This window comes from Chelonia mydas, chromosome 8 (assembly GCF_015237465.2).
Source record: "Chelonia mydas isolate rCheMyd1 chromosome 8, rCheMyd1.pri.v2, whole genome shotgun sequence".
Taxonomy (NCBI): Eukaryota; Metazoa; Chordata; order Testudines; family Cheloniidae; genus Chelonia; species Chelonia mydas.
This window is the reverse complement of record NC_057854.1, coordinates 6,598,561-6,711,574: the sequence shown is the minus strand read 5'-3', so window position 1 is coordinate 6,711,574 and position 113,014 is coordinate 6,598,561. Positions and strand designations below refer to the sequence as shown.

Below are 113,014 nucleotides of genomic sequence, written 5' to 3'. Positions count from 1 at the left end.
CTTCCCCGTGGAGGTCAGAGCACCAGGTGTTTAGAGGGACAGGGGTGCATTTTGGGAAGAACAGGGCAGGGCCCTGAGCCTCAAGCTCGGTAATATCGAAGCAGGGGTGTGCACAGGATCTGCCTGAGTGCTCTCCCCTCCCACTGGCCGGCCATGGACTCAAACAGCCACTAAAGCACTGTTTGGATTAAGGGGTGAGGGTGGGGGTGCTTGTCAGCTTTTGGGTCCTGCTGTTCCTTTGTGGAATGCTTTGCAAAGAGATCCAATAACACAGAGACAAAAACATTCCCCAGAACCTCTCCTGTGGGGTTTCCTGTTTGTTGCGCAACACACCTGGTGCCTGTAATTGACTCCGAGAGTTTTGTCAACAAAACACCATGGAAGCAAACTGGCTGGGTCCTTAATCTTCCCCCTGCCGTCTCCGCATTCACACCTGTGCAGGGCTGTGTGCAAGGATGCAGCTGTCTGCGCAGCCATCGCAAGCACCCAGACGTGCCCAGGCTCGTGTCCAACCCTGCACGCTTGCTTGCTCACTAATGTACCTGAAGGGCCTCACCCCAGCATGCATGACTGCAGGCGGGCCTGAGCACGTGTCAATACAGATACCCACGCGTGAATGCACAGGCTCAGGTGCAATGAGCAGGAGTATGCCCCAATGCATGTACGCAGGTACAAGGGCAAGCGTGAAACACAAGCCGTACACACAGAGGAGCAGATACATACATACATACATACATACATACATACATACATACATACATAAGCATGTACACATGCAAGCCTATCCCTCTGCACCCAGCCACAGCTATGCACAACATGCCTATTTAACCTTCCGTGCAAGCATGGATGGACCCGTTGCCCATGCCACGCATGCAGGTTCAAATCCCCCATCTGATCCTGCTTGCATACATATGCCTACGCTGTATGACTTTTTTCTCCTGCGACATCTTGCAGCTCCAGCAAGATCCCCTCTGGGGCAGGGGAGGGAAATCTGCAGTAAGAACTAATGTTTCCTAACCTCAGGATTAAGTTTCCCTGGAGGAGACGCGTTGGTCTGGTGGGCTGCAGCCTGCAGTTGTTTGGCTGGCGGGGGGCACAGTGGGACTCACACTTTCTCTTCTTTCCAGCAAGGCTTTACAGGGGTTAAGAAGCTCCAATGACTGGAAGCCCCCAGAGGGTTTCTGAGGCGAGGGGTCCGTCTGCCTCAGCTCTCGTGTATCAGCCAGGGCTGTGACTGGCCTTTGCCTCCCTGGGGCCGCCTGACAGCCTAGTAAACACGTTTCAAATGAACGCCGCCAGACGCGGGACTTGCATTGCAATCGATCGCCCCCTAAGTGCTTTTCGCCGTGTCCGCTCCGAGGCACCAGGTCCTGCCAGCCACAGCCCGGGGCAGCGATGGACTTCCTGCTGCAGCATCCCCGCCTGCTGTCCTGGGCCAAGGCGGGCCGGAGGTGGAAGGGAACACAGCTCCCATTGCCGAGGCGTCTGCGGCAAGTACAGTAGTTCCCCCCCACTTCTCCATGGCTGACTAGCACCCTGGGGAGATTTGCCGGGGGTGACTTTTAGCTGAGACAAGATGCCCCTGGCTTTGCCCATGTCGAAGCTCCTTGTTGGCCCTCTGGAAGTGGGGGGCCTGGCCTGGAGCTGTGGCTGCAGTAGTGCATGGGCTGGGCCCGTCCAGCCTGCTTGTAACGCTGCAGTTACACCAGGGGGGTGGATTTGGCCCTCTCGTGCCCCTCGGCCCCCAGCAGGCAGACACAACAGCTTTCAGGAACACAGCAACTTCCTGATCCCCAGGTGGGCGTGCAAGCCTGGCATTCCCAGCAGCACCCCTTTCCCCCCCACCCAGCTCTTCTCCCCTCTCCTAGGGCCACCCTCGCCAGGGGGCACAGAGTGCATAGCGCCCCTTGCTCTCCGCTGCCCAAGGACCGCGAGCAGAGGAGCGACCGGGGGAATCCAGAAATGCCTCCAGTTAGAGAGGGAGCCGTCGTTTTCGGACCTGGAACGAAGGTCTGATGAGAACCGGGCACTGCCAAGGGATTTTTCATAATTGTAGAACTTGCTTCCTTTTCCCCGCGTTGTTGATAAATCCCTGGGCAGCCCGAAAGAACGAACAACTGTTTTCTTACCAACCTCCCACCCGCCGCTGGATGGGACGGACGGATATTTGGGGGGCGGGGGCGTGGGGGATGGGTAGCGGTGCTAGCGTTTGTCCCTGGGGCGCTCTCCTCCAGAGCTGCTGAGTTTTCTAGCGGGTGGCAGAAGGCGACGGGGGTTTCCCCCGGGCCCTGGCCAGCCATCGGTGCGTGAGCTCAGCCCACCCGGAGGAGTGTTCAGATGCTGCCTTCTAACTCGGGGTCTCCTCCAGCCGAAAAACCAGAAACTGACCTAAGGAGCCAGCCGGGCCTGCCCGCTCCTGCCTCCCCGTCTCAGCCTTGTGGAAAATGTGTGCGCAAACGAAGACTAAGCCTAATGAATACCAGGCAGGGCATCAGCCAGGTTTCTTTTAACCTGTCGGAGTGAAAAGTGGAGTGCTGCCCAGTGGGGGCCGCAGGCTCCGCGCTTGCGGGAAGGGGGCGGTGCTGGGGGCGGGGGAAGAGCGGGGAGAGGGCGCCGGGCAGCAGCAGGGCCTGGAGCGGCCATGCATTCTGCTGCACGAAGGGAGAAAAACTAGGTACATCTGCAGCAAGCTGGGCTCCTGGCCCTGGCAGTGCTGAGTGGTGGAGCGGCTCTGCTGCTCCGCGGCTCGAGGAGGAAGGGGTGGGCAAGAAGCTAGGCTGCAGGCCGAGGCCCTGCCCCTTTGCCCGGCCACCAACTAGCTTCCCTCCCCGAGGAATATCCCACTCCTGCCACCATTGCTTGCTGAGCTCCTCGTCTTGCTGGTAAACAGTCAGGGGGTGGTTTTGTTTTTTTGCTTGCCTGAACATATTTTAAATTATAACCCACCAGGCAAAAAGACAGAGCAGTGACCAGGCATGCTGATGTGCATCCCAACAGGCCAGGCCAGTTTCTGCCTCCCCAAAGCCCCGGCCCCGAGCGGCAGAGTTTGGATTCCGAACTGAGCCTTCCCCACACCCAAAGAGTGCTCCGTTCTGTGGCTGGGGGACTGGGTTTGGCCCTACCCCCGCTCAGCTCTGGGACATAGACCGACCGCTGTCCTGTGGAGGCACTGTTTACACAGCAAGTCCCTCCTGCCGGAGCTGGGGCCCAGCCTTGGCAGCTAGGTCCTGCTGTGCGATAGAGAGATGCCAGTCAGGCTGTGAGAAAGTTGGGATCCTTTGGGCTGAAAGCTGCAGCCACAGCTTGTTAAAGTTGTGGGTGAGTGTGTGGGTAGGGGACGTGGGCATGGCTGGGGGGTGCATGGGGGCGGTAGGGGGATGCAAGAGTGGGTGGGGAGGGCTGGATTGCCTGCCCACTCCCTTTTCTCCAATCACTGGGGTGGAGTGGGAGGACCTGCACCCTAGAACCAGCCCCAGCTCAGAGACCCCTGGAGGGCCGGCTTCACTGGGGGTCCCCTGTCCCACTCCTGGGCCCTATGAGAGGCATACAGTTGTCAACCCTCCTGGTTTTGCCGGGAGTCTCCCCGAGTTGGACTTGATCTCCCGGAGGCTTCGGAAGCCAAACCGGGAGATTGACCGCTAAAAGTCCAGCGGCACAGCAGGACTAAGGCAGGCTCCCTGCCTGCCCTGGCCCCGTGCTGCTCCCAGAAGCGGCCGGCACGTCTCTGCAGCCCCGGGGGGAGGGGGCACGGGGTCTCCGTGCACTGCCCCCGCCCTGAATTCCGACTCCACAGCTCCCACTGGCTGGGGCTACTCATGGAGACCCCCTGCCCCCCGCACCCTGCCGCCTAGGAGCCGCAGGTATGGGCTGGCCGCTAACCAAGCGGCGCGGGGCCAGGGCAGACAGGGAGCCTGCCTTAGCCCCGCTGCGCCACTGATCGGGACTCGGAACCGACCAAGATAAATGCTGCCTAGTTGGAGCCTGCACCCTCTGCCCCAGCCCTGAGCCCCTTCCCAGAGCCTGCACCCCTTCCCGTACCCCAGCCCTGAGCCCCCTGACACCCAAACTCCCTCCCAGAGCCCACCCCCCCTGCACCCCAATCCCCTGCCAGCCCTGAACCCCCTGCCACACCCAAACTCCCTCCCAGAGCCCGCACCCCCTCCTGCACCTCAACCCTCTGCCCCAGGCTCAGCCCAGAGTTCCCTCCCACACCCTAAGCCCCTGCCCCATCCCAGTGCAGGTGAGTGAGGGTGGAGGAGAGCAAGCGACGGAGGGAGGGGGGATGGAGTGAGTGGGGGCAGAGCCTTGGGGCAGGGGATGGGGCAAGGGTGTTTGGGTTTGTGTGATTTGACAGTTGGCAACCCTAGAGAGGCAGCGCCGGGCTGCTGCTGCAGGTGAAGCCCTCGAGGTCATGCCGGAGCTGCCGCTTCTCGGCAGGCCTGGCCGGTGCCGCCTGGGGGTGGTGGAAGTGCGAGGATGGAGATGGCCGGGGCGGGGGGGCGAAAGCAGGCTGGATTGAGGGCAGCCGGGCTCTGGGTGCCCCGTCTGGAGGGAGCTGAAGGCTGTGTGTGGCTGAGAGTGGCAGGGCCCGTGGCATCTCTGCAGCCCGCTGTGCTCATTGGCTCTGGCCCCTTGGTTCTGGAACAGCACCCAGGGTTGCTCCTGGCGTCGATCGGCCTCTCCGGCCCTCGCAAAGCAGGTATGAAGGGCGGCTTTGAGTCTGCAGGGCCCGAGCCGTCCCCAGCGCCTGGCTGGCAGCCAGCGGCATTTTCTAGCTTCTGCCTCTGGGAAATCTGCAAACGAGGCAAAACCAAGCCGGGGCTGGGTAAGGGCCAGGGGCTCAAACAACTGCGGCTGCCAGGGCTCTCCGACAGGAAGGGAGAGCCCCAGCCAACATTCCAGCGCTTGGCCCTTTAACTCCCGTGCTCCTGCACCATGCTGCGTTGTACTCAGCTGCGGGGAATCGCTGCCCTTTGACCACCCCTGCCTGTGGTAGCCTACCCCAGCACCAGGAGCCCTAGTCCAGTTATTGGCACCCTAACGAGGCCCTGCCAATTGGCGTTACAACCAGCTGATCTGGGTTCGAATGTCCATGTAGTTAGTTCTGGCTGAAGCTGCCGGGGCAGGTCCTTTCCTAACCAAGCAGGTGCCCAGATGCTATGGGGAGAAAACCGGTGTAAGAGCCTAAGTAGGCAGCAATGGGGCACAGGCTGGTGGACTCCTGCATGCTGGCACGCTCTGGGGGGCTGGCAATATGACCAGGCCTGCCCCTGCCCCAAACCAGGCTGTGCAGCAATCAACAGACATGCCTTTCATCAGGGCCTTTGCTCGGCCGCAATCTGGCTGCCCCAGCAGGGGAGCAGCCCAGCGACCGCACGGCCCCAAGGTGTCCCCTGCCCAGCGTGGCCAGGAGGTGGGTTGTGCAGGTGGAGGGGCACGGTGCAGAAGAGAAGGGGAACCTGGGGGAGGCGCTGTGCAGGGAGCCGCGTCCTGCTCAGGGCTGGGGTCTCTGGGGCTCAGTGTGTTGCATGTCAACCAGGCGCTCCTGGAAAACGGAGTCTTGGCATGGGGCTCATGGAGACCCACCCAGAGCTTGGAGCGTGCCAAGGGAGCCATGGCCCAGCCCTGAACTTGGCTCCAATAGAGCGCCTGGCACCCTCCAGGTATCAGCCCAGCCCTCCGGCAGAGGGGGTGGCCCAGGTGCCAAGTGCCGCCACGAGTCTCTGTTGCCAGGAGGTTCTGCTCCCAGCGAGCACTCCCTGCCGGGGCCACGTGCTGCAGTACGCGGGGGAGGCTGGCTCCTTGGCATCTGGCCACTGCTCCTGCCCGTGTGCTGGGCCTTGGCCAAGCCCCCTGGCATAGAGGCAGGATTCAGCATTCGTCCCTCCCAGCCCCAGCCCTACCAGGGCTTGAGCCCGGATGTGCAGGGAGGGAAGGAGCAGCGATGTAGCCCCTTGCTTTTGTCCCGGCTCCAGGGCCCGTTGTGTAGTCAGCCCTTCTCTCCCCCAGAAGGGGGGCTTGGGCAGGGGCAGGTGTGAGGCTCTACCTGGAGCCGGGTGGGCTCAGCCGTGACCTGGCTGTGGCTCCGAGGGAAAGGAACAGGCAGGCCAGCTGCGCGGGAGGGAGGTTACACAAACATTCCTGGCTCCTGGAAAGGAAGTGGAGATTAACCAGCCCCCCTTGGGGCCTGACTGGAGGTGCCGGATGGCCGGTGCTCTGCCTTTCACCCGGCCGTTCCCAAACCTGCCAGAGCCCGGCGCTCACACAAGGGCCCCTGTCCTGCACAGGCAGAAGGCAAGGGGGGCAGGGGTGGAGAGCGCAAGGCGGGCGCCTGAGCCCTGCAGAGCCTGGCTGGAGGGAACACAGCAGGGCTCTGGTGGGAGAGGAGCTTGTCGGGGCAGGAAGGAGCTGGGCTGAGGAGCCCTCTGTCCGTGGGAAGGCAGGTACCAGCCCGGCTGCTGCAGGCCAGTGGGGTGATGGGAGCAGGGGCCCCAGAACGACAGGGGTTCTGGGGAGTAGCCAGCCTTGGATTCCTGCCCCGTCCCACCCAGGGTGCCCCCAACAGCAGCTCTTCTCCAAAGCTCTTAGGTCCCCAGAGGCGTTATCCTCCCCTCGGAGTGACTCCCAGGTCCCGCTGCCTGGGGCTGGGCCGGCTAACCCCACCCTCCCCACTGCAAAAGCCAAGGCAGGAAAGAACAAGCTGGGACCAGAGGGAGAGCCGAAGCCAACGTGAATAGTGGGCTGGGCGATGATGGAGGGAGACCCAGCCCTGCTGGCTGGAGGGGTGGAGTGAGCCAGCGCGAAGACTGGCAGAGGGGAGAGAGGCGAATGCCCCGGAGCAGGAGTTTCCTGCCCCCCTGGCTCAGGTTGGCTGACTTGGCTCGGCAAAGGAGCTGACGTCGTAGGGTGAGGCCCCGGCGTTTGTGTGCGTAGCCTCATGCAGATGGGAACCTAGCCTCACCTCCTGCGGCCCGCTCCCTAGGCCCCAAGCTCCCTCGGAAGGAGGGGAGCGCGATGGAGAGGAAAGACCTGGCTGGGGACTCCTGACTCAGACATATCCCGGCTTTGCTTGCAGCTCTGCTCTTCCTCCTCAGTCCCGCTCCTTCCCAGCCCGATTTTCCTGCTGGCCCGTTCTGTCCCTGCGGCCTGGGGCATGCAGGGTCCCTGGGCTGGGGGCTGGGAGCTGGGCCAGGATGAATGATTCACATCTGAGGAGTTCCAGTAAGTGCTCAGGAAATGGGGTACAGGGAGGAGCCAGCTAGGGTCACGTCTTAGCCCAGCTGTCCTAAACCAAAGGGAACGGGAGTGGGGAGCCCACACAGCCCCATGCCCTGGCAGCCCTGGTCTATGCTAGGGCTGTAACTCACCAACAGGGCGGCTCCACCCTAGGTCAGACCCCACAGTGGTATGAACAATTGAGCCCGGTCTGCATTGCAGTCTACAGCAAAGCTAGCCCCGTGGTGAATTGTGGGACTCCTCGGCCTCTGGGCGGTCAGAGAGCCTAGCAGGAGGAGACCCAGGAAGCAGAGGCAGGAGCTGGGATTTGCAGGGAGCTGCCCTGTAACTGTATGCAGCCTTTGTGTGAGGGGATGGCGTGGCGGGACGGAGTGTATAGCCTGGAGCGAGACGGGGGCCGTGTTCGCTTCACCCTGGCAGCTCTGCTACCGCAGCTTCGCTGCTGTTCCAGCCCCGTGCTCCTGCCTCTGCCAAGGGGGCTCACTCCCTACCCGTCGCGCTCCGTGCGCTGCCCCCGGGGCCTCCACAGCCCTGCCAGCAATAACAACTGGCTCTGCGCTGCCAGGAACAACACTCGTTTGCAATTCTCCCGGCACCTGCCAGCCCAGCTCCTCCAAGGCCCCTGTGCGGGTGAATATCATTCGTGCTGTACCTCTGGCACTGAGGCTAAGGGCTCACTACATTCGTGGGAGTCTTCACGTGGGTTTTGGATCAGGCCACGTTACCATCTTTCCCCAGCATGCACCTCACTCCTGACCGGCAGCTCCATTGTAACCCAGGCTGGGCTTTCCAAAGTGGCCTACAAGAGGAAAGCGCCCAAACCCTATTGCCACTTTAAAAACAAAAAACCAGCCCTTGACTCTAACTTGCAGCATCCCCATCTGTTGCAGTACTGGACCCCTCCCTACCCTGTCCATGCACTTCAACCCTGATCTGCAGTCCCCCGCCCTCCAGAGCAGTGCTGTATCTGAACCCTCTTTCTAATCCCCTTGGGCCTTCCTCAACCACCCCAGCTGGCTGTGGGAGGGGCTGCCCTGCTCTCTGGGGACTGTGCCTTCCCACCTCTCTCGTTCGAGCTCTGTGTTGAGCCTCTCTCTGCAGCTTCAGGCCTGCACACGGGCAAAGTAGCCAGCGTGCAAGATTAGGAGCTGGAGTCCTGGGGCAGATAGTGAATTATATCATGAGGACCATGGGTCCAGATAAGTGGCTCAGCCCAGCATCTCTTGCTAGCAGGCACCATCTCTCTCAGAGCCCTGTATTTACCCCAGAGGGACACTTCTCACCTCCCCCGCCCCCTCCCCGCCTCTATATGCCTCCTGCTTGGCAAGCCCTGACATTTGCTCACGGTGATCCTATGCTACCTGGGATGCTGTGGCAGAAGGCAGGTTTTGCCAGGTAAGAGAGAGTATTACAGACTCTGTCTTCGTGGGCAGCGGGGAAAGGTGGGGTTGTTCGATGGAGCTGGCTAACTTGATGTGAAACCCTAGAAGCAAGGTGCTATAGTTTTTACCTAGATGCAGCTAACCAAGATCAACCCTCTACAACCCCCAGGCTATACCTTGATGTAAACCACACCTTCTTTTTTGCAGTGAAGACATAGCCTTAGCGATACAATCGACTGTGACGTGGGTAAGCCAATTCCTGGCGATGAGCAGGACGTGCCAGGCTGCAGGGAGAGCAAGAGCCCCTCTTCTCTTTGAGGGGAAAAGGCAGGGCCATGCATATCTGGTGTTTCACACCACGGGGCGCAATCACATGTGCACAAGAGGGGAATACTCTGCTTTAGCCAAAGGAAGCTCCTGCGCTCGGCTTCTGCTTTTCGTTAGAGGTGTATAATCTGTATTCCAGCAGGCAGCGTGCTTCACTGAGTAGGGCTACTGGCTGGGAAGCCTGAGCTCCGTTTCTGGCACTATGTTGCAGCATGACCTTGGGTAAAACACATAAACCGCCCCCTGCCTCAGTTTCCCCACTTGCAAAATGAGAGCGATGCTGCTTGCCTGGCTATGGAACCATGAGGTCTATGCATTGGCAGTACTGGCAGAGCATTAGAAACCGCTGCCTCCTTTCCTTGCGCTGCAGGCTTTGACTGTCCAGCGGCGAGGGGCTGGAAAGGCGCGTCATACACTGAGAGCCGAGCTTCTGTTTCGGCACTTGCCTTATCGAGTTTGCCAGAGCAAAGACTTTGGCAGGAGGCTGTTGGACGAGAGGAGGGACAGACTCGACACATGCTCCAAGCGCTCCCGTCGGAAGGTTCTCGAGAGGGAAAAGGGAAGCAGTAGGAAGAAAGAAGTGAGAACAAAACTGTGAGATTCCAGGGTTCCTGCAGGGATCATTGCTGGGGAATTACCGGCCTGGAAAGGAAGATGATTTATGGCCACTCAGTTCCCCTGAAAGGTCCATCTGCTACTAGAAAGTGCTGTTCAGCCACACAATGAGCAGGCTCGGGGGCAGAGGGGGGAAGCGTACGAACATAATGCTCATAAAACAGGAGACTGGAGCGAAGTTCACACTTTAAAACACTCGCTTTATTTAAAAAAAAACCCATAAGCATTTCTCCCTGAGGCTGCGGAACTGCTGTCAGCATCTGCAGTGCATGGAATGAAGGGTGTTAATGGGATCAGAGATGGGCAGAGAGCAGAAAAGCAGCTGCTGGTGTCACCTAGGTGTGCCAGGATTCTGTACCCACCTATCTCCGCCAGCCGCCAGTCAAGGTGCTAACTCTGGGACTGTATAGGCCACGTAGGGGTCTTAGCTCCGTGTTCAGACATGTAGCATGTGCCTGAGAGACTCTCTCTTCGGACTGCCCTGTCTGGCTCTTGTATCAGCGGGTGAGCAGAGCTGCTTGGAGGGAAACAGAAATATCACGAACGTTTGGAAAACTCTCTCAGTGAGTTGTGTTTCCCAATGAGCGGATCTATTTGTGTGCTGACATTTTCAGGGCAATTTTCCCCCCGTCCAAACATTTTCTCTTTTTGAAAATCGTACCTCTCAAATGAAAGGTTTTGATCTTCTGAAATCTAATAAAATAAATGTTTGTCTTTGAAAATGTTTGATTTTTGTAAAAATTACCAGTGGGAACAAAATGCCAAGGGAAGTGGTGGATTCTCCATCTCTGATGTCTTCAGATCAGGATTGGATGCCTTCTGGAAGATATGTATTAGTCAAACACAAGTAACGGGGCTCAGTACAGGAGTAACTGGAAGAAATTCAGTGTCCTGTGATAGACAGAGGTCAGATTAGATGATCTAATGGTCCCTTCTGGCCTGGGGCCCTGTCTACGTTAGCACTACCACTGATGGAATTGCAGTGGTGAGCCATTTTTCATAACAAAGACTAATGCAGACACAGCCTTAATCTGGCCCAAATCATAGCACTGAGCCAGCAATCTCTCAAACCCCAGATGCTAAGCATCTACAATGCCATCTGCTTTCCCCACTCTGTGCTTCTCTGGTTTTAGCTGTTTTGGGAGAGGGCAGCTTTCTGCTATCTCCATCATCGGGGTGGCAGCTGTACATTATATGGGAAATACTTCTCTTGTCTGCCCTAACTGACCCCCCAGTAGCACTTCGTTTAGGGTGGATTAGTTTCTCTAACAGATATTTTTGTTGTGGGAAGCCAGAATCTTGGGAATTTGAGGGCGGCAATGTCTAGACAATGTGGTGAGACAATAAAAAGTCAACAAGGAGAAGAATGTTGACGTTGCTGAGATTCTTAAGCAGAACCATGGAGAGAAATTTTTTGGAATTTATGATTGCAATTGTCTGGGAAGACCCCACTTGAAGGTTTGAATTATGTGTGTATGGTATATGTGGGGATATAACGGTATGAATCCATAAAAATCTCCTTTTGTCCTCTTATTTGATTGGAGGAAACAGCATCATGTGATCTTTATAATTGTGCAAGATTGTGTGATATATTGTCTGAGTTTCCTGGACAGATCTACGCACCATTTTTCTCCACATGTTCAGGAACGCCATGCTTTCAAGAAACAAGATGGCCAACACAACAGAATTGCTGAGCATTTCTAAGTACAGTTTGTACCATTCTTATTTATTTTGAAAATGTACTTTAAAAAATAGTGACTGTTTCCTTGAGTAAAAGCCATGCAAAATATTTCTTTAATTTCTGTACCCTGATGGAACAATACTCAATTGCAGTACTCTTTCTAACCCTAGGGTAATATTATGCCCTTGCTGTGTGTTTATATAGGCATGTAGTGTGTAATATATATAACCCTGATGCAATCATATGCAATTTATATATTTTCCTTTAACCATGTTTATCATATAAATATCTTATTTTGAAGATGTTATAAATTATATATTACCATAAGTTGATGTATGACTAATATATTTTCCAAAATATGACTGTAAATATGCGTCATACATTTGCATGATATCCCTTTGAATTTAAATATAAAAAATGATCTAAGAAGTAAAATAGATTTTAAATGTCAAAATATAGATCTCAAAATTTGTTTCTGCCATATGGGGATTATTGCCTTCAAACTGGATTTACGTCAATGGTGACTTTAGAATGGCTGGAATTAACAGAGTTTTCTACATTTTGTTTTTAAACAAGAAAAATGAAGAAGAAGAAGAAAAGAATGAAACAATTGACTCCTGATCTTGCAAAGACTTACACGTATGTGTAACTTTACTCATGTGAGTATCTGAGTTTTGGGTAATGGAGCCTCACATTAATACAATTTGGGTTTGTCAACTAATTTTCGTAACGCGCAGTTCCACACCAATAGATGACTCTGCCGAAGTTGTCACGTAGGGTCCCATGTTTGTTATCTCCTCATGACTTCCAAATCATTTCGGGAAAACATCATTTCACTTATATCTCCCAGCCCTTCCCAGGAATAAAAGGATTAAAAAAGCAGTGACATATTTATACTCGGCATATCTGCCGAAGGTTGCTGATTGGGTGATTTAAGAAGGTTTCGTGTTTGCACAGTCATTTTTCAGATCTGTAGGAGTGCCCTTTTACACCACAGTGTTCCTGTACCCAGTGCTGGCTGGCTCTTACATGAGCAGACTTTCTAATGAGTCCCTTTCCTCCTTTTTTACAAGGCTTTCATGACTTCCTGAAAGCCTGATCCTGCAAAAACTTGCACATTTGACTAACTTTATTCACGAGAGTTGTTCTACCGGATTCATTGATTAGCCAGATCTGGAAAGTGGGCTGAATTTTGTGGGTGCTGCTAAACGAGGAGCTATTGCAAATAACTAAGAGCATTGGGGAGCAGTGAAGAAAGGGAGAGTTTGGGTAGGAAATCAAGGAAAACGTCATGCTAAGGAGATGCACTGAGCTGTGGAATAGTCTCTAAGGGAAATGATGGAAGGCTAATTGCTCTGGTCATTGAAACCTAGGTATGGTCTACACTTATCATTTAGCCCAACATAGCTACCGCACGCTGGGGTGAGAAAACTCTATCCCCTGAGCACCCTAGCTTGGAGCCTTGTGACACGAACCTGATGGGCACCCAGCCACAGGTGCCGGGTCTGTGTCAGGTGGGAAAACAACCAACCCTCTTGGGCTCAGGTCAGGTTGGAGTCAGGTCTCCAGTGGGGTAGGAGAAACGGCAGCTGCATGACCCGCTCCAGCTGGCCACTGCCACCTTGCTGCGCCATGTGTGCTATGGAGTGAGTGTGCAAGAAGTCACAGTGTCTCTCTCTCCATGGCATGCGCCCAGGGCAGCAGGCAGCACAGCCACCGCCCCGACCCCGTGGCCAGGAGGAGGGTAGCCAGCCTCACGGTGCTGCAAAGGTGGTGCTGCAAACTCAGGTTTTGAAGGAAGGGTCGGTCAGAAAACAACTAGACCCATTTGGGATCAGACAGGTGGGCTTGGGTCCGGGTCAGGCCTAAAAATGAGGCCTGAGCAAATTCTACCATAGCCGTGCCGACCTAAGCCCTGGTGTGGATGCAGCTGGCCCGCGTCTGTCGACTAGCCACCGTTTGTTGGGGAGGTGGTTTTCCTACAGTGATGTCGCAGTGGGCTGTGTCTACACTACAGGGTTACACCGATGTAACTATGGCGCCGTTGCTAGGCTGCTCTAGTCCCCATAGCATAGGCAGGTCCCCAGACTGGACAAAGTACTAGAACACATGCAGTAGAAAGCCACCTTGTGCTGGGAGTGGATGGCCCTAAAGGGCTTTCCCATCAACGAAGGAAAATAGGACTGGAAGGGACCTCCTGGGTCATTGAGTCCAGTCCATTGCTATCACAGGCAAACCTGTCCTCTCATCCTATTCAGAAACCTCTCAAGTTCCATCTTAACTCCACCTCTTAACTCCTGTGACACTCTGATCCCCAGGGAGTGTGGGCTCAGGCCGGGGACGTCTCTCTCACCCTCAGGAAGGAGACGTTTCTAGTGAGGGGTCATCTCCATTGTGAGGTGGTCCCAAGTGACAGAAATCCTTCCAAGCCCCTCCGAAGTCCAGAAAGGTCTGGCTTAGACATAATGATCCCGGCATGTCCATCCCTGGGCATCTATCTGACTCCCAGTGGGAGTGAGGGTGACGGCAATTGAGTGATGAGTTGGGGGAACTGTATGAAGGGCCTTGGTTTGTTTGCTCGCTGCCCTATGTTTCCTACAGGCCCGTAAATGAAAGGATTCTGTCAGAGAGAGATGGGCCAATAGGGCTTTTCGATCCCTTTTCCTCATCAGTGCAGAGCTACTCCCAGCAGTGTTCTGGGGCTCCCGGTAGAGTCTCGTAAAGGGCGATGGCAGAAGGTGCAGAGATGCTGCCCCCGGCTGGGTGTGGAGGTGGTGCCCTGGCCCTGCCATACTGACACCCTGGCAGTCCCCCTGCTGACTGGAAAGAGCAGGGCTGGCCCCCATGAGCAAGGTACATAGTACAACGCCCTCGCGTTAGCCTGAGGGAGCATCAGCAGTAATTAAAAGTGCAAGCGCTGCCATAGCACCGTGTAATTTATGGACTGAAATCTCCTTCCCGCCCCCACCACTGCCCCCCGTCTAACTCCCGCCCTCACCACCTGCCATTCCCTGCTGCTGAGGTGAAACATATGCTTCTCTCACAAGAAGCCATTGTCCCTCCCAACGCCGCTTATTAAAGCCACGTGTTGGAATGGACTCCGGACCTGGAGTCGTGCCTGGTCATTAACTCGCCAAAAGCCTGGAAAGAACTGGGGCGCAATTTCCTCCTTTCTGTCCTGCCTGGCTCTCGTAAACTGCTGCCTGCAGAGGAGTCCCAGGTGGACAGCAGAGACCCCTTCCTCAGACAGGGGCCCATGGCTCCGTTTGGAGCTGGCCTGCTTCTGAGCCCTGGAAATGCCGCAGTAACAAAACATCTGACTCGTCACCTGAAGGCCTCTTCCCTCTTGTATCTTCTCCTGACCCTATTTCGGGTGGTGAGTCTCACTTCGTGGCCCACGTTCCCCCTTTCCCCAGATGTAACCCTGGGTTTGGGGCTCCTACTTTCAAAGGCTTGGCCCAGGAGGGTAGCTCACAGGTGCAAGGTGCCTGCAACTCTTGTTCTGCTGGAGGGTCCACAACTCAGGAGCTGGGTGGAGTTGGCCTCGGAAAGCACAGGCCCACGGTGCTCAAGAAATGTGCTGGTACAGAATATCTCCCAGACCGTCTCTGCTGGCTGGGTTCCTAGAGGAACCCCACCTGCCTGCTCTTGATGGACCCTAATAAGGAGGCAGTGGTACTGGTGTGCACACTGCCAGCCTTCCCCCTACGAATGACTTGCCCTTGGGGGCCAATGGCAGCTCTTGTGACACACAGAGCCGGAGTGAGTCAAACCCTTTGTCTCCTCCCCTTTGTTTCTCCCCATACCTCATGTTACCATCCCCTCTTTTGCTGCCTAGTTCTCTCTTCCTTCCCTTCCCAGTGTGTCCTTAACCCTTCTGCATAACAAGGCAGCTGGGCCAGGTGCATTTCACAAAGATGGGATCTGCAGCTGACAGCAAAGCCTGATACTGCTTTCCACAGAGAAGGCCTGAGCCAGAAGCCTGGGTCCAAACACGCCCAAACATGAAGTTCAGAGCTGAATCCAAACGTCCCAGCGCTCTCTGTGAGAGGAGGCGGGCTGACCCGTGTTTCGTACCACCCTACAACATGCCGCACTGAGCATGCGTGAGCAAACTTGCTTCCTACCACCCAGCACCCAATGGCTTTGCCATGAGAATGCTCTGGAGGCAAGAAACGTGGAAGGATGAAGGGAGAGAGATTTCCTCTCCCTCACTGCACAAGCCCGTCCTGGGCACCGGATCAAATAGGAGCAATTCTAAAGCACACCCAGGCCATTCAGTGAAGTGAAGAGGAGTACTGGGTCCGAACACGGAGCTGCACTCTGTTGGCTCAGCACCGTTCCCTCACAAACAGGGCGTTATCCTGGGATTGTGAGCGGTCACAGAACTGGGCTCCTGGCTGCACGTGTCCGGAAGGGTTGGAGCGATCGACTCCAGTTACAGAACTCTTCCGCCGGGAACTGGGTCCTTCGGGTGCCCACGAAGAGGGCTCACTGGAGGTAGCCTTTGAATGGAAAGAACCACCCTTGGGAGAGGCCCCCAGAGAGTCAGAACTGGAGCAGGCAGCCAGCCTGGAGCTGACTGGTGGAGAGGGAGAGAACCTGGCAGTTGCTCCTAGCAGGTCCTGCTGCAGGATTGAAAAGGGCTTTGAAAGGCTCAGGCCCCTGGATTCCCTTGGCGCGCTAGCACCGATAACTCTCTTCCAAGGGGGAAGCCAGCTTCTGAGGAGGGAAGAAGTGCACAGCAGGGCCAGACGCCACATTCCCACCCCATCTGTAATAACACGAAGCGTCTAGACGCCGGAGTGTGAAACATTGACTGGCATTGTTCATCCAAAACAGCCCAGTTGCCAAGCTGGCAAGAGCTTGTACCAATCCCCTGACTGGGGGGTGCTGGGACAAGAAGGCGGCCCAGTGTGAATGCTGGAAGAGGGGGCTCCCTGGACGGGGTGGGGAGGAGCAGAGTCAGTTTCTTGACTTCTTTGAAGCCTGCTCCATCTGCAGAGCAATCCCTTTAAAGAAAAGCCGTTCCAATTCTGCAAGGGCAAATTTCGAGGTGGTTTTTTTTGGTGGTGTGATCAAGGGCGTCCTGTGACGTGAGATGGGCCCCCGACAGGGAGAGCTCCTTCTCCAGCTTACTCGCAGCTGGAGCAGAGAGACAGGCCTTTTGCAAGGCTCTGCTAAGTACACACATATGCTTTCTACAAGCTGCAGCAAGCCAGCGCGATTCTTTTGAGCTCACCATTAACCCTTTCATCAAAGCGGCTCGCCCTTCGGCTGCTGCTCTTTGAAGCCTCACTCCTGCGAGGTGGGGAACTCCTTCATCTCCTGGTGAAGTTAGGACCCGAAAGCCTCCCTCTTTTACCATTACCTTCCGTGCTTAACGCATACCTGAGAGCCAGAGTGACTCTTCTGAATGCACATGGAACTTATTGACCATAACATAAAAGGCAAATGGGGGAATGGTGGACCCGCTCAGTGGCTGCTTTCTCCCATTCAGATCCTTCTGTGATGTTGTAGCCCAGCGTTTGTACCCACATGGGAGGGATGGTGGTCACCCCAGTGCGGAATTGTGACACCAATGACGGGTACAGATTGAAGCCAGGGCATCGAACAGAATTCTTGGGGAGCCGAGTGGAAAGGGGTTTCGGAGGGAATCCCAGCACTAGTTAGAAAAGAATAAGTGTGTGTGACAGATACCAGGGGGAAGCAGCAGGGAAGGGAAAGGAAACCCAGGCAAGGAGTAGCGAACAGATCAGTCGGGTTTTGGCAAGTTTCGGTTTTTTTAAAATGACTCTTTGTGTGGCTAGAGTAGGTTAATTTTGGAATATTTGTTACAGAGCCTAGTTAAACTGAAACACTCAATGGGAAAAGAGTAGCGAGCCAAACGCCGAGCTGCTTCCCCACAAAACAGACAATCTTCAGTGGTTCAAATAAACCGGAGCCCCAGATCTACCCCACTGTTGGGTTTCCAAAACAACTCCTGACTGCCATGATTTGGGATGTGCAAAATCTCTTCTGCTTTTGCCTGGCTCTATGTGATTCAGAGAGGAGCCACGCCCAGTATCAATTTGAAACCCACCCACTTTCCTCAGTGCTTTGGGGTTTGAATCATACAGATGCTGGAACTGAACCACCCTTGGTTTGGGCTTTACACAACAGAAAACAGAGCAAGGCGTTGCAAAATCTGAACCACTGTGAGTGTTGCCTGTCTCCGTAGCTCCTGTGATCTTCACAAAGCTCCCACGTCACAGCAAGGCACTCGCATTTCTTTGGGGAGCTAAATCTACAAGGCTCTTGGAGGTCTCAGGAAGAGCTGAGCGAGGCAACAGCCGGCAATGTTACTCCCTTTGAATAATGCAGTGAAATACAAGGGGAACCCAAACAGAGCTCACTATATGAAGGGCAATTTCAGGATCACAAAGACATGATGCAAAACTTCTAACCACCTCATTGAACCACCCAAAATGCGCTTGAATAAAACGAAATGCAGCTGTGAAACAAGCAAGGTTCAAAGTGCAAAGAAATCAGCTTTCTAAGGCCTAGTTTACCCTAGAAAAGCTTTGACGGTGTAGCTATATCAGCAGACTCCTTTGTAAAATAGATGGGATCTTACTGGGAACCTGCATTTGACCACCCCTGCACCTGGAAGGGGGCTGTTGAATTCCAGCCCCCAAACCCAGATCCGACTATGCTAGCTTGTTGCTTCGGTTTAGTTTCATTTCAGTAGTGCCCAGGCCCCCCAGTCAGAGCAAGGCTCCCTTTGTGCTGGTACAAATGCACAATAAGACGCAATCCCTGCAACATGGAGTTTGCAGCCAAAGGCCCCAACCTTTTAATTGATTCACCGATTCTAAAGCCAGAAGGGACCATTGTGATCATCTAGGACGGGGTTCTCAAACTTCATCGCACCGCGACCCCCTTCTGACAACAAAAATTACTACATGACCCCAGGAGGCGGGGGCTGAAGGATGAGCCTGCCCGAGCCCCACCGTCCCGGGCGAGGGGACCAAAGCTGAAGGGCTTCAGCCCCAGGCAGGGGGCCTGTAATCTGAGCCCCGCTGCCCAGGGCTGAAGTCCTCGGCCTTCAGCCCCATGCGGTGGGGTTCGGGCTTCGGCCCCGGGCCGCAGCATGTCTTAGCCAGCCCTGGTGACCCCATTAAAAAGGGGTTGTGACTTTGGGGTCCCAACCCACAGTTTGAGAACCCCGATCTAGTCTGACCCCCTGTAGAACACAGGCCATAGAACTTCCCCAAAATAATTCCTAGAGCAGAGCTTTTAGAAAAAACATCCAGTCTTGATTTAATAATTGTCAGTGATGGAGAATCCACCCTGACTCTTGGTAAGTTGTTCCAGTGATTAATTACTCTCACTGTGAAAAATGTAACCTTACTTCCAGTCTGAATTTGTCTAACTTAAACTTCCAGCTGTTGGATCATGTTAGACCTTTCTCTGCTAGACTGAAAAGCCCAGTATTAAAGATTTGTTCCCCTGCTAGGTACTTACAGACTGTGATCAAGTCACTCCTTAACCGTCTCTTTGTTAAGCTAAATAGATTGGGCTCATTGAGGCTACCACCATCAGGCAGGTTTTCTAATCCTTTAATCGTTCTCGTGGCTCTTCTCTGAACCCTCCCCAATTTATCAACATCCTTCTTGAAACTGGGCCAGTGCAAAGATTCTCTAAAGTCCGTGGGGCTTTTTGAAGGATCAGGACCTTGGTTAAGACAAGACACAGCACGTGGGTGTTAAGACAAATGGAGGGGGTGGGAGAGGAAGGAGACAGGACCATGACAGAGCTGGGTTGTAGCTTGTCCAGCGCCGTGCACAATTCCCAAGTTTCAAGCCTTTTTTGTTTTCTTTTTGGCTGGTGCCTTTGCTAATTTCCAACAAGGCTTACCTGAAAATCAAGCTCTTTGTTTCTAAGAGGTCCTCTGTACTTGCTGCTTATGCTTATTCCCCACCAGACGGCTCTTTGGGGCATCAGGCAGTGTTGCCTAGTGGGTCGAACACTAGACTGGGAGTCAGAAGACCTGCATTCCATTCCCAGCTCTGCGACTAGCCTCCTGGCTGCCCTTAGGCAAGTTATGTCCCTGTGGCATGCCTCAGTTTCCCCATCTGTAAAGATGGGATGATGATGATATTGACCTGCTTTGTAAGGCACTAAGAGATCTACTTATGAAAAGTGCCATAGGTGACCTAGGTATTATCATTATCCCACAGCAGCTAACCATGTGGTGCTAACCAAGATTAGATCTGTCACCCCTCTGTACATGAAGGAAAAATTTTCAAGGGGCCACTGTAGCTAACCTGAGTTCAGCTCCACTGGTGTTAGCAACGCTAGCATAGACAGGTCATCAGCTGCTGGCACCATTTTCAGCACCCTGTTGGTTAGCCGGGGCTGTGCCATTGTCATGAGGTTACCTTTGTGCAGAAAATTCAACTTGTAAAAAAATATGACCATCGTGTGGGTGTTCAGTGCAGTGCTGGACTTTGAATGCACATCGTTGTCAGGACAGAATAGGCGTGGCTTTCCCAGCATTCAGCTTTGCAGATCTTCGGGTGACAGGTTACTTCGCCTTCCCTCCCCACTGCTTCTCCTCACCAACTTGGAATCACTGTGTCAGGCGCTTCCCCAGCAGCTGCAGGCTGGTCAGCCTCCAAAAGTCAGAGCCTCCTCCTCCTCTCTCTTGCCCGCGCAACCTGGCATCTGTGCAAATCACACAGCCATGCAGCCCTCTTAAAAACCAAACCAACCCATTTTTACCAGACCACCTGCGACACCCCAGCCCCTAGCGGGCCCAGCAGCACGTCCATAACATGCAAGCTGAGCTGGCTAACAGGGTTTCATATTCTGCCTGGATGCGTGTGGATTCTCTGGCCTCTTTCCATAAATACCACATGACGAGTGTGGAGGGAGACTTTGCCTCCCCCATAGGCCGGCAACAAATTACTGGTGTGTAGTCTCATCCTTTCCATGTAATGTTATGCCCCTCTTCCGTTGCTTGAGGCCAAGTCATAGCGGGCCATTGACAAGACAGGGATGTTTGCAGTAATGCCCAATGATTTTGGAGTAATTGTCTAATACTCCAACTAACTTGCCAGAAGGGCTTTCGAGCAAAGAGGAGAACCTCAGTGCATGCAGAGCCGAATGAGCAGTCCTTCAGAAGAACGAAGTCTACAAGACTGAGTACTGGCCTCTCAAAGGCAACGTGGGATAAACCACAAGCCTTTCATCTGGGGAGACCTACGAGTGGCAGGAGTTTGGTGTGTCTTTCTAATCCCTGGTGGAGTTTATTCTTATGACAAAGCCACTTCATGGGCGATGGTCCAGACGGACCCATGCAGGACTGTCAAACGCCCACGGGCAGCACGGAGAGCAAGAACTAGGCCTGGTGTCGAGTGCTGTTGAACATGGCACCCTTCGTGCTGCCTTACGTCATAATAATAATCAATAAGCTACCAAATAAAAGGCTGCTGGATTTTCTTGCGCTTAGGAATTATTTTTTCACTTTCCCCAGTCGGGGGGGATTGGCTTATATTGTCTGACTGGTGTGTCGACTCTCTGTGCCAATGCCAGTGAAAGTCAACCAGTTGCCGGGCAAACAGTGCCAGTGGTGTGTGGCGCAATCGGTCGGGCTGCACCGCAGCGGGAGCCTGCCAGCCCGGGTTGACGGTCTTGCGCTAGCTCGGCTGGAGCTGGGAAGCTAAAAGTAGCAGTGTGGACGTTGCAGCTCTTGCGGTGGCCCAAGCCAGCCACCTGAGTTCGGACCCAAGCGGTCGGGTAGGCTGGAAATCCCAAGCTGCTGTCTGAGCCACACTAGCCACGCTGTTATTTTTAGCGTGCTAGCTTGAACCCCGCTAGTATGAGTCTGGCCACTTTCTGGGAGGTGCCCTCCCGGGCTTCATGCTGGGGAATGGCGGGAGGCATTAGTTTGCCTCCTGGTGGGTGGGATAAGGCATTGCAAGTAGATGGCAGCCATGCACTTCCCTTGCAAAATCCCATCTTCCCTCTCCTTCTACCTGTGGAGCATGGGGAGGGGCTGGAAAGCCCAGCCTGCAGGACCCGCCAACAGGCTGCATGTCCTTTGTGCTTAAGACACTAGTGCACACTTGGAAGTGATCCTCATTCCCAACTTTCCTTTGCACCCTGGGAAATCGCTGGGGCCTGTTCTTAGTCTCTCTCATAACGGAGAACATTGAAGGCAAAACACACATTTCTTTGAACTGTCTCCATGCCCGCATGGTCTCTCTTCCATCCATTGCTTTGGCCCATTTAATGTCACGCCCAAACACGCCTGCTTGTTTCCAGATCTGCCCTGTGGAAATTCAGAGACACTTGTGAGTAGCCAATGGCCCCCACAAGGGAGAAAGGACAGAGGCGCCGACCGAAGCTGGAGGTGGGACAACAGATGGGGAATGCAGACTTGTAATTATTTAAAGAGGAAGGGAAGGGCAATTTATTTTCAGATTCTTCTAAAGCAGGAATGTGCTGAGCTGATATCTTCCCAGAGGGAGAGACTGATGGGGTGGGGGGAAGATAATTAATATTTCTCCTTTGCTGTTGAAAAGAAAATGAAAAACTACCCTCCATGTCCCGCTTCGCCTGATCCTTTCCAGAGCCAGGGGACGTCTGGCGAGGCCTGGGTTTGAAGTGCCCCCTCCCCATTCCTTGTACCAGCGCTGGCTACAGCATGACAAGAAATGGACCGGAAAGGATGCTCCGTTACTCTGGAATGCCCACAGTTCTCCATGCGCCATGCACGCTCACACCAGCCGGGCTCAGACGGGTGATTTATGGCATCGCTGTTGGAGCGGAGGGAAAGGAGGATCCCACCGCTAGCCATAACAGCTAGGCCTGGATTCTTTCCAGCAGCCAGATGTTCTGAAACAGCAGCCTTCAGTGTCTCAAGGTGGGGAGAACAGGCCAGGCCAGCCAGTTCCCAGCTGCCCAGGTTTGCAGAAAGCTGGTAAAGTCAGGGAGTGGGAGTGGCTGAGATCCTGGAAAAAGACCCCCTTTGTCTCCTGGCTCGCATCCTTACAGGTAAGACATTGTGCTTCCCCTGCTGTTCCACGGTAGTTTGCCAGCACTTGTTCCATGCTGAGGAATAATGCATGAAAAGGCACCCTAGCCCCGGTGAACAACAGCAGGAATCACCCCTCCGCCCACTCCACCCTTCATTTGGGAGTACTGGGTGCCACATTCCTCAGCAATGTGAACTCACAGTTGCCCTTGCCCTCATTTTCGTCTGGTGCATCTAGGAATGGGAAGCCCTTGGCACACGGCCTCTCCACAGTCAAGCGTTCTTCCGGACCCTCATTCAATTAGCTACAGGGATCCCACCTTTGTGCCATCGGGCACCAGGTGACTGGTGTCAGGCTGGGGTGTGTCTTATCGACACCCAGTTTTACCTCCTCTCCTCCCGCTTTTAAAAGCCTCTCCTTTCCCCTTCCATCTCTGCAATTAACCCCCTTCGTGCTGCGCTTCACACTAGTGAGCACCTGCTTTGTTTGGTTTTATAAATCTCATTCTTTTGAGTGCAGTTTCTACTATTAAAATGAATCCCTGCAGCAACTGGTGCCCTGTGCTGGGGTGAGGGGGGGCATGTTGTAATTGACAAAGCAGAAATTAGTGTCGCCACGGCACCTGATTCCACAAGCGGGTGCTCAAATCAGCACTCAGGTTATGCCCCGGTGCTCGTTTTATGTAGCGTTAGCATCCCAAGATGGAACTGGATACGCTCAAAGTGAAAACGGCTCCCTGCCATGTGCCACACACAGCCATGTGTCTATTTATAGATGACACAGCACACACGCACACTCACCCTTGCCCCATGAGGGGCATACGGGCACGCTTCTCTTACAGCTGTGCACGCACACGCACAGAGACATAACTTGTGTTCGCTGTCCCAGATGCACACAGTCCCATCTCTCCAGCACTCACTATTGTACACACACGGGCCTAGTCAACACCCCCCAACCCTACACACGCCCTCGGTGAGTACATACAGACCTCCATGCATCAAACCCCTCTGAATGAGCCAGAATAAATAGTTTATGGTAAATGACCAGAGCTAATAATTATAAAAATCTGCACTTATGACCCCAAGACAAGAAATGGTTTCCAAGCAGCTGGTGAACACGTGACCTAGTGTATCGCTGCAGGCTCTGTTCAGTCTGCTGGAGTCGTTATGTCCCAGGGTGTGGAACAATCTCGGTACATAAGGCTATGAGGGGAGAGTTCGGGAGCAGTCCCAGAGCTCTGATTCATTACGCTGGACGAGGCCAGAGGTCTGATTTTTCTCCCACTGGCTTCGGCGAATGGGAGTTGCTGGTACCTTGCAGGGAAGCAAACTGGGTTGCAGATGTGCAGCCGAGGCCAGATCTGGGGTGGTCTCCGAAGCCCTGCTTAGGGGGCTGTCGGAAGTTGCATACGGGGGAGATGTTTCAGGATCCCACTGGCTGGGCCAGGCTAATGGTTACTGAGGCAGACATGAAAAATCGGTTTCGTTTCCTGGCGAAAGAGCCGGATTTTCAAGGAGTTGGGACAATGTTGTCACTGAAAGCGTCCAAGGAAAGAAAATTAGAGCAGGACCCTAAACAAAGAGGTGAAGGAGAGCAGGGCAAGCTATAGGCTAACCAGCCAGGAGCAGGGGCGGCCCACAGCCACTGAAGAAGGCAGCACTGGAACCATTGTGGCCAGAATCCTATTTAAACAGGGTTTGTGACTAGCAAGGACACGCTGATGCCATTTCCCTGGCCTGTGCCGGCAGGGACAAGCCATTAGGAAACCCTGGCTAGGGACACTCCATTATTATCAGAGTAGATTAGTACTGGCCTTGCCTCCAGGGCCAAAGATTGTGGCAAATGGTGCATGGATGGGAAGGGAGGTGCAGGCCACAAGGACAAGGCAGAGTTGGGGTGCATGTAAGGCGTGTGTATAATTTACTTCAAATCACTTTCACAGCGAGGCAATTCCCGTGTAAGCTGAGCCTCAACGCTGCCGGGGCTCACTCATTTGTGCATTTAATGTTACCCATTGCAACTGGGTTTATTTGCAAACCGCTTTCCACCAGGCCTGTATGGCTGGAGATGCTACTATTGACCTCTGCTGGGGACCTCCTTTAGCTCAGCCAGTGGAGCTGCTCCATCGGACCCCGGCTTGCTGTACTGACCTTTCCTTCTAGAGGCTGGAGGACTGTGCAGGAGCGGGGAGAAGCACAAGCTGTGATGGCTGATGGAGATTCTTTGGCGGCTGCTCCTAAGCGCTCCCTTCTGGGTTAAGACTCTTTGGGTGCAAGACAAGTGGCACCAAGGGATGCTGGGTGAAGGCCAAGCGCTGTGGGATCATATCGATCTACCGGGACAGCTGAGTTTAATTTCTACTGTCTCAATATTGTCGTTATTGATAAGTTCCAGCCACGTGCTCGATGCTGTGCCAGGCACAGAAATGAAGATGGCTCCTGCCCCAAATGGCTCGCAACCTGAGACAGGCCAGCATAGGCCCAGGCTCACTGGGGCCCCAGAGGAGATGGAGATCAGAGAGCCTGGACAGTTATTTATGTTTTCATTTTCCCCGTCTTCCCCCTGCGACTAACAGAGTGGAGAAGGCAAACTATAGGTCAGCGGTGTTGAGCCCTGGGGAAGAAGTGACTCTCAAAGGAGGATCTGTATGGGGCGAGAGTGGAGGCCAGGTAACACGTAATGGATCCAGAGCAGCAGAGAGGACAGCATGGAGACAGGAGCTGGGGAGAGAGCTTAGCTGTTGGGGAGGGTTTTTCTCCCTCCGGCACATAGCCACTGCCAGCGAAGTGCCTCATGTTGATGAGAAAAAGAGATGTCTTGTTGATCCCTTTATGTTGACTTGGAGAAAAATAAGCTGGTTTTCAGGTCAGCACTGAGTTTTCCCTCTCTGGCTCCTTGGGTTCGTGACAGATGATGACTCAGGCAGTAAACAGCAGCTGTATCCAAAGCTGAGCTCTCTGGTTGGCTGAACTCCACACTTCGAAGAACTTCACAACAATGGAGCCTGGCCTTGAGTGGAACATAGGCCGAGTGTTACCGGCTCCACTAAATGCAAGACAGCCGAGAAGTGGTTTTTACTGAGGCAGAATGCTGTGTAGAAAGAGAGAGAGAGGACAAGGGAGGGAGGCGTCCCGGGAAAGCCCAGTACGGAGAGGTGGCATGTTCCGTATCTAAAGCGGAGTTGCTCCAAGCCATTTTCAAACACCCAGAATGGCGCTAAAGGAATTCCTCTCCCCAGCCCTGCTGAGAGTTTGGTAAATATGATTTCCACCGTTTTACAGAAGATAAAATCACGCCACACAATCTGGTCCAAGGTCACCCGTGTGGCAATAGAACCCAGGGCCTCCTGAGTCCCAGCCCCCACGCTGGGATCACCGGATGCACATACACGCAGTATTGACCTTGTTTCCCAAGCTGTTGATCACCCACGGCTTCTGTTAATGTGTGGCTGTGGAGCACGTCCAGAAACTGGACCCCAACTGGGCTCATATATAAAGTAAAATCATTAGACGCTAGAGTGTGCCTGATGTGGGAATGGTCCACCTAGGAGTGTCATCATCCCAAGCCCTATCCCTAGGTACGCTACTGGCAGCCCAGACCAGTGGGGTTGCTCTGTTGTAACATAATTCCAAAAGGAACCATTCTGAAAGGCCTCAGAGTAGCAGCTGTGTTAGTCTGTATTTGCAAAAAGAAAAGGAGGACTTGTGGCACCTTAGAGACTAACAAATTTATTTGAGCATAAGCTTTCGTGAGCTACAGCTCACTTCATCGGATGCAGACTTCATCTGAAAGGCGAGTCCTGCCACAAATGACATAGTCTCAGCCGTAGCCAATCACTAGCCGCTGATTCGATGATGTCACTTCTGAAGTACTGTCTTCCAGAGGTGGGACTTCCTGGAATGGCAACTATGATCAGCTCAGTTACAAAGGCAAACACATAACTTGCTTGCAGGCTTCTAACTGCCTCTGGACCCGATCGTGTTGACTTCAATGCAGCCCCCTTCTGTCTTTTGAATAGAAGACATTAATTCACTTGAGTTTCAGACTTCCTGGCCTTCTGACTCAGTTTAAATGTTGTCTTTCTGCAGTCAACAGGAAGTGGAAGATGGATTTCTTGGTGAGCTAGGTTTTCTGTAAACAGTCTGAAGGCCTGACCCAATCTAAGCTGGGGCAGGGAAGAGCAATCGCCTGGGAAGTTTACAGTTGTTTCTGACATTCTTCTGCCCTCATTTCCTCGGACTGCACCGCTGCTTGGAGTTCTTCCCCAGACTTTTAGTCTTCATGGAAGTTGATATGCAGCTGATTGCAAGTAGTTTACAGAACCTGGTGCCTGTGATCTGTGATGGAATAGGGTTGTGCCAACCCCCAGGACAGGGTGAACTCACATATACACAACGCTACACAGACTTGCACACACAGAGATTCATTACGTGCAAACCATCTCACACACATATCCATGTGCATATCCAGTGTGCCTCTCCAGCTCTCTCACACACACACACGTGCATACTGTATTTATTATAAATACTGTAGACCACATACGTGCTATGATGAAATCATAGGATGAAACTCAATAAGGACAAATGCAAAGTACTCCACTTAGGAAGGAACAATCAGTTGCACACATACAAAATGGGAAATGACTGCTTAGGAAGGAGTACTGTGGAAAGGGATCTGGGGGTCATAGTGGATCACAAGCTAAATATGAGTCAACAGTGTAACGCTGTTGCAAAAAAAGCAGACATCATTCTGGGATGTATTAGCAGGAGTATTGTAAGCAAGACATGAGAAGTAATTCTTCCGCTCTACTCCGTGCTGATTAGGCCTCAACTGGAGTATTGTGTCCAGTTCTGGGCACCACATTTCAGGAAAGATGTGGACAAATTGGAGCAACAAAGAAGAGCAACAAAAATGATTCAAGGTCTAGAAAACATGACCTACGAGGGAAGATTGAAAAAATGGGGTTTGTTTAGTCTGGAGAAGAGAAGACGGAGAGAGGACATGATAACAGTTTTCAAGTACATAAAAGGAGGAGGGAGAAAAACTGTTCTTCTTAACCTCTAAGGATAGGACAAGAAGCAATGGACTTAAATTGCAGCAAGAGTGGTTTAGGTTGGACATTAGGAAAAACTTCATAACTGTCAGAGTGTTTAAGCACTGGAATAAATTGCCTAGGGAGGCTGTGGAATCTCCATCATTGGGGATTTTTAAGAGCAGGTTGGACAAACACCTGTCAGGGATGGTCCTAGATAATATCTAGTCCTGCCATGAGTGCAGGGGACTGGACTAGATGACCTCTCGAGGTCCCTGCCAGTTCTATGATTCTACGATATCCATGAGATATAAAGCAGAGCCGTATAACTAACTGCATTTATCACACACCTTCTCCACCTGGCTTACACGCTGCCCCCTACTGCACCCCCGACCAGGGTTTCTACCATTCTAAAGCTCTGAGCAACTTTCAGAAGAAAAAGCCACATTTGAACAAAATGAACTTGCTTCTCCCCCACAACCTGCCATGAAAATGTTTCTTTCTTTCTCCCTCAAAATTACAATGGTCTGACACCCAAAATAAGCCCAGTTCAGCCCTGCCACCATGGTAGTGCGGAGCTAGAAACGGGAGCTTTATACAATTGAAAGAAAACAATCGTGGGTTCCCAGTGTGGACACAGCATTTCTACTTCTAGCTCTGGCAGGTCCTAAGAGAGCAGATCTTAAACCGGTGGCATTAGTGGGTGTAGAAAAGTGATGGTAGGTATTTGTTTTAGGTGTTTTCAGTGCATTAGTTCAAATTTTCCTTGTCCTCTGAGTCCTGGCTGATTGGGCTCCTGACAATAAAGGGACCTGGTGTTTCGGGTAGAGGGATGCGAAACAGTAGTCTCAATAAAACACTTAGAATTCCCTCAAATGATTTCAGTGTAAAGCATGGTGGGCGGATGGGAAGGTTTTACTGGCCCACACTTGGGGCTTGCTGCAAAGCTCACTCCAGTGGCACTGAAACAATTTTTAGAGTGGGGGAGCTCTGCCCCCTCCATCCCTGTCCGTGCCCCCCGTGCGCCTTAGAGCTGGGGCTAGGAGCAGGGCCGTGGCTCCGGGAGAGGGGGGCAGGGGTAAGAGAGCCGAGGCCGGGGTCACAGCAGGGGGCAGGTGTGGCGCCCTGGGTGTGGGGCTGGCAGCCGGTACCCCGCATGCGGGGCTGGGAGTGGAGCTCCCAACGTGGGGCCGGGAGTCGGAACTGGGGCCGGCAGCTTGGTGCAGGGCTGGCAGCTGAGACCCCCGGGCGCTGGGATGACCAGGTGTCCGGTTTTCGATGAGAACACCTGGTCAAAAAGGGATCCTGGCACCTCCGGTGACCGGGTCCTTGACTGTCTAGTTGGCAGCGCCCCTGTAGCGGGGCTGGCAGGCTCCCTGCTAGCCTCCGCACCGTGCGGCTCTCAGGAAGCAGCTAGCATGTCCCCCGTCCAGTTCCTACACTCCCCAGGGGGCTCCGCACACTGCCCCCGCCCCAAGCGCTGCCTGGCCACGCCGCTGCATAGGAGCCGGAGGGGGGACATTCTGCTGCTTCTGGGAGCTGCCTGAAATAAGCACTGGCTGAGGTAAGTGCCTACACCCCTTATCCCCTCCCACGCCCCAACTCCCTCAGTCCCAGCCCAGGGCACCCTCTGATATCCCAAACCCCTCATCCTTGGCCCCACCCCCAGAGCCCGCACCAAGAGCCAGAGACCTCACTCCCCCACCCCTGCACCCCAACCTCCTGCCACAGTCCTGATCCCTCTCCCGCCCTCCATAACCCTTGGTCCCAGCCTGAGCACCCTCCTGCACCCCAAATCCCTCATCCCCTGCCCCACCCTAGAGCGTCCTAGTTAATGTGACTGTCATTGCTGATGAGCTGGGGTGTCCATGGCTCCTGCTACATTCGGAGGCTGGAGTATGAACCCTGACACAGCCGCACTAGCACGCACATGTGTGTCTTATCACAGCATGTGAATCCTGCGCTGTAGTATTGTGTGATGAGGTATACAAACCCCACACTGGGATGGAAGGGGTTAAAGGGCAGTACTGGGCCCAGATAGCCCTGCCCCTCCAACCTGCAGAGCATGCTCCAGCTGGAGACAGGGTTGAAAAGGGAGCAACCCAGCTCAAAAGTCAGGAGGCTGGAGAAGAGGATAGATCTACCCTGAAGGCTCCTGCCGAAAGGGGCTGGAGACGCCGCCCCGAAGTACCAGGACTGCATGCTGAGCGCGGCTGGGACTGATGGTTTGGTTTCCTTTTCCTTCTCTGGGACCAGAAGCAGTGGTAGGAAGTAATCAAGGGAGGGTAACTCAGACTCAGAGGGTCTGCCCCACCCTGGAGGTCAAATGCTGCCGACCCTCCTAGGGCCCTGGGTTGGAGCCCGGTGAAGTGGGCGGGCCCTGGCTCCCCCACCACTGCCCCATGACTGAGTGGATGCTAACCACTATTACACCGGGTCAGATGTGTGGAGCACTCCACGACCTGCGGTGTGGATCTCAGGACGAGCAGCAGACGGCACTGAAATAGTCAAAACCAGCCTTCAGTTGAGGAACAAAGCTCTGTTGAACCCCCCACCCCCAAACACTGAAGCCCTGACCCTTGTGTGTGTGCCCAGGACAGCCATGATGAGTGAAATCCCAGTCAGTTACTGTTGCCCAGCAAGCCCTCCGGCACTGCCATGAGTGGGCTCACCCCACAGGACACTTCTCTCCTGCTCATCCCTCTCCCAGCCCTAGGGTTCCACAGAAGCACTCCGTTGCCCAGAACATCTGTTTGCCCCCTCCTCGCAGTGCCGCAAACGGCTGCGTAATGATGGGCATTCCAGAGACAAAATCCCTTTGGCAGATGCCACCATCCCCGAATGCTTTTACAGGTGCTGCTGGCCTGTGTGTTTGTGGCACAGTGGCTGTAGACAGGCTGCTCTGCTGGGCTGACCGAGGTCTCCCTTGGTTGACATGGGCACTGTTGGGGTTTCCCTATGATGACAGCAGGGTGCACCATTGGTAGTGTCTTCACTGAGAAACCCTTGAAGTCAGAGACTTTTTGGTTGCTCGTGCATCTGACCCTGAAGTTCTGGGAGCTTCCCTATGGGGCAGCCCTGCTGGAAGATATCTGATATTGGAGCAAAAGGAAGAAGGAAGTGCCTTGCTAAGCAAAGCTATTGGGCAGTTAGCATTTGTGACAAGAGCTGCCCAGAACTGCGTCTGGATCCCAAAATGCTTCTCTCCAAGGCCTTGCAGAGCATTTGCCTTCTGTCTTGTTATTCTGAAGAACTGTCCACATGGAGCATGAGTGGGTGAACGCGCTGGCTGCGTGTCTGCAGCTGGGCCCACGGCTTGTCAGATGTGTCATATGAAGAACTGTCAACGGTCAACTGGTCCAGAGCTCTTCCTTCTGCATGCCTGATCTGGACACCAGAGAAACACAGCTGGAAGAAAGATGACTTCCAGGAGCCTAACGGACTTGATGTATAAAGGCCCATCATGGACTTTCCTACGGCCATTTTTCAGCTCACACACCTATTGGCTCCTCCTTGCAGGGAGGTATAGGTGATGGAATTGTGGCCAGGAGAAATGTGTGACATGGGGAATGGAAATACCAGCCCTTTTGCCTGAGATCAGGTGCTTGATTAATGGAGAGAGAGGTTTCTGGGTGTGTTGGGATCCAGAGTTTGGCTGGCCCTGGTATAGAAGTCTGAGCAAAGTTTGAATCTGGATCCTCTTCAGAACTTAGTGTTAGAGATGGGCTTGAAACAAAACCTGGATCCTAGTTCCTGTTGGTCAAAACCATCCTGTAACTGCAGGGTAAACAGGCTGAGGAAATTGGAGCAGACACTTTAACTTCGTCCTCTCTTAGTCAAGGAGGAAAGGTAACAGGCGGCAGCCGACTAGAGGCACAGATGAAAGTGAGGGGAATCATGCTGAACAGAGAGGAACTTGGGGGATAGAAGGGGGAAGAGTTTTTTGCCAAGACTGACTAGACTTTAAACCCAAGAGAAAAATTCATGATGCCAAAGATACCTCCTTGATCACAGACACTTTATAAGAGGGGGGGAAATGTCTCATCAGTTCAAGTTAACCGTGTCCCAGCCCTTCCAATCAGATAAGGAGCCATCCTTGTGGGGAGATCCGCTGGGATGCTGTGCTCGGACAGCTTGTTAGCCTTCGGGCTTTCGCTCAGAAACATATTGTCAAAGGAGAAGGCGTCAAGAGATGGTTTCCAAGTGCCGCCCTGAGAAACAGCTCTGGAACTCTGTCCTGAGGAGGCAGAGGAATTTTAATGGCTAAACAGGAGAAGTGAGATGGAGGATTTAGTTCACTGCTCCCTCCCTCTTTCCCCTCAGATTTCAGACACAAATAGTCATTTGAACATTTCCTGTGGAGAGGTCGCCTCCTGCAGGGAACCTGCCCCAGCTAGGACTTGAACTGAGGGGTTTTGCATCCGAAAGCAGCCCCTCTACCACTAGCTTTTGTGAGTAGCAGCCCTGATATCCCCTTACCAGGCTTCTAGCTACTAGCTATTCTGTGCTGAGTAGCTCTTGGCATACAAAGCCCCTGGGAGATATGGAGGAACCAACCCAGAAGAGCAAGAGGGGATTGGGTTGTTATGGCTCTGGAGGCAGGCTGGGGTTCTGTGAGCTGGTTGCTATTTGCTGCAGAAGTGGCCTAGGGAAAGTGGTGCTATTGTGAAAGAGGCTGTGTGTGTTTGTTTGACCTTGATGTTGCAAACATAATGATGTTGCACTTGAGAGCAAATCACGCACACACGTATTTCTTTTTCCTTGCACTAATCCCATCAAAGGGGGTCTGCTCTATGAATTCTCTCCCTCTAAAGTGCACTGTTCAATGCCATATTCTCTACCATGGCACATGCTGACATGTCTTCCTTTATGACAGCCCACCATTTCCTCTTGGGTTAGCTGCTCTGTCTTTTTCCTTCATTCTTGATCTGTCAGACTCTCTTACACATACAGTTGTCATGACTGCGCTTTACATGACCAAACCATCTGAGCCTGCACTCCCTCATTTCTTCATTTCTACGTGTTACTTTGAGCGTGTCTCTGAACATGTCATGTGGTCTTTCTTGCTTACACCACTCATCCAGCTCACCATTTGCATATCTGTAGATCAGATCACTTGCTCATGGTTCTTCTCTGTTGCCCAACATTCAATGCCATATGTTAAAACTGAACTAGCCACTGATTATAGACTTTCCCTTTTAATCTTCCTGGTATCTTCCAGACACATACTATACCACTCCTCTCTCTCCATCTGAGCCCAGCATTTATTATTCTTAGCTCAAATTTCCTCCTCCATTTCCCCAGATTCTACAACCCAGATTCTTGAAACTTTGCATGTTCGGTATTGTCTTCCCCTCTAGTTTCAAGAATAATTCTTTGGTGTTCACATTATTGAAATTACATACCATATACTGTTTTCCCTCTCCTTATTTTTAAGCCCATGTCTCTCCAACACATCCCTCCAGTTATCAAGATCCTCTTCTAGACAATCTTTCTCACTGCATAGAATGATATAAACAGCATGTACCAAGATGCCGACTTTTGTATGTCCCTTGTGATGGTATCCTGGACGAGGATAAACAAGAAAGGGTTTGGTGCTGATCCCTGATCCACTCCCTCCTTTACCAATAGCTCATCTGTTTCACTACTAGAAATTCTGACTGTTGATTGTTCACATCCACCAACTCCTTTAGCACTCTTGGATGCAGCGCATCCGGCCCTATGGACTTGTGCTCGTCCAGCTTTTCTAAATAGTCCCAAACCACTTCTTTCTCCACAGAGGGCTGGTCACCTCCTCCCCATGCTGTGCTGCCCAGTGCAGCAGTCTGGGAGCTGGCCTTGTTTGTGAAGACAGAGGCAAAAAAGCATTGAGTACATTAGCTTTTTCCACATCCTCTGTCACTAGGTTGCCTCCCTCATTCAGGAAGGGGCCCACACTTTCCTTGACTTTCTTCTTGTTGCTAACATACCTGAAGAAACCCTTCTTGTTACTCTTAACATCTCTTGCTAGCTGCAACTCCAGGTATGATTTGGCCTTCCTGATTTCACTCCTGCATGCCTGAGCAATATTTTTATACTCCTCCCTGGTCATTTGTCCAATCTTCCACTTCTTGTAAGCTTCTTTTTTTTGTTTAAGATCAGCAAGGATTTCACTGTTTAGCCAAGCTGGTCGCCTGCCATATTTACTATTCTTTGTACACATCAGGATGGTTTGTCCCTGTAACTTCAATAAGGATTCTTTAAAATACAGCCAGTTTTCCTGGACTCCTTCCCCCTCATGTTATTCTCCCAGGGGGTCCTGCCCATCAGTTCCCTGAGGGAGTCAAAGTCTGCTTTTCTGAAGTCCAGGGTCCATATTCTGCTGCTCTCCTTTCTTCCCTGTGTCAGGATCCTGAACGCGACCATCTCATGGTCGCTGCCTCCCAGATTCCCATCCACTTTTGCTTCCCCTACTAATTCTTCCCGGTTTGTCAGCAGCAGGTCAAGAAGAGCTCTGCCCCAGTTGGTTCCTCCAGCACTTGCACCAGGAAATTGTCCCCTACACTTTCCAAAAACTTCCTGGATTGTCTGTGCACCACTGTATTGCTCTCCCAGCAGATACCAGGGTGATTGAAGTCTCCCATGACAACCAGGGCCTGCGATCTAGTAACTTCTGTTAGTTGCCGGAAGAAAGCCTCATCCACCTCATCCCCCTGGTCCGGTGGTCTATAGCAGACTCCCACCATGACATCACCCTTGTTGCTCGCACTTCTAAACTTAATCCAGAGACTCTCAGGTTTTTCTGCAGTTTCATACCGGAGCTCTGAGCAGTCATACTGCTCTCTTACATATGTAAGCGGGGGAATAGTCCTGCTATTGTGGGGAACTTTCCTGGCTTCTGCACTACCCTGGTGAAGTGGGCTAGCGAAAGGATCTGAATCCTCGCTCCCACTTCCTTTACCCAGTGGCCTCCCTGCCCTTGAGGACTCCCCTTCCACTCTCCTGTCTGGCAGAGTCCTCGTAACCCCAACAAGGCTGGGCCCAGGATTCCTGGGGGGCTCGACCCCCAACCTTGCTGTGGTCACCTAAGACAGGGTGTAGGGTGTCCCCACTCCGGGGTACTCTCTCTGCACTGGGCACTTCTCTGATCCACTGACCATTACATACAAGTTAAAGCAAATGCAAGTTATTTAATCAACAATTAATTTTAAAAAGAATAAGGGAAAATGGGAAGGGTTAAAGGAAACACATCAACCCGCTCTGTGGCAGGGAACATCACAAACAGTGTCTCTGGAATGTCAGGGCAGTTCACGGTCTGTTCCTGGTAAGTCCCAGGCCTCCTTCTCAGGCCCTGTCCGTGCTGCAGGGATGCTGTGGGTTGGACACTTGCTCTAGTGGTGGCCACACGCTCTCAGGCTCTAAGTGGCAGGACCCTTCTTCCCAGTGTCGCCCCTGCCCTGTCGGGGATACGATCCAAGCCTGGCCTGCAGAGCCTCTTGGCTGAGGCGTCTCCCTGTGCTGGGCCCGCTGCCCAGGGTCCCCCTCGCTCTTCCCAGCTGCTCACCGCACCCAGCTCCGGACTGCTCCAGCCCCAGCTCCACCACTCGGTCTCTGCACGGCTGCTGCTGCTCTGCCTCCAGCTCCCTGGGCTGCTTCTTTGGCCCCTCTGGCTCTGGTTGCTGCAGCTCTGCTCCCAGGACAGGTCTGCTCTGCAGGCTGCTTCTGTGACTCTGCTCCCAGCACTGACCTGCTTCCTGGGCTGCTTTTCTGGCCCCTCTGGCTCTGGTTGCTGCAGCTCTGCTCCCAGGGCAAGTCTGCTCTCTCTGGGCTGTGCCTCTGGCTTTGGGGCTGCAGCTCTGCTCCCAGGACAGGGTCTGCTCTCTCTGGGCTGCTTTTCTGGTCCCTCTGGATCTGGCCGAGCTCTGCTCCCCAGCTCAGCTCGGGCCCCTGCTTTCTCCTTAGCTCGGCCCCACTCTGTCTGTCTAACCCAGGCAAATCCAGTTTACACGGAGGACGGAGGGGACCTCCCTGGCCTCCTGACTCCTTGATTAGCCTGCCTGCCCTGTCATTCAGGCTAACCTGGAGCATTGGCCTCTCCTCATTGTTCCTAGGGACTGGCAGTCTCAGGGTCCTGATTCCCCATCGACCCTTCCCCCTTTTTAGTAATGGGAGCTAGCAACTAAAACACCCCCACTGAATGTTAGTAAGGGGGCAACAGTCCCCTTACACATACAATGCAACTCCCCCACCTTTTCTGCCCCGCCTGTCCTTCCTGAACAGTTTATATCCATCCATGACAGTACGCCAGTCATGCGAGTTATCCCACCAAGTCTCTGTTATTCCAATCACATCATAATTCCTTGACTGTGCCAGGACTTCCAGTTCTCCCTGCTTGTTTCCCAGGCTTCTTTCATTTGCGTATAGGCACTTGAGATAACTTGCTGATCGTCCCTCTTCCTCAGTATGAGGCAGGAGCCCTCCCCTCTCACGCTTTCCTGCTCGTGCTTCCTCCCGGTATCCCATGTCCCCACTTACCTCAGGGCTTTGGTCTCCTTCCCCTGGTGAACCTAGTTTAAAGCCCTCCTCACTAGGTTAGCCAGCCTGCTTGCGAAGATGCTCTTCCCTCTCTTCGTTAGGTGGAGCCCGTCTCTGCCTAGCACTCCTCCTTCTTGGAACACTATCCCAGGGTCAAAGAATCCAAAGCCTTCTCTCCAACACCACCTTTTCCGGACAACTGGAAAAAGGCTAATGTAGTGCCCATCTTTAAAAAAGGGAAGAAGGAGGATCTGGGGAACTACAGCCCAGTCAGCCTCACCTCAGTCCCTGGAAAAACCATTGAGCAGGTCCTCAAGGAATCAATTCTGAAGCACTTAGAGGAGAGGAAAGTGATCAGGAACAATCAGCATGGATTCACCAAGGGAAAGTCATGCCTGACTAATCTAATTGCCTTCTATGACAAGATAACTGGCTTTGTGGATGAGGGGAAAGCAGTGGATGTTTTATTCCTTGATTTCAGCAAAGTTTTTGACACGGTCTCCCACAGTATTCTTGCCAGCAAGTTAAAGAAGTATGAGCTGGAGGAATGGACTATAAGGTGGATAGAAAGCTGGCTAGATTGTTGGGCTCAGCAGGTAGTGATCAATGACTCCATGTCCAGTTGGCAGCCGGTATCAAGTGGAGTGCCCCAAGGGTTGGTCTTGTTCAATATCTTCATTAATGATCTGGAGGATGGCGTGGACTGCACCCTCAGCAAGTTTGCAGATGACCCTAAACTGGGAGGAGAGGTAGATACGCTGGAGGGTAGGGATAGGACACAGAGGGACCTAGACAAAAAAGAAGATTGGGCCAAAAGAAATCTGATGAGTTTCAACAAGGACAAGTGCAGAATCCTGCACTTAGGACGGAAGAATCCCATGCTCTGCTACAGACTAGGGTCCGAATGGCTAGGCAGCAGTTCTGCAGAAAAGAACCTAGGGGTTACAGTGGATGAGAAGCTGGACATGAGTCAACAGTGTGCCCTTGTTACCAAGAAGGCCAATGGCATTTTGGGCTGTATAAGTAGGGGCATTGCCAGCAGATTGAGGGACATGATTGTTCCACTCTATTCAACATTGGTGAGGCCTCATCTGGAGTACTGTGTCCAGTTTTGGGCCCCACAGTACAAGAAGGATGTGAAAAAATTGGAAAGCGTCCAGCGGAGGGCAACAAAAATGATTAGGGGACTGGAACACATGACTTATGAGGAGAGGCTGAGGGAACTGGGATTGTTTAGTCTGCAGAGGAGAAGAATGAGGGAAGATTTGATAGCTGCTTTCAACTACCTGAAAGGGGGTTCCAAAGAGGATGGATCTCAACTGTTCTCAGTGGTAGCAGATGACAGAACGAGGAGTAATGGTCTCAAGTTGCAGTGGGGGAGGTTTAGGTTGGCTATTAGGAAAAACTTTTTCACTAGGAGGGTGAATGTGTTACTGGAATGCATTACCTAGGGAGGTGGTGGAATCTCCTTCCTTAGAGGTTTTTAAGGTCAGGCTTGACAAAGCCCTGGCTGGGCTGATTTAGTTGGGGATTGGAGCAGGGGGTTGGACTAGATGACCTCCTGAGGTCCCTTCCAACCCTGATATTCTCTGATTCTATGATTGTTACATCTACATACATAAGAATGGCCATACCAAAGTCCATCTAGCACAGTATCCTGTCTTCTGACAGTGGCCAATGCCAGGTGCCCCAGAGGGAATGAACAGAACAGGTAATCATCAAGTGATCCCCTTACCAGGCTTCTAGCTACTAGCTATTCTGTGCTGAGTGGCTCTTGGCATACAAAGCGCCCCGGGAGATATGGAGGAACCAACCCAGAAGAGCAAGAGGGGATTGGGTTGGAGGGTGTTATGGCTCTGGAGGCAGGCTGGGGTTCTGTGAGCTGGTTGCTATTTGCTGCAGAAGTGGCCTAGGGAAAGTGGTGCTATTGTGAAAGAGGCTGTGTGTGTTTGTTTGACCTTGATGTTGCAAATATAATATGAGTTGCACTTGAGAGCAACATCACGCACACATGTATTTCTTCTTCCTTGCATTAATCCCATCAAATGGGGTCCGCTCTACGAGTTCTCTCCCTCTAAAGTGCTCTGTTCAATGCCATGTCCTCTACCATGGCACATGCTGACATGTCTTCCTTGATGACAGCACACCGTTTCCCTGTTGCTCATTCTGGCAAACAGAGGCTAGGGGCACCATCTCTGCCCATCCTGGCTGCATGGCTTAAACAAGCCGCATATAAAGTTCTGGTACCATTTTCTCCCTCACACCCCACCAGATGACATTCCTTGGAACTGAGTCAAAGGCCTTTCCCAGATCAGTGAATACCATGTGAACACTTTTTTCCTTTTCTCTCTCAATTTTTCCACTGGCTGCCTCCATGCAAAACCAGCATCTCAGGTCTATTTTCCTGGCCCAAAGCCATATTGATTTGCAATAATATCTACGTCGCTGCTTAGTCTCTTATCGATGACTCTCTCCCACAGTTCCGTCGAATGACGCATCAGCTTTATACCTCTATTATTTGTCACGCACATGCAAATACATGCCATACGAAGAAGCAGAGGGGAGCCTTTCTAATATGCTTTGAGATCTACTGAGGAAAAGCACTAAATAAGCCCTATGTATTATTACTTATTAATCGTTGTCAGTGATTTCATCACTCTTTTGTTGGTGCCCCAGCTGCTTCTGCTTTCGAAGCTGGTAACGAGAGTCCGTGTAGAAAATGTGACCAGAAGGTGACCAGTAGTCTTTGTTCAGTGTTTGTACAGCGCCTGGCACAACGGGGCCTGGTCCAGGCAATATAAAGAAGAATGTTGCATCAACCACTACTGCCACACGAAACAGCCCAGAGAAAAGGAGAAGAAGGGAAATCACTACACACAAACCTGTTGGATCAAGCCTGCTGGCTCAGTTCACTTTACTGACTAGGTCAGGTCCTCTGCTACATAGATAATGGGAGGCATGTTCCCATACCCCAGCATTCACATGGGTGGGGGGGATCCATGTCCTCCAGTGTAACTTCCATGTGATTTCCATTGTTCATATGGCGTTTTTTTGTTCATAAGAACAAAGCCCCATATGAAATACATGGGAGCCAAATAATTCACCTGAGCCACATAAAATGCATGTGTGATAGGCAGGATCCACAAGGAAAACACATGCCCCTAATCTACATGTGTTTGATTAGTAAGGGAAAGATGGGGAGTCCCTGAGGTTTTGCTGCACAGATGTTCAGCCATTCTACAGAGAGAGGTGGGGGGGTTTAACCCGCCCTGTTAGGAGTCCTTTGGCTGGAGTTTGTAATTCAGTTCCTCATGTTTCAGTGCTCTCTGCCTCGGGCCTGCCATTAACAAATCAGACCCTCATTGGCACACAAGCCTCCAATTTCTCGGCAATCAAGACTTATGAAAATACAAACTGACCCCAAGGGTGAGCCAAGAGGAGGTGTGGGCGGGGTGAGGGGGAGGGAAGGAACGCAGGGGGCAGAATATCCTCAGCTGGTTCTCATTAATGGCTGCTCATTCATGGAGGGCCGAATTCCCCCCCTCTGTCTCCCGCCCAGGCTCGTTCTTCTGCCTTCTTTCTTTGATCAAAATGTTTGGCTGCTCCCAACCAGCCGTAAGGTGAAGGTCTCTTCAGCGCTGTTCCAGTGTCTGCATCCCCACCTCAGCCGTTCCCAACTGATGAGGCAGGCAGGCTGACTCTCACGCCAACACACACGTGGGCACTCACGTTCTTTCTCACACACGCGCGCGCCCCCGTGCTCCGCCTTGCCTGCCCCCTGAAATGGTGTGGGCTGCAGGATAGACAGTGCTATATTGTTGGACGGAGGAGGCCGATCACTTAGACAAACACAAGGTTAATGCTGGGGCAGTTGGCTAGACACTGGGGATCGAGCGCCTTGCGCGGGAGGCGGTAATTAGGAAACGGGGGTAGGCCGTGGCGTGGCCCTGTTTGCAGAGCTGAACAAAGGGGCTTTCTTGCCGTTAGTACCCCAGGAGAACTTGTCTGGTTTCTCAAAGGAGAAAAGAAAGCCGTCTGTGTCAGAGACGACTGCAAGAGGAATTTTTCTGAAGCGCAAGGAAACTCAAGACTCTGCAGCCCTCCCACAGAACTTGCTTTATCTCTGGTTAGGTTGAAAGGGCAGTTACGCTAGAAAGCTGGGTAACAGACCCTGCTGTAAAAATCTCCCGGCCTTTTACAGGACAGCTAGGAAGCCCAGCTGGCGGTTTGGACATCGCGTATCATTCAGTTTGGCCTTGTGGCTGAAACCTCCATGTTCCCTCACTTGCTTCAATGAGCTCATGGCCAGGACCCACAGCAGAGTTTGCACATGCTCGGAATGGCTCTTCCAATGGCCCTGGCTTTCCCTGCTGTGGGGGTTAGTGGACTCCGTAGTGCAGGGTGAAGGGAAGGGTGTGTTTGTGGGCATCATGCCAATTTGCAGGGGTGTGCTGTGCACTGGTTATAAAGGCAGAAAAAAAATCTCACTGGGAATCGGATGTGGCATCTGAGCTTCATTAGGACATTCTGCAAAACCTTCCTCCTCCACAAGCCTCTGCACCATAGCCAGAATGGCACAACCCACACTGACACGCCCAGCTAACGTAATACCCCACGCCCACCCCAAAATAAACCCCTGTAACAGCCACCAAAGCAACCCGCCAAACGAAAAGTGCCACAAGCAGAGGGTTTTTTCCCCCTGCAAAGGGAGAAGTGTCAGAGACGCCAAGACTAAGGACTGCATTATTGATTTTTCTTTTTCCATGGAAGGGGCTCAGATACTGTGGTGATTGGAGGCCGCGTAAAACCCTATGCTAGATCTAAGCAAAGCTTTCCTGACATCAATGAATTACACAGCCCAGCAAATCTCATCAGCCTGTGTAAACATGAATGGACGTATTTGGCATTGGTGTATGCATGAAAGTGCATGTTTCGGCATTGATCTGTACATCATTTGGCCACGTTACAGATATGGAGCATATGTGTTTCCACGTAGGTGGGGCACCTATTCATTGGCATGGGCCTGCGCTGGTCGGAGAAATTTCAGTGTAATATGCAGTGCCGTTCTCGCTCTGTTTTGTGGGGTGAATGCATATTTATGACTTTGCATCTTTGTCACCTAAGTGCAGATAGTGTGTGTGTGTGTGTGTGTGTGTGTGTGTGTGTGTGTGTGTGGAGGGGCGGGATGGTGGGCCGGTTGTTTTGCCCAACTGTTATCTCTGCATGACAAAATAGTACCGTATCATCAAAGGATGTAACTGGCCTTCACTGTATGATGACAATGTAGTGATCTGTGTGCCTGCGTGCTAGTCATTTCCTGTACAGCTAGGGCCAAATCCAGCAGTGATGTAAATGCTCTTGTAAGGACCACGTTGGGGGTGAGTTGGTCAAAAACCAGGTATATGTGGGTGCAAGTGGCCCAGCTGAGTAGCTTGTACCAATTTAGAATATTGAAGGGAACAAATTCAGCCTTGCCAATGCCCTGCCTCCTCCCTTGACGCTCATCATGCCCAGCAATTTAGATCCTAGTTTCCGGTAGACCCAGTAGCGACTTCCTTGCGCAGCATCAGAGCTCTTAGTCATACGTTTGCTGACATGGGTCTTCAGAACTGCGGAAGATAACTGCACGCATGATCCATACGAGCAAGTCACCGGCCTGTGTAGGAGAAACCCCATACGGTTGGGTCTTTTAAAATAATGCTTCCAGCTCGTTTGCCTTCAAGTATATTCCATAAGATCACAGCAGTATCTATAATTATACAGTGTATTGTAGATTTTTTTCACGCACCATTTGAATTTGCACCACATTGTCCCTCTTAAGGACATGCGCGTACCTCGACACATTTAGTGTTGTGAGGCTGTGACGGTTTATCTGGGGGTTCGCTCCGCAATTCCCAGATTGGATAGAATGTTATTATTATGCCATGGGAAGATCATGCAGGTTTTTCTGTTGCAGCTGTAAATCAGAAGAACTACAGTACTTGCAAGAGGGACCAGTTCTCCAAGGGAATAATAATATTTCAGAGCCCGTGTTGTGCTTAATAAGACTCTTGTCTGAAAGGCTGTTTGTGAGGTGACCTCTTTCCCAGTGTAGAAGCAGTAGATGATTCCTGTGTCTTTGATGCTTTGAGCTACTTGCTGGGATCTTAAATGGTTTGTGTCTTACCTGTCTGTCTGAGCCTTCCAGTTGTTTCTTGGCAAGATCCAAAAAAGGGGTTAGTGTAGGGTGACCAGATGTCCCGATTTTATAGGGACAGTCCCAATTTTTGGGTCTTTTTCTTATATTGGCACCTATTACCCTCCACCTCCGTCCCGATTTTTCACATTTGCTGTCTGGTCACCCTAGGTTAGTGTCTATATCCCTATGCACTCTGATACACACAACAATTTAGTTTTCTGAGAACTGAAATGCTTTAGTCCAGAGATTTTCAAACTGGGACATGCCCCCCTGGGGGAAGGATGTGTGAAATGTATTTGGGGGGGAGAAGCTTTAAGAAAAACAATGTACTGCACACATTTTACCCACAGCAATGAATAACTAGCCAAGCGGATTCCTCCAGGCATATCAGGACCTCAGATGGTGCTGTGTGTTTCACTCTAGAAGGCACTGTGCATTTGACGGATTTTCTGGCATAGCATTTTACAAAATCGTTGCCCTCCGTACGTTAATCCAGTTGCTACGCTGCGGTGTGCACGTTTCACTGTAAGCATCGAACACAGTCTCAGGGTTTTGCTTTTGTTCTGATCACAGTGGTTCGGTGGCTCTGCTTGAATCAATGCCCTGCTGGTTTTAATATTTAGTGATGTATGTTGGCTTTTTAAAAAATCGGTATATGCACTTGTGTGGCTGGGGGTGGGTGGGACGTGAACTACTGCCGATACAACGTGGGGGGGGCTATCAAATACCTTTGAGAACCACTGCTTTGGTCTAACCCAAGTTATTGGTTCAGTGTAGAAGTTACTGGGGAAATTTAATGGCTTGTGCTATACAGGAGGTCAGAATGGATGATCTAGTGGTCACTTCTGGCCTTAAACTCTATGAAACATAGGCTAATGCACCCCATGTCATCTTGCTTATATATCTTGGTATGGTTTTCCTACGCACCCGGACCCCCTAAAGGCATCTTAAGCACTGATATGGGTGAATCAGGTTATTCCAACTGCACGGCATTAAGTTTAGACACTTGGGTCCTGTTTCTGCTCTCTGTTTCACCTTTGCAGCTCAACCTCATTGAAGTAAATTGCTGGGTAAGGCTCTGACTGAAGACAGAACAGAGCCTTTTACATTTGCTCGGATTTCCTAAGACCTGTGGGTCTTACGTAGCCCGTGTCATTCTTCTCCTGTCAGCAGGTGCCTTTTCCTCCAGCTCACGCATTTTGGCCCACTGCGTGTGAGGCTCAAAGCGCTAGTTCCGTTCATTGTCTTTGAACTCCCATAGACTGGAAGGAAGGGGTGGTTGTATCAACCTTAGGCCAGTCTAGAACGTGGGTTCTTGGCCTGGGGGTCCTGCCCACTCTCCCTTTCTTTGTGGCTAGATGGAAGAGGGGGGGTGTTCCTGAAACTTTGTTGATGTTGTAAGATGAGGTTGTGCTATGGAAAAGGCTGAGGGCCATGGGGCTTGACTATTGAAAGACAGAAAGGGGGGCAGACCCGAGCCTCAGAGTTCGGCTCCGAGTTTGGATCTGATGATCTTGGTTCAAGACATCTTGGTTCATAAGCCTGCAGTTGTGTTGGTTTTTTTTGCAGACTAGGAACCACTGACTTGAAGATTGCCAGGGCCTGGGTAAATATACTCTGAAGTCATTAATTCCTCCCCCTGGGAGGAGAGGGAGGAAAGAGAGAGGCCACCCTCCATCTTCAAGCCAGACCTGTCTGGGCGGCACACTCCCAGCATAAGAAGCTGCTCTTTTACATTTCCTTGTCCGCCAGAAGTGGCTCCCCCCAGAACTATGCAAGCCCCAGTGTGCTGAAGAGGCCCAGCCGATTAGAGCCGTTTAACATTCTTTACAATGCCAAAGGGATATTATATCAAGATTCCTTTTTTTCTGCAGACTGTTTTCTTTTCATGGAAACATCAAATGGTCTGAGAGATAAGGAGTAAATTTATACAAGTTCACACCGAAGCAGCCAAAACACTGGGAAGGAAAAATTCCTTCCCCTCTGCACCCCCCTCCCTCATCAAACTTCCCCCCACCCCACCCATTTCCTCTCATTCTCTCCAAATTCTCATGACTCCCACAACAAACTTGGCCGTCCAGACTCTTCCTGCCACGAATCAAGACTTCCAGTAAAGTCGCCAATGGATCTGTGAGGTGTGGTAGAGGGAAGGTTAAGAAAGTTCACCAGCTAAGACACACACCCAGATACCCTTCTTACAGCAACTGGGCCCTGGAATTCTGTAGCAGCTGAGAGTCAAAGTCCATGCATGGTGTTATTAAGATTCATAAATCTGTGTGCAACAGATTTGACGGAAAGTGACAGCAGCCCACCATACCTTACCAGTGTGATGGGGCTGTACAGTATATGCTGATGAAGTCCAGCGAACTGGACAATGTGACAGTTCTGGATTGTAAGAGTATCCAGAGCCTGGAGGTGAGATGGATTTAGACGTTTTTGAGAAGGTCTTCCTCCCTCTCGGGCCTCAGAATTGATGTTATTAAAGAAGCTGTGTGTGATTTAAAATAACAGAGATGGTGGTGGTGGCAACGGGGGGAGCTTCCATTGAAAATTTTCAACTTTTTATTAAAAAAAAACAAAGACTGAAATTTTTCAGGATGTTCAAGGAAAAAAGACACTTTCTGTACAAATTTCTGTTTTGTCTAAAGCCTAATTTGCCTCTGGAAAAAAAATTGAATATTTATATATGTAGCTAGGCCTTGCATAGAGTTAGTAAACATGGTTATTTGGGCCCCATTTGGCCATGAGATTCCTTCATATTACGTTTGTTGTGTAAAGAGCTAATGCCACACTACGTGCTTACATGCATCTGACATGTGAACGGTGCAAAGCAGCCTCAGAACTCTATCTGAGTCCTGGCGGCCCTCCATGGTGCTCCTCTTGGCTTCATACAAAAGTTTCATCCAACCGCTGTCTTCAGGGACCCCCGCTGTCTTCTCACGGGGTTTGTTCCAAAAGGCGTGCTTACTGGGCTGCTGCTTTGATGAGCCGTAAAGCCCTTGAACGTCCACAGACTCCCCAAGCAGATGGTTGGACCCTGTTGACATGACAAGCTGTATCTATGGCAGCGGGAAGTGCTGTTACTCTCGACTGGATAAATACTATGTGGTTAGAACATCTGTAAAATATATATTTACATAATCGTCCCCAACAGCTCCCAGTGCGATAAACAAAGCTGCACATTTGATATAGCTGTCTACACACTCCCAGTCCTGGTTAGTACTCTGCGGCGATGCTCTTCTCTCATGTTCCTGCTCAGGCCTGGCCATTGCGGCCTTTCTGTGTTATTTTCCCTTTTCTGTGTTCCAAAGAGTATAGTGCCCTGCACTCATTGAATGGTAATAAGCCAATCAATTTCAACAACAGCAGGATCAAGCCCTTAAAGGGGAAGTCAGCTGTAAAAATGACATCTCGGTGCACCACGGTTATACAATTGCTCTGGTGCACAATTCTGTCAATGCTCCTCCCTCCTAGCTTGCAGTACCCCCCTGCTGCTCCAATCCTGGGACCCCACCCTCCAGCTCTGCCAATGCACCTTAATCCTGACCCACAGCCACCCATCCTGTTTAAATCCTGGACCTCTCCCTCTTAATCAGAAACCGCCAATCAAACCCAATGATGGGGTAGTTCTGCAGTACACATGAATGGAGAGTTGGGCAAGAGATCACCCAGCGCCTTTTCACTTGTGAGCCATCCTTGAGTTTGAGCCCCAGACTCTAAATCAGAAATACTGCTCAGTGCCCTAGAACTTGAGCAATGTATGTTTCTGACACACCTCCAGTTGGGAATAATTAAATGTCCTTTGTCCAGCAGCTAGAATGCTGTTACAGTGGGGAGAGGGGAAAGAGACAGCTTGGCAGGGGGCTCAGAGGGAGGGGGTGAGGAAGAGGAACACAAGAGGGAGAGATCAATTCTATAGCGGGTGATGCTGTCATGCCATCAATAAATGCATCCAAAGAGCGACCCGGAACAGGCCAAACAAAGAGACCGAGATCTATACATTCAGCAAAGAACAAGAGCAGCAACTTAATGGTGCAATAGGTCACGACTGCCTACAAAGAGGTAAGGTGGAGTCACAGTGCTCCAACATGGTCAGATTGTGGACTACTCAATGAAGAGATCCACTTGTGGATATGTCGCATTCTGAACTCCACACCTTCTAGTGCTTGGCTTACTTAGAAAGTGACACTAGGAACTGGAGGGTGATTAATGGAACACGTGTGGCTGCTTGAATCCATGCTGCCGATTTGCTCTTGTTGGGTGTAGGACATCACATTTACTTATACTGAGGATCTCCGTTCTGTCAAGACCTCACTGCTCTCATCTCTCCAGGTTGCTTTGCAGTTTAGCTCTCTCCTCCTGGGTTTGGTTCCCCTCCACTTTTGTCTTCTCAGCAAATCTGATCACGAGTGAATAGAGCTGTTTGGAAAATTGTTTTTTTTCCCATTGGAAAATTCTGCCTTTTTCTCAAAAAAACCAAGCGCTCCAAACCCAAAAGTTTTTGCCTGAAAACTGCCAAAGCCCAGAAAATTTTCACCTGAGAACTGCTGAAAACCAAAAAAAAAAAAAAAAAATTGCCTAAAAGCTGGAAAAAGTTTATCTAAATACTGCCCAAACCCCAAATGTTCGGTTTTTAGGTTTATGGTTTTCTGACGGAAAATCAAACATTTTCAAGGAAAGCAGACACTTCCTATGGCAATATTTGTTTTGACAAAAACCCAATTTTCCATTTAAAAAAAATAAGTTTAGATGGAAAATTTGTGACCAGGCCTATGCATTGGCTAATTTCACAGCAAAGAAACGCTTGGCAAAGAAAGGCATGAAGTAGCCACATAGGGTGCAGGGAGTGGGCTGGGGCATTAGTTCAACGGCGTTGTGGGAAGCCTAAGATTTCAGGGCTAGAATACCACTGGCAGGAAGCTGCTTGAAGACTGATAGATGTCTCCCCATTGTGGTGAACACACGCAGCTCCACTTGGAATCGCTCTGTGGACCATGTTTTGAGAACCACTGGGATTGGGGGTTATGGGAGGAGATTCCAGAGGACGAGCTGGATGAGCATGAAGCTCTGGGGTGCTCAGGTGACCCTAGTTTCATAATCCAAAACCGGAGCATTTTTGTGGCGATGTTTCTTAGGGTCACCGAATATCAGAGTGTTCTGTATTCTGGCTGCCCTACCTGGGTCAAGAAAGTGCCACTTGGAACAGCAAAGTGGTGTCTGAGCTCAGACCCTTCCCCCTGCACTCCAGTGTCCTCAATTCCCTCCTCTATATGGCTCTGGTAGCAGCCAGGTGCCCTGCCCCTTCAGCCTTGATTCTTGACCCCTGCAGGGGTTTTACACTGAGGGGGCTGGGTCACTGCCCCCTCGGGCTCACATTGCAACGTTGTTGCCCGGCCAAACTTTGGCCGTGAACGATGGGTGTTGTGACACATGCTTGGGAAGTGCTTTGTGCACCCCTTGCACATCAGGGTGGCTGGAACAAACATTCTGTAGCTATTAAAAAACAAGCAAACACCCAAGTGCTTTGACTGATGAGATGAGATGGTCCTTAGGCCACCAAGCTATCAGATGGAAACATCAGGATGGTCCCAATTAAACCAGAGCATCCAGTCTCTTTAAGGGATGCAACCCAATGGGAAAAGTTAGAGGAAATCACAGAAGACAAAGGCGATGCGGGCAGCTTCTGAAAACATGATCTGCACGGGTGATTTTGTGTATCTCCTGTTGTGTGGGGGAGCGTCCTTTCAGGGCACAACACCTGAGGAGTTATATTAGGGTTAGATGGCAAACAGAGTGATTGTCCTCCTATAGGATCTGCTTTGCCCGAGATGTGTTCTGCACACTACATATATTCTCTAAACCCCCCTCACAAGTCTGCTGTACCTTAGCCAAGGGAGAAAATGAGAATGGAGCATGGGAGGAGGGAAAACAAGAGTGTCCCTTCCTGCCCCCGCACCCATAAAGCTTCCCTTGATTAATTTCTGCCCCTGGGGGTCCGCTCAGCAAACCAGGCTTCGGGGCTTGCAATGCTGTAATGTTTAACTTACCAAAATCTGCAATCGATTTTCCTGGCTGCCCCCAATCAAGTGGCCCCTTGCTAGAGCCCTGCAGGTTTATGAGCTCTGAAGAGCTATAAAGGCTTTTTACTGGCTGCTTTTTTTTACTTCAAATTGGAGTGTGACGGGCTCATCGCTGGACAAAGTGCCAATTAACCATGCAGCCTGCCCAGTGCGCGCGGCTTGTGGCCGTCGCTTGTCTTGCTGAGGTATTGGGGTTTGCTGCGGTTCTGGAGAGGGGACGACATGCTCTTTCACCTGAGTCCAGGCGCAGAGCTCATCAGGACGGTCTCATTTCAGTGCCTTCGCCCCGGCCCTGGCCACAGGTACGACTGCTGGGGGAGAGACACCCTGTTTCGGACTCTGGAGCAGTCACTGGTGCAGAGGGGAGCCCTGCAGTGCTGCGGGTGGAAACTGGATCAGTTTCGTGCCCCTTTGGCTAGGTGTTGGTTTGGCAGCCAGGGGGACGGGGTGGAAGCCTTGAGCTGACACTAGCATGGTCATATCCAGGTTTGTCCATATAAGGGCCATGCTGGCCATTTGCCAGGAGCCCAGGGCGTGTGCCTCGTTCGTATGAACTGGGGCAGATTGCAGCCATCCGCGTCTTCCTGCCAGATCCCAGCATGCACTGGTTCCCGGAGCATGGCGTTCCGGCACTACCAGTCTGCACTGCCCACACCTGCTGCTTGGCGTGAGCTGGGGTGTTTCCTGTTGCAACCTCTGGCCTCTGCGCTGGGCACTCCTCTGTGCTGAAGGGGAAGGTTCCTGGGCATTGCCTTGCATGATTCTGTGGGTCACGTTTGAACCCTAACTTGCACATCAGCCCCGCTGTGTTAGTGCACCACACAGAGTCAAACAACCGAATCAGGTAGTGTGTGTTTTCCCATTGCCGTGGGCTGCGCTATCTCTCCACTCCTTGCCTGCTGATTGCTGATTAGCAAGCTGTTGGTGTGTAAACAGCCTATTCAATTAGCCAGCTCCTCCGAACTGCTCACTCTTCCCCTCGCCCAGTGACTAGGCCGAAATGATTCAGCACCAGAGAAGCACTTTGACACTGGGAACTCTGGCTTCGGAGGGCCTGTCTACACTGCACGCTAAGCCCAAGTCTGGGGGACCCGAGCGTGTGTTCCCAAGCCCACGCTTGAGTGTCCACACTGCATTCTAAACCTGGGCTCACAATGGCTGGACCCGGGTCTTACAGCCATGCCAACACATCCATGCTGCACTACAGAGACTTCTGACTCAGGTCTGCGGCTTGACCTGCAGCCACACTGCAAAATGCCAGGGCTTGGACCCAAGTCTCAGTGGGACTTGGGCTCTGATCCACCCTCTACCAGGGCCCTAGGCCCCACATCCTGAGTGCTTGCTGACTTAAGCCATCCTGATTTGTGTGTGGATGGAAGAGGGGCCAGGGCTCAAACCTGAGTCAGAGCCTGGGTTTAGGGTGCCGTGTAGACATACCCTGGCACTGCAGAATGAATGAACTCCTCCCAACCCCCTTTAACATCTCCAGTGGTTACTGTAGAAATAGATTATTATTATTTATTATTGGTTGTATCATGGTAGCACCTAGAGGCTCCAAATGAGGCCATTGTATGAATACAAAGCAAGAGATGTTCCCTGCCCCAAAGAGCTCACAGCTGCAACTGATCACAGACATAGGGGGAAAGAAAGTATTATCCCATTGTACCAATGGGGACTGAGGCACGAAGAGATGAAGTGACTTGCCCAAGGTCACCCTTGAAGTCTGTGGCAGAGCAGGGACTTGAAGCTGGGTCTCCTGAGTCCCAGCCCCCTGTCTCAGCCACGAAACCATCCTTCTCTATGTTGAGCTCATAGAGGACAGCCCTAGTGAAGAAGAGGCAGATGCAGGCAAATTCCTAAGCCACAAAGATCCTGAGCTTCACTCCAGCTGAGCACCACAGGAGTTGTGTTCATGCAGCAGCTGCAGAATCCAGATCCTCCCTCCACCACCCCATAGTCTCCAGGCGAGTTAGAAAGATCAAGAGAAGGGGGAAAGGGGGGGAAGGCAACGTGTGAACAGAATAAACGTCTACTCCCAAAAGTTTTTTTGGCCTTTCCCATGAGATGCCAAGTGGCTCCAGGCAGGTCAAGGAATCTCATCAGAGTCAGATGTGCTCATTTGGATGCTAGTCTCCAGCAGGCTGTAAGGAGGGGTTGCCAGGTCTGGGTATGCCCAGCTCTCCCCTACAGCCTGCTGGGCAAGAGAGGGCAGCACGGAAGGTTTTGCCACTTGGTCCGTGACTCCAGACATGTATATAAATTGTTTTAGGCCAGCGGCAGATATGTCATCCACCCTTCTGCCTCCTCCCGTCCCTATGGGACCAGCTGAGTGACTAGAGCTGTTAAGATCTGCAAGGCTTTTGACACAGCCTCTGGAGAGTCCACCAGGGCTTTTGAGACACAATGGATGTAACAGGGAAACTTCCTTTCCTTTGGCACCAATACTGCATAGTCCCCCTGGTGCCATCACAGACCCACTGCCACCACCTGTCACGCTTTGGGTTTGGCTCACTCTGCAAGTGCCCCTGTGAGACAACCAAACTCCAACCTCTCCCTGTCATTCAGTGGTCACTGTCTGTGACAGGGGCCCTTTTGCTTTGGAAGTCTCCACATCTTTTACTCTTTGGGAGCGACGTCTCTGCTAAAAGTAATCAGTCATTTGGATCAGCGGGGAACATCCCCAGAGAGCTTGGAAGGACTGTCCAGGTGAAAGAGAAACCTTGAGGTCTTTGGAAGCTGCCCATTTTTCCTTTTCTGTTTGGATTTTGCCAGGCTCCAGATCCGTGATGGAATGCTTTCCCGGAGAGCTGGATACGGGCTGCATTTATATTCCAGTGTAAGCACTTTCATATAGGTGTCTAATGCCTTCAGTATGTCCGAAATATACCATATGCTGGAAACAAAAGGGGCTCTGTGCTATTAAAGTTTCCTCTCCCCCCTCCCTTCCTCCCTCTCCTCCTCCCCTCTCCCCCCTTTTCACCCTGCCCTCCTTCGTTCCTGCTCAGGCTACGGAGGGAGACAGAGGAGACCCAGTTGCTCTGTGAGATGCAGGCTGAAGTGGCCAGGGAAGGAAGATTCTAAGCCTGGCAGTGCCCACCCTGCCTTGGGGCCCTCGCTCTCCAGAAGCAGGTAAGTGGGTAGGGTAGGGGTCGGGAGATGGCGAATACATGAGGCAGGAGGTTGGGGGTTGGCTCTGGATGAGCAGACAGAGGGTGAGGAAACCACATGGCAATCAGATGTTTGGTATTTTCCTGCTGAAGAAGGAAAGTAGGAAAGGGGGAAGGAGCGGAAGAAAGAAGGGAAAGGGAAAGAGAAAGCACAGTGTGATATCAGAGTAATAATGATACTGTGGAAACTTCTTCTTCCATCTATAGAATAGTGCCCAGCTGGTGCTACTCCCTGGAGTTCAGGTTGCAGGCTGAGGCAGGGCATTCCCTCCTGCCCCTCTAAATGCAACTGCCCGTTCCTCCCTGGCACAGCAGCTGGCTGTGAGTTGTAAACACTGTCCGTGGAGCTGGACTGTCTTAGCTGGGCTGAGGGATGCTGGCCAGGTCCAGCTTTTGGTATCCGTGCATGCGCTCAAGGGCTTAGCTCTGAGGATGTGCAACTGCAAGGAGTTACTTCCTACCTACTGCAGGGAAGGATGCGTGAGCCCGCTCCTGCCCTGAACAATATCCCTTTCATTACCCAGGGGCTGGGCAATAAGGTAGAGCGATATCAGATGGTCCAGGAGGAGCCAATCAGTGTAGCCCTGGGCAGAAGGACTCTGAGTTCCGCTGTCTGAGGCCACCGGAGAAATAAAACTGACCCTGTGGGCAGGCTGGAGAGGGTGAGCTGATCCCCTTCTCCCCACCAGCTCCCCTTTCTTTTTCCTGTGGGGAACATGGTCATTTCTGTGACTAGGCAGAAGGGGGGCTGGTAGAGAGGCCCAGCTGTCCCGTGGGGCCCACTGATCAGTCTTTGTCACTGTAAAAAATGCTCCCAGCTGCCAGTCTCTCCAGATATGGACACCCTCCCACCCAAGGAGGGTGAAGTAAATGCAGCCGATGGATTCTCTGTGGCTCCTCTTCCCCCCCCCCCCACCAGATCTTGGATGTGTGAAGGTGTCAATATCTATCCCAACTGCGAAAGGCCCTTCCTCCCACTTCAGAATCCAGCAGAATATGTAACCTCTCCCTGTGTGCATCCAGGCTGCCAGGAGGTTGGGGGGACAAAGGCAGAAGCTAGGGAAGGAGGAAAGGGAATGAGATAAAACAAGAGAATGAGAAATACCATGTGGCAGAATTGCTACTGCCACACGCTGGGAGAGTCCTGTCCTCCTGTCACATCACCGGACCATCACAGGCTGCCTTCAAGGGGAGATGTCTCCATTCCTTGCTGATGCCACAGGAGAGGTGGCAAAGACCATTGGGCTACCCAGTCCATCCCCTTGCTAGTGCAGGGCTCTTCCCTGCACAGCGTTCACCAGTGCTTGGTCCAGTCTTGGTTTAAACAGCTGAAGCCGTGGGGCTCCCATCACTTCCCGGGGAGTAGAAATCCCCCTTTCTTCCTTCCCCAAATCCTGAGCTGCTTCCGCAGACACAGCACCCCTTGGCATCAGTGGGATTGGCACGTGCTCAGCGCACTTTCAGGATCTGGTCCAACAGGAGATTTGCTTGAGTAAGAGCTTCAGGGTTTGGCCCTGCTGGTTCTGGGTTGTAGGAGCATAGGATACAGAGGCAGGGCTTCCCCTCTCCTCCTCCAAAAACACTTCCAAACGCAAGCGATGGAAGGGAACAGGTGAGGGATTGCATCTGCAGGTGTCACCCACATGCCCCCCTGTTGGCATTCAGCTCAGGATACTGCTACTTCCATCCAGTGCAGGGTGGGAAATCTCAGGAGGCCAGCAGAGGGCGCTGTATTGAGGACCAACAGAGGAGTTGGTAGAGGTGCTGGAAGCCCATATAAAAAGCCAAGGCAGGAAGCAGGAGCAGGGAGGGGGGAGATGGGAAAGAAATAGGTGGGTAGGGAAAGCAAGACTTAGACTGGGGGCAGGCAAGTGGGATGCAGAGTCTGATGAGGCTCACTGGGGCTGGTGCAGGGGAGGAAGGCACCTCCGTAGGGGCAGATAGGCACAGAGAAAGTTTTAAGGCTTTGTCCTTGCTAATGCCGTCCTGAGACCACAGAACATCTATTGGTTCCTGAGGGAGCTGGAGTACATAAGGGGTGTCATTCGCAGAGCTGGTCCGCCTACAGAGTGTCCAGCACGGAAGGGGTTAAAGAGAGCAGGAAAGGAGGATGCTAAAGAAAACAGAAAATTCAGGCGTGAACCGATAGGCAGGGGGCTGTTTGGACTGGTTTGAATATGCCCTCAGTGTGTTTCTTTCTATTGCACAGGCATTTTGCGAGAACTGGAGCCAGACTGACACACACACACACAAACACACACCCCCCGCTTGCTACAGAACTTTCAGATTCCAGACCCGACTGGGCAGATGGTAAAACTGCCTTCCGCAGAGTTCTCCCCTCTGTTACAAACATGTCCAGGGGTTTCTGAAACTTCCCTTTGAAGGTGAAAATATTTCATACCAGTCATCACCACCACAGCCCCCGCATCTGTCAGCGAACACAATGTATTATTTGAAATCCCTCTCATTGGCTTTGAAATGCAAAAGTATGAGATTAGATCTTGCTCTCAGATCTGTCTCACAGGGAGATTTTGCTACTGTTAGAGCCGCACAGTCCTGCTATTAGGGTGGGTGTGCTTGGGTTGTCATGCATCCCTCTGGCAGTGGAAACGTCTCCCGGCTGCTCAGGATATGACAGTGCTGGGGAGAGCAGTGGGAAACCACCAGAGTCGCTTATTACACTGACCAGGCCAGATTGCATCATCGCACCTGTGTTGCTCACAAAATGGGATATGTTCAAACTAGCTTCCCCGTTTCAAGGCTAGCGGAATGAAGCCCTCCAGAATAGTTAGTGTGTGAGATGGAACTGGGATGAAATGGAGCTTGACTGATTTCCCATGCTGGAAGAAACGTAATTTCCATTTCTCGAGATATGGTGGGACCATTCTGTAGTATAATCAGAGGGTTCACAGAGCAACCTCACTATGGGCCAGAATTGGAGCTGAGGGACACGCTGCAAATTCAGAGTAACTCCCTGTCTTCTCACTGAGGAACCAAGCCAGTCTATGTATCTATCTAATCTCACCTCTGTAGTATCCCTTAGCTCCCAGAGAAGTCAATGGCCCAAATGCTGAGGTTTTTACTCACGCATTGTTTCCCAGCAATTTCAAGAGGGGCTGCCGGAGCTCTGCTCCTGCCCCTCTGGGTTTGGGTCATTGACTTCAAAGGAAGTTTGCTTGAGTAAGGACTGAGTAATGGGAGATGAAGGGACACAGCACCTCACCTGAGGACTCAGAATCTTGCAGCAGCAGGCCCTGGTTGAGGGTGACCCCTTGCTTGTTCAGGAAAGGGAGTGCTGGCCTCAAGGACCAAGATACCCATGAAGCATCTCTCAAGGTGCCATGGAAACACCTGGCTCTCGGTAATGGTTTGGCAGGATCGGGAGGTGGATGTGCTCTCAGGGAGCTAACAGCTGCTTATCTGCTTCACCGGGAGTGCAACTGATCTGCGAGCATGGGCAGGCACTGTTGTTTCGACTTCCCTTGGAACATGGCCCTGAGTGTTTCCATACAGCCATGCGGAATCAAAGTACCTGGCATGGATGAGGAAAACCAGTTGTCTTGCTAGAGCTTTATTGGGCCCCAATCTTGTCACAGGATAGAGGTCCAGGATGGGGAGAGGGCAAAGTGATGCCGCAGCAAGGCGGTAAGGAGCCAGTGTGATACAGGCTGCTCTCTAGGGAGGCTCAGGGTAGGAAGGGAAGGCCAGGAGGTCCCTAACAAAGACAGCAACCGGTAGCAGCTTCCATTGGAAGACCAGGTTCTAGTTACACATTTAAGGTGAAGCATAATGTTGCCCTCATGAAATTTTTTCTTGGGAAGATTCTCGGGCAATAGGCTAAATAGAGGCATTGGGCCTCCAGGGATGGCCATTCAACTCCTGTCTCTGCTGTTAAATGGGAATAGGAATCCTTTCTCCCTCCTTGCCTATTTAGATTGTCAGGTTTTCCGGGAAGGGACTGTCCCTTACCATGTGCCTAGCATGATGGGGCTCTGATCTCAGTTGAGGTCACTTGGAGTCGCTATAATGCAAATAATACTGATAAAAGAGAAAAAACGCTAGAAGGTTTTGAAGTTTACCATTTGATTTTAAGGGAGACAAGGTGGGGGAGGTAATATTGAGATAGATAGTTTTCAACAGCGATTGGGTGGTGGGATTGTGACCTCATAAGAAACTGTCAGTTAGAGCTGGGCGAACAATGGATTTTTTCGGTTGTTGGCCATTTCAAAAAGTTCACGGGGGAAGGTGGGGGAACGAGTTCAGGTTGGATCGAAAGTGCAAATATTTGGCAAATTGAAAAGTTAGAAAAAAATCTGTTTCTGTTCAAACCAAACGTTTTGTTGAACTAGAAAAGCACTGTTTCCTTTTGGCAATTTTTTTAATGGTTTCGAATAGTAAAATAAAATTAATGGAAATTTCAACATGAAAAGTTCTTTTGAACCAAAAAAATCAAAATGTTTCATTTCCAAAATATTAGCAAAACATTCTGAATTTTTTCCCAGAAGTTTTTTTCCCCCAAATGAACAATTTGACAGAATCAATATGAATTCATGTGACATTTCAGTGTCTGCATTTTGTGCCAAAAAATGTTTCCGGCGAAAAATTTTGCTCAGCTCTGTTGCCAATCATCACTTTGCTGAATGCACTTACTTTGCATACGGCAGTCATGTTTAAGTCGGTGTTTCAAGTTATCTGGGTGTTTTGCATCGTTTACAGGTCATATTTCATATCTACCATGTTGCAGCTGTGAAATCGGACACAGTGGTTATAATATGGCCAAAAGAGGGACTGATTTCCAGCTGCAGTGAGGATTTTAATGACAGAGCAGAACCTTGCCAATTCGCACTGCTGATTGGGAACCCCATTGCAAGTTGCTGAATATTGCCAGTTTTATTGGGAACATACGTTAAAAAACAAAGTGGGATACCGCCTCACAAAACGTACTTTGCTCCTTTATTTGACACATGGTTTGGCTTTCATTATTTATGATTCTTCATCAGATGCTAGCACACGTTCAGAAGTGTGTTTTACAAATGTCCTGAAGTCTTAGTAATGTCCGACCGCCGTACAGCATCTGCTAAATCTTTGCCGAGAAAGTTGAATGTGTGGGTGAGCAAAGTGAGGGAGGAGGATTGGCTGTATATGGCATTTGCGAATGTCTGTACATACACAGCCTTGCAAAATCCTCCTCGCTCCGGCTGAGTCATTGTTTTTGGACAGGTGAGTAAAATATGAGGTTTTCTTTCTCATAAATCATCCGGCTAAGGGCAGGTGCTTGGGGTGATAAATTTTGCAAGGCTGTATGTTGCAAAACTCCCATTTCTCCCTCTGTATCAGATATATGTTGAGTCACAAAGTTCAGATCCTGAAGAGAGTCCAAACTTCCGCATATTTCATTGGTGCCCAGATCTGGCATCCTGCTTTGGCTCAAAATAGAGTTCGGCTTGAGTCACAGGATTTGGCTCCAGAGCTGAACTTCCCAGCGTCTGGGAGTCAGGAGCAAACCGGTGCCCTGATCTGAGCCCATCTCAGTCATAAACACACACAATGTACCTATTATTGTGTTCATAACAGTAGGACGTGAGTTCTAGTCCCAGCTCTGCCACTGACCTGCTGCGGGACCCAGGGCAAGTCACTTAGCTTCTTTGTGCCTTTGTTTCCACTCTGCCCTTTTGTCTGTCTTGTTTCCTTAGTCTGGAAGCTCTCCAGGGCAGGGACTCTCTCGCTCTGTGTCTGTACAGTGCCTAGCACAATCTGGGTTGGGTTTAGGAGTGAAATTTCCTCCTGGGCAGAAGACTAGCACCACGGTGACACAAGATTTAAACTCCACTTTAGCTCTGAGGGGGTAAGTGAGGGCACTCAGGGTGCATCTCCACAAAAATAAAAGCCCCCTGGCTGGGCCGGGTCAGCTGACTGGGGCTCTGGGGCTGAAAAGTCGGTGTGTAGACACTGGGGCTTGGGCTGGAGCCGGGGAAGGTGGTGGGTTTGGGATGCTATTGAGGGGTTACTTAGTCAGAGTGGCCCATATGCATGTGAGGGATCGTGGGAGGAAGGAGCCTCTTGTCGCAAAGTATAAACTAGCCACCCTCTTCCTGCTGCAGGGCAGAGCTGCACAAAGTGCCCAGGGAGAACACGGGGGCAGCTCTCGCAGTGGGAGGGGAACCCGTGCATGGGGCACCCCCTACCCTCCCAGAGTCACTCCTACCCCTACCCCCCCCCCCCATCAGCCTTTTCTTAATCACCTCCGGGCCAAGTGCCCGAGTCAGCAGAGGGAGCTACCCCGGCCCAGCCAGCGCCAGGAAGCCACTGGGTCCGTACTCCTAGCTGAGTGCTCAGGAGACTCATGACCCCACAACCATCAGGGGCCAGCAGAGGCAGTTGCCACTGGGCTGTGGGGAGTAGCTGCAGTCAGGCTCCAAGAGGTCTTGGCGCTTTGGTGAGGATCCTCTTTCTTCTTTCACTCAACTAACGGCATCCCAGGGAGTCCTGAGGTGGGGGAGGAAGGACAAAGGTGTGTGTGGGGGGGGGATCACAGCAATGTGGGGCTGGGGCGGAGCCCGCAGGCCCGGAAGCTCCTGCAGTGAAGCAGTGGGTGGAGGGGGCACGAGGGGAATGACGTTTAAACGGAAAATCTTCCCACCCCCCACTATCCACCCCAATTTTTGCAGCATCTCCTCAGCTCTGTTCTGGTGCAAAGGTAATCAAAAGAATGCAGCACGGTGCTAACGAGACACCTGCCAAACAGCCCCGCTCCGGCCGCTTGCTGTTCTCCTGACCCCCATCCCCAAACCCCATCCTACCACGCTTCAGATGGTGCAAGGCGGGGCGGGGGTCTTCCTAGGTGTTGGTGGTTTGCCCAGCGCAGCACTGGTGCCCCCCCCACCCTCAGGAAGCGGGAGGTTGCAGTGTCCCCGGCTGCGAGGAGCGCGCTGAGGACAGGAGCTCTGGAATGTTGTTTTTTCCATCTTGGTTTCCTCCAAGGTAGTAAATCAGCCACGGGAGACGCTTGTTGTTTTTCACCTTGCATCAAACACGGCAGAGGGCAGAGCGCTGACATCAGGGTCTCGAGCAGGCTGTCGGGGCCAGGTTGGCCCTGCCCCTTCACGGGGGCTACAGCAAGCCCGGGAGAAAGAATACAATCGCCACAGGCCAGGCAGGTCCCACAGTCTCTGCCTGAGGGCAGGTAAGGATCCCCCTGACCCACGCTGGAATGGGGTATCCTAGAGACACCCTCACCCCATCCCACACTGGCAGGGCAGGGGCTTTCCTACAGATGCCCCCTGGGCCTGTCCCAGACACCATCCCCCGTCCCAGGCCCGCAGGGGCTTTCCTCGAGACACCCCGTCCCCTGCTGGGAGAGGGCTGTCCCAGAGACAACGTCCTACAGGGAGGGAACTGGCCGGTCTCCCACTAGGGAGGGAGCTGTCTCAGTATTCCCTGCGCTGGGAAGGTCTTGTCTCCCCCGCTGAGGGCATTTGGCTAGCCCCCTCTGCCCCCAGTGTCTCGGCCCCACACTCTCAGTGGAGCACAGCTGGCCCATTCTCATTGTGGGCTCGGAGGCTTTAGCGGAACAAGGAGAAGGCCAAGGGCCGGGCAGGTTTATCCCGAGAAGGAAGGTTTGGCCAGCCGTCCAGCACACAGTCTTTGCAATGCCCCTCCGCGGCAGGCAGCATTTCAGCCCGTCTTGGCCGGGCCCCCGGGAACACAGGGAGAGCTGGGCATCTGATATGAGGTCGCAACAGATGGAAGGCGTCTGGGCACAGGGCTGCACCATCAGCGCTGGCTCTGCCCCAAACTGCACTCAGTTACAGCTATACCTGGAATGGCATCTGGGGAGATCAGCTAGTCCACTTAAAGCAACGCTGTCCCCATTTCTGGGCCAGCATTGCCCCCTTCTAGCTTCTAGTGAGGTAATGCACTTTCCTTTGGCTGGCCAGCTGTTCAGCTCAGGGGCTGCCTTTGCTTTCCCAGGGGCTTCTGGTTCATTTGCTAGCTGGCCTGTGAGGACCGTGGCCAGAGGAAATCAACGACTTAGCCAAAGGCACAGAACACGCCAGTGACCCAGCTGGAATTAGACTCCAAGACCCTCTGGTTGCCGGGCTCTTTTGTTTGAGCCATTGCCTCCCCCATGGTTCGTTGGTGTATCAGACCTGGGGCTTGCCCCAGGAAGGTGGGGGGAGGAGAGGAAGCAACCTGGCCACTTTGCCCTTCTCTCATTTTGCTGACAGCCTGTTGCGGAACCCAGTAACAAAGTCTCCGGTTTGCACCAAACTGGCCCCGCAGCCCTTGCGCCTGGAGTCCTAGCGGGTCGCCCCCCTCTCATTGTGCTCTTGACCATCTCTTTGGAGGATGGCTCCCGCGTGGCACGTCGGTTCCATTTTGGAGTGGCCGATCTTCACCCCAATGCAAGCGGGGTGTGGGAGGGAGCAATTCCCTCACCCTGAACTCCAGCCTGGGCTGGCCTCCGAGATTCCCACAGCTTGGGATTTCTCAGCAAGAGAGGTGCTCCGACCGGACTATTCGAGTGCCACAGCGCTGGGCGCGCGGCTGCTGGCGCGGACGGAAGGGTGAGGATTCCCGGATTGATAGCTGCTGGGCTATTTTAGAAAGGGATGGTCTGACCTTGTGATTCGAGCTGGGGACTGGGTCCCTTCCACTGGTGTGCAGCGTGACCTTGGGCGAGTAACTTGATACTGCTTTGTTCTTGTATAGCACCTTCCCTGTGAGGATCTCAGCGCGGTATCCCAGCGGGACTGAATTAGGTTGCACAAGACCCTTCTGAGGATGACCGGGCAGTACCATTCTCTTTGTTTTACAGATTCAGAAAAGGAGTCACAGAGAAGTGACTTAATAGGAAGGCAGAGCGGGGACCCAGATGCCAGCCTCCTGGCCCCGGGGTCTAGGCCTTAACCACTAAAGAGAACACCCTTCTGTTCTCTCTCTGCACTTCATCTGACACATTTGCAATACAAAGGACATTAGTCCCATCCTCCCTGCGACCTAGTAATGCTTCTTGTTTGTAAAGAGGTTGGAGATCCTTGGATGAAAGGTGCTAAATCCAAGAGGTGCCAGCAGATGGGATGGTGCATTCCTGTAGCTGGTTTATGGGACCCAGCCTGCGGAGGGCCACAAGGGGGGAAGATGCGCCCCTTAGCTGCTGGACACAACGGCGGGATCTTTTAGGAGCAATATAGGCACTGGACTCTGTCTTGACCTGGATAATCTCACCCCCAGTGTGAGAGCCAGACCCCTCAAGGCCTTGTTCTTCACCAGCCAACCATTCTGTCTCCTCAGAATCAACCTCTTCTGGCCCCTGGCGCAGCTGGTGTTTGGAACTTGGGGATAATCTTCCTGAAGCCCTGCTCTCTGTGCTAGGCTACCTGGAGCTGAGTGGCGAAGGAAGTCAAGGCAGCATGGCTCCATTGGGCCTTTGCTGCCAGGAGAGGGAGGAGGGACACAGGAGATATTATGGAGGCACAGAGTTAATGCAGAGGTGGGTGCCCTGAGGTCTGAGGGCTCTTGGGGGATCTGCCAGCCCCTGCCAGCCCTACAAGCTGGCAGCCAAACTCAACCGCTCCTGACGGAGCAAGGGGTAGGCAATTTTGGCAGTGCCAACTTACGCCTGCCAATTCCTGTGCCCTCTGCAGGAGGGACCCACGCTGGGGGGGCTGTCCAGCCCTGAACACTTCCATTCCTGTCACCTACTGGCCGTCCCAGGGGTGTCACAAGGGTGAGCCTGATGACACTCGCTGAGCGCTTTGCAGATGTGCCCCTTAGCTCCTGGGCACATCATGGCCACTTTTAGGAGCAATGTATGGACCCCTCGAAGCCTTGTCCATCGCCAGCCAGCCACTCCAGCCTCCCTCAAAACATCCTGAGTCATGAACACGGCCCACGCCAGCCTCCTTCCTGGAAGGTTGGAGGGCCCAGTGAGGCTGGGGGTGGCTTGGGCACGTCGAGCTGTGCTGGCAAGCCGCGTGCTTTCCCCCAACAGATGGGGCTGTCATACAGGAGGCTCTCGTCAGGCCCCTCTCACCGGGATTGGCAGCACGAACGCCACCAGCGCCTGCCAAAAATGTTTGTGTAGGAGGAGGAACGTTCACTTGAGTTTTCCCTTTTGCGGGGGTGGCCGGAGGGGGTGGGGGGGCGGAGTTTGCTCGGGATCAGATGCAGTGGAGTCGGAAGGGAAATAGACCATGGAGAGGAAGATTGTTTCCCCATCAGTTTTTATCAGTAAATGGCTCCCCGCCCCACTCCACCCCCCCGCCCCGGCACAAGTTTAAAACTTGAACTTTTCTTACCGAAGTCAAAGCCTGTTCTCCTAGGGCCCCGCTCCGGCCAAGTGCTGACTAGAAGTGGAGGGCACTCAGTGCCTCTTTGTCCCGGATCCAGAAGGGTGAGAACACAAAGGCGGAAGAAATGAACCCCAGAGAGGGATCCTGTCCATGACCTTGGAAAGTCAGGCCATTTGTTTAGATGGCTAAGGATAGTGTGAGGGACCTAACTTTCGCCACCCAGCTTTGAAAACTTTGGCCCTGACAGCCTGATTCCCAACCCAGCATCTTAATGAAAAACCAGCCTTGTTCCTGGCCTGTTCCTGCAGGCAACGGGAGCGTTGTGGGACCATAATCTTATTCGAGCAGACACAGTACTATGGACAGATCATACCAGTACTTTGTGCGTCTTTAACCCTTAGCTCCGATGACTGCTGACAGGGCATCTGCAATGTGGATTGCCAGGGAGTGGTGGGGCGGATAGTCTCTGCCTACCCTGCAGCTGATCGGTGTAAATCCCTGCTCGGGGAGATGAACACACTCTAGACCTGCTTGAGCAAGCCCGCCACAAGTAACAGGGTGGCAGCTCGTGCTAGCCTCTCGGGTGCCCCTCCATCTGAGACCCTCGGTATGAATGCGGGCAGCAGTCGCCCATGCTGCCATGGCAGCTGCTTTAGTCACTAGCTCAGGCAGAGCTGGCAAGGTGGGCACGTCTACCCAAGCTGGGAGTTGCACCGGCTGTGTAGACATACCCTCAGCCAGTAAATATTAGCCTCTGAAGTTGGCAAGTCACAAGGTCACTCATTAATTACCCTGCCCATACAGGGAGTCTTATTATTGCTGGTTATGTGATTGTTTCTGTAATGCCATAGGCAGAGGTGAAAGTAAGCCGGTCCGGTCCGGTACAGCGTGCTGGCAAGAGCTGGTCCGTCGCCGACCCTACCGGCTTCCCCAGGCTGGTGATTTAAAGGGCCCGGGGCACCCAGCTGCCTCTACTGCAGCCAGAGCCCTGGGCCCTTTAAATCTCGATTAAAGGGCCCAGGGATTTAATGGCCCTGCCTCTTCTGGTTCAGGTCCCACCCCTTCCGGTTGAGGTCCTGTCCCCCGTACAGGACTCCGGTGTACTGGTAAGTCCTTTAAGTTACTTTCACCCCTGGCCGTAGGTGAGCATGGGAGTGGAGATGTGGCCAGAAGCCCCTTAATTTGCACAAGTCATACCCCTTGTAGGGCAAAGGGCCTGATCAGTGTCCATGGGGATTGGACAGGGGGCTGGCTTAGAGGCCCCTGTGGGTGGAGCCCCTGGGGTGTGGAGGATGGCTGGGCCAGGAGCTCCTAAGGTGGCACTGGGAGCCTTGGGGTGAGTGTGGGGACCTGGCCAATTTGGAAAGAGAATTCCCTCCCTTAAGAAGTCCGTGACCTAGAGGCCCAGTCCTGCGTGCCTCACTCACCCATGCAGCCTGTACAAACCTGAAACACTCCATACGGCTTGTAGGATCAGGCAATAATTAGACGGAGGAGGACCAGCAAAAGGGGATTCTCAAGGGGACAGTTCTCTCAGAACTGGGTGACTGGACAACAAAATGGCAGATGAAATTCAATGTTGATAAACGCAAAGTAATGCACGTTGGAAAACATAATCCCATCTATACATATAAAATGATGGGGTCTAAATTAGCTGTTACCGCTCAAGAGAGAGATCTTGGAGTCCTTGTGGAGAGCTCTCTGAAGACATCCACTCAATGTGCAATGACAGTCCAAAACACAAACATGTTGGGAATGTTGGGAGTCATTAGGAAAGGGATCGATAATAAGACAGAAAATCTCATGTTGCCTCTCCATAAATCCATGGTACGCCCACATCTTGAATACTGCGTGCAGGTGTGGTCGCCCCATCTCAAAAAAGATATATTGGAATTGGAAAAGGTTCAGAGAAGGGCAACAAAAATGATTAGGGGTATGGAACAGCTGCCCTATGAAGAGAGATTAATAAGACTGGGACTTTTCAGCTTGGAAAAGAGACAACTAAGGGGGGATATGATAGAGGTCTATAAAATCATGACTGGTATGGAAAAAGTAGATAAGGAAGTGTTATTTACTCCTTCTCATAACACAAGAACTAGGGGTCACCAAATGAAATTAATAGGCAGCAGGTTTAAAACAAACAAAAGGCAGTATTTCTTCACACAACTCACAGTCAACCTGTGGAACTCCTTGCCAGAGGATGTTGTGAAGGCCAAGACTATAACAGGGTTCAAAAAAGAATTAGATAAGTTCATGGAGGATAGGTCCATCAATGGTTATTACCCAGGATACGCAGGGATGGTGTCCCTAGCCTCTGTTTGCCAGAAGCTGGGAATGGGTGACACGGGACGGATCACTTGATGATTCCCTGTTCTGTTCATTCCCTCTGGGGGACCTGGCATTGGCCACTGTCGGAAGACAGGATACTGGACAAGATGGACCTTTGGTCTGACCCAGTCTGGCTGTTCTTATCTTATGATGTAGATGGAATTCCCAGCTGCAGCTAAGGGAAATTTGCTATGTAAACCTATAGTTACAATCCAGGTACGAAAAACCCTATTCTCTGGCAGCTCAGCCCAGCCCCAAATTGGATCTGGACCGTTAAAGTTTAATTAGTTGTGTTCCTTGGATAAGTCACTGACCTGCACTTAAATATCTGAGAGGGCCATTGACTGACACAGAAGCTGAAAACGAGCACTAGCCCCTTGTCTCAGGTTGGGCAGCCAGAGATCCCGCTTTTATAGGGACAGTCCCGATATTTGGGGCTTTTTCTTATATAGGCACCTATTACCCCCCTTCCCTTCTCCTCTCCCCCCCACTCCCGCCCCGCCTTGTCCCGATTTTTCACACTTGCTATCTGTTCATCCCTCGTCTAAGGTTCCTTGTAAATGCCACTGAACGGCAAATGAAATGGGGGTTTGCCCTCCTGGCTCTATGCTTTGCTCAGTTCCTCCTACTACTCCGCCCAGGGGCTCCGTGCAGAGAGGGCCCAGCTAATTCTATATACACTCCCCCCTGCAGTGCAGCGTGGGCAACAGGCAGCAGCCATTAGGTGGCATTCTCAAGGAAGGTTGTGGCCCATTTGTGTTCAGATGTGCTAGTCAGTCGATGTGGGTCAGCACAGTCTGTTTCTAACGATCAGATCAGAGCCGCTGCTCGTCCTTGAAGGAGTGAAGGGATATTGGAGCCTCCCTTGTTTTTGAGCAGTGAGAAGAGCAGCAAGAGTCTCCTGTGCTCATGGCCCAAGCTGAACCCCACTCGCTGTGTCAGTGGAGATTGCACGGTGCAACACATGTGGTCACAGAGGGCTGGCTGCATGCACAGTAGAGTACAAAGAAAAGGAGGACTTGTGGCACCTTAGAGACTAACCAATTTATTTGAGCATAAGCTTTCGTGAGCTACAGCTCACTTCATCGGATGCATTCAGGGTTAATGACTGAATGCATCCAATGAAGTGAGCTGTAGCTCACGAAAGCTTATGCTCAAATAAATTGGTTAGTCTCTAAGGTGCCATAAGTCCTCCTTTTCTTTTTGCCAATACAGACTAACACGGCTGCTACTCTGAAACCTGTCATTAGGTAGAGTACAAACAGCTACAACTTATCTCCCTACTTCGGAGTTCTTAGCAAGCTCCGTGGTAGCTGGGTGCCTACGTTCAACAACGAAAATAATTCATTTATAGTGGCTACAAATAAAATCAGGGCAACTATTTTTCTTGTTGGCCAGCCAGACCTGGGAGATACGAGTGGTCCATGGACAAGTCAAGTTAAATATTCTTTTCCTATGCAAGTTACCAGTTCAGGCTAGATTCTGCTGGCATTACCCATGTTGAGAGGCTCCTGGCTGCATCAGTAGCCCTGCTGAAATCAGCAGAGCAACTCACAGTAAGGTACTACTCATCATCAGTAATGACACCAGAACCTGCCCCTACATGAAGAGTATTTGCTGGGGAACGTGCATAAGTGGGCACAATTTTGTTGTGAATGTTTGCATGTGAAAAATCTTCTCAGTTTCATTTCAGGCCATTTTGCACACACCAGAGTTTTTGTTCCTTGTGAAACCCCTCTTGTGAAACAAGGGGTTTTGTTTTGAAATGTTGTGGAACTTTACATTTCTGTGTGCAAATTGGGCTCAGCCCAAAGGGAAATTGGAAATTTGAAGGCATGAAGAATGCTGAAGTCTCTGCTCAAAAACAGGACACACCTTTGAATGAAGGTTTTCAGACTGATATGGGTTCTCATGGAAGCTCATGGGGGAAGAAAGGATTGAGTGAGAGGGCACAGATTATTCATGTGTTTCATGCTGACATATTGCCATGATGACTAGTCCATTAATGAAACTTAGCGATGGGAGGGAGGGAGGGGCGAGGAAAGAGATTCTGGAAGAGAACCCTCTGTGGATAGTTGTCATACAGCAAACTGAGCAGATGAGCCGAGGATGGTTTGGTTAGTTTTAGGCAACTTTCTCTTTGCACACATTTCAGATAAACCAGAGGCATAGAGCCTTCTTCAGACGACAAGAGGCAGGTCCAGGTGGCTCAAGAGACATCAGGTGGCTTGCAGCATGTCCCAGTTAAGATATAAATGACCTCCAGCATATAATGGACATAGGCATAGATAAATTGTAAGGTCTTTGGGGCAGGGGCCGTCTTTTGGATCTGTGTGTGTACAGTAGGGGGTCTGCGGACCTACTATAATCCCAATTAGGCAGAGGTCTCTGAATGGCAGTGCACTAAGGAATGACATTTAAGTACCATGGGGCTGTGATATAAGCACAGGGCTTTCGGATTTTACGTTATTAAACAGATCAAAAGAGACTCCCTCCAGGGGCATTTCCCCCAGTTTGGTCTCTGCTGTGACGCACACAACAGCTTCCCCACACGTTCTGTTACCCTTCTCCTTTAACTGACACACAATGCTATTGTTCACACGTATTCTCCACTCATGCTATTGCTCAGTACAAGGAGAGGGAAGCAGCTATGACCCTGTCCATGCTTGCCCTGAAACCATGTTAGTCAATCCATATTTCAACACGGCCTGGCTTAGCCGGGTGCTACCCAAGGGAGTCAATGGGAGTTTTGTCATTAGCTAGTCGGAGTGGGATCGAGTGCACCGCTGCTGTTCCTTGTCTGGCGTGACCAGATATCAGCCAAGTTAGACGCTATTTCACCAAACCATGCAAACAGCCTGAAGGGTAGCTTCAAAGGAGCCTTCCCACCACAGCGAGACTGACCCTCATATCATGGACACCCCCTTCCACACCAAACCTCCACCTGAAACAAACAATCAGACCAAACTGTAACCCAGACAGAGGGGAACCCTGGAAAAGGAGCAATGCCACAGACTCTATGAAGCCCACTAGGGTCTTTGCTATTGCTATGGGCGCCCAGACACGATGCTGAAAGGTGGCAGGAAAAACTCCTTAGACAGATAACATGGCTCATCTGTCTCTGCTCTAGCCAGGGATCCCGGGTTAACACTGGGTTAGAAAGAACTCCCACAGCTCTTGCTATTATGGATTCAGTAACATGGCCAGAGGGCCTAGACCAGTTTGAAATATTAACACATCCTAGCTGGGGCCCTCACTAGAGGGATTTTATGTGGTACAGACAGAAATGTCCTCTCCCCTGTCCCACGCTGGGTGGCCCCGATATGGTACAGGCAGGAATAGAGGTTCTTCCCCTGGCTTCCAGCCAGGCCCAATGCAGAGCCCCAGGTCAGCCTTCCCTCTTTGCCCGGTGAATTCCTTTCTGTTCTATTCCCCTTGAGGCAATTAGCCCAGGGATGTAACTGGACAGGGAGTGGAGGGAGCTGGCAATAATGCTGCCATCACAGAATGTGTGGAATTTATCACTGGTCTTGAGTCATCAATAGAGCCCCATTCAGGGCTTTGTCATCTCATCCTCAAAAAACCCACAAGGGATGAATGTGATGAATAAGAGAACTATTACAGGCCCTGGCAGTGGAGTGGAATTAACCCTTTCCATGCATGGCAGTGGGGAATCCAGGCACCCAGCAATCCTGCAGTTAAGGACCAATAAATTAATCAGGTCTTTCTCTTCTCTCCCCTACAGAATGCAACTTTCCTGTCTCCTTGTTCCCCCAGGGCACTTGGAGTCCCAGCACATCACCACAGCCCTTCTCCTTTTCTCACATCACACGGCCCAGGTCACTCCTCAAAGATCTGATCATGGAGGTTTCCTGATGGGCCACGTGGCCGTTGCTGCCTGGGAGCTGGGAAGGGGATGTGGGGGGATTCCACAAGGGGATCCTGGCAGAGACTGCCTCTCCCAGGCCCCCCACTTATGTCATTTTAATGGGAGGGGATCATCTGGATCATTATTATTTTCTTTTCTACACAGTTCTCCCTAGATGAAGTGTGTAATGTTAGGAGCACAGGAATCGCCGCACTGGTTCAGACCAGAGCAGGCCCATATTTGCCGATATGCTCACGTCTGTCACGCTTTCCATTTTGTTCGCTCAGGTTCCTTGTCTTTGAAGCTGCCTCATCTGCCTGATGCACCTTTGGAAAAGGAAAATCCCCCGAAAAGGCTCCTCCCTGATGTTTCCTCCCGCTAGGAGATCTGGGGACTGCAGCGAAAGGCAAAGAAGATTCAAATGGTCTTTGGGGACTCTGACTTCACAGCTAAAAACGTGTGGTTCCTCTTTGAAAGGAGAAACCACACCTGCTCTCAGTAACACCCATGTCCCAGTGTACGTGAAAGTTCTCAGGTCAGGGTGAAGAACAGCTCAGCTCCCACAGGTAACCCAGACGCTCTCCCCTGCAACAGTGGATTATTCTGTGGGATTATCCCATACAGGAGAGAGTCCCCAGAGTATGAACAATAGACTGAGCCTTAACACTCTTGAAAGTCCATAAAGCATTGAACCCTGCCCAAAGAGACTGCAGAAAGAGAGTACGATGCTTAAGGCAACGTTACTGAAGCCTTGTCTCCAACCGCAGCCCCGCTGTGCCGGGTCCAGTGAAAGAAGCCAGCATTCTTATGGCTTTGAGACTCTAAAGGTGGACCCAGAAGTGGGCTATGGTTTGGTTCTGCAGCAGGAGAAAGAGAAGGAAGGCAACCAAAGGTGCCAGCCAACTGGAGCCATTTGCCCTTTTAACCCAGAGGAGCTGGAGGAAAAGAATGAATTGTCAGGAGGAAAATTGAGAGACCATCTCCAGCGGGAGAGCAGGAATACCAATGGAGACATGCTGGGGCCCAAATTCAACAGCTATGGCTTGGCATCCCCTGGTGGGTATCCAGCTACAAAAGACTTGCCACGGTCTGCCCCAGAGCTGCTTCATTCTGGGGTTAGCACCAGAGATGACCCCAGCGAAGAATGGAAAGTGGTGAAGGTGAAACGTGTCCTCATTTACCCTGCTGGCCAGCCGCGGAAAGCAAGTAAGCAAAGCGCCTTCTTTGCCCCTTCCCCACACAGCTCTGTCACTCTGCAAGGCTATGTGTCACTCAGGTTATGTGTAATAATTGGGGGCCTAACATGTTACCCACCATAAGTACATAAAAACGGCCCTACTGGGTCAGACCAAAGGTCCATCTAGCCCAGTAGCCTGTCTTCCGACAGTGGCCAGTGCCAGGTGCCCCAGAGGGAATGAACAGAACAGGGAATCATCAAGTGATCACCATCCCCTGTCGCCCATTCCCAGCTTCTGGCAGAGGCTAGGGACACCCTCCCTGCCCATCCTGGCTAATAGCCATTGATGGATCTATCCTCCATGAACTTATCTAGTTTTTTTTTAACCCTGTTATGGACTCGGCCTTCACAACATCCTCTGGCAAGGAGTTCCACAGGTTGACTGTGTGTTGTGTGAAGAAATACTTCCTTTTATTTGTTTTAAACCTGCTGCCTATTAATTTCATTTGGTGACCCCTAGTTCTTGTGTTATGAGAAGTAGTAAACAACACTTCCTTGTCTACTTTCTCTACACCAGTCATGATTTTATAGACCTCAATCATATCTCCCCTTAGCCAAGTAGAGTGATTTCCACAGCTCTTCCTAGGACAATCCCCTGGCCAGCCTGCCCAGTCAGACACAGAAAAACCTCCAACCTCCCTAATTGTCTCCCCAGGGGAAAGTCCAGTGACATCCCAAGGGGTGTGGGTGCCTGGAGCTTGGTCATCACCACACAGTTTGAACAGATGGAAATCCCAAATCTTTCCAAGTGCAGTGGGCGGGGGGTGGGGGAGGGATGTGATTTACAGGAAGCAGCCATCTCGTGTTCCCTGATGAAAGGCCTGCTTGATTGATAGAGCTGCCGGAGCTTCTCGGTTCCTTTTCTGTCCAAATGTGTGTGAATTCAGTGATAGGTGCTAGGTTACCCTTGCCGGACACTGCAACCCTCCCCTTAGCACAGAATAGACATGCCCCCCCGCAGCCCTTTGTGGGAGGAAGGCTGACTCATTCTCCATGGCCTAGTGAGTCTGTGGGTCCTTCGCTGAGGCTGCCAGGAAGGATGCTGGCTCTGGCCAGTTCTGGTGGCTTTTTCTGTGATGTGGAACACCTGTCTGCTTGAAGTGGGAGTGGTACATCCAATTCATTTCATCTCAGCTCCTGATCAGCCATCAGAGGATAACTTGTGGTCACTACCCAACCTGGGCTCTGTTAGAACTGGTGACCTAAAAGCAAATGGCTCGGTCCCCCATTACTTGCCCTTTGGCTAGCCACTCCTGTATATTTAGAGTCATAGAGTCTTAGACTTTAAGGTCAGAAGGGACCATTATGATCGTCTAGTCTGACCTCCTGCACAACGCAGGCCACAGAATCTCACCCACCCACTCCTGTAACAAACCCCTAACCTATGTCTGAGCTATTGAAGTCCTCAAATCATGGTTTAAAGACTTCAAGGTGCAGAGAATCCTCCGGCAAGCGACCCGTGCCCCACTCTGCAGGGGAAGGCGAAAAACCCCCAGGCCCTCTGCCAATCTGCCTGGAGGAAAATTCCTTCCCGACCCCAAATATGGCGAGCAGCTAAACCCTGAGCATGTGGGCAAGATTCACCAGCCAGACACCCAGGAAAGGATTCTCTGTAGTAACTCAGATCCTACCCCATCTAACATCCCATCACAGGCCACTGGGCCTATTTACCGCTATTTCAAGCTCTATTTAAAAATTAGGTGCTTTATTTTAATCTCCTCGATTCCCACACTTCACTTCCACCTACACCCGTTCAGTTAGGACCACCTTTGCGCGGCTGTAACTGTCTCTCTTTTCTGGCTCTAACTACCCTTTGAACCACCCTTTCAAAACACAGCCGCTTGCAAAGCCACCCATCTGTCAATAACGCCCCCATCCTTGTATTCTAGCTGTAACCTCAGTCAGAAGCCTATGGTACCCCCTTTTACACTATTAGAACCATCCTGATGGGATTACAGACCCAGGAACCATTATTTTAACCCATTTGCCACCATTCTTGATGTTTTGTTCCTGATCAGTTATTATCTCAATTGCCAAATATTGAAAAAGCAGATGTGTCGATTGCCCCCTGATTTGCAAGTACGCCTCCCCCCAGCTTATTTTGTCTATCCATATAGGCTACGATTTTCAAGGGACTCGTGATTAGGGGGAGCTCTGGGTTTGGGTGCCTGACTTGAGATGCCTGATCTTCAGAAAGTGCCGAGCACCTGCCTTCTTCAAATCAAGCTCCTTTGAGGGACTTCAGGATGAGCAACCTCAAAAATGGAGGCATCTCAAATCACTAGCTGCTTCTGAAAACCTTGGCCATACTATTTGTAAGCGTGTGTCATTAGCTACTCTTTTGGCAGCAGCGAGTGAAGTGCAGGACACTGCGAGCCAGACCAACCAGATCCAAATCATCTCCCGGGCTGCCGTTGTTCTCCATTCAGGATGACAGGTTTCAGAGTAGCAGCCATGTTAGTCTGTATTGGCAAAAAGAAAAGGAGGACTTGTGGCACCTTGGAGACTAACCAATTTATTTGAGCATAAGCTTTCGTGAGCTACAGCTCACTACATCGGATGCATTCAGGATGGTGGCTCTCCTTTGAGAAAGGTCAGGGTTCATTGTATCCAACCTCGAGGCTTTCACAACACATGCCCCAATTCCAAAAGCACGGCTGGAATTTTAAGGCAACTCAACAGTGGTTTTTTGGAACCACTTTGTCCATCCCGGCTCTTTCTCCAAGCGAGGTCATGGTAAGCCACTGCCTGTGAGAATTGCTACAGCAACTCACTGGGAGGTCAGGTCTCGTATCCATGTTTGGCTGCAGGATCAGGCCCTTTTGCTTCAGGTGGGGAATAAATGCCTGGAGAAACTGAAGCCTTGTAAAGCAAAGGCCTGGTTTGAGCCAGATGCCCCCAGCAATGAAAAAAAAAAGTTGGTAAAAAGAGAGAGAAAATATAGAAGATGTCAGCACAACTGTCTCAACACAAGGGTAGCTTTCAAGGTTTCCCAGCGGGCATTTTTCCTCTTCCTGGTCCATGTCACTGCAGAAAAAAAGGGTTCCCAGTAATGTCAGTGGAATCAAAACCCAGCCACAGCGCTCAACAGACAGAGCTGCACCGGACGCTGGAACAGCTCGGCTGCCACGTGTTGGCTCTTAGGAGGCCTTTGTGAGATGCCGATACTGGTGTGAGTGCAATCCCCAGCAGAGAGACATTCATGACTGGTGCTGCCCTCTGGTGGCAGTGTCAGGACCAGTGGGACCGCTTGAGCATAGTCTGAGCCAGTGACGATGAACCTGCCCTTCCCATTGGATCTGGCTAGAGCAGCGTGGGGTTGAAAGGATTGTACCACTCCTGCCGCCTGCTGAGCCCGTTGGGTGGATTTCACTCACCGGGACTGTGGCATTGGCACCTTCCAGCAGCCCCAGCTTCCCTTTAAAAATGGAAATACACAAAACCAAACCCTTAGTTACTGAGAACAGAAAACTACAAATGGAATAAAGTGGAGAAGCCATCCCCTCCCATCCCCCAGCTCAGACGGAAACAGGCAGGAATGCCGGCGTGGTGATTCTAGCCCTCAGCCTTGGATATATATTTAAAGAATGCTTTTAAAAAAAACAGATGAAAGAGGCGAGATGCTATTTAGCCAGGGGGCTGACTTTCCTGTGATGCTGTGTCCTGCCATTCCCCTGTGCTCAGTGTAAGTGGCAGGGGAAGGGGTGGCTATGCACCTGGTAGAAATGGCAATGGAACCAGGGCCAGGTTGGTTGAGACAGTGTCCATACTGCAGTCCTTAACCTGTCCAGTCACAACATCCTCAATGGGAACATCCTCTTTGCTATCTATCTTACATAGCTGACCTCCCATCACCATCAGATTGAAGCCCCTCACAATCTGTAATCTATTTATCCCCACTACTTCCCTGGGAGGCAGGGCAGTGCAATTATCCCCATTATATAGTCGGGGAACTGAGGCACAGAAAGGCAAAGGCTGACTTTAGGCACCTAAATCCTTATGAGGATCTGGGCCTAAGTGGCTGGCAGAGCAGTGTATTGAATCCAGGTCTCCAGCACCCTCACCAGTGGTGAGGAAGGATGTTCCAATGGTTAGAGCACTACTAGCCTAGGGCGTGGGAGGCCTGGGTTCAAATTCCTGCTCCTCCACTGGTGACCTTGGGTAAGTCATCTAGTCTCTCTGTGCCTCAGTTCCCCATCTGTGAAAGGAAGGTAGTTGCACTGCCCTGCCTCCCAGCCATGCTGCGAGGCTAAATACACTAAGGATTGTGATACTCTGGTAACAGGGGCCTTATGCATAACTGAGCTCAATAGACCATCTGGCCTCCCTTAGCGGTGGGCCAAGAATGGGAGCCCCTCGTGCCTTTTCCTACAGGACAGGGAATTTGTGGGATACTCCTCCCGCCCCCCATGCTGCATTGGCAAACAAAAGTATAGCTGACAGTATAAGGAAGGGCCCAGTGAGCCCCCCCACCCCCTGGATCGTGGTGGAGAAGTGCAGTGCTGCACACTGTCGTCCCCTGTGGTCAGTTCTGAGATATCATTTCCCACCGCCCCACTCCTGGGTGAATTTCCAAGAGCGTCTCACTAGCCCCCGCACCACATTCCCATTCTCAAGGCCCCCAGTCCTGGCCCCTGTCCTCCTAGCTGAGGAGACATGATGAGACTCACTCCTTCTCCCTTCTCCTTAGTTAGGGCCTGAGCCTGAACGGCTGAACTCTGGCACTGATGTCATTGGGAGCAGGATTGGATCCTTAAAGGGGGATTTTGCTGCTCTTTCCAATAGGTTCCCAGATTTTCCAGTGGGTCAGACTAGGGCTGGGCTTTTCCAGGGAGCCTAAAGGAAGTGGGTGTGCCAATCCTGGTGAAATGCAAAGTGCCTAACTCCCTTAGGCACCTGGGAAAATACATAGACCTGTTTACTTGTATCTGTGTTTGAAGCAGGGGTTGCTTCTTCCCATCCCAGCCAGTGGACATCATAATGCTGAATTTGTGACATCGCTATCATTTCCATGGCAACACCCTGTGATGTCATGGGGACAGGATTATGATGTCACAGCAGGATCTTGCTGAAGGAGAAGCTGGGCTAGGACGGCAGGAACAGAGGCTGCTCTCCCCCAACCCCAGCAAGCCTGGCCTTGCAGGGAGGATCCTTCTGGAGGGCTAGAGGGGCATGTAATCAGTCCCCAGCATGGAGACAGGGGGTGGGAGACCCACACAGCTTGGGGTACAGATTCTGCTCCAGGCCAGGGATTACCAAGAACAGCTGCAGCAGGCTTCAGGCAAGTGGGTGGCTGTCGTCCTCCCCCCACATCTGCCCCATCTCCCCCTAGAGGGACAGCAGCCAGCAGCTGCAGCGTGCAGGAGTGGCAGCCTGGCCTGTTCACCCCCCTCACCCAGTGGGAGCTCCAGGGGGACGGCCGGGGACAGGATTCAGCCCCCTCTCTAGTGGGGGAGTTCCCCTTTCCGGAGCTTGCCAATAGCGCATTGCCAGCCAAAGGAGAGTGCCCGCTAAAGCCCTGGAGGGTGACCAGACAGCAAGTGTGAAAAATCGGGACAGAGCACAGGCACTGTGTAAGACAACGCCCCAAATATCGGGACCTGTGGTCACCCAGGGCTCTTGGGGCCTGAGCCAGTGATGAGCCGCCCAAGGCCAGCGAGAAAGTGAAAGACACCAGGCTCCCTGGGCGGGGCGGGCCGCGCTAGGACCTGGCGGCAGCCCGGCTGGCTCTGCACAATGGGCTTTGCTCGCGGAGCGGCTCCCAGCCCGGCAGAGCCAGCGGGAGCGGGCGGGAGGCAAAGTCCCCGGCTCCTGCTCGCCGGGGCGGGCGGGGGGAGAGGAGCCGCTTTGACAGACGCGGCCAGTTGCTGACACCCGATCCAGCGGGCCAGGGAGCGCGGAGCAGCCCGGCTGCTTAAAGCGCAGCGGCGGGGGGCAGCGGCTCAGAGCAAGGCGCGCCCTGCGGGGAACCCGCCCAGACCCCAAGGTAACGGGGGGCAAAGGTGTCCCGGGGCAGGGGCGGCTGGCGGGGCTGCAGCTGGGCGGAGAGGGGGGGGGGAAGTCCTGCTTCGGGGGGCAGCCAGGGCACCCCCAGATCATCCTGCGCCTCGCAGGCCAGCAGCACCCTAAGGCCAGTGAGCGCTGGGAGCAGCCAGAGGCGAGGGGACCTGCAGCCTCTGCCGGCAGCGCCCGGGTCTCTCCAGGCTCGCTGCGCTCCGGGCAGCTCCGCGCTGATGTAACTTCTCTGGCTGCTGATGCCTTTTGGATGGGCTGCGGCTAGCGCTGGGGGGGTTTCCCAACTTCCCCCCCCCCTCCCCGGCCGCGCGATGCAAAGGGCAGGTTTCTCGCCCGCCTGCCCCAGCGGGGGGAAACTTTCCGGGGGTTCCTCGCTGCTGGGGACCAACTCGGCTTCGCCTCTGGCTGCGCCGTAAACAAGCCCCGGGGGTTGTTTTCTGTCGCCGTAAATTGACACCCGTGTTCGTGTGTGTGTGTGTGAGAGAGAGAGAGACAGGATGGGCAGCCTGGATATTAATGGGTAACGCAAAACGGCTGCGTGCCCCAAGCGCAGAGCTGGGAAGCCGGGTCCTGTAATCTCAGCCAGGTGCAGGAGCAGAGATCTGGGCCCCCTCTGTCTCCCGGCGTCCACCTGCGGCGCGTCGCGCTGGGAGAAGTGCAGGGAGGGTCGGGTCGGTTGCTCGCCGGGCCCCCCTGCCTGCTCCAGCTCTCTGCTGCAAACGTACTTGGGCTGCTTTTTTCCGGACCTGGACATTGATGTGCGCGGAGTTGGGTATCGCGGAGCGTCCGCGCTGGAGCTGCGGAGGGGTGCAGTATGTAGGAGTGGATCTGGAGGCATAGACCTTGTCCTGTGTTAAAGCCAAGGGGCAGGATGTGTGAATGGACCGGGTTGATTGGACGGGGTTTTGCACCCCCAGCTTCACAGGGCACCCTCCCTTACTGCCATCCCACCCCCTCCTTCCTAGCCCAGGAGACTTCATCCGCCCTCCCGTCTTCCTCTGGCAGGGGGCTGCACATGGGGGATTCCTGCCGCAACCGCACCACCTTGAGTTGGAGACAGGAGGCCTACCTGTTTGCACCCTGTCTGCGGCCAAGGAGATTGCTTATGTGTTGTCCGAAGGGTGTTAAAAAATACCCACCTAAAGTCCCCCTTGAGTGCCTGATTCCACGTCAATCTGAACAAGAAGATCTCTCCAGCAGGCCCCTGGTTCCTGCAAAGGAAGGACTAGTCAGAGGTGGCTCCAGTGGGTTTGTTGCCCTGAGTGCTACTCAGACCTCAGGAGCCAAATTAGCAATCAGCATGACCCGAAAGAGCCATGGTCGGGTGTGCATATGTATATTGTCCTGGTTATTCTGACCAAGTATGATTCTTTTATCAAGTTCAGTTGGGTAATAACGCAGTAAGAGCACCCTGACTGGCTAATAACTTAGACTGGTTAATAATTAAATCACAGGGTGTTTGAATATCACAAGTGCTGCAAACTAGAGCTGCGGGAGACCCATGAAAGAGTCACTTGCAGCTGTTGAGCCTCAGTCTGAGCACGGCTGCGCTAGATCCTGGCAATACTCAGCCAACCCAGATTTCCCCCGGGGATATGTCTGCACCCCAGTGCAGGGATGGAGGCACTGGCAGGCTGGATCGAGGGGAGAAGTTCTCCTTCAGACACCTGTTGGTCTTACTGGATTCCAGCTGTACCTGTTGCTCATCATTTGGGATCATCCTCCAGGTCTGCCCATTATTCAGCTTTTGCTCCATTGCCTGATGCATTACACAGAAATCTGGGTCCAGGCCCTTCTGATATTGAGGCAGGAGCCCCCAGGCTGTGGCATTGGAACAAGCTGTCCAGTGGGGGGTGCTGAGACCCATTGAACCAAACTGTCAACCCTGCATCTGATGGAAACCACTTCAAGCCAGGCACTGTGGCAGCACCCCCAGCGCCCCTAGTTCCAGCCCCTGTGCCCCGGGGGCAGTTGGTTTTATTCAAACTTCCTGTTGTTTGCTTTTCTAAGGTGTAGATCTGGAAGTGAATTAGGTGCTGGATGTACTGGCCCAGAGCCAGATGCCCTCTGTTATTACGCGGGGCAACTGCCTCACAGGCAGGGGCGATGGGATGGCCCTGCAGCGTGCCTCACCCTCACTTCGGAAGGCCTCCTCTCGGGAGGTGACAGCTTGGTCTCCCTGCCTTCTTCAGCGCTGGCTTCTCTGTTGAAGGGCCGTGGTGCTGGCTTTCGGCTGCAGACCCTGCTGCGTCCTGGACTCGACGGAGAATCCGCTCCTGGGGCGCTGTTACCTTTTCCTCTCCCTTCACCTCTGCCACAGCTGCCTTTTTGCCCCTTTTGTCTTGGCGGAAGTTTAATTTTCCTTTCTTTAAGGTACGGCATCTGACCTCAGCAGGCGAGAGCCAATCAGGCTCCCTCCTCTTCCAGGGACTTTGGCTGGGGCTCCCAGGGCTGCTCCCTGGCACCGCACAGCTGCTTTGCATGTGGTTGCCCGTTTACATACCTGCACAGACGAGAGAGCATGCTCTCTGGCCGCGCTCAGGGCTGAGAGGGGCGTGCTGGGGATTTGCACGTGAAGGAGCACGGCTGGCACCCGTTGCAATACAGACGCTCTATCTGCTGCACTGACCAACCTGCCAGAGCCCCAAAGTTTGCTGCTTTCGAAGCCGTTGCGTTCTGTGTGGCAGTTTAGCGCAGGTTCAGACGGAGTGTGTGCAGCCCCCCTTGGCACTGGGGAAGGCCTCCTGGAACACTTGTGGGTCCGGAGAGAGGCAATAGGAACTGGGGGGGAGGGACTGTTGGGCACTGGAGTTCTGTGGGATTACTGGGGGGTATGTTGTGAGGGCTGTTGATTTATTGGGTTAATCTGAAGTTTTAACTCACGTCTGCAGCAGGATGCAATCCCCAGCTTTCACCCACTTATTTATTTTCCACCAACACCTCCATATTTTGAAAGGCAGTGAGGTTTTCCTCCTGCTTCCCATCTCCTCTTGCCCATGTGCAAAAGGAAGCTAGACGCTCCCCCAGGTGTTGCAGCTGAGTTCGCGGACGGCCCCAGGGAGATGTTGCTAGACCACTGTATTCCATTGCCTTTCCAAACAGAGCATCAGCGACATCTGTGGCATGTCCTGCCAGAAAGCTGGGAACCTACCTAAAGTAGGGAAGTGTGGGGTGAGGCTCCCCCAGACCAAGTTAGGATTGACATTTCCTTTGGGTCTATAGTGCCCTAGGTCACATGGAGTTTTGACATCTGGGGGGAAGAGGATTTGAGGCCAGAAAGGAGGCCGAAATTTCATACCCGAAGCAGAACCAGAAAATACATATATTGATTTGGTTTGTGGGCAGAAAGTTTCACATAGCTGTAGTTAAGATGAAAGGTCAGCTGTTTCCTGCCAGAAAACATGCCTTCATTTCTTCCTCGTCAAACGCTCAAAACATTGAAGTGAAAGTTCCCCCGCCCCCGTTGTTTTAGATGTGGCGTTGATGAACACGGTTTCTTTCCCTGAGTTTGGTGCCCGGTGGAAAGGTTTTTCACTCAGTTCTCTGGTACTTGTGTCACCACTGAACTGCCCAGCCTGCTGGCTTGGGGGAAGCAAAGTGGTCCCACCTACAAATCTGTTGGAGACCTGAGCCTATCCACCACCGGATCGTCTTCCCCGCTGCGGGTTACAAGCTGTGTCATAAGATCACTCAGCCACATTAGGTAACATTCCTGGCATAATAAAGCCAGGCTGCACAAAGGCCAACTCATACCTGATACAGTCGTGTTGTTACCGGAATGGAATCCAGGTGCTCCGCTTGCTTGGCATTGTCTGGGAAGTACCTTTACCACAGAGTTGGTATAAGCGTTGTCAGAACCTCAGGCAAATAACCCAGCCAGCCCCTGCTCTTTCTCCACCTCGCAGCGTCCAAGATAATCCGCTGGGAGGAAAACAAGGATCATATGAAGAATATGAAGCTTCTTTGAGAGTGTGAGCATCTGGGTATGTTTGGACGGGACTACATTTCATTTCATGACTCTGTCAGGAGGGTCTCTGGTCTGCTGCAGACACTGGTCTCGGTAAGCAGCTCGGAGGCATAAAGCCGAGTTTCAGAAATTGCTTTTGGTGCCATTACTGAGAGACTGAATTTATCTTGTTTCATTCTGGTGTCACGTGGAAGAACCCTGCCCTGATTTGTTGTGTTGGTCAGAGATGGAGCTTCCTACTTGTCTCCGTATTCGCCACACTCCACCGGCTGGTAGAGGCACCTGCATTTGTGCCTGGATTGCCAGCGACACTGCGGTGTGAGGCGATGGGGTTCTCGGGTGTGGAAGAAAGCTCTTCATTGGCCAGGGCTGGCTGCTGCTCCGGAGTAGTCTGTGTTTCCTGTACCATATTACCAGTGCTGTCTCTGGAGTTGGATTCATGCCCTCTCTCCTTGGTTGTTTGGAATCAGATAGTTAGTTTGTTCAGTGCAGTGTCATTTCCTGAGCTCTCTTGCATACCACGGGGCCTTCTTGGAGGAGAACCATGGAGCTTTGGAATGTCAAAGGCACCCGACGGGGAGCAGGATATTGGTGGAAAACCGAAATCGAACCTTTTTGAAAATCACCTGCCAAATCTTGAGTCTGGGAGTTGATGTTTCCTATTCCAGCCCATTAACATCATTGGCCTCATCTATTAAACTATTGGTATAGGTCGTCTCAGTGCACGGGCTTTCCCTTGTGGAGGTAGAGTGCCCTTCATCCAGCCAAGTCACTTCCTTTCTTCCCCAAATGTGCTCCCTGCCGTTCTGGCTTAGGAGCTCTCCCATGTGTTCCCAGCACAGTTGAACTCTGCATATGATACTTTGTGTCTGGGTTTGTTGTGGGACCTTTAAACACAATGGGTTTGGAGACTTTCCCTTGCTATTTCCAAGGTACCCTTTGGCTCGGCAACTGTAGCAGTAACAGGCAGCAAAGCAGCAGAAATGGCTTGGCGTGAAACCCTGGCCCACCCACGTCAATGACCCACCGAACTCCCATTGACATCAGTGGGGCCAGGGTCTCGCCCTTGTTTGACACCGATATCTGCCTCACCGGGCATTACGTCAGGGTTTGATGCAGGGGAAGCCTGGATCACATGTAAGATCACAGTCTCAGGAAGGGCTAGGTTCTTATGTCATCAGTCACCTGGGGGTTTGCTAGTTCCAGTTCCCTCTGCAAAATAGCCCTTTGCAACCGGACCCTGCCACTGCTAGGTAAGCTGAGCAGGGAGGAATTCTGTTTTCTCTTTGGCTGGGAAGGGGAGGGTGACCAAAAAAGCCCTTCCTCAGCCTTGCAGGAACAGGCCATGTCCTTGCTGCAAAAAGGTCGACTCTGACGGGTCAGTAAAAAGCTGTTAAGCCCTGAGCTTTGGGGGCATTGCTGGAAGTCATGCCCGTGACATTTGGAAACCGAAGGAGTTGGTTAAGTGACAAGTGCCTGTATAACCCAGCAGCCCCCAGCAGCTCTGCTGCATTTCAGGGTCTGTCAGCATTCCCATCACAAACTCCCCTTTCTCGTGATTTCCAGTCCAGCAGCCAGCTGCAAAGCAACCAGACAGAACTTCTGACGGCAGGCGGGGATGGCTGCTCAGACCTCTGAGGAGACGAGACGTCCTACCCATCCCCAGAAACCCTATTCCTCGGCCAGGAATGGATGTGGCCCTTTTGCCCGCAGGTTAAATAACCACAGTCCACGGCTGAATCAGAGCTATGGAGGGGGGAGGGGAGGCAGGTAAGCAGAAGGCCCCTGTTGCAGCTAGACTGGTGATGGAAGGCAGGATGCCGGGGGGGTGACAGAATGAATGCATCCCGGAGTGCAGCCTTGGGCGTGGAGGGAGGGGTGTGTGCAGGGCAGTGCTAAGTTTACGTCTATGTCACTGCACGTGGGAGGCGTGGATGCCAAAGGGCTAAGTCCCGCAGTGCCACTTGCGATGCCAGGGGGAAGTGCGGCTGCAGCATGTGGGAGCTGGCGGTGTGAGAGGAGTAATCGTAACAGTTAATAATCATTGTATGAGCTATAATTCCCCTGTGTTGCCGGAGGGCTCACGGTGCTGGTCAGCCCTGCAATAAAAGCCACACAACACCGATTATTATTAGTAATAATAATTGAATAAGAACATTTGAAATGAACTTTTGATTAAAAAGACCTAGAATATCCGACAGAAAACACAGCTGGAATCACTGGCAACGTGGAGTGATAAATATAGGGACCAGAATGGCCATTTAAGAAAATATCCCCTATCAGAGGGAAAAAACGTAAAGTACCTTTTAAAAGTTGGGAAAGGACAAAGTGAGACTGAGCTGGTTGTGGGGAGGGGAGTTCCACAAAGCAGGGTCACCTGCAAACTCCCCATGCCCTGTGGAACCCTTTCCTAATAAAGGTTGTGTGAGCACGGATGCCCGCTGGTCCCGGGCTTCAGGAGAAGCGCTCAGATGTAGCCAGAGGCAATGCCTTCATCAGCAATAATATGTACGGCTTAAGCAGGGCTTTTCTTCTTCGGATCAGGTGATGAGCACCAACCCATTCATCCTCATACACCTGGGAGGTGGGGAATTGGTGCTATTCTCCGTGTTTCACAGCAAGGGAAACTGAGACAGAGGAGATAGGTCAACGTTCTCCAGCGTGGGTGCGGAGTCTGGGCATGCCCATTTGGAGATGCCCTGGGCCTGCTTTTCATAAGAGCTGGACCCTCCTATCTCCAGTGGGAGTCGGTGGGAGATGCGGGTGCTCTGCACCTTTGAAAACCAGGCCCTTGGGGGTGTACAGTTGGACGCTCCAAACTCAAGCCACCCAGAATCAGTGGCTGGTTTTCAAAATTCCTCTGTAAGTGGCTTGTCCAAGGCCTCAGAGCCGGTGTAAATCAGTGTAGTTGGCTTTGAGGGTCAGGGTTAGACCTCAGGAGTTCCTGGCTCCCAGGCCTGTGCTGAGGCCATTAGAAAACATCTGTCTCTGCCACACTGACCAGAGTGCGTGTATGTACACATCTTGGGGATGCTGTGTGTTGGCCTGTGAGCGAGACTGGCCTTCGCAGTGCAGCTGGTCCGAGCAGGAATTCACTGCCCAATAGCAAATTCATCTTCAGAGCTAGAGAGCAAGCCTGAAAGGCCCCCCCGGTTGCTACTAAAAGGCAGTAGCAAGATCGAGAGACTCCGAAATGGCTCCGTTGAGAGCTTTGCTTCCCAGGCAGCCTTGGACACAAAATAATTTGGACGGCTTTGGAGTGGTTCAGCATGAAATTCACAAACATCTGGAGCCTGTGGCTTGTTTCTCAGCAGCTCCAGCATTCCACAGCCATATTCCTCCATTCTCCCTCAGAAATAAACACCGAGAGGGCGACCCCGCTGAAAATGGAGCCCAGACCGAGCCTGGCCCCTCTCCAGCCAGCGTCAGCCACGCTGGCTGGCTGAGGAAACGCTGCTTCCCTCCTCTGTGCTGTTGCCAAAGCAAAGCCAGGGCAAATGTTTGTTGCATTTTAAAAAAAAAGAGAGAAGATTTTGACCTCTAATGTCCCTGCTTTAGACAGACTCATCATTTCCAGGAGAAGAGAACCATATGCTCTCTTTCTTTCTTTCTTTCTTTCTTTCTTTCTTTCTTTCTTTCTTTCCAGCAGTCTCCAGTCCATCTCTCTGACATCCCATGAGAGCTTCTCTCACTCCCCGAACCCGCTGTACAGAAGCACATTTAAGAAGCCAGCCCCAGGCAGGAGATACCATAGCTGAATCAATTCCACCTGACTTACACCCCACCCCAGCCTCCCCCTCCCCGCCAGCCCCGTAGGAACAAACAGGCCAATCCTAGTCTGGTGCTGTCCGTTTGAGTCAGGGATGCATCCCTGATCGCAGTGCTGATGGACAGGGAGCGCAGTGGAGCTACCAAAAAAGAGCTGGCTAAATCCTTTGTGGGACTGGGGGAAGGAATTTGTATCCTGTCAAACAGAAGTAGTTAAGCTGGAGAGATGGGTGGGGGGCAGCCGTGGCACAGCTGCAAAGTGCATGATAGAGCTTGTCAGCATGGAAGTTTTGCAAAAGCCCCACTGAGCTCCCTACCTTTGGAGTTCACAGCTCCCCATAAATCTGCCTCTCGCTGCGAGAGGGAGAGAGAGAGGCCGTAGAGGCCGTGCTTTCAGGTGCTAAAATAACACGGGGAGGGCTTTCGTTCCTCCTCCTTTGTAGCTGCCAGAGAGGGGCCAAATGATTCAACCCTTCCCTTAGCAGGGAGAGCGTTTCCGAAGGAACAGAATCAGACGCATCCACTAATTAAGTAATAGCGGAAGGTGGGTGGTTGTGAGTTGTCTGGCAGCCAGTTTGCTTTGGGTTTTGCCCTGTGCAGATTCTGAAAAAAACACAAGGGTTTAAAGAAATATACAGAATAAAGAGGATATGAGGAATGTTGCCTGCATGCTTGTGGAGACAGGGAGATGTACAATGCACAGTCTCCTCCTTAGGAGATGTACAATGCTTGTACATGCAGTCCACAGAAGGACCCCTTGCTAAAGGTCTGGGAAGTGTTGGTTGTGCACTTTATGGAGAGGAGTGTTGTAAAAAAGGGAAATTCCCCCTGGATTAGTAGTGTAGGGAATCAGAGGTGCCTGATATGAAAGGGAAAGTGGGAGTGCTTTTCTCCCCCTGTCTGTATAGTAAGATATGTACGGTAAAGGAGTGCTGTGTGGGGAGAATGCATGTGGGTGTGTACTTTGGACATAGGGTCTGTGTGGTGTGTAGGGGGGGTGCAGGAGAATGTACATTGCGGGTGTTTGCAGGATGTGAGAGTGTGTGGCTTGGGGAGGATGCACGTTGGAGAGGGGTGTCTGTAGGAGGTGTGAATTTGTGTGCACATGTTTATTCTGAAAAAAGAAAAGGAGGACTTGTGGCACCTTAGAGACTAACCAATTTATTTGAGCATAAGCTTTCGTGAGCTACGGCTCACTTCATCGGATGCATTCTTTCTGAGTTTCCATTAGCCACAGGAAGTCGATTGTCATCTCTGTACAATGGAGAGTCTAAAGGGAAGAGAGGCTGTGCGTTCTCACTCGTAGCGGAGCTAGCTGGAAAATTTCAACCGAAGCAAAATGTTACCATCAACCACAATTTTCCAAAAATGTTCCTTAATTTCTTCCTGCTTCTCGGCTGGCTCTGGTGTGCACAGACAGGCGTGCCCCACGCCTCGTTCTCAGCCAGGGACCTCATGCTGTAACCTCCGTATCCCTCACTCAGAGGCCGTACTTGCACAAAGGCAGACAAGTGTCATTCCAGGGGCCCAAGTGCTGATCTGAAGGTCCACATGCAGGATGGGAACCTACGTCCTCCACTTCAAAAACCGGCCCACGGGACGTCCCCATGTACCGTATGTAGATGTGGATTGAGACTGGGTCTCCTTATTTGCTTTGTGAAGTGCTGGGCACATTTAGGGCCATGTTGAGGGTGGATCCCGTTCATCCCAGGTGTAACTCCACTGGAATCTGTGGGATTGCGCCAGGGATGAAGTTGGCCTATTGTGGCCGGGCTAAGGAGAAGACGACCTCACCTCTGTGGAAGAAGTGAGGGGGTCGTGGTAGCCACTCACCCAGGGGCAGTGTTAGCCAGCGGAGGTGATGAATCCTGGCTCGTGTCTGCCAACACCAGGCCATATTCTGTTTACGCAGAGGCAAGGCCGAAGGAGAGCAGCCACTCAGCGATGAGTGTGCGATGGACAGAGGGAGATTTTGGATTTCTCTGACACTTCCCCTCAGTCTCTCCCATTGCTAAAGACTGAACGGGTTTCTGCTGTGTACACTGGGCCCTGCCTAGAGGGCAGACACAGCTCCCCGAGTTTCCCCGTCATTGTTCTGTTGAGAGAAAGAGAAGAGGCTGGGATTTCATCCCCCCCGTGCATATAGATCTCAGGGCATCCACCAGAGGCGAGGCCGTCCGCCTGGAGAGAGCCTTGCTGGCCGCTTGGTGCTGGCTCTGTGCCGCTCCGTGACTGCATGGCCCTCGCACTCAGAAACCCTGCCCAGCTCCCCGCAGATTGCATCCGCGGCAACTGGCACCGCTTTGCAGGTGCGACCAGGGAGGGCCCATGCTGCCAAGATTGGCTGGGGTCCCTCACCCTGAATTGCCTCCCACTCTGAGGAGCTGGATCCCCTTGATAGCATACTGCAGGGAGGACATGTCCCATTCATTGCCTTCCCCGGCCCTGCTCCAGCTCCCCCTGCCATGGCTTCCTGCTATGAAGAATAATCGGGAAGGAATAGCAGGGGGACTGTGGCAGAGTTGGTGGGACAGTAGGGGAGAGAGAGGAGACGCTCTCTGTGTGTGTGTGTGGGTGTATATGTGTGTGAGAGAGAGAGAGAGTGCACACACGTGCAGCCCTGGTTGCTTTTAGATGCATGCTGTCCGTTGGCAGCTATAGAGGGTCCTATAAGTCTCGAGGCCCGTGCAGTGAATCCTCCCCTAGGGGTGTCCTGTCTGCCATGACGTGATGAGGGCTCTGGGGACGATCCCTCTGCCAGAGCCAGACAGGTTGTGCTAAGGTGTGGCCGACGCCGGAGAGGAACACGCAGAAGTGCAGTGCTGCCTAGGCTGCGGAGCAAAGAGACACACGCTCCAGCCGCGGTGGGTGTCGCCTCTTCCTTTGGTTGGGTTTGCATCGCTATGGGGGTGGAGGGGTGAGAATCCACCCTTCTCCCTGCTGCATTACACCTCCCCATCTGTGGAGGGCCCACAGCACTGCTGGGCCAAAGCCACTGCTGGAGTAAACCTGAGGCATCCCCATGGGGGTGCTGAATAAACTCCCAACAATGATACTCATGACTGGGTGGAGCACCGTCAGCCTTGCTGGAGCCGAGCGGGCCAGGGTGGATGGGCCTGCCCCAGCTCCGGTCTCTCTACAGCGTGAGTGGGCTGAGGCTGGGTCTCTGCCAGCATCGCCCTCGTGCTGGTCTGGCCTTCTCCGCTGGGTCCGGCCTTGGGTCGACCACTCAGCTGCCGATTCAGGCAGTCCTGCCCCCTGCCAACCGCAGCAACCTACGGCCCCGTGCCGCCCGCCCACGCGGGACATGAAGAGGACCGTGGTTCTGCCCCACCCCACCCGCTCAGTCACCAATCAGGGGTCTCCTTCCCTTTGGGCTCTGACTGATTCTCAGGTACCGTGCGGTGCAGGCTCCCTGGGGCCATGCTCCGGCTGCTCCCTGGATCTGTTCCCCTGCCCAGAGCTCTCAGCAGCCACTGCTCCCGCACCGCTAGTGTCCCTTCGCCTTCCCAGGTGACCTTGCTGCAGGATTCCCTGCCAGCTCCCTGCCCAGCTCCGGTTTGTTTGCTCATCCCCCTCCCGTTCGAGGCTTCTGGGGCAGGGCTGGCTTTCACAGCACTGTTGCTGGTTTGTGGAGTGGGAATTCCCAGGTCCTCCATGGGGCTTCACTCCTCCCTGCGTTAAATGCTTCCTCGCGGCCAGAGGCTGCGCATGCTTGGGCATGGGAGACCCAGGCTTGGGCTCATGCCCAGCGGCCACCTTGGAGGACCGCATGGCGTGTTGCAAAGAGCACACTCATTCACCCCTGACTCGTCCCAGCTATGGATTGCCACCTCCGGCCCCACCCAGCTGCACAGACTGCGAGATGAGACCTGGGAGAATTCTACGCTCCTGGAATCGCTGACCTCACAGGAACGGTTTACAATGGCTTTGGAAAGCAGCCACGCAGGGAGTCAGACAGACATCCTGAGGCAGGGAGTTCCCCAGACAGCGCCCTGGCCAGTCCTGAATGTGGTGTTGGAGAACGAGGACAAGTTGGCAGAACTAATTTGCCTTAATGGGATATAAGCCAAAAATGGATGACTACAGGCTTTACGCTGTGTGTTGGTGATAAGGCCTAGAAGTGCACTCACCGGCAGGCTGGTAACCAATAACAGACCCCGGGATCAGGGCCCCACAGCGCTGGGTGAAGTACATGCAGAGAGGAGGCATATCTGATTCCTTACTCATGGAACAGTACCGTACGCCTCGAGGAGTCCCACTGATTTCCGTCTCCTGGGCTGCTCATGGAACCCTGAATTAAGACGAGACGCAGCAGGGGTTACAACAGAAAATAGGACAGAGCAAGGCAGGAGGGCTGAGCTCTGAGTGTGTGTTAACCGAGACAGAGCCCAGCGCACGACCATAGTTTCGAGGCTTTGTTTACTTCAGAGAGACGGTATAGAAATAATACAGGAATAAGCTCAATCTCTCTCGCGTGCAGCTCCCAGCGGGGAGGTGTCAGCCGTTCCCGTGCCCCTCGCTCGGCTTCGCTGCTCAACTCCTCAGGGGGCCGAACAACTCCTGCTAGGAAACGAGGCCTGTCTGAGTCAGGGGAGTCTCCACCAGCCAGTTCACGCTGCGTCGAGGGGCAGGTTTGTGTGGGATGAAAAGGAAATTCCCAGCTCAGACCAGCGTTCCCTCGCTGGAGCTCTCTGTCTTCTTACTTTGAGCTCTCTGAAAGGGTTGGATTAGTAATGCAGCCCTTCCTTCGCTGGTAGGCTTACAGTCTGAACCACTGCTTAAAATAGCCTGGAAGGGTCCCAACCAGCACAGAAGGCAAGAAAATGAAAAACACATTAAACGAATGGGAGTTAACTTCAGACATGATCAGAGAAGCTGGACTTAGTGTCAGCAACAGCCCAGAGCATCCCTGCCGGCGCCATGCATGGAGTTCCCTTTTACACACACACACTCCCTCCCTTACACTCCTCCTACTGCATGCACACACAGATACACACATGGAATTCCCTTGCACTCCTACACACACACTCTCTCTCTGTCTCTCCCTCCCTCACATTCCTCCTACTGCATGCACACACAGATACACACATGGGACTCCCTTACATGCTTACGCACACACACTCCTTCACTTACACTCCTGCTGCACACACACATACACGCATGGGATTCCCTTACACTCCTACACACATACTCTCTCTCTGTCTTTTCCTCCCTTACACTCCTCCTATATGCACACACATGGAACTCCCTTACACTTGTGCAGACACCTGCGCACGCACACACACACACACACACACACTCTCCATAGGTCAAAATCTGATCAGCTATCATAGTAAATTGCTGCTGATTTATGGCTAGATTGTCCCCAGGCCCTGATCAGCTGTGCCGTAAATTAAAGGGGAGCGAGGGTTCCCCTTACTCCCTGCTGACCCAAGGAACAGCTGCTTCACTTGTGGCTCCGGCTGCAGAGGGGAGAGCAGGGCTGCTCACCTAATACTCTCCAATTTGGGCACTTGGGCAGAGAGGGCAGGGGGTGGGAGAAGCCTTGACTCTCTGCTCCCCCCCCCATTTGCTGGTCTCCATAGCTAGCTGGGTGCCTAGTGCGGGGGTAGGGTGTCGGCGAAAGGGGTGAAGTAACACACGGGAGGGTTGTGTCTCTAAGTAACAGCTGCTTCCTGGAGTCTCTCCTGGGAGGCGCAGCCACATACCACCCCTTCCTCAGGGCTGAGCCGGAAGGCTCAGTCTAGCCCCATATGACACAGGCTCCCACTTATCCAGGGGGCACAGATTGGAAGGGGAGAGCCAATGGAAAGCCCCATCCTCCCCCCCGCCCCGCATCACCGGCTTTTATACTCTTTTTCAACCCCCACCCCCGCTTTAGTTATAATGGGGCAATGCTGCCACCTGCCTGGGGGCTATGGCGGCCTGAGGGCGCGGCTTAGGGCCAATAACCAAGCCCAGGCAATAGGCTACCAAGCACATGCCCAGAGTAGCCCAGCTGAGTGGCTTAAGTAGCAAAGCACGGTCTTTGGCACTGCCAATTGCCCGTTATGGGTTATGTGCACCCCTAAAGCATGGCCAGACCCCTGTCCCTCGGGGCTCCTGGTCTCTTGCAAAGGATGAGAGAGAGGGAGAATTTTAACCCTTTGCATGTGAGATTTCTGTGCAATCTGAGCTGCCCCAAAATACCAGCCCTGCTCTCTGACCCTGAAGCACTCAAGTGTGCCCTGAGCTTTAAACATGTAGCATCGACTTAAGCACGTGCGTAAGTGCTTGCCTGAACTGGGGGCGCTGGGTTGGTAGCAGCATACAATGCATGCGCCCACTCCCTCCTTTCGCCAGCACCGCTGGGCGGTTACCATGGATTCCTCAGAATAAGCTCTGAGGAGGGATCAGAGCACGTCCCGTGGCTTTTGGGAGTTGTGGAGCTTTGGTTCAAGGCCGTGATTGTCGGCCTTCATCTGCCTCCAGATCCAACAGAGATGCCCATGGGGTTCCCGGCAGGGACTGGCTCGCGGCTCTGTCCTGACGCGCTTACAGCAAACCCCTCTGCTTCGTGGGACACCCTGCGTCTCCGTGAAATCACTCCGGTGTGATTGGAAATGCTCCTTTCCCTGCTGGAGGCAGACGCTGAGGGCTGGGCATGGGCAGAGCTCAGCCAGGGGGGGTACGGCGCTCTCCGGTGAGTGGTAGTTGGATGCCTCCCCAAAAAGGGATCTTGCAAAGCTGAATGCGTGCTGGCTGCTGTTATAACATCTACGGAGATTGGAGACTTGGGAGCCGGTGTGTGGGGATACACCTGCCTTTCACCTTTGGAGATCTCAGCTGCAATCCTGAGCTAGGCCACAAATCAGAATTGGCTAGCCCCTCATTCACTGCCCTACAGGCACAGCACAGAATCCCAATCCAGCCCTGCTATTATTATTGTTTAACGTTTGTATTGCGGTAGCTCGAGACCCCACTGTGCCAGGTGCTGTACAAACATATAGGAGAGGATGGCCCTAGCCCCGAAGAGCTTGCCACCCATTCGGCATGGTGGCCCAGGACTGGAATAGCAGGTGGTGTGGTACTGTTGGTCGGACTGCCATGTGTTGGCAGAGCTGGGGTGGGAGGGGCTCAGGGCTAGCAGGAGAGGCAGGTGGTCAGGACTGAGGTGCACTGACAGAGGGACCGACCAAGGAGAGGTGACCAGGTGCAAAAGGCACCGACAAAGCCAACAGCCATTGAACGCGCAACGTCACTCCAGCCGCTCTTGTCCTTGTGCTGCCCTGGGCTGGGTCCCCAGCTCCACCATTTGCTCCCTGGGTGCATCCGGGAGATCCATGAAGTCAAGGGAGAGAGAGAGAGAGAGAGAGTCTCCTTGTGTTCTCAGTAGTGTTGCCCCATGCCAGGTGCCAGAGCCTGTCGGGAATTCCCTTCCCGGCCCCTCAGCTGGAGCTTGGTGGCCACCCCGTGGTTGCAAGGGGGCTAATAAAAGGGTGACAATTGGCAGGGACCAAGCCTCGGTCTGCAGGACTTCCCTCCCTCTGGGGTGTTACAGCAATGATCTGTAATTTCCAGAGAATACAGGAATGGCCAGACCCACGGTGTGATGACCTCCAGCAGTGGGCAGTGATGAGAGGAAGGCAATTGTTAGGGTCGGGAAGATTCCTGCACCCTGCAGGAGATCGGCTTCTTACCCACGGAAACAGGAGACGTTCTTGCCCTGCTCACCCTGGCGTGCAGTCTGATCGAGTCTCCTCTGCTTCAGCCTGCCCCACCCAAATAGACCCATTCCTGCCACTTCTCCTTCAGCATCCCTCGCCGGGCAATGAGGGAGTGGTGTCTTTTCTGGGACCAACACCCCCCTGCTGCTGAATTTCTCAGATTGATGTGGGTAGGGAGGCAGGGTGGAACCTGTGACCGTTCCCTGTGCTGGAAGCCTCGGATACCAAGCAAAAAAGCCCAACCCCAGCAGTTGGGATGGCCCATCCCTTAGTCATCTGGATTGGAGTTTGTGGCTGCTGGTGCCCCTTCAGCTGGCTACCCTGTCTGATGGGGAGAGAGAGCGGGAGCAGAACCAGCGCAGGGGAGTGGAGCCCAGCTGTCAGCCGGCATTAGCTACATGTTTCATCTAGACAGACACTGCCTCTCAGACTCCCACTGACCCTGGTTTCCAGGCAGGGGGTGGTTATCAGGCAAGCTGATATCAGAGACGGGTTCTCAGCTCCTCCTCCTCCTGCTGCTGCCTGGGAGATGCCTCCTTCAGGGAGATAGGAGGTTCAAGGTTCACCAGACCAGGCCCACACGGGGTAACAGGGTGCCATGGCATGCCCTAGCAAGGCAGGAACTTGTGCCCGCATGCGTGTAAGCGACGGTCACATTGGGGCAGGCACCGTTCCCTCGCATGACTGAGATGGACCCAAACCAGCCCCGAGATCAAACGCCCTCAAGCTTCGGAGACGGGCAGCTCTTGCTCTGAACTTCATGGGCCCATCTGTCTTTTTCAAACACCAGGGTGGTGGTAGATGCCTTCGGAAGCAGCCACATCCCTTCCTGGCCCTCCTCCCTATTCCTCCTTCTACCCCACCTTCCCTCCATCAGTCTCTTTTTTCCTCCCTCTTTCATTCTCCCTCTGCTTACATTCCGCTGTGTCTCCTCTTGCCATCCTCTGGCCCACTCTGGGATCCCGCTGCTGCCCCATCACCTCAGATTCCCCCCCGTGTAAGGAAGGGAGGAGGCGGGAGCTCCGAAAGCAGCCTGTGACGAGAGGAGCCAGTGGCTATGCTATACAAAGGTTGACTCAGCTTCTTTTCTGAGGCTCAGGGATCCGTGCTGGGATGGGAACAGTACAAGTTGCTGCCATGGTCGTGTGATTGTGGACAGTTGCAGCGGCTTCTAGCACGGTTTCCCTCACAAGGATGTTAGTCGGCAGCATATTTTGTCTGAAGAAATTCCCTCTCCATGGGAACTGTGCTGGGACTTTGCTAGCAATAGCTGGGTATAGCCCTAATTGCGGCTAGCATGATTTTGATCCCAGCGTGGGATGGGGACTCTGAGTTGGGAATAGTCTTTGCCCAGACAGAGGCTCTGCAGCGTCGACCCTGCTATCCAGATTAGGAATGTCGTCCATTTGGCTGTAAACTTTTTATGACTGCACTTTGTTTCTGATGTTTCCTCTAATCAGCTGGGTTAAATCATGGGAGATTGAGAACACTGCTTCCTAGGAAATTGCTCACCCAGAGAAAATGCATTCCATGTCATTCCACATCCTTTTGGACTTGGCTAACAGCTTTTGTTCTGACCCATATCCAGCCTTTTGTCCAACAGTTGAAGAGCCCAGAGGCCCATGAATGGATTTTCGGTGGGTTAAGAGTCACGCAATTGGCATGTCTTCAGCACTTCCATGGAGCTAAGTGGGTGCTATTCTAGGAAGCCTGTGGCTTAATTAGATTGAGCCACTGCTTCAGGCTGCATCTGACAGGCCAAAACATATACAGCTTTCCTGGCAGACGCTGCCCTCTTGTGTTGCTTCGAAACCCAACAAAACATTGCAGTGACAGGGCTCATCAGCCGCCCAAGGGGTTACCCACGGGTGCTGCTGTGACATTTCCAGCTAAAGCAGGGTTTATTTTCCTAACTTGATATCGGCTGCGTGCATTGTGGTCAGCCAACGCTTGGACAGTCTAAAGAGCGAGGGGAGTCTGTGAGATAGTTCAGAGCCGGCCAAGTTCCTGCTCTGAGCATGTTTGTGCAGGGTGGTTGAAACCAAATGAACTGCAACCTGAAACCTTTTGAAGTCTTTCAATAAATTCCTTTCCAATACAGTCACTGCAACCATAAAGCAAAGCTCGACACACACACTAGAAAGAAGACAGGGACGCAACCACCCAGTGGTTGTCTTTGTTGTTTCTTTTTCAAAGTCACTGTTATGTTGCAAGGAGTGAAGGAATCGGGGGCTTTTCTGTCTTCCCAAAAGCAGTGCATGGTCTTAGAAGGCAGCGAGGTGTAGAAGGCAGTGAGGTGCTCTCCCAAGCAGGTTCACATGAACAACAGCTCGCTTCTTTCTGCAGACAGGCGTGGAAAGTGATGGGAGCTGCCAGACTGCTGCAGCCAGGGGTAGACTTCCCATAACGTGATCAGAAGGCTTCTGTTCCAATTCCTGTCTGCTTGTTTTGATTACATTAAACCCACCCACTATGGACGTCTGGTATAGATCTAGTTCCCTGACTGCCCGCTCCACGGCAATGTATAACCAATGCAGTTACCCCCACTGCCCCCTATCACTCGGATGCTAGCCCCCAGCGATGCATTGCCCGGGGTCGAGAGCAGGGATGGGTGAAACGGTGCCCTGTGCCCGAACTGAAGTTTTCCAGGGTTGGCAGAACTTCGGAGAATCTTTTATAAACTGATTCCCCACCCAACTCAGGCGCTTCCTGCTTTTAGCTGGGGCCAGAAGTGGAATTGTTGTAACAACACAAGACAATTCTTGCAGGATCCAGTGGAGCCAGGGAGTGCTGGAAAGCATCCAAGAAATACTGCCCGGGTTAAACTGCCAGTCCCATCTCTAAGCCAATAGGGTGCCGAGAAGCATCCAGGCTTTTTGTGCTGCCCTGGACCAAACCTCTGGAGCTTCTCCTGCATGTTAATCTCCGGGGACGGAGGCTCGCGTTGATTTCTCATCTCTAGTGTATGGGTAGTGCCAACCACTGGGTACAGGCTGCCTCCAGTTGCACTGTTGAGGCAAAGGCCTAGTTTAAGCGAGCGGAGGCTGTGATGCTGGGGAACACGCTCACGCGGAGCAAGAAACGACTCCAGGTTTGAAAGGGCTGCACAGCGATGAAGTATGGCTGTTGCCGGGTGAACCGCTCAGGGCTGCAGACAGCAGGGTGCCATCTTGGGAATCTCTCCACTCAATGGGAGTTGAGGGTGCTCAGCACCTCCGGCTGTTGCTCTTCTCCTTGCCAGACAAGGCCCCCAGGGTGTGTCTACACTGCAATAGACCCCCGCGGCTGGCCCGTGCCAGCTGACTCGGGCTTGCGGGGCTCGGGCTAAGGAGCTGTTTAATTGTGGTGTAGAGGGTTAGGCTGCAGCCCGAGCTCTGGGACCTTCCCACCTTGCAGGGTGCTAGAGCCTGGACCCCAGCGAATGGAGGTCTATGACTGAGTTGTAGCAGTAGACTGGACTTGATGACCCAGGAGCTACCTGTGTTCTTAAGACATTCCAGGGCTTGTTCCTCTCTCTGAGTGTATCCCTCTGTGTGAAAGGAACAGCCCTATAGACCCTCCTGATGCTGGAGCAGCCACCTGCCTCTTGGTTCAGATCCTGGAAGATGCTGCGTAGCCCAGACCAGAGGTGATGTGGGGGCTGCCATCGGGAAATCTCCTGTCCCTGCCACTTCCCATGCGGTGGAGAAGACAAGCTGTACAGGCCCCGACCCCACGTTCCGTCTCCCCTCTGAGCCTGCTGCACTGGGCTGTTGGCTATTGGTATTCATCTCTATCCCTGAACGTTACTGCAAATCAGCATAATTGCACAGCACAGCCTTGCCTTGCAACGATGGCTCCAACCTGCATTCTGTTCAAAATCCCGTTTCTCATCAGTGTTCTGAAACCTTGTCTTTGAGGGGGTTGCAGGGCAGGGGATGGAACGGGAGGCATCACGCCAGTAGGTTCCATTATACTCGGTGGCTCACAGGCTGGCAGGGGCTGGATGCACCTCACCCCACTGGGGTGCACCCCCTGTTCTGCAGCTACCCTGCTAGCAAATGTAGGAGCATCATGGACAGGATCTAGATGGAGCCCTATCCCATGCTCCCCAGCTGGAAATACCATCATTACAACATAGGGCTAGGAAGATGGGGAGAGAAGGAGGATCTCTGACGCTCCACAATAGAGGCTCAATATCCCCCTCCCCCACCACACACAAGAGATACTTCTTGATTTGCAGTGCGAGGGATTTAATTTCCGTGCTATAATGGAAAGTCTTGCAACACTCCCCATTCACTCCCCACGGCTATCCAAGGATGCAGTCTGCAGCTGTCAGTCACCTGAGGGACCACCTAGATCTCCCTTTTTTGAAGACTAATTCTCCTAAATTCCATCATCTTCCAGGATCTGCACCACAGCCCTTTATTTATTGTCCTTGCAGTGCGATCCCCATTATACTCCACACGTACCTACAGGGGAGCATGTTTGGTCAACATCCCCCTGCCGCCCTCTTGTTCCTAAACTACAAGGCAGGGGGGATTTTGTCACTGATTTGCTCAAAGCATCTTGCTTTGATGTGTGTTGAGTTCTTGCCGGCTTTAGTGTTTTGTTGGCTTCTGTACTGGGCTTTAGCTCACTCAGTTTTAGAGACTCACAGCAGTAGGGAAAATGATTCAAATGCAAGATTTGTCCTGTCCAACGTGAGCAGAGAGGAGGTGTGTGTGTGTGTATTAGTATAAGTAAATAAGCAGAGATAAATGGAGTTTTGCATTCTTCAGGCTCCTTGGTCCCTCCTTGTTCATACTATCCTCTCTTTGTTTTCTCCTTCCAGATCTCTCCAGGAGTGCCAGTCTCTCAGAGAAGGAGCTGAAAGAGGCTAAAGCCAGGAGCCAGAAAATCGCAGCCCAGCTAACGAACCCACCCAGCTCAAACTCCAAAGGTGTGCTGCTTTTCAACAGGCGCAAGCAGAGAGTGAATGCGTTCGCTTTGGCAAGCACCAGAAAAAGTGGGGAGGAAGCAGCCACAAGAGGCAGCCCAAGAGCTCTTCAGTGCAGCCTCCCAAACCGGGGGAAATTGCTGCATTTGAGACAGACTTTAGAAGGCAGCAAAGAACTGAAAGAATTACTCTGCGCGGAAGCCCCTGGACTGCAGATCCTTAAAGGCAACATGGAAGAATATGAGGAAAACACCTGCCTAGAGAAAACACAGTCCCCACCAAAGAATGAAGTCAAAAGTGAGGAGATCCTTCCCCAAACAATCCCAGTGCCGTCCCTCAAGGAGTCTCCTAGTGGAGACATACAGCAGGTCCCTCTAACTATCTACTTAAAGGAGAACATAAAGGTGGCATCAACCAACGGAGTGCAAGAACCTAGCGCCAATGAGCATGAACATGACAGCGAGAACAACGCACCAGTTCTCATCCAGGAGCAGACAGCCCCAGTTATCGACAAGGAGCAGAATGGAGAAGTTATCAACACAGAGCAGAATGTGCCCATGACTGACAAAGAGACGGCTGTTCCAGTTACCAGCAAAGAGACGGCTGTTCCGGGTACCTGCAAAGAGACGGCTGTTCCGGTTACCAGCAAAGAGTGGAATGGGGGGCCCAATAAACAATATTATGAAGTTCACCTCACTTTGGCTAAACCAATGCCAGTGAAGAACAGAACAGCAAGACCGTTTGGGACTCAATCATCAGCTACAACAAGCCAACCAACGGAGAAAAGCCCTGGGGTAGAACTTCCTCCGCCCCCCACCTATGCAGAGACCTTGTTCAGTCCACCTCCAGTAACTAGGGTTAGGTCACCTCCTGCGTATTCAGCCTTGTATCCTAGTGCAGAACAGAAGCCTCTCATTCTGAAAGGGCCTCACCATGGAGAAAGCAGATCTACACCCTTGCATAAAACAGGAATATTAGAGGAGTCCGTAACCCGGAGAACAACTAAAAAATCCATGTTCACCTTTGTGGAAAAGCCAAAGGTGGCTCCTAACCCAGATCTTTTGAACTTAGTGCAGAATGCAGATGTAAGGAAGAAGCAGAAGGAGCAAGGAGAACCAGTCCCAGAGGAAGAACCATTTGCTCTTGGGGCAGAAGCTTCCAACTTTCTGCATCAGAATGCACTGAAAGGTGGGCTTCACCTGGATTCTTCAGACGATGCTCCAGAGTGGTCTTCATGCCTGAAGTCCCCAAGCATACAGCCTAAGCCTCAAATGAAACCCAATCAAAACCTAACCGAAGCAAAAGGAAAAGGAGCTGAACTGTTTGCCAGAAGGCAGTCAAGGATGGAGAAGTATGTCATTGAGTCCCCAGCACACCCTGGCTTGGCCAGGTCACCTTCGCCCACCATGTCTCTGCCTCCATCCTGGAAGTATGCTTCCAATATTCATGTAACACCCATGGTCTTCAAACACCCACCCAAGAGTCCAGCCAGGTCATCAAAAACTCCCCCAGCATCTTTGTACAACAGCAACATCGCGGAGAGTGAGATTTCCCAACAGGAGCTGGAAATCTCAAAGCAGCAGCCATACCAGCTCCAATCATCTTTGTTCATCCTATCCCCAGCTAAAGAACCGGTGAGGTCTTTGCCAAGAGGGGCACCACCGCCACAAGCCGTGTTTCCCAACTCTAATTCTTACACGAGACATACCTCGTGCCCAACGTCTCCCTTGACACCTTCCCCTGTTTTTCATTCTCCTGCTCTGTCAAGTTCAAGCAGGCCAACATATGGTCCTCTTTCTCCATCATCTGGGACTGTGCTTATTGCCCAAGACATCAGAACAAGTGCCCCACCAGAAGCTACCTTTGCATCCCCTTCCAGAGTTTTGTCACCAAGAGCCAAAGGAGTCTTCCAAGCTCCGAGACCTTCTTATTCCACCAGGAATGCAGGGATTGAACCCCAGGTGTGGAAACCTTCTTTTTACTTCAAGTAATGGGGTTAGAATGCGTGTTTTAGGGGTTCCTCAACTGGCCACAATCATGTCTAACTGGTGATTGATGTGCAGAAAACCAGACAAACCCAAACTAACCAACCAATAGCTTGGAGGTTTTGAATGCAAAGAACGTGCCCTTCTGTAGCCAGCCCTCCTCTGCCAGCTGTTGGCTCATTATGGTCCTGAGGATGTTGAACTGAGCAAGAGGAGCAGAGTCTGGGCTGTATCTGATGCAGGGCCAGGCCAGGGGAGGAGGAGTGCCGTGTAGCCTAAAGCCTACAGAGAGAGCTAGATGCTTGTTGAGCCAGCCCAGCCCAGTCCATGTAATGAGAGCTGGACAGTTTTGCAGACTGGATTCTGGAGGGAGAGAGAAGCAGCAGATGCATCCTCTGAGTTTAATAAGAGCCCCAGTGTGCAGACCCTAGAAGATCATTACTAGAAGCTTCACTGAAACAGCAGGAACTCTGGTGCCTTTTCTTTTCCCTTGTCTGGCAACGTTATGGAGCTTCAACCCTCTGGCTCAGCCTTCTTCTCGCCTTCTGAATTTCCACCTCCGCTTTGCAAAGCCTTCTGCGTGTCCTCTCTGCAACTTCGCAGGCCATTCAGCTGCAGCCTCTCCTCTCCACTGACTCTGTCATGTGCACCTTACCAAAGGGCTTCCCAGAGGGGGGTGGTGGCATTTCCATTTCTGTCTCCTTTCTTCTCCTGCTCCTGATGTTTCTTCTGTTCTTTGCCTTAGTTTAACAGCATCACTCGAGGTCTCCCCCAGAGCACAGGGAGCGCCACTGCAGCACTGAGATGACAGGAGAACCTTGCTAGTCTCCGCCTGTCCTTTAGTTCCCTTCCCGGCAAAGAATTAGCATCAGATCTATTCGGTGTATGAGAAAGGGGGCACTTCGTACTCCCTTGGGACTCTGTAGGGTCAATGGTATTAGCCTCTGCAACAGGGGCAGAGGAGGGGGGGGCATTGGTCCTGGAGCCCCTCTGCACTAGCCAGCTGGGGTGTGTAGGGGAGGGCACAGTGCTTTCTTGTTAAAGATGGCACAGCAGCTGTGAGAGGCCTGCCACAGGGACAGCTTAGGGCCACAGGATGGGTTTTTCCGTGCTATTAAAGGTTTAGGCCAGATGGTCATCTCGGGTGTCAGGGGAAGTCAGCGGAGTTCCTCTGGATGTACTGGGAGCAGAACCTAGCCCCTGCAGGACAGACACTTGTGCACTAGCAAGTATTATCACGCTCCTCAAATCAACAAACCAAGTGCATTTGGGGCTGTGTTATTCCTCTGTTCTGGAATACGTTGTGCGTTCACACACCAAGTCTCGTATTCTTCCACAGCGGGTCTCCCAGGCATCAGTGCAGCTTAACGAGATTCCAGGAACAAGGTTCAAATGGGTGTCACTGGGTTTCCTCAGCTGGCCAAGAGCATGGTTAACTAGGGCTCGAAACCTGACATAGCAATGTATTTGTTTAAGCCAAAATGTTCCAACCAAAGGTGGATTTAGGTGCCTACAGATGGGCACCTAAATCCATATTGAGGCATCTAAATCAAGGCATCTAAATCTAAATCTGATTTGCAGAGGTGCTTAGCCCTCACAGGCCCCACTGCAGTCAATGGGAGATGTAAGGGCTGAGTAGAAGTGGTCAGAAAATGGAAGGGGGATTTGGGTAAATTTTCAGGGAAAGCTGGAAAAAAGTTTTCCTCTACATTTTCCATGGAAAGAAAACACTGATGGGAAAGAATTTCACTGAGTCAAAACCCCAGTTTTCCACTGAAAACCAGTTTGACCAGCTAATTTTTGACCAGCCCTAGCTCTGCAAATCAGGTCTCTTTTATTCCTTATATTTAGTTGACTAAATATCAGGTTTAATGTAGGGATTCAGGTTTGCAAATGTCCGAAGCACTCTCCACTCACATTGGAATGTAATGCTCTGCAGTTTGCAGGATATTGCTTCATATACTAGAATGCAAGAGAAAAAGCCCTTTCACGGACACCTAGTCATGCAAGGGGTTTATTCACACACACAAGAGAGGCTGCTACAGGGGAAAGCAGGTGACCTGCAAAATAACCGTCAGGGATAAGAAAACCGACAGCTATGTAGAACGGTGCCAAGAATTGTTCTGTTAAAAAGCAGTTGGAGGGAAGGTCTCCAGTTAAACCGACAGCTTTAGCACTTTATAGTGTGTCTCTGGGCATGCACCGTAATTTACAGCCAGGTTCCGTTAGGCGATTTGCTAGTAAAATAAACATGCAAAATTCCCACAGCTGGGACACTATTTATGCTGTTGCCCCAAATGCTACAGTCTAACCTGCCTTGTCTCTCTGTGATCCCATTAGCCTGGCTGACACCTTGTTTTGCCAGGCCAGGGTGGAAAGAGTGAAAAGCTCGAGTCAGCATTCCCAAGCAGGGACGCTGGTGAACCAATTCCTTGACAGGGAATCAACATCAGGAGCAGACAGGGTAATGAAACGTTACCATACAGGGCAAAATGATGATGTGTTATTTACAGTCCTTGGGAATTGCCAGTACTGCTTACTGTACCTGCTACCTGCCATTTCACTGGTGAGGGCCATGTAGAGGCAAAGGCCAGAAGCGACAAGGCAAAGGCTAGACAATGGAAACAGATTTACATATAAGGCAAGTGTCCGTGGAGTAGCAGGGTGTTGGCAGGTCAGGTACTTACGGGATGGAACAATAGGATGGTTACCATATGGCAGGAGGGCATTTACAGGGTCCAATAGCTGGGTATTTCCCAGGGGTTGTGGAAGAGCGGGACAATTACAGTTAATCTCATGGGCTAGCCGGGTGTTTACGGGCTGTTGTGGAAGAGCTGGGTTTTTCCAGGGGAAGAGGCTCATCCTGCAGTCTTTACTCAGGTCAAACCCCCATTGCCTGCACAGGGCGTTTGATCCAGGTAGAGATGGTCAAACGATACTCGTCAAATAATACAGTCAATGAGTTTCATGAAATCTTTGACTGTGGGGTGGAGAATGTTATTCACTCTTCTCCCCGCTCTAGGTCTGAGCGATGGCTGCAGGGCCTGGCCCCTTGGCCCAGCCTTTGGGGAGGGGTTTACTGCCATACAGTGACAGGATAGCTACGGTACAGTGCATGGCAGCTCCCTGGCTAGATTGTGCGAGGGAGACACAAGCTGGGGGAGGCACAGGGGGCCACAGGATGTGGGTAACCTCCACTGTCATCACTGGAGCTGCTCTGAGCCAGCAGTCGGAGAGGCTGCTCCCAGGCTGATTTCCAGGCTCACTAGCCAGAACCGTGACCCAAGGAAGCCCAGACACGCTTGCCAGCTAGACGAGGCCTTTAGCTGCTGCAGCACCTGGACAAACCTCATTTCCTTGTTAGATCATGGGTTTGGGCAGTGTCAGATTGGTGGGCTCTTCCCGGGGAAGGGATGGGCCAGTGACTCACAGCACATCCTGGAACAAATGCATCTGAAGGAGCGTGCCAGAGAAAGGAACAGGGCAGAGAGGAAGCTGTCACCAGTTCGGTGCCTTCCCTGCACTTTTGAGCATGTGTTTTGGAAACTTAGCCTGCGATCCCAGCTGCTGAATTAACCCAGGGCAGGACGCTAGTAAAGATTTTGTAGCTCACTTGGTCTCTCCACTTTTTCCATGTTAACAAGGTTACTTTCGACTGTGCTTCTAATTCCTCTGCGTCCATTTTCTTTACTGGCTCTGAATACATGCACAGACCTCTAGTCTGTTTCTGCTCTTTCCTCTTGGATCTCAGCACACTGAGTAGCAAAACTAACAGGCCTGTCTTGTAGCTTCAGGGTATTATTTATGATTTGTTTGGTGGGAGTGTCTAGAAACTCCAGCCCTGAGCCAGGAGCCTATTGTGCCTGGTGCTGTACAGATAATGAATCAAAAGATTGTCCCTGCCCCAAGGAGCTTCTCTGTTCCAACGCCCTCCTCCTCCATCACCACCCCCCTGGAGGCAGCAGGTGTGGTGGGGAGGGGCCTCTTGTGCTCTGCCATCCTTGGGTATTGGCTTTGGTGGTGCTCTACGTATGGAGAAGCACATTAGGTCATTTAAGGGAGTAATTTAGGGCAACCCTGTTGTCAAGGGCCCAGAGAGATGTGATGGGTAATCAACCATCCCGTCGTGCATTTTGGGCAAAAGTTGGCCTGATGATGCCCTCACCCGACCACACACCTAGTGACTAAGTACATTCGGCTTCCCCGTGCCGTTTCTCTCTGTACACATAAAGCCAGATCCTCCGCTGGTGTCAATCAGCAAAGCTCCCCGAAGTCAACCGAGGTGTGTCAATTTACTCCAGCCGCAGAGTTGTCCCGTTGGGTGTAAAACATTGGGAGCGCCTTTGGACTCAGAGGTGCTGTGTAAACGCGGGTTAGGATGTGAAGTCAGTGGGGTGGCACAGGGCAGGGTCTCTGTCGCCGAAACACCACCCCAGCACGCCTACGCTATACACCACTCTGGTACTTGGTTGATTTGCTGTTGTGATGTTTCCCTGACTTAGTTTGAAATTTGACCTTCCTGACTATTTGAGTGCTCCTGAAGAGGAAAGCGAAGTCAGGGAGGAGTGACAGGACCCAAGGTGAATCTGTGCCACCCTGCTTCTGGCTGGAACGCTACCGAAAATTCGCCAGTTCCTGCCGCAATTCTGTAGGCATGCGTGAGCTAGCTTGGAGTGAGCTAGCTTGCTCACAATAGCTGTGAAGCCGCAGCAGCATGGGCTAGCTGTCTGAGTGCCAGCCGACCTGGGATCCTGAGTATGTACTCGGGTGGCCAGCCCATGCTGCCACCCATGGTAATGCATCTTCCCGGCTATTTTAGCAAGCGAGCTGGACGAAAGCTGACTTGGGTCTGTCTACATTTGCTGAAATCTCACCTCCTTATGCCCACACACAGACAGGCACATGTGTGCACACGCAGGGGCATGCACAGACACACATCCACGCCCACGACTATATCGACATTAGTCACTGGTAGGGCTAGAGTTGCCCCTTGGAGTGGCCCAAGGACACTGCCCACCGTCAGCTGCAGGGGAGATTGCTCAGCACAATTCCAAGTCTCAACTGAACATGCCCACTGCAAATCCAGGCCTGGATGCCCCTGCAGAGGCAGGGCGTGCCCCAGCATGCTCCTCTGGAGTTCCCCTTGGCTGGCAAGGCCAGACCAGGGCGGGGGAATTGGGTTTTGGAGGAGGGAGGATTTTTATTGTGTGACTCGATGAAACTTTTCAGTCTGTCCTCGTTCTCTTTCACACCAGCCCAGCGTGGCAGCCCTGGCTGCACCTGCAGGGGGTGCCCATGTGCCATGAGCTGCTTCTCCCTGCTAGATAGCTGGAGAGTCTAGTCGGAAAGCAGCTGACAAATGCTGTCTGGGTTGTGGCTGAGCTGGGTCCCATCAGGCCTGGTAGGCATTTCAGCCCCATGCCCTGGTGCCTTCTGCAGCTCCTGGGCTGGGACACAGGACCTCCAGAAAGCTGGAGTATTGCCTTTAAAGGGAATTGAACCACTCTCCGCAGGAGTGTCCAGCCCGGAGCCGTTTCAGGGTCGGAGGCAGAGCTTGGGCTGGAGGCTGCGTAGCCTTGGCACAGCCGAGGTTACGTGTTGCCAAGGCTCAGGAACAAGTGGTAGCAGCAGAAGGTGGCAGGAAGGGCCTCAGGTGGTTGGCGGGACCAGCAGTGAGACAGACCCAAGCGTTCCCGCATGGCTCAACCCAACATTAAACCATCCCTAGGTGTTTGAGCCCAGCGCCCTGGGGCCGAGTCTCTGTGTAACAATGCAGCAGGCCTACAGATGGCGTGCTGCAAGTGCTGGGGGTGCTGGATCTCCCGTGTGCAGCGCGCGGGCTAGGAACAGAATTGGAGCACGACCCGTGCCAAGGGCACAGGGATTAGGCGGCATGAGCATGAGCTGGGCTGAGAGCGAGCCGGGGCGCGTGGATCCAGCACTGCAGAAGGAACGGGAAGGGGGGCACAGAGGGGACCTAAACCAAGGACCATTGACGTCAATGGAAGGGCTCCACTGGGCTTTTGATGAGGCCGAGGGCCCCAGAGCTGAGCTCTGTCCCAGTGCCCACGAGCTCACTGGGAGCAGGAGCAGGGTCAACCCATGGGAAAGACCTGGCCCTGGTTTCTTGTCTCCTCCTGCTTGACTGGACCAAGGAAGCATTGTCCCAGCTGCACTCGGTGCTCCAGGCCCCAGCCCTGCCTCACTGTCGCTTTCCTTGGGCACCTGTGCCCTGCTCGGACGTGTCCTGCTAGGCTCCTGTCTCTGGCTTTCCCTCCCCTTGGCCAGCCTGTGGGACAGGGCTCTCACCCGCTTGTCAACGAGGCCTCCGTGCTTCTGAGCAGCATGGGGGGAGGAGCGAGCAGAACAAGAACAACCTAATGATGGGCCGTCCTGTTTGCCCCCTCCCCCCCCCCCCCGTCCTCTGCATCCCCCCTCCATTAGCTTGGCTGGATGCCATCTCTCCAGCCGTTGGAGCAGGGCAGCATTTGCTCCATTCCCTCTGCCAAGAGGGGGCTACCCCGGGTGGCCAGCCCTCCCCACGCACTGAGGACGCTGAGAGCATGATTGGGCGTCATGCCTCTGGGGACAGCCTGGCACGTGCCAAGCCAGCGCTCCTCCTGAGAACGGGACCAGGAGGGAGAGCTACGCAGGGCCCCAGGAGACAACAGCAATGCAGCACAATGGTGGTTAATGGGCACCTGGCTATAAAGGGGCAAGGGACCCCTGAACACGACCCAAGGGAGGCCCTGGTGCTGCAGCCCTCGCTCAGGCTGGGAGCACCGACTCGGGGGCGTAGTCCCAAGGCGGTCAGAGCAAGCGCTACCCAGCGTGAGTAAGGGGCACGGCGTCAGAGCCCAAGTCCCTGCCGGGCAGATGAGGGCATCAGAAGAAAGCAGGATGTTCTTGGCTAAAAATGCCTGGATGTGTGGTTTGCTTCTCCCGATCTCCGGGATGGAATAAATGGGCCCACGGTGCTAACAAAACCCAGTCACCGCCCAGCTGCCGCCTCCCCCCGGCACAGCCCTCCTCCGACGCTGAGCACATGGCGTGCTCCAAGGGGGCGGCGTTGAAGCCGGGGCTGGGGAAGAGCCACGGCAGAGCTGGTCTCGTCTCTGCCAGCAGGGGTCAGGTGGGTGAGGTTAGCATTGTCGGCACACAGCCTGCCTGGCTGGGAGGTGCTGATTGGCCAGGTGTGTGGCCTCACTCTGGGAAGTCCCGCCTTTTGAAGGCAGGGCTTCCTGGCATGCCATCACATTTAGCAACCTGCCCCTGCCATTGGCTGAGAGGGATGGGCGGGGTGGGGCAGGGTTAAGGGGGAAGGAGACGGAGGAAGGGTTTGCCCTTCTGTGCTATCCGAGGAGCTCGAAGCCCTTGCCAGCTATTAACAGCTCGCCCCCAGAGCTGCCAGTGCCGTGGGTGTTATTATCCACTCTACCAGCGGCAAAGCTGAGGCCCCGGGAGGTCACAAGCCTTGGCTGTGGTCACGCAGCGAGTCAGTGGTGGGGCCAGGAGCCCCGACTCCCAGTCCAATGCTCTGGTCTCCAGGGTCCCTCACTGGCTCTTTGCCCTGGCCTCCCTTGTCAGCCTGACACTCAGCCGTGCTCTGTGTTCCCCCTACAGGAAAGAAGAGTGTCCCTGCCTGCCTCCCTGACCTGGACTCCACGGCTGGTGCCCCACCCGAGCCCCCTCAAGGGGTGGGCGAGCCCGACGCCGGAGCCTGAGGAAAGGCCTGCGGAGGCCCTGCGAGCAGCCAGTGTGAGGAGCCCCCCTCCTCCCATGTCGCCATCGTGGAGCGAGAGGTCCCTCTCCCCACTGCGGCAGGAGGCAGAGCCCAAGGCCAGCCGGCAGATGCAGGCCCGGCTCGCCAGGAACATCATCAATGCTGCCAGGAGGAAGAGCTCCTCCCCCAAAGCCCTGGGGACTGACGGTGTCAGGCCATTCACGCCGCCCGCCGGCACTGGGGCACCACCTGCCAGCGCATCCCCATGCAGCAGCCCAAGAGCCCTGGACAACCACTCCCCGAGTCCACGGTCTCCGAGAGCCACCAGGGTGGATGGGCACAGACATACCAACACTGGGACCCCACAGTTCAACACCTCTTCCTGCATCAGCCCAAAGACCCTGGGCAGCCACTCACCGACCTACATCAGCCCACTGCAGTCGCCGCGCACAGCCAGGGCGGATTGGCACAGGTCCTTCACATTACCCGCAAACTCCGGGGCACCAGCACTCAATGCAGCAGCTGGCAGCAGCCCTGGAATCACAGGCAGCCACTCTCCAACCTACAGGAACCCAGTGCCATCTCCAAAAGCCACCTGGACAGAAGGCCACAGGATTCTCGTGCCACCCGCCAGCGCTGGGGTGCTACCAGCCAACGCGTCTTCTTGTACCAGTCCCAGGAGCCTGGGTTCCTACTCGCCGACTTTCATTCGCCCAGTGCAGTCGCCCCCTGCGGGAGCGAGGTCCCCCATGAAGCTTTACACCTCCAGGTCCCCCACGGACTCGGATGTGTCCATCGACTCAGAAGACTCTGGGGTCAAGTCTCCTGGGATCCGCAGCTTTAATATCTGCCCCCGGGGCTGGAACGGGAGCGTGCGGCTGAAACAGGGCCGCCTGCCCTCGGAAGCGCCCTGCACCTCCTAGGCCAGGAGGAGACAAGTGAAGTGAGCAAGAATGCGTCTGGAGCCCGTTGAATTGATGCATGGACTCACCAGCACCCAGTCCTGCGGGCCAAGCCACGCAGCAGGGGGGAGGATGCTGGGGGCTGTGGGGACAGATGATAACAAGTCCCTCTCTCTCCCCACCTCCGCGGCACCTCTCCCCAAACCTGCTGCGGGATTAGAACGGGGCAGGAGCTTAATCAACAGGCAGCGCACCAGAGAGCAGGGACCTTGCAGATGGCAGTTTGGCCTGCGACAGCCAGCCGCGGGATGGTGCCCGCTAACTTTGCCGGATCCAGACTCCCCCCGTTCCTGCCCCAAGCCAACGCCACTGCTGATCCCATAACTCCATCCCTGCATGTGTTCTGCTTTCCCAGACTGTGCTCTCCCGGCTGGACTGGAGCCAGCAATGACATCTAGGGAGCTGGCGCTGCTTTTGTTCTTCCCGGAACGAGGGGGACACAGACGGCGGACAGGCAGCCCCGAGACTGTCCTTCCGGCCGCGTAATCCCCAGCAGAGAGACAGCGAGTGGCCAGAGGGGACTTGGGAGGCCGCCAGCCGTGGGCTTTCCAGCTTGCTGCCTCTGAATCCCATTGTTTCCTTTGTGTGCTCTGCAGAGGCCATGGATCAGGCCTATTTCCAGCTGCCTGAGGGGAAGAGCAGGGCTGCCAGAGCCCAGGAGAGATTGGAGCTGCCTCGGGGGAGTGAACAGCAAAATCCTGGCTCCCACCCCGCGGCCACAGGGCTCCGCCGGCAGGGCGGCTCCCTGCGCTCGAGGGAGGCGTGGCGCGTCTAGGAGCTCATGTCCCGGAGGGGAGCCGGAGTTCCCCTGGCAGGGGGGCAGGTTGTGCCTTAGGTTGATCCACAGCGCCCAGGCAGGGCGTGATGGAGTCGGTGTTCCCCACCCCGCCGCAGGACTGTGACCAAAGCCTACGCCCCACACCAACATCCCACGACCTGCTCCACACACCCCTGCCAAGCTGGCTGTAGCTAAAGCCGGCTCCTGGAGAACAGATGCCGGGGAGGCCTGTCCAAGGGGCGTTGGTGGAGCCACCAGAGATTTAGAGCCATGCAGCATGTGCAGCCGCCCTCTCCGGCTGTTGTGGCCTCCTGGACCCTGCCTGGGGGTCTGAGCCCTGAACAACCCCGAGACCCAAGCAGCGGAAGCAGGGGGTGAGGTTGGAGGTGGGCTCCCTCTTAGCAAGTGGCCTGCGGCAGAATGGATGGAGCCAATGGGTCCCGGGCCCTGTCTCGGCCCTGGAAGGACTCCCCCTGCCCTGCAGCGCTCCGGCTGGCTGTGAGGAGGCGCTGAAAGGAGCCCACTGGAGCGGTGCTGAGGGACTTGGGGAGGAGGCCCCTGGGAAGGTACAAGGCCCTGTCCGGGTCAGTTCTAGGTGAAGGCACAGACAGGCACGCGTGCCATCCTGTCACTGGGCCAGGCCTGCCACTGCCACCCACCTGGCCATGGGGCTCTGGAGTCGTCGGCAGCACGTCTGGCCCAGGGGCTGTTTGCGGGGAGTCACCGGGTGAATCATCAGCCTCGTTAGCTGATAGACAGACTCCGAGAGAGGCCGCTGCAAACTAGGGGGGAGATGGGGGGCATCTGAATTTGGCCTAGGCTATAGACTGCTCTGCTGACCCTGCTGCACAACGGTATTTCACTGCTGCAGGTTCCCAGAGCAGCCAGAGCTTCTCCACTGAGCCCCGGCAGCGTCATGGTCCCCGGCCACGCACAGAAGTGTTGGGGAAAGAAAACCAATGTCCTAGCCCGTTTGCTTTTTCCCTGGCCAGCCCAGCCCCTCCTGCCCGTCCCGGGCTGGTCCCCCCACTCTCTCTTTTGTATGCTTGGCAGCGTGGCATGCAGCCTATGATCTGGCAGGGGGCACAGAGCAGTGTCAGATGTTACCCTCTCTGCCCCTGATAAGCTGGCCATCCTGTCTTTTTATTACCCTAGCCTTTCAAGGCAGCAGTGTGCCCGGCTTTAATGCCAGGTGAGCCCAGGGTGGGCGGCCCGTCCCCGTCTGCACTCAGTAGGACACAGCGCTTTCGCGATCTCCCCATTCCCAGCCCCTGGGCTTTCTAGCCCCTGGTGCTGATCACAGGCCCTGCGGGGTGGGGTTGTGGGGAGCAGCTGGGGCTGCACAGTTGCCTGGCTCATGCTCCTGGCACACTGATGTTGCTGAACTCCTGCACGCCAAGGGGGGAGGCGCCGCCAGGTGCCGCGCCACCACACCAGGGCCAACTCAAGGACTGTTGGGGCACCCGGAGATGGGGTGCAGGCAGGAGAGGGCCACGCTCAGGCATGTCCCAGACAGGTGGATTTGCATCCTTTCACCCCAGCCAGAGCAAAAACTCCGCAACTCTCACCGGGCCCCAGTTCTGCAGGGAGCAAGTGGAGGAAAGGTTTGCCTCTGCGAACCCAGGTGTCCGAGCTGTGCCCAGCTCGCCCGGGGAGTTACCGTATCCGTACACAGATCTCCGCCCTCCCACCCTGCCCCGCAGCCGCTTGGCCTCCCAGAGCCTCCCGGGTGCATTTCTGCTGCTCTGGTTTCACGAAAGGAATGTCATGGAAGCGGGGGGATCACATGCTCAGGGCCAGCTTCTGCTGGGCGCATGGAAACAAATGAAGCCAAGAGAGAGCGACAGCCAGGGAGTGCCTGGCACCCGCCAGGGAGCGCCTGGCACCCCCCAGGGAACAGACCCGGGCTCGGCCCGCGTTTTCCCAGAAGGAGGCGACAGTCCACAAAGTGGAGCCCTCTAGGGGTTAGTTGGGGCAACTGCAGAAGCCCTTTGAACCAGTCGGAATTTTTAATGTGAAATTTTTTTCAAGAAAAAAATGTCCCCCCCCTCCCTCCCCCAGGGTAATCTCTGGGGCACGGGTTTGTTTCTTTGGAAACGTCCCATTTAATGTTTCAGAAAAGACCCTGAAAATGAGGCTTTTTTTTACTTTTTCATCCCTAAACAAGCCAAAACAAGGTTTCACAAAAGTTGATGGTCATGGCAACTCCTGTCCATTTCTCCCCAGCTCCCCTCCGCCCTCTAGCGCCCCCATAGGGCTGCAGGAATGTTGGTGCACACGTCGAAGGGGCGGCTCGCAGGAAGTGGGACGAGGGGGCAGCCAGAGCTCTGCTCTAGCCCAGACGCCCTGCTCCGAGGCGTGCAAGGAAGGTTGTGGGACAGGTTGCGGAGAGGGGCCAGTGGGCTGGGAGGGAGAGAGCACCGTCTCAGATACACACGGCTTTGGTCATTAGCTAAAGTGCCCAAGACATTACCAGCCAGCTCATCCCTGTGGGGCTGGGTGTCTCCAAGGATTGGTAATGACATGAAGAGTTTTTTTGCTTCCAGGTTACTGCTGTGAGGGAACACCCAGGCCAGGAGAGACCAAAAGTCTTTCTCACTGGGGAGCGGTTTACTGGCTCATATAAAAAGAATTTGGGGTCCCAGTGCAACGTCTCATGGACAGCAGTTCACGCCACAGGGCTACTACTGGTGCCATTTGGTGACTGTCCCCTGAAGGTCCTGGTTAGAGACACAATGTGTGGGGGAAGCTAATGTCGCTGCTGACCCATGCTGAAACCTGGGGCTACAGAGAGCATTTCAGTCTGCAGAGGTGAGAGGCAAGAATCTGACACCAGCAGCAAAGCAAGGAGCGCAAAACCAACCCCCAGCCTGGCTATAAATCACATGCACTATTACCAGGTTTGCTAGGACGAGTTAGAAAGAGCCTCTGGGTGATGTCTGCACACCCTGTGGCTGATGGCTCCTTAGCGCCAATGAAGTGGACGGGCCCCGCTCCGATCACACAGAGAGATCACACGGCCAAGGCAAGCACAGCTCGCACATGACACGCCCCTCGGCCCATTTGGCTCGTGCTGGCCCAAGCCAAGGCAAGCACAGCTCGCCGTGGCTGGGAGTGAGGGGGCCTGGGCTGGGTCGTTGCTGCAGGGAGGATGTGTGCGGCGAGAGGGAGGACAGGTAGGTGTTCAGAGCATGTGTCGGCAAGTGCTGAGAAGGGGTGATGCTCCGTCGGGCTAAGCGGCGCACTGGGGCATGGAGCGGTGTGGCTTGGAAAGCTCTTCAGAAAGAGCCCCGGGACAATGAGGAGAGGGCTAGCGGGAGAAGTGGCACCGCAGAGGTTATTGTAAGTGAAGGGAGGTGTGAAATGGGGGTTGTTTTAGCCTGGCCGCTTGGGACAGCACGAGCCAAATGGGCCATGGGGCGTGTTATGGCAAGAGCTGGTTAAATGCTAGTTGCTGTAGGTTAGATAAATACTAACTGATTATTGATGAGCGCTGGGCAGTGCGGAATGACGTTGCTGGGCACCCCCCTCTCCGACACGCCAGGCCCCCCAGTACACGTGCAGCCCGGCATTAGTGCAGGGACACAGCTAGCTCACTAACCAGAGATGAAATGTCCTCCAGGGTTGGAGCACTGTAGGCTCTTGCATGTTCTCCGCTGGGGAGCAGATCCCAGCCCTGCAGCTAAAGGCTTATCCAAAGACATCCAGTAACTTCAATGGGCTTTAGAGCGGGGCCCCTAGTAACTAGCTTTTTCCATCTCTGACTGCCGTGCTCCTCCCTCGGATGCTCATCCAGACCCACTCTGCACATTGGGCTTCCCTTTCACACTGGCCAGCCCCAGTGCCCCGTGGGCGAGGGCCCTTTAAACTGGGTTATTCAGAGGGGGCTGGACAGGGAGCAGTCCCACGGGGGGGGGGGGCAGGGTAGGGGGCTGGAATGGCTCCATTCAGAGCGTGCCACTTCTCCAGCAGGGGAAGGGGCCCATGGATTGTGGATCCCTTGGGAGGAACCAGTGGACTGTCCCAAAGCCTCATCACCACGGTGCTGCGTGACCCCACTGAGCAGGCGTCCGAGTGCCGCAGGGGCTGGCCTGCCTGGGTCCATTACTCACCACGCAGCAAAGAGAACCCGCTCAAGCAGGGCACACCAGCCCCGTGTGACCAGCGGCTCTGGCCTGCTGGGCCGTCGCGTGCCCAGGTGCACGTGTTCCGCACAGAGCCCGCAGCAGGCGCTCCTGGCCATTGCTTCGCCAGCTGCTCTTTGATGCGCATTTTGCCACATCACTGTATACCACGCTCGAAAATAAAGCCGGCATTATCCCACCCAGTCTGGCCTGCCTGTGTCCTTTCGAACCCAAACCACCCAGCCAGGCGTGACCCCCTCCCCCCCCCAGCCTCCTCAGTGTCCTAGGCATGCTGGGCGTCCAAGCTGGCTCAATTGCAGCATCTACCTACTTGGGGTAAAATTAAAGGTAGCTAAGAACGTCCTTGGGCTTCGTGCATTTCGCTTATGGCAGGGGCAGTTTGGGGTTCTCTAGCGCTCCCAAATGGCTCACACCAGGGGGGTTCGTAGGCTTCTGGCCTTTCCAACACTAGACCTGCAGTGTTAAGGAACGACCACCAGGTGGCAGCAAAGCTGAATGAGCATCCCCCATTGTGTGTGTCCCCCTGGCTTCCCCCTCCCAATTCAGCTGGGTTTTGTCTGCCGCTCCCTGCTTGAATGGTCAGTGTCAGAGCCCCACATAGGCGGGATGGGCAGCTACAGGAATCTCGTCTACACTAGGGAAATAACGCCCCCCCCGTCACTAGCTGCTGGGGTGAGTGCCACCGGGGAGCCCTAGAGTACATAGGCCACCAGGTCAACTGAGCCAGTGGTGGATTTGAACCCATATCAGCAGCTGGAGAAAAGCTTTGCCCAATGTCCCTAGCGGTGGAAGGCTGTAGCCGAGCTGGCTGGAATGCACAGATCCTCCAGCCGGGCTGGGTAGGGCCCATCAGGGCTCAGCCGTGACGCGGCTCAGAGCTGGCTGGCGTGAGACTCTCAACCCGTAATGGCAGCATGTATGTTTGCAGTGTTGCGGGGGGTTCTTTCCTGCGCTCTCCTCCTACAAACTGGACTGCGAAGGCTCCTCAAGAGGGGCTCGTGAGCTGAAGAAACAACCCTCACCCCCTTGGCATTATTACACAGATGTGAGTCTAAATAAGAGCCCAAAGCGGCCAATGGGATGCTTCAGGTAGCTCCAGCCCTGCACCTTGCTGTGCGATGCTATCCCACAGCCCGGACGTGCGTGGGAGCCACTCTTCCTGACCCCAGCTGGTGAACAGCTTAGGCCTGACTTGTGAAGTTTGCATCCTCTTGTAATTTGATTCTCGTTGCTGACCCTGCAGATACTATTCTTACTCCTCTAAATCGCTAACACGCTTGTGAATGGTACTGTTTAATCACCATAATATCCTGTAGCAATGAGTTCTGCAGATTTTATTTTGCCCTTCATTTGAATTTTAGAGTAGAATCATAGAATCATAGACTATCAGGGTTGGACGGGACCTCAGGAGGTCATCTAGTCCAACCCCCTGCTCAAAGCAGGACCAACACCAACTAAATCATCCCAGCCAGGGCTTCGTCAAGCCAGGCCTTAAAAACCTCTAAGGAAGAAGATTCCACCACCTCCCTAGGTAACGCATTCCAGTGCTTCACCACCCTCCTAGTGAAAAAGTTTTTCCTAATATCCAACCTAAACGTCCTCCACTGCAACTTGAGACCATTACTCCTTGTTCTGTTATCTGCTACCACTGAGAACAGTCTAGATGCATCCTCTTTGGAATCCCCTTTCAGGTAGTTGAAGACTGCTATCAAATCCCCCCTCACTCTTCTCTTCTGCAGACTAAACAATCCCAGTTCCCTCAGCCTCTCCTCATAAATCATGTGCTCCAGCCCCCTAATCATTTTTGTTGCCCTCCGCTGGACTCTTTCCAATTTTTCCACATCCTTCTTGTAGTGTGGGGCCCAAAACTGGACACAGTAAATGCCTTGGGGCAGGGGGCCTTTTCTGGCTCTGTGTTTTGCGAAGTACTCTGTCCACGTATGTACTCCAAAAATAATGATAATAAATAAGAAGCGCATAACAGTATTTCCCTGTATGTATCATGAATGGGTTGCCTTTGATTTTAATCAAATACCCCTTTGCCCTGGCATTATTGGAGAAAGCTTCTAACTTCCCTTCT

General features: G+C 53.0%; 1 protein-coding gene across 1 annotated transcript; it reads left to right on the top strand.

The window, feature by feature from the left end:
• Nucleotides 1-51,077: 51,077 nt before the first annotated feature.
• On the top strand, nt 51,078-111,112 carry SYNPO (synaptopodin). Its single transcript, XM_007071499.4, has 4 exons — nt 51,078-51,198; nt 68,015-68,933; nt 95,237-97,302; nt 104,950-111,112. Exons 2-4 carry the CDS (start codon nt 68,453-68,455, stop codon nt 105,970-105,972), a joined length of 3,570 nt encoding a protein of 1,189 aa, XP_007071561.2. The 5' UTR covers nt 51,078-51,198; nt 68,015-68,452; the 3' UTR covers nt 105,973-111,112.
• The last annotated feature ends 1,902 nt before the right edge of the window (nt 111,113-113,014 follow it).

Coding starts and splice junctions, on each gene's coding strand:
- SYNPO (XM_007071499.4), top strand. CDS start 68,453: ATGCTTAAGGCAACGTTACTGAAGCCTTGTCTCCAACCGCAGCCCCGC. Junction 68,934..95,236: donor TGGCCAGCCGCGGAAAGCAA/GTAAGCAAAGCG, acceptor TTCTCCTTCCAG/ATCTCTCCAGGAGTGCCAGT. Junction 97,303..104,949: donor ATGCAGGGATTGAACCCCAG/GTGTGGAAACCT, acceptor TTCCCCCTACAG/GAAAGAAGAGTGTCCCTGCC.